At 41.3% G+C, this 144,179-nt stretch overlaps 1 protein-coding gene across 1 annotated transcript; it reads left to right on the top strand.

The window, feature by feature from the left end:
* The first annotated feature begins 62,203 nt into the window (after nucleotides 1-62,203).
* cacna1ia (calcium voltage-gated channel subunit alpha1 Ia) lies at nucleotides 62,204-138,722 on the top strand. Its single transcript, XM_034142249.1, has 36 exons — nucleotides 62,204-62,344; nucleotides 68,495-68,628; nucleotides 74,484-74,581; nucleotides 78,907-79,066; nucleotides 85,139-85,493; nucleotides 86,154-86,246; nucleotides 89,867-90,191; nucleotides 90,854-91,242; nucleotides 95,542-95,693; nucleotides 96,270-96,455; nucleotides 98,035-98,152; nucleotides 98,284-98,439; nucleotides 99,748-99,838; nucleotides 100,725-100,879; nucleotides 101,227-101,967; nucleotides 102,592-102,692; nucleotides 104,746-104,869; nucleotides 105,046-105,114; nucleotides 106,711-106,889; nucleotides 107,241-107,367; nucleotides 107,711-107,836; nucleotides 107,963-108,052; nucleotides 108,723-108,915; nucleotides 109,749-109,900; nucleotides 110,941-111,050; nucleotides 113,579-113,712; nucleotides 114,441-114,511; nucleotides 118,021-118,099; nucleotides 119,350-119,471; nucleotides 121,868-122,134; nucleotides 122,229-122,321; nucleotides 126,525-126,674; nucleotides 131,217-131,354; nucleotides 133,464-133,668; nucleotides 134,148-134,383; nucleotides 134,707-138,722. The coding sequence occupies exons 1-36, from the start codon at nucleotides 62,204-62,206 to the stop codon at nucleotides 135,433-135,435; spliced, it is 6,789 nt and encodes a 2,262-aa protein (XP_033998140.1). The 3' UTR covers nucleotides 135,436-138,722.
* The last annotated feature ends 5,457 nt before the right edge of the window (nucleotides 138,723-144,179 follow it).

The raw sequence follows: 144,179 nt of genomic DNA, 5'->3' as shown, positions 1-144,179 counted from the left end.
GTACTTAATAACTCAATTTGATTAAATTAAAATTACATTTTCAGGGTGTCATGTACGTGACAATATTATGATAATGGTCCTGCCAAGAAATAGTTTTTCACAATTTTTTTGCACCAATAAATCAAACAACATACACATTTTAGTTAGTGAGCTTTAGTGGTGTTTGCAGGTAGATTTGGTTACCTTTTAAGACAGAGTTTGTATGCTAAGCTAAGCTAGCCATCTGTTGGCTTCTAGTGAAAGATTTCTCATGTCATATTGACTTCCTCTTTTCCTTTATCATATGACTTATTGAAAAAAAAGCAATCTCAAATATGTGTTACTTGTTATATAATAAATAGTCCAAAGAAAAGCAATGTGCAGCAAAGGATATTGCATAACTTGGACATTATTTCCTTAAAAGTGAGTGGAACACCTCCAATTACAAACAAAAGACATTTGCATGGAAAACAATACTAGTATGTGTACGTAGGGAATACATATGCTGTTGTGTCTTGCATCTAGAGTGGCCTGACCCTTTTAAGGTCATTGAGGACAATGATTATTACATAACTTATGGGATATCTTGAGAAAACAAGAGAGAGAGAGAAAACTACTGCTGACACCTTGCTCGACGGCAGCATCTGTAGAGTGTATACTCTACTGGGAAAATGACCAGAGACCATCTGTCACTCGCTCACACCACACACACACACACGCACACACACACACACACACACACACACACACACACACACACACACACACACACACACACACACACACACACACACACACCCTGACAGAAGTAAGGGCAAGACCATTTAGAACAACACATAGCATTGAGGACAGATGGATGGAGAGATGATGGACAGACTGATCAACTAATGGTGTACTTAAATATTACAATGAGAGACTAGTTGCTCATTAGGTGCTTGTTCCAGCGCCGTGCCCCAATAAGGGAGATAAGGGATTATTATTCTTGTTATTAAGAACTGGAGCAATTAAGGAAGGAGGGAACGCAATTGAATCTGTTGTGGATGCAGACAAAAGCAGTGAACTACACTGTGAACGCTCTCTATTTTTGACGACACTTCACATCCCTAGAGGCAGCGAGCATCCTGGGGCACTCTCACTGCTGCCTACACACACACACACACACACACACACACACACACACACACACACACACACACACACACACACACACACACACACACACACACACACACACACACACACACACACACACACACACACACACACACGTGTATTTGTGCACCCAGGTTTGGGAGGCTCTATGTGATTGTGTGAGGACATACAAATACACTAGGGATATCTCTTTTATCAAAAAGGATGGGCAGCAGCAAAATAGATTAAGAGGTTGTTTTACCACTCATTAATTTAGACATTTTAAAAAACAAAATAGCTTTTAATTGAGTTAAATCATAATGAGGATGGGAACACATTCAGCTACTAGCTCACACAGCAAGACACACACAGATACACACACAATGCTTACATAAGTAATTTACCCCTACACGAATGATTATATACCAGTCAATTAGGGCTGACACTCATAAGATGATTCATCACTACCCAGTGTTTTGTGTTGTGAACAAGTTTTGGGCTAAAATGACGCTGGATCTGCTCTCTCACACAAACACAAACAAACAAACAAGTGGTCGTGCAGTAAGTCTCATTATCTGATGTGACTCATTTATGATGTCAAGAAAACACAAGTGATCTCACGTTAGGGCTCTCGCAAAAAATACTGGAGTGGCCTTTGACAAGACTGTGTGTGTGTGTGTGTGGGTACATATAGCAATAAGGAGGGTTAATGTGTTTCGACATTGGCCGTCATCTTAAAAAGACAAAGGTCATTCTTTATCACTGCAGTCACATAAAGCTTGTTAATCTTCATAACTCTGATATGTAACTGAATGCCAGGCACAATCCTTTTGAAATAATGAAGTACGTCCTGTTACTTAATAAGCCGACATCTTGCTCAGTCTGACGCCCGATCTGGATGTGTGTGGTTGCATCTGGAAGCCTACTGAGTAATGAGATGTCACAGAGAGGCATTAGTATTTTTAGCTTCAGAGAGAAACTTTTGTGAATAGGAAGTTCTCTCCCCCTCTGCCTTTTAGTCTGCGTGGCTTGTTAGAGAGAGCTGCAGACGGAGGAATGTTAGGAAGAGAGGGGAAAACTTCACAAGGGGTGTAAAAAGGAGACGACCCTGAAACACACACACTCAAAAAGGTTGAGAACAATGTGAGCAGGGAGAGTTGAAAATGAGTCGAAGCTGAAGTATACTGTTGCTGTAGTTTGTGATTTATATCTCAGTGTAGGCCCTTACCTGATTAAATGTACTGCTTCAAAACCAAATGGCAACTTGTATATACAGGTAGTTGTATACAGTATTCTCTATCTTTTATAATTGACCTGAAGATTAAACTTAGCCAAAGCCACATTTGCGTCTAGCCTTCTCTTTCAGATCTTTTAAGTAGCTCTCACTTCATCTAATCTTAGCTAGCAGGCACCCACAACTACCAGCAACATTATAATCATACTGTATAGGCATTATAGAGTGTTCTGCCTGGATATGCTGCACTCCAGTCTGTGTAGGTGTAAACCTGCAATAAGCTTTTTGAATGTTGTGGCAGCAGAAACAATTTAGAAACACAACACTGACATATTGCCACCTTTAAGTTGTTGTGGCGAACTTCTGAGCAAACACATGAACGAAGCTTTAAAGCTCTGTACAGCTGGATTGAATTTGCTTGTTCAGGTAATACAAATATGCGACTTTACATTGCATATAGTTGATGGTGATTTCTATTTGTTATAAGATATATTGATTAAAAAAGCTTTAATGACATATTGATGCATCTATAGATTGCCTAAAATAATTAGAAAACCCATTTATGGATGTCTCTCATAGACATATACAAACATCAAACACATACAGTATTAAATACGGCCGTAGTGTTCATGAAATCACCGTAAGATTTGTGTAGAGCTGTTGTCATTTTGTCGTTTACATACTTACTCACTTACTGTAGCCTTAACATATTTAGAACAAGTGAGTTAAATAAATAAATCTCTCCCTGTACGTGGGGCCGTTTGTTGTACCAGGCTGTAAACATGTGAATTTGATGCTGTTTAGATGGCCACTTTAACATATGGGTCCGTGGTGATTGACTCGCTTTTGGAGCCAGCCTCAAGTGGCCATTTATTTCTTCAGCACCTGAAGGTGCAGCTTCGTGGCTCTTCTAGTTGAATACAATTTCCATTTGATAAATCAATGCATGCTTCAACTGGTTTATCTGCATTTAAAAAAATGTGTGAGTCAGAGTAATTCACACACTGACATTCCTAACAGTACACAAGTACATTTCTGAAAAAGATTCGAGAGGGCATACTGCATAAAAAGCAAGTTTATCGCACGGTAAAGCAGGGAGAAGAGATTACAGTCTGAAATAAAAGGCCTTAAAGAGGGACAGAGACAAATGAAAAATGTGGCAGCAGGAAGGCACAGTAGGCTCTTACTGGCGACTAAATACTAGTGAGAAAGAGAAGCATAGCGAGACAGGGAAGGCGATATCAATTGAATCTTTATCCCCAGCCACATCTCTTCTAAATAAGCAAATGCTGGCAATGTGATTAATGTCATCAGCCTGCTGCTTATTGAAAAGCAAACCTACCAAGGTGCAAAGAGCTATCACACTGAGAGTGGCAAGCAAGAGACAAAAGAAGAAGAAAAAGGCGGCATAGATTGTGAGGCAGATGAAGAGAGAGACATCAGAACTGACAGACAGCTTGAGAGGTCGAGATGCAGAGAGGAATGGGAGATGGATTTAAAATGAGGGGAGACCTTTGAAGATCAGCAGGTGAATCTGTCCTTTGATAATTGCGTCTGCTTTTCATTGTGGCGCTCGGCAACAGTGTCTATGTGTGATGTCTCCTTCGCCCTTTGCAACCTAAATAACATTATAACTATGTGTTCAACTCTGCTTATACATGTTTAACCAATGTGTACATATATGTGTTGTATACATATCATCATATGGATTTCTTTGCATGTACTGCTGCCACCGTGATGTTTCATATGTCAAAGAGCAGCGTGACATATAGGGGCCTAATGTGCGCCTTCGGGGAACTTCAAAGGGTATTTCCGCTCCGGTCTTTGAGGATGATTTCACCCAGTCATTCTGGATTATGGGTGTTAACGTGTGCATTTTGAGAATTTCTTTGACATTTATGTACATAAATCCTGACCTACGTGTGTGTTTATACAAGGACAATTTGGTAAAATGTACTTGAGGCATGACTAGATTGAAATTATGCTCATTTTCAGGTTTCATAATTGCATTTTCTGACTACTGTGACATGTTTACATGCTTTAATGTTCAAAAAGGTTTTTTTTTCTTTCTCATACTGCCTGTGCTGCAGCACCTCTTTTTACCCTCTGTCTGAAACCAGAGCCCAGTCTGCTCTGATTGGCTAGGTGGCCGACTCTGTTGTGATTGGTCAACCGCTTAGAGATTTCCGCCCCTTAGCCTTTTACGTACAATGTGTTGGAGCGCTAGCTGTTACAAAGTGATGTTACTATGTTATGGCCGCAAACAAAGGAGTCCAATAGAGGCTCTGGAGGGAAGTTTGGGATTTTAGCCTTTGCAGAAAACCCCCCAAAACATAATAGGGGTCCCTTTGAAAATATATATATATCATTTCACCAAATATGTTATATAACCACAATGTTAGTGCATTTCTTCTGCATCAGGTAGTACATGCTGTAACGTTCACTGACATGCAGGGCAGGAGGACATAACATAGGTTAAATCATGGAGTTGAGATCCCCCCCCATCACATGTACAGCGTTACTATGGTAGTCTTCTACCATGGGCTCTTTGACAAGTAGCTTCAATGATTTATTTGCTCTTCTGTGAGATTTCAATATTATGTAGAATTAAACCAGACTCATGTAGTTTGACATTTATGTAAGGTCATTGCTCGACCGTTTTCTCTGCCAAGTCTGGGGTAATTGAATTTTGGATGCTGTTTTGCCTACAGCTATCCATGGATTACTGACAGGGCAAGCTGAGCGCCGCCCACATGCCCCAGACTGCCATGGGTCCTGAGTGCTTGGTGAGACAATTAGGGATGATTAATAGTCAGTCAATGACATATACGTTTATGAGAATGTGGTTGCAACGCTGAGAGCTCTGAATACTTTTACTGCTGTTTTTGCTTCATCACTTTGAGGCAAGTTCTTGTTTTTAATATTCATCTTTATATTGATTTTTGTAGCCGGACAGATTTCTCTGCATACTTTTTCAATAGTTTATTTTACTACTGGCATAACTTTGCTTGTTGTCCTAGGTCAAGGAGCATAGTCTGTGTTGTCCAAGGTTGAACAGGTGTTTGTAAACGGAACTTGTTTGATCCTCAGCCACATGACTTGATGCTTGTTGGTCTTTAAAACCTGTGATGAATAATACTCACAGATCAGTACAACATTTTGCAAACAAATGTGTTTTGATACCGACCTGTATAGTCTCTGTGTTGTCCACCACCCTCAACTCTAAAAGGCCTTCATTTTGATCAGTGGAAGAAGTTATCAGATCAAAATGTACAATATTTCCCTCAAAAATTGTGTTGAGTATATTTGTTAAGATACATATACTAAAAATACCCCTGTAATGTACACATATGTCCACATTTAAGTGACAGAGTATTTAATGCGAGAGAAGACGTGTGTTTCGGTACATTAATTCCTAATCGTCAAGAATGTCAAGTGCTGTCTTATCAGTTTATGGCTAATCAGCACATCCACCAGTGTTTGTGTATCTGCAGGGTGTGTGCAGAATCTCGACTAGTTCCCATCTATAAGCTGAAGTAGAGCTAATCACTTCACTGCTTCCCAGTGGACAGGCCTAATGCATTTAACCACTCCTGAGGGAGCCCATGGCTGACAGTGTAGAACGGCCTCTCTGCCCGCAGTCACAGCTTCTCTGTCTTCCTCTCTTCCTACTTTTCGTTCTTTCAATTATCCTCCTAACCTTCCATCTAACTTTCTTTCTGACTGTCTGTTTCTTGATTTATATAAACTCTCCTTTCTAGTTGGCTGTCTTCTTTTCTTTGTTGGTGTCAGTCTGTCTGCCTCTCTCGGGTTCTCTGCTTTCACTATCAAGTTTAAATCTAAAAACGTCCCTGTGGAGAAATCTGGTCTTGTGAATACTGGAAAGAAGACATTTAGGCACAAATACGATATGAAGATAAATAAACAGTCCAACAACAATTGGATTAGAAATGGCATTATAATTAAAAATCTCTGCAGCTGGAGCCAAAATGAATTAAACAAGGGGTTGAAAATGATAAAATATGAAAAATATGACCATAAAAGAAACAACCATTTCTGAATAACTTTCTGAATTATTAACCAATAATTTGCATATACGTTTTTCTTTTAAAGGGGACCTATCATGCAAAATGCACTTTTGTACGTCTTTTATACATGAATATGTGTCCCCTGTGTTCCAGGGAACTCACCAAGTGTCAAGTGTCTCTCTATTTTCCTCCATACCCAAATCTCTAAAAAAGGGGCTGCAACGGATCTGATAAAAACTGATCCAGATTTGAACACTGTCCTGACGTCAGGACAGTGGCGCTACAGCTATTGGGCCAACTCCACCAATCAGGAGGAGACAGTCACGGCCATTGCCGTTCGAAAGCGCTGGAGACGCTGTAGTACATATGCCAGGCCAGTAGATGGTGCTGTTCTCACAGAATCAGCCCTTGCAAAAACAGAGCTAACATTTTTCAAATTGAGCGAAATAAGGCATGGCTAAAATGCATGATCTGTTTGGTATTTTGAAAAAAAAAAAAGTATAAATATGCCTTATATAGGTATGGTCCTACACTATATTATTCAAATATAGCATGATAGGTCCACTTTAAGATACTCAAGAGTATTAAGCTCACAGGACTCCTTAACCTAATTGCTTTAAATTAATATATCAAAGACAATCCTGCTTTGATTAAAACAAATACTACACTACAGTACACTAATTGCCTGCTTCCTCATCTCTTCCTTTGTTCCCCATATGTGTTAAAGTAAGACAGAGTTCACTACCACTAGACATTTCAGTTTCACGATAGTCTGCTCCTTTGTCTCCTGCGTAGAGATATCTTTTTGGTCAATTGGATCGCGACGAGCTGGAATAATTGTGTGGGCCGAAAATGTTCAACTCATCGACACTGCAGAAGCACTCTGTGTATCTCACCTTAAGTCTTTTCATTTTGAGCATCCACAGCAGCCTTTCTGTTACTGAAGTTATGTAACGCGCACACACACAGCAAGTGGGACAAGGATGATTCATCTAAACGAGCACCTGAGCATGAAACAGCGTCACTAGCATCAAGGCTTGTGGCTCAGTAAAAGTGAGATGGCATTATATGTAGTTGGAGGGAACAGGTGAAATGCACTTGTGAGGCATAATTATAATAATGAGGTAAAACTCTCCAAAAAAGGAACCAAAAGAGGATTTCTGCTGTGCTGTTTTTGTGTGTTAGGCAATGCATTGTAAATTAACAATGGAGGTACTGAATGACTAACAACCTCGCAACGTACTGAACCATTTTTTTTGTCTCTATGTTTATTTATTCATGGCTCCATCTAAGGAAGAATGCTAAGCAAACAAAATTCACAAACATTCTGTATCTACTGCATCCTTTGCAGTATAAGGAAATGTGATTCACTGCTTTGAGCGAGCGTAAATATTAAAATTATATTTTCCTTTAGGGATAACTTAGCCCCGTTTTACAGTTTTATTTCACAATTCATTTTAAGGATGTCTGTTTTCATTGGACTCAATAAGAGCCTAAATAATTCGGTAAGATTGATAATGCTGTGCTGGGTTAGCTGAGACTGCATAAAATGTGTTTCAAATGTCAGCCTGCAGCCGAGGATAAAACTGGGCTCAGAATCGGCACCGTGACAGACTCTTTGTTCACAGTGCATGTGTCAGTGACATAAACCTCATTGAATGCCTCTATCTCAATAACTGTTTTTAAGGCCTTTAACATTACTTCCTAGTCCTTCAAGCTGTGCTCCATCCTTCTTCCTTTGGAGCTTTGAAAACCTCCTTCTGTGTCTTATATCTAGAGTATTCTTCCACTCCATGATACGGCACGCTGCCTTTGATCCTTCTCTCTCGTGAGTCCCCGGGATCCCTCATCTCCATCTCTGTTCGGTTTCTCTCTCTCTCACTGTCGCTCTCCTCCACCTCAGTTTGACCTTCAGTCTTCTCCTGGAAAGCTCCAGCTTCCTGCTACCTACCTCTGCTCGAAGCTGAAAGAGACAACAACACTGCGGATTTACTAGGATTAGCTTTTTAACTGATTTATCTGCCTTAGCTAATTAGCAAAGGTAGCGTAATTCGTGTCTGCGGGAAGAGATGGAGATGTTTTGTTCTGCATTATCAAAGTTGTGTGGCGAGAGAGAGCAAACCTGAACAGAAGGCTAATTATATTGTGGTAAAGACAAATACCTGTGGCAATTTTACTACAACACAAGTGACACCATTCCTTCATCTAGGAGAAGTCGTTGCTAACCCTCATGTCGACTTCACTTTGGGAGTGAGTTAGCATACATTTTCATCAGGTGAATATATGGCAACTTGGTATTTTACTTAACTAAAAACACACAATCTGTTTCCTTCAGGTTTCATGAAACCTATTTTTAAACGATTCCTTTATGGAGTTTTTTTCTTGGGGAGTTTTTTTAAAAGCTAGCTAGCTGTTCAGTCAATATCATCAAACGTCTCATTGTTAGCATATATGCTAATGCCGCCACTCAGCTCAATACACAGTGTGGGACATTTCTGGTAGAAATGAATGAAGGCAGTGTTACATGTTCTTGTTCCGCAGGCTTTCAGAGATGGATGACCATGCAATAGATCATCATTGAGATCTGCAAAATGAGTTTCTGGCCTTCGACTTACTCATTACCTTGGATGAAAATTAAGCGATGCTCGTAAAGGAGCACTTCGGTTTGTGAGTGATCGAAGAAATAATTTGTACCAAGACATCCCTGGGACAGAGTAAAGATTATTACTTTATAAATCAATAATTATAAAATGTATTCATCAATATTAACTGTACAATTTACTACTTCAGTAATGACAGAGACTGTCTGTTTTTAAGAAAGAAGACGAGGTGGACATCTGCTGAGGGCTGATTCCAGGAAACTAACGATTCTCTAGATTCTTAATTGAAAGACGTATTTGCCGGAGAAAGATGAATAGGAGCTTTCATAAGGGAGATAGTAGAGGGAGATATGAATTATATAAGTTGAGAGGTAGATACTGCTTAGAGCGGAGAGAGGTGGAAACAAAACCGAGAGAGACCGTTATGATTCGAGAGAGATAGAGAGAGGGTGTGGGGAAGAGAGCACATAACTGTATAACTGTAAATAATTCAGTGCATGTAAATAAGAGTGTTTAAGTTTAGAGTGAGGTCCCAGGTGGGAGTGTTAAAGTCAATACTGACAGGAATTCCCTACTTCTCCATCCCACCTGTGTGCCACATTAACACCAACTTGACCTCATCACTAAAAAGGTAGACAACCACTTCCTGTCAACACAAGACCAGCCAAGCAGATCCAGAATGCTTATCACAGGGAAAAGGAAGCATCTGTATATCTTATGTAAAGTAAATGTGTTATTTCTTATGCGGTTTTCCTTAGAATGTCTATAAAATAAGGGCACCTATGCAAGCTCCTGTATTGCGTAACCTGTTGAGGCAACAAGAGTCCCTGATAAGGTTTTGAAAATGTTCTGTGTTTGTGTTAGTGTATGACTGTTTGAAATGCATGCTTAAAGTGGACCTATTATGCTATATTGGAAACATATATTGTAGGGCCATACCTATAGAAAACATGTCTGTGAAGTTTTTTGCTTAAAATACCAAAGAGATCACCCATTGTAGCCATCCCTCATACTGCTCAAACCCCTCTTTTGAAGCCCTGTTAGAGAAACGCAGATTTTGGGTCCTTAGATTTAAAAAAAAAAAAAAAAGAGGAGGCGGAGCTAATGCCTGATCAGAATTCTACCGGAGATAAAGTTCAATTCTGCTGTGATAAAACGCCATCCTGTTCTAAACCACATCAAGGATTATTTCTGAAACAGTATGGAGCTCAAATGCTTTTTCTCTTGCCGGTTTATCCCAAGGTGAGTTCCTTTTTTTATTTCCTGCTTTTTAAACACATGTGCTCTCCAGTACAGGTTAGCTCTGAGTGTTAGCGAGGCTTGCTAATGTAAACAAAGACGAGATTACGTCCAAAACACGTCAGGCATTGTTTCTGATAGCAACTGTCCGCCGCCGATTTGACGTCATATCGGCAACAAATCTGTATCCGCTCGTTGTACCCCCGTTTTTAAAAGATTTGGGTACGGAGGAAAAGAGAGAGGGTTTTATTTTCTGATGCTGCGTGAGTTCCCCGATGCACCGGGGACACATATTTATGTATAGAAGACATCAAAAAGTGCATTTTGCATGATAGGTCCCCTTTAAGTTATGCAACACAATTACTCTAAGGGTTAAGGAAAATGTTTTGGTTTAAGTTAATTTAACCATACAAGTGGTGTTACATAACTATGGAATTTAACAAATATGTCAATGCTGCCTTCTGGTTTCACACGGGACACAAACAGAGGTCTCCTGGGTAAAAGTCTGCTGTTTTTTAACCACTGTTCCAGCTCAACCTCCTCTCTACACAGCTCTTTATACTATGTCAGCTGGCCTGGCTCACTAATATGTGGGTTACATACAAATAGATTATGTGGGTTATTTACAAATTACAGTACATTACTTATCCTGGGTATAAGAACAAACGGAGTATGAGAGAAGACTAAATAAGTAAAGCACATATTGATCATTTAGTTACATTTTCATACTATGTTATTGCTGATAATGGGTTAAGGAAAATAAATAATCATTTACAATTGCAGGATATTTACAAAATATCCACTGAGATAAAAATAACTGGCACAAATCAATGTCATTAATAGTTTTACAGAGACAATAAACAGGTTGTTGACTGTAATTCAGCAGGTTATTGCTAATGTTGTTGAGCAATTTGGGAAATAGTTTGAAACAGTTTAAGAAATACTGTTAACTGAGAAGAGATTACTTTTGTAATATTTCATTAAAGCATGGCATTGAGCCTTTTGGCCACTGACTTTGCAGATTTTACAAAATATATACAATGAATCTAAGCCAGAATTCAGAACGCTTGCTGAGTGGCATCTTTTCACATTTCACACGTGTCAACACAAGCAGCAGCAGCAGTGTACAGAAAGAGGAATAACAGTTACAGTGTGCAGTGACAAGCAGGCACCTTAAAAAGCCAACAAAACAGGTTTATGCACAGTTGTCTTGTATTGATAAATAATTAGATAAATAAATAATTGTTGAGCCTGGTTTTCAATTCCATGCTTTGGTAGCAATGACGCACCGAATGGCAGAATGACGCTTGTAGCACAGATGTTCAGCCAATAGTGATTGATGCAATTCAACATTAACACATTATTCCTTTTTGAAACTACTGCACCCCTAAAACAGATTTAGTTTTTTTCATTATCCAAGAAAAATGACAAGGCTTCTGTTGATGTGTTTTTAAGGTGTGACCATGTTTGTGCGTGTCACCACCATTTCTCTCTGTGGCTGACAACACATAGCAACCAAAGCCATTGGCCTACTTTAGCAAAAGCAATGGGTCAAAATAATAGCAGCACAGAGCAGGAAAGGAACAATGGATAACAACAAGAGGTTTCCTTCTCCCCGTTTGAATTGTCCGCTGCTCTCTCTTCCCCCCACACCTTTTTCTCACAACCTTTTTCAATCTTACTCCACTCCCCTCCTCTGCACAGCATTGGGGTCAAAGGTCTTGGCCACCTGGTTGTTTCTTAAGTGCCCCATTATCCATTTTCGACCCGTTCTGTGAGGAAATATACTTAGTTTCAAAGATATATGCGTTGTGGCTTTGATTGATTTACCAACAACAGCAGTATGTGTGCATGGTAAGCATAATTGTGTACAGTTTGGGTGACAACTGTCCGGATACATTAGAAAGATTTTTGTTTGTATGTTATTGTTATTTATCGCAAAATGATGTTGCGGACAGATGTTGGTATCGGTATGCATTACTTTAGTGTGCACTACTTTATGCAGTATGTTCTGTATGCAGTACGTCAGGAAGCAATTTAGATTTTTTGAAGGAAGTTCAAGGTCCAGATGACAGATGAAGAATTGTTGTACGCCGGTGTGTTTGTTTCACCAACGCCAGGCCCAGTGCTTCACATATTTCCCCGCCTATCATAACCTCTCTTCATGTATAGCATGCATTAACAGTGCTGGTGTGAGGAGGGTTTGACAACATCTCACAATTGCGTATCTCACAACTTCAGGATTTTGTATTTTCAAGGTCCTTCTTGGGTGGTGGTATATGAAAAATGTGACATGTCATCTTACAAACCACCGCAGCAGCTTGTGTGTTGCATTCTGGCAGCTTAGGTCCAGGGTTAGGGTTAGGCATTATCTTTATGTAGCAAAAAAATACAATTTTTGAGAAAGTCGATCCAGATGATGCTCTTGATGTCTTTAATTTGTTATTTATGCAGGTGATTGATAAACATGCTCCACTTAGAAAGCAGACAGTAAGGAACTTTAGAGCACCCTGGTTAGATGAGGAATTAAGGGATCTAATGAAACAAAGAGATGATGCAAAACATGTAGCTCTCTCATCAAGTTATGAGTCGGATGGGCACATTTATAGAAGGTTAAGGAATTATGTTACAGCATTAAATAAAAATAAAAAACAATTGTGGAGTTTAGTGAATGGCATGATGGGCCGTAAGCCGAAATCCACCTCAACATATCTTGAGGTGGAAGGGACATTTTTGACAAAACCAGTACAAATTGCTAATTATCTGAATGATTATTTTCTTGATAAAGTAAAACATTTGAGGAGAAATATGAATCAAACTATAAATAAATAACTCCACATTTCTAATAAATGATTTAATTATGAAAAATAAGAAGTGTACATTTAAAATAGAAAAAGTGACAATTACAGATGTTGAATGTCTACTAGGTAAATGTAATGATAAACCACCAGGAGTGGATAATTTAGTTGGTACATTTCTTAGATATGTTGCTTGCAGAGCCTATCTGTCATATTATACATTTGAGTATTGATAAATGTATTTGCCCACAGGCATGGAAAATAGCAAAAATTATTCCACTTGCAAAAAATCCAGCTGGACCATTTTCTGGTACAAATAGCCGCCCAATAAGTTTATTACCAGCGTTAGCAAAGATAATGGAAAGAATCATTTTCAATCAAATACAAAAATACTTTGAAGGTAACAAACTTAATACTGTGTATCAACATGCTTACAGACCTGGCCATTCGACATGCACCGCTTTAACACAAATGACAGATGACTGGAAGGGCGAACTAGAATTTAAAAAGAATTGTAAAATATTTGCCAATGGATGTCAGTAGACAAGTTTTGGATGCTTTGGTTCTGTCGCAGCTTGATTATTGTTTGGTTATATGGTCTAGTGCTGCTGAAAAAGATTTAAACAAACTACAAGTAGCACAAAATAAGGCAGCACGATGTGCACTGCAGTGCTCCTACAGAACCAGAGTCACTGAAATGCTGGAGACAATGAAATGGTTAACTGTCAGACAGAGGTCAACTTATATTTTGTTACATTTTGTCAGAAATATTACAGTGACTCACTCACCAGATATATTATCACAAAGGTTTATAGCGCAATATGCACAACATAACTATCAAACACGACATACAATAGAAGGAAGATTTGTATTACCCAAATCTAAATGAAATATGGGACAGAAAACAGTCATGTACAGAGCCATGGTCAGCTGGAACTCTTTACCGGTCCACATCATTCAGGAAAATTGTACATTTCAAAAGGTTGCTAAAAAATTATTTAAGTATTATAAAGTACATTTGAACTGTGTCTGTGGCTATGTATGCATATATTATTATGTACACTTATTTGTATTTACTTTTGTTTGGCCTTAGGATGGCGATAATTGGGTGACCATTTTAGTTTTCACTACAGCACTGTAAATTGAATGAAATGATGAGCTGTTTTGTTTTAATTTAGTTGTATGTATGTTTATGTATGTTTTGTGTGTGTGAGGACCCCAGGAAGAATAGCCAATGCTCATGCTAGTGCTAATGGGGATCCTAATAAAGACATACAAAAAGACATTACACTAGCACAAATGTGGACTTACACAGAAACACACACAAAACCCATGCTGGGACCTTCTTATCTCTCCCTTGTTTCTCTGGAGAGGAGGCCAGCACTTGACACTTCATGGCCATTTCATGCTCAGCTCAGTTCTCAATTCCCCTCTCTCTCGCTCTTTCATCGAGGGGTTTCCACTAAGAATGCAAAGAAATGGGCGAACAAGAAGGTTAGCGCATTTTAATAAAACCCCCTCTCTACATTCTGTCCATTTCTTTCAGCTGATCCTCTATCTGTGTTTCATTCTTCATCCATTTCACATTTTCTGATTCCCCCTTTATATTCATGGCTGTACAGTAGCCCATTCTGCTCTTCACTGCTCCTCCTCCTCTCCTCACCTTCATCATCCTCCTCCAGTATCCTCCTCCAGTGTCCTCCCTATCTATCCCCTCTTTTACCGTTCACATGTGAGTATGCACTCAAGACGCGTCACCATTCTTTATCTTTACGAGTGGCCCTCTCTTTGTGTGTGAGAGTGAGTTCATGTGTGTGTGTGTGTGGCGAGGGGTTGCTGGCAAACCGTAAATGCTCCAAGAGCCATATTCAAATCTCATGTCACACTGCTGAGGGTGAAAAGGCCTGACGCAGCACTCCGTGAGAAAAGAGGGAAAGGAAGTGAAAGAGAGGGCGAGAATGAGAGGAGAAGGGAAGGGAAATGATGGCGAAGACAGTGCTGGAAGTGGAGGAGGAGACACGACGTGGGAGAGGAAGAGAATAATGGCTGTTGGCATTAAGCTACCTACAGTTTGGCAAGAGGAGCAGACAGAAAGAGACAGGCAGGCAGGGAGCAAAGAATGAAAAGCACACAGACGATGCTCAAAAGGGGTGAGAGTGCAGGATATCATCAGAGTAGGGAAGAAAGACAAGTTTGGAGGGTTTTTTTTTTTCACAGTCTGAAAGCGCCGTATTTTTGTTGCAATCTATTCAAAATCCATTACTTTTTTTCTCCAGGTGAAGCTCTGCCCCTCTCTCTCTGTTTCTCTTTCCACAACCCACCCTCTTCCCTGTCTTGCACAATGTGCGTGTTTATGCAAATGAGGTAATTAGGAAGCTGCTTGGCTCCTTGGTTTGAGAAGAGGTGTGGAGAGGGAAAAAGAGGAAAGAAGTGGACGGATAAGAATTCAGGCTTTGGTGTTTGTTTGAAAGAATTGCATTAGACGTACACATCCATATATTATCACCTTTAAAGCTCTGTAGGTTTCTGAGTGTGTGAGAGAGTGCATTTTAATATGCTTTCTCTGTTTTATCAATGATAAATGATTGCATAAGAAGAGGCCACAACTGTCCTGAAACTCTTTTCCTTTCTGTCGGTCTGTTCACTTCCTCCTCAGCTCTCCCCTCTCATATCCTTCCTTCTTTCTGTCGCCCTTGCTTACGGTCTTTCCCAATGTCATCCTTCCTTTCTGTCTCTTCTGTGTAGCTCACCTCTGTAGCCTCTCCCGAAAGTCGTTTGCCCTTATTTTTCTTCTCCTTTTATCCACACTTTTGCCATAGGTTTAGCTCATGAATTCCCCTTTTCCACCTTATCGGTTTCACCGTTCCTTTTTTTATCTGCACTTAACGAAATCGTTTGATCTATAATGCCTTTCAAATCTCTGGTCATAAAAAAACAAGCCTTTGTGCTTTTTCTCCCTCTGCTTCTCTTGTTTGTCTCTTGTTTACATCCTAGCTATTAACTTCGCTTGCCTCAGATCGGACTGGAGTTATCACCTGGGTAGAGAATACTCACGCAAGCACACAAACTCTGCATAAACATTGGCATAAACATGCACACATGTACTGACACACATGCGCTGTCAAGGCAGCTCTCATTCCTCACAGTTGCCTCCTCAGGCTTGACATCAGGGCTTTTGTCTGCTGTCTTTGTCTCATGCTTTCTCTCACACACACACACTTAAAGTTCTACACAGACGTATGCGCACACACACACACACATCTTCTCGCTCCATTCCTCCCCAAGTTTTCAAACTTTTGATGGCAGCTTCCTGTCAGGGCATGAAAGCAACAAGGAGAGGAAGAGACGGTGAAGAGACAGTGGGAGAAGAGATAAGGAGTGCTGACAGATGTTCAACTCAACGCCCCGCAGAGGAGAAAAAGAGGAATGGATGTGTATCACTTCTCCTCCTCCATCACTTCCTCTTCCCCTCTGCTCTCTGTTTCCTCCTCCCCTTCTTGTTTTCCCTTGTAGAGCCCACGTTAAACATCATTCACTTCAATCCTTTGATCTTAGGGCAATAAAGCTTTTGGGTAATTTGTAAATGGAATCCAACAAAATGCAACCGAACACATGTGCAGCCCCTCGAGACGGTGTTGCGCAATTCGAAAGGTTACACAGTTCAGTCTGAAGAAAGTCTGCTTTGAACTTGGAGTGAGGAACGATGAAGGCTATAAAGTCAATTTAAATCACAAAGCCTCTCAAATGAAATCGCACAGACTCTCCCGCCATCTAAATTAGGAGGCTGATGGTGCTTCGAGCCAATTAAGGAACACCTGTGACAATGATGGCACCCAACTGTCCTCATTACCTACTAGTGCCTAGCTGGAGTGTGTGCACGAAGCAGAGAAGAGGAGGGATCAGGACACTGTCGAAAACACACCAAATCTGATGGAAGGCAGGATCTTGCTCACACACACACACACACACTGATTTACACCACACATTAGGACACGTTGACGTTATACATACACACACCTGCGGCCGTGCAGCAGCCTGTCCCTAATGTGAATTGATCGTCCTCAGTCCTCCTGCCACTGTCAGTGTAGTCAGCAAAGAGCAGACAACTGCTTGATCTGGTTTGGAGCCCAGAAAACACACACAACACACACTTGCCAAAGCCGACAGGCTGCAGGAGAAGCACTCGTACGTCAGCCGCTAAGATTGACCGTTTGTTTTATTTGGCACGCCTACAAGTATGAGCCCCCTCTGCCTCGCACACACGGGCAGCCTGAGGAGAAAGCATGTCATTTATCAGGGTGAAAGAATGACAGCGAGAGCTCTAATAGTAAATCATTGGCAGCATTATTGGACCTCCCCTCCCTCGCCACTATGGATTTGTGTTGGGAAGCTGGGGGAGCCGGTTATAAATCAGTCAATAACACACAGGAGTGTGCGCACACAAATTTCCACAAAGCATCGAAGCACACCCCCCCCCCCCCCTCCCCACGTCACTTAGCTGACACATACACACAAACACCCCAACACATCAGAGATGGTAATAAATGTGGTGATAACTAGCCTGTGACAGCCGTTGAGTTTTTCTGGTTGGGATCACCTGTGGTGTCTATCTAGCTTCCATGTCCTCTATTATAATAAATCATGTTTAACAGGAAGTACAGGCATAAAAGAAAACTTCATGTCATTGTGACATTGAGTCCTTAATGCTTCATTCAACCTTGTTTTTCGGTTGACTTTGCTTTGAAAGTGGACCTGAGCCTGATGTAGTGATGTGTGACAAAACTGTGAAGAGACCCCATGTTGCTTCTCCTCTCTCGAGTAATGTGTGTTCTACTGGGAAAACAACAGTAAACCAAGAGAAATAACATTTCTAGCATGCACCAGGATAATGGTTCTTTATTTTGACTTTGCTTATAACAAATCGCAATGGAAACAACAGAGTTACTTGTTTGTCGTTTTTGTAATTATAAATTACCGTTTCTACTAGTGTGTGTTTGGATTTTGATTTATTTCAGTTTAATAATTTGTGTATCATTTTGATAAAAGCAGAAAGGTTAAACATTAAGAGATCGCATGGCCTCTGGCAGCATTTTTGTGAACATAAACTGAATTGGAAATAGAACAATTTAATCCAAACACGGCTCTTGTATTGAAACCAGAGAAAGCAAGAGCAGGTAAAAAAAGAAACGGACAAAAGAAACTGTACAAGTCGAGAAAGGTTACTACATGGAAATATGCGCCTTCAATTTAAAACTGCTTTATCCCATTTCCGAATGAGTCTCTTGGATGTATTTTATATTCCTAAATCGAACAGAGGCTAATCTGAAATAGATTTCAGCATTAAAGTTTCACCAAACCATTTTAGTGGTAAAAAACGGGGGTATTATACTTCAGACTGATGGGAAAATAAAAAGTGGGATTACAATTGTAAAATCACTGTCTAGCTTCCTCACACTGTGCAGGTGATTGATCCAATGTGAGCCTTTTTGCTTCTCTCAAGCTCATGACCTCATCTGTTTGTCTTCCTGGTGCCCAATAGGTTCACATCGATAAAACAGAATTTAGCAGTACAAGCTGTTAGCATACTGCTTATAGCTTTAAGCCACTTCTCAGTGCTTTCATGTATTGTCATGAGGAATAGCGTGTCACGCAGCAGAGCATGCTGACTTTAAGACACAAAGAGGTGTTTGATATCCGCTCAAACTGTGCATGCTCAAGGATAGTCTCAGCTATTATGCAAAGACAATACTGTTTAAACAGATTAGGCTGACAGGGCTACTGCTCCAGTGTAATCGACTGGCAGACACTTGATGATTTCTGACACAGAGCTCGGTGTCCTCTTCATCACAGAAAGGCAGAGGCAGTGTAATGGAGATAGAGAATTAGGAACAATGGAGGAAGAAAGAGGGATTGAAGAACGTCTGAGATTTTAAAATAAAGTGAGACCAAAGGGTAGCAGGGGAGTTTAGACGAGATCAAGTGAAGGGAGAGGATGAGCAGATATCAAGACCGATAATGACACTGAAATTGAAACTTGCATTTTAAAATCCCAAAAGGAAGATGTGAGATTTAAAGGAGAATCAAAGAAATCTTTCATCCGTTCCTTAGATCAAAACAAAATAAAAAATCCTGAATTTCACAACGTATATGGTAGAGTACAACATTTATTTATATTTAACACTTTAAAAGGTTTGACTGAAGGGATGTTTACTGTTGACACCTGAGGTCACAATGGGTGTAACAAACTAACCAACCAACCAGCTTGATCAACAGTTCCCTCAAGTTAAAACTTTCTTGCTAAATATTTAACTGTATTGACCCACCTGGCTTTAATTCACTATCATATGTAATCTATAACGGTAATGCCCGTTTTGAGGTTAAGCAGTTCACGATTGCAAAAACCTAACGATACCGATGATATGATTATAACCATTTTAACTGCATTATATATTCACACATTGAGGAATTAGGCTGGCCTGTGATCCATCGGTAATGTCTGTGCCAATCTGGCTTTTCTGCCGAGTCAGGATAACAACGCTGGGAGCAGGAGATGGATATGACACCCATATGTCACCTACCAACTATACAACCTTTAAGTGTCTGGATGTGTCTGCAGGTTAACAAACCGTCTCCCTGCACTGGAGACAGGTATTTTCACCTATTTAAGGACAGAGATTTAAAGTACAGAATTTGACAGTAACACAGAAAAACGAATATATCCGCTGAAATATGGCAAATAATAGTGTGGCATTGTTTTCTGCGTTTAAACTAATCCTGAAACATGTCGTTTTGAGTACAGTCAAATTCATTTATATAGTCTAATTTTACATTTACAGAGAGTGGTCAATAAAGACGAGAAGATTATCAAATTTGAGGCATTTAACACATGTTTGCTTATACAGTATGAAGCAAAGTTGCCATTGGAGTTGCCTCCTTCCTAATTCCACCACCAAGCTAATGAAAAACAGCATGATTCATGAGAGGATTTAGGAGGGCTCAGCCTCATTCATTTATGTCCTGTAGTTTTCAATCAGTAGATTTTGAAGTTTCCCTAAAATCATTTGGCATTACAATACTTTTGTCTTCAGTTCAGCTCTGTGTAATGTACCTTCTAATGTTTACCATGTTATTTGTTGCTCAAATTCACCATCAAATTGATGTCTGATGTCTGTGCTAGTGCTGCCACACTCGTATCTACAATCTGACACACCATGAAGCTTTTAAATGCCTGCATGCTGCCCTGTGACAGCCTGTTACAGATAGTGTTGATGTAGCATGTTCTCTGCCTCCTGTACTTTCTCAGTAGAAATATCCGAGGTGCACTGCTTCAGCAACAACGACTGAGTTACACTGATTTAGTCTTTTTTACTTCTGCCTTCCTCCTGGGTCTTTTGTGATGACATTAAGTCAGACGGCTGTAATGTACAAAGTGGCACAACTGAAAAGAAAACCAAAATGCAGACTTGATAATAAACAATGATCTGAAAGGTAGTACTTATTTTGAACTGTCCTGTACATTTGATCCAAACCTATTTTGAACAGGCTTCACTGTGAAGGAAGTCTATATTTGTTGACATTGTTAAATATTGCTATGGCACTCTACTAGATGTATTAAAGTTGACTTGGCAAGGTAGAGTTGCCGAATAGGAATTATGTTCTTCTCTATTATGCAAGTCATATTTATCACATTTTAAAAGACTATTTTATCGTGCTGTCATAAAGCCAGCCATGTTATTGAGAGGCGGATCGCCTGCCAGTGGCTGCTTTATAAATACAGTGTGCTCTCTCTCATTGAATATATTGATAATCTGAGTAACCAAGTGATGTGTTGTTTTGATCACTCAGCAATAGGTGTCAACGCTGGTTTGTCTTGGGTCACTGAATGAAGCATTGCCTCTGATAGCTGGGGAGACAGGAAATGTGTGTGTGTGTGTGTTTGTGTAGTGTTTCCATGGGATGTGTAGCCCTAGTTGTGTCCTCAAGGGCTTCCTGCCCTGACGTGATTCTAATAGCATTAGCCACTGTCTGCTTCTGAATTCACTGGTGCATTATTTGTCTTCCAACACTCACACACACACACACACACACACACACACACGCTTACACACACATCAGAACCAGGGGACAGAACCAATCATTGGGGATCTTCCGCGTGTTTTCTCATATGCTCTTGTTTATTTTTCAACCCAGTCGCATACAACTTTGTGTGTGTGTTCTGAAGTGATAATATTGTGCTTCCTGCACTGTGTTTTAGAGACAGTGGGGAAAAGAGTTTAGGAGACGTTAAGACCCGGTGCTGTCTTAAGTCGGTGTGACAATCCTGGCTGTTTGTTGGTGCTGTGCTGGGCTAAGCATTCTCTCAAATCACCTGACTAACAGAGGCATTAGCATACGGTACACACCATGCACACACAACCCAGCCCAGCTTTATCTTTGCTCAAACTTCTGGAACTCATATTACAAAATTACACGGAGGCACTTCTTTAATAACTTTTCCCTGTAGGATTATGTGCTACAACGTGTCAAATACAGCATCCTTCCTTTTTGCAGTGGATTTGGGCTGCAACACAACTGGCTCTCTTCATACGCACCACATAGCAGGAGATGTGAGTGCGTGCAGACTGCAGAGAAGTTAAACCGGCACCACCATGACGTTTAGTGCTTCAAACGGTACAAATCAGAAACTTGATGTTAATAGCTGCTGTGTCCTTCTGGAATATGTGTCATGTTAGCTAGCAAGAGACATAGAAGTCTACCAAAATGTGTTGTGTGCCATACACTATTACACATGTACAGTCATTTTACTGGTTAGAAGCAAGTTGCTTTACAACTAAATAAATGTTTGTTCTCATTGCAGCAAGGTCTAATATTATTTAACGAATGACAGACACATGTCACATTCCAAGTACATTAAGGGTTATCTGAAACATTCATATGCGTCAACAACAGATTTCAAAATACTGTCATTTTTTGTTTTAAGCCACCCATGCCTTATTTCGAGCCCCCATTTTTAAGCTCATTCGGTGACTCACTGATAATTTTAGTTATTACTTGCATCCCTTGGGAATCACACATTATGTAAAACAAGCGTGGAGGAGAGAAAACACTGCGTTTCACTCCTGTTCTCTATTCAAATTGGCATTATGAGATGATTGAAATAGAGAACGTGTCGCCCAAACCCCTTATGGATCCACAGTATGTTTTTCTCTCTTGTTTTCCATCCAGCCTCTTCTGTGTCTGTCTCAGACTGTCGCAGTGAGTGTGTGTGGGAGGGGGAAAGCAAGTTTTCTCCACGGCTCATCACAGCCTTTAGCTCACAGTGCAGCTAAATGGGTGACTGTATATCCGCTATCCCAATTAAGGGTGTTAATGTGTGACAGTGTGTGTGTGTGTGTGTGTGTTGAGGAAGTGTGAATGTGTTTATGTGAGTCATTGCTAACACAGGAGTGGTAGTCTTTTCCTCTCTCTCTCTCTCTCTCTCTCTCTCTCTCTCTCTCTCTCTCTCTTTCTGTTTCTCTGTGTCACACGTGTTCGTTCATCAGTCGTCATCAGAACAAAAAGAAAGCTTTCGCAGCTTGCAGGAATAATGTTAAATGAGAAGTAAATGAGCGGAAACATTACAGTTCAGAGAAGTAAGATAACATATTTTAACATGCTGCTAACATATGTGATACTAATGCCATTTTCCCTTTCTGCACTAAATACATTCACAAGAAAGGACAGATAGTCTTAAACAGATTCCACAGAACACACTCCTTTTAACTGTCACTGCAAAACAGCCTCCTGCCTAATTGTAGCCACCCATAATAGCTGCAGGGTCCCTCTAAGAAAGCTTTGTCGTGGGAACTAAAACACAGCAGAGTAAGAATACACTTCCTTCCTCCACAGGAAGCAGCTGTTGCCATGGTACAAATAAAAAAGGTAAAACAATATGTACTGGCATAATCAATGGATGTACAAATGAGTATTAGGCGGGGTGTGAAATGTATGTGAGTATCACTGTGTGGTGGGCGACTTTCTAATGATTTTGATATCTCCATCTGGTTTTAACATCACGTCAGAGGATTAGTTTCAGAGCTGCGATGGATGCATCCTACAGTAAATCACCACCATCCTATTTTCTTGTAATGAATAGCCTTTAATATCATTACCCGAAAAATAAAACAAAGTATGCTCTTCCACTAACACATAATCCTCCTGTAGGATTTAGTGCAAGCAAACACATTGACTCATGCGTGCACATAAAGGACTCCACACCCACGCATGTAGTTATTTGCACAGACATGCAAATATCACATACTAAAAATGAAAAATGTATCATTTGCCTTGGTGTGTCTTACACATTCACTTAATGTTACTTCTGTGCTTTAGTCCAAGCTTTAAACCATAATGGTGTATGGTTGTGTACATGTGTGTGGTTTGTGTTTGTGAGCAAGACTGCATATGTCCAGTTATGCTCATGTCCAGACTGTAGCTTGGCTCCTTTTTCTTGCTGGCTGCTACTTTTGGCTGCCAGTTAAAAGCAAGAAGAATACCATGTCCAATATGTTATTATGCATTCACTTAGACTCCATCTGCTCATGGTGGACTTACTTGCCTGCTCACCAGTTTAATGAGCAAAAAGAACAGAGTTTCTATCTTTCTTTGCTCTTTTCTAATACTTATTATATTGTGTATGCTTTTGAATCCTTAAAAACACATGTAGAATTAACTCAAGACACTACTTCTTCTCTTGGCTTACATGACATTTCATGTGCTGTAGTCTCTTTTGTAAAGGCGTTGAAATACTTGTCTAAAATTGCGCCTTGGATCACATAAAAACACACAGTACACATTCTGTTAGTGTTTGTACGAGTGATACATTCACAGATAAAAGAGAATCCATTCATGAGCTAAGTGGTAAGAGATGGAGAGCCATTTCCTCTCCCACAACACTGTGATGGGGCTAAATGAATCGTCAATGAATGCGCAATGACTGTTGACATTGATTTACTCTCAGTTGTCGTTTCCCTCTGTCTGTGTTTGATTGCGAGAGGTGATGGTTATCAGTACGCAATGCATTCTGTTATGCAGACAAGAGAGTTTACGATAAGAGCATTTGCTTTGCGTGGGGCGAAGAGAAAGTGAGAGAATGTTGGGCCTTTGGGGCTGGGAAGCAACACACATTAAATATTTCTGAGTTGTTAGGTGATGTTATGACACAAGGGGATTTGGTGCGATGCGGCATCGCCAAAAGCCGAAATCAAACTTTCATGAAGTCAACCCATTTAATTGCTATTTATTTGCAGCCTGGTAATTAAATCAAATCAGTCAATTTGTCATGCAAAGTCTCTTGTAGATCGTTATTGTGTCTGACAATGTGATAATCATTTCATTCCTCTAACCCCACTGTCAACTCACGCTGTCTTTCAGATCTCGGCTGGGTTGCCATGACGAGCGAGGAGTGTCCTGTGTCGCTGGGGAGCATTTCCTCAGCAGGGCCAGGGCAGAGTGAGGAGTACGGCTTGGCGCAGACTGATGACATCATTGAGGAAGTGGGTGCAGATGATGACGTCAGCATCGGCAGTGACCTGAGCACTCTCGTGTTGCCCTTCCCGGAGCTGGCACCCGTGGTCTTCTTCTGCCTGAAGCAGACCACCTGTCCTCGCAACTGGTGCATCCGTATGGTCTCCAGCCCATATCCTTTTCATCCACTGGTGGAACTGACCCTTTAACTTAACTATAACCTCTACTTTATCGCTCGATCTCCATCATACTCTACTACCCTTATTATTCACCTGTCCGTGCATCAGCTTAAAGCGATTGTTTATTTTCAAATATTTAGTGGTCCTCGTGCAATGCACTTTACATGGTATCTGTTTAAAACACCTTCACTCACCATCATTAACCTCATTCCTAACCTCTTCTATTCATTGGTCCGCCTTTCATGCAGCATCTTTTCATCTGCTCTTCTAACACTGGTGCTTCCGTCACTCTATATTCAGTCTTTTTTAAATATATTTTTTTTCTGCCTATCCGTCACCCCCTCAGTTTTTCTCTTTTGTTACATTGTCTGTCTCTGTTTTGAATGATTTTAATACATTTTCATCCATCTTGACTCTGACCCTTCACATTTCCCCTCACTCCTTTATGGATCTGTACCATATATAACAGCAGGCTTCTGAGAATCTTCTCAAAGTAAGTGTGTTTGACATCCTTATACAACCACAACTGCATTGACCAACATTGCACCGCTTGAACAATGAAAAGCGTACGTGTATGTATGTGTGTGTATGTGTGTGAATATGTGTGTATGTGTGTGTGTGTGTGTGTGTGTGTGGTATTTCTTTGCGCCCAGAGAAGCAATTGTCTGTTTTCTGACCACCCTGATGTTGGCAGTGAGACAAAGGACAATGCTTCACATCAGGGGCAGACAGGATCCAATGGGCTGACTGTCACACTGCTGCAGGAGCGTGTGACTTATTGTCGTGTGTAAGGAATAGCAAACCTTGAGAGGCAACTAGATTTTTGAGCTTTTTCTGCACTTTTTAAATCACTGCTTTTGAAATATTTTATCATGAAACACACCTTAATAGGTTGCATTTTACAGATTAAACTGATTCTGGTCTCACCCTCTGAAGTCAATTAGGGCAATTGTCTGGTTTCTCTTTTTCACTATTTGTCTCATGCCTCTCTTCAGACCTGCCATCCAAAATCAAAATGTACTCGTGCAACTTATTGATATATTTGCATTATGTTTCTTTACACGGCATGTGCAGTTAATGAATAATGTTTCAGGCATCGGTGGAATAGAAGAACAATATGACCCATTCCTGTACAGTACATCTGTGCCTACTGGAAAACAATGTACTGAGTTACTCAAATTGTATATAACCACATAGCAGAACAAGAAATGTTGCAGTTAAATATATAAAAACCTACAGGCAATGAATTATGGATCACAAGGCATACTTTTCTTCAAAGCAATTACATTTGAGTAAAAGTCTGGATATACACATTTTAGACGGAAAAGGACTGAGGCATTCAGGCCAAAGCCCCTGAAATCCCTTGTAAGTCATTTTCAACCCGTGCCTCTAGCGGAAGCCCTGTGAGGATAGACCAACAGCATGGTAATATCTCTGTACACAGACAAACAAATGGGTGGCCAGAAAAATCAAGAAGACAGTGTAGGCAGTCGGAAAGATAAAACTGGGCAGCGAAACCTTCTGTTTGCCTTTCAGACTCCATCTTTGATATTTAGAGGAAAAGAGGTTTCAGAAGGATTTTACACTGCTTGCTAATGGCTGAGCTCTGCTGCTCTCAGTTGGCCCCGAGCCACGGGGTAAAATATGCCGCTGCATACTCACACTGCGCACACACACTCTCCAAATCTTATTTCCCTTGTATTTCCACCTCATGGGTTCGTGGACACCCGTTGTGGCAGAAACTGTGAGCATGTTGGAACACAGAGAGGCGCACCTGTGTGTTTAAGTGTTCGTGAATACGATTATTTTGTGTTTCAGAAAAAGTTTGTAATTGCTTTTATCTGAGGGGATTTTCCCCGTCTTGGAGTTACCATGGAGAGCCGAGAAAACGCGTAAACACACACTCTGGTCACCATGCTGAGCTGTTACTTTTGCCTATTGGGACTGCGTCAGTTTTCAAGCTGTGTGTGTGTGTGTGGTGCCAATGTTTTTGAGTCTTGAAAATTAAGTTGACAGGCCACAAATTGAAAGTTAGGATGAGACGGAGAGAGAGAATGTGCACTCAAACCTCGCCTAGTTCCAATTATTTTCCCTTTCATCGTGTTTTACTAATGAATTTGAAAACATATTTCAGTTATGAATCTGTAAAATAATCACGTGTGTGTGTGATGGCAGTTTATTCACAGGCTTTCTGCGCTTACTTGAGTAAGAATAGGAAGTGCTTCTACTGTGTGTGGGACTTAAACTGGAGCAGGAGTTTGATGTACAACAACGATTTGTACCAGTTTGAGTGTGTGTATCGATCGCACTAAAGCAGACAGTACTGCACAGTATATACTGTACAGTATATACTGTATAAATATGTTAAGACTGCTTATGCACCGACAAAATATGAGCACAATACTTTTTTTTTTCAATGATCAGCCTCATTGCAACGTCATCAAATAGTGTTTTGCTTGTGCTCAGTGCGGCATGTCTGAAGTCTGGATGTGTGTGTGTGTGTAGGGGGGCAAAAAGTGGGTGTTTTACCATTTGCAGATCAATAATGCTCCTCACCACACAGTAGCTGGGAAAGGCATTTGGTGAAACACACACACGGTGAAACACACACACACACACACACATACACACACACACACACACACACACACACACACACACACACACACACACAGATGCTCTCCCACGCTTGCCTGCAGCAAAGCACCAGGAGCACCTCTCCATATTGCACCCCACACAATTCTTCTCCCTCTTCCCATTGCTTTTGCTCTTCAGAGTGCACGCTCACGCCATGCCACATAGATGAAGTTTAACCCTTTTGTGTTGTTTTTTAAACTCATTTTATTAATCTCACCTCAGTACCATTTGTCAAGTCTACTGAAATTGAAGTATATTTGATTTTCATGACTGATTCTTTCAACAGAGTAATGTTTATCGTCTCCCTGCTTTTCCATTTCTGTTAACCTTGTCCACTATTTTTGAATAGTCAGAAATGTATATCTGTAGATTTCGGTCTTGATCTTGGTGGAAACTGCCATGTAGGATCATTTTACTGTCTTGGCAATCCACACATATATCTCAAAGATTTAGTGTTGGATACTTTATACGAAATAACATCTACAAATTAAGGATGATGAAAATAATTTAAGATCAAACTACTTTTGCAATATGTCAAGTAGTTCAAACTAGCCTGACCTTTACTGGCTGCATCATTAAAATCATGAACACATGAATGCATCAATAACAATAATCAATAATGTAATGTCATTCTGAAATGGGCCATTCTGCATACTTATGTGGAATAAGCCTTGATTGCAGGACAGAAATAGCCGAGTATTTCTAAAATGTGACATGGCCTCTTTTTCTTAAGTAAAAGATCTGAGTAATTCTGCTGACAGATACATGTGTACATATATCTTGTAGCGTATCCAGTTACGTCATGCATCAGTAGCTTTTCCCCCCTCTTAATGTTAGATTTGACCCGTTTAACCTGTTAAGCACCAAGCCTGTTTTTCATGTTTCAGGCTCGAAAATGACATGCCCAAAACAAATGACTACAACTTAACTTCTAAAAGGGTTATATGAATAATTTATTTTATCAAAGCAAGGTTACATCTGTGAGTTGGATGTAGAAGTGTCAGAATCAATATAGATGTTTTTTATTTTAAAGGAAAATTCAGATTTTACTTAGTAAAAAACTGTAAATTATAGTGTCCGTCCAAATATTCTTTTTTACTTATAGTGAAAACTACCCTTGGATGATGGGTTAGTAGACTAAAAGCTTTAGGAATCCAAAGTACAACATATAATAAGTACCCTGTATCAAGATTGATGCAAAACAAGTGACATTTGACCTTTTTAGAGAGATTTAGCCAAAACCACCCCACCTCTGAGGTGATTTGGGTGAAAATGTTTTTTTCCCCATATCTCTGGCCCCCCTTGGTCGATTTTGATGGTTGACACCTCTTTCTGACCGTTAGAGCCAATAGAATCGAAGGGGGGGCCCCCACACACACTCGACAACATTTGAGAGATCATAGTTTTCCCCTGGTCAATCTTAATAAATAGAGAGAAATAGAAGCGCAGGGTCTTATCTAAGTGGTGAAGATCGACTCCCATCATTGCCTTTTTCTGCAGATCATGTCAGGTCACTCATACTCCATTAAACCTCAAATCCTATCAAGTCCTATGGACTCGGTGAAACCTGACCGGTCAACAGTTACTCAAGAGAAGCAGTTTTTCATCACCTACACACACAAATCTTCTATTGCGTTTTATGCTATGTCCCTTTTGGCATGCACAGTCATTTTTGTTTAATCTCATAATACATAGAGCAATAATCTCTCCTGGTGAAATGATTACCATTGTGTAACGGTCTGCTGCACATTGTGCTTTTCCAGGGACTTCTTCCACTGTTTTCTGCAGTGCTTTTTTCCAGAATTGTAAACTGTGGTTATAATTGTGCACATATTGCAAATGGGCATTTTAAAGGTATTTCCAAAGTGGAAAGGCTGGGTAATTACTTGCAGTACACAGCATTTCAGAATGCAAATGTGCTGACACTTGTATATGAGTGTATACACTCAGAATTGAGTAGTATAGCTCTAGCCGCCATCCTAACATTTTTACATTTGTATGAACTTATATATATTTTCCCACTTCTTCCTCCCCCCTCCTCCTCTCTCACGTGTTTTGCACCTACTCTTATCTTTTTATCCCTTACCTCCTCTTGGTGCCTCCGCCTTTGTCTTTCCTCTCTCTCTCTCTCAGAGCTCAGTAACTATCCTTCTCCTCACATTATCTCCCTCTCTCCCTTACCACTCTGATTGGCTCCTGTGGTGTTTGAGCAGAGTGACCGGCCTCTGTGGCCCATGATCCTATGTGGCCCTGACAGCTTGTTATCTCCATGGTGACGGATGGCTGAGGCGTTGCCGTGGCTTGCTTTTAACTACTGCTGAGGATAGAGCGCACACCTGGGGCACATTACCCACTCTCTCGTCTCCTCGCTCCCGCTCTCTGCTCTTCTCTTCCTCTCCCCTTCCTCTCCTCTTCCTCTCCTCTTCCTCTCACCTTCTACTTTCTGTCCTGTTTTCTGTGGCTGTAGTTGGGAAAGCTGCTGTGGGGCTATGCGGTAGATGTCTTCTTGTGCTATGACACTTGCTGCGAGGTGTGATGGATGCGTGTGCATGTAGATGTTGAATGGCTGTTTCCCTTGTTATGACATGATGCTTTATTAAAGAACATCAAAAGCCTTTCTTTAATTCTCTTTGATCTGATGCTTGTTCTCCTGTCTGTTTTCTGTCATGCCTTAATTTATTTCTTTCTATTTGGTTTTCACTCACAAATGCAGTCACTCCCTTCTACTTATGCATCAATTTCCCCTTCTTTAAGATCTTGTTGCCCTTAAAACCTCCATGTATGCCTTCATCTTGTGCAGTAACACTGAGTGTTCCACTTATTTTAATGAGCCTCTGCTTCAAGTGTGAACTGTTGTCCTTTTCCCTGGGGACAGTCTGCTTTTAAAAAGAGGTGTAAACATTAATGAGACCGGCCTCTATTAAGGATAATTAAAAAGTATTAGAATACTAATACTGATGCTTCCAAAATAAATCCCAACGCTAAGGTTAAAATGCTTGCCAATACTAATCGAATGCTCCCCACTCTCTCTTCACTCTTTCACACTTCTTCTGCCCTTCTTGCTTCTTTCTTTCTCCCCTTCTCCTCACCCTCAGGTCTAGTCCAAACTCCATTAGTGGCAGTACTGTCAGTGCGAGGAAGAGGAGATGAGAGGGGGACAGTGGAGAAGAGATGAAGGGCCTAAAGTGACTCTAGTGATTACTGTAGTACTAGGCTTCAGTGCATACACACTCTCTATGACCTAACATATGCATTAGTCTTGCACGGAACATGTGCTTTTTATACTATGGCAGCCCGAGGTTCACTGTTAATGTTTAAAGATGAAGAGGAATTCTAAAACAGGTGCTACATTATCTTACTTATCTTACTTTCGTTTGGTTTATTCCATTTCTTTGCTTTCTAAATGAAGCCAGAATCTCACAGAATGATTAGGATAAGAATATTTTTAAATGTTTCGTAGATAGTTTGGATAACTAGAGTGAAATTCGCCTTACCAGCTTTCCTCAGAGGAATTTTTGCAAAACTGATGTCATGGATTTACCACAAAATGCCTATCCGTGACTATTTCACTGACTGCAGTGTGTGAGCAGTCTCACCTAACATGGAAATAGTAAATCAGAAACTACTCTGCCTCTGGTTTATGGACTATTTAGATTGGTTGTATATGTAGGAAATATGATAGTTCTGTATGTAACATCTGTATAGAATAGAGTGGTGCAGGGATGATGTATTTGTGTAGGCCGACCCAGAAATAAGCTGCGCATGGGTTCCCTCAACAAAAAAGCAATGGGATTGCTCCATAGGATTTTGGAAAATAGCTCGAAATAAGGTCTGTGAAAACGAACCTGTTTGATAAATGCACGTTTTGTTCAGCCGGATAATATCCACATGTCTACCCTACTTTTATAATTTTCTAATCATAAATCTAATCGCCAGAAGCAAAAATGCTAACGCTATGCTATAAACGAACTACAGCCAAGTACAGCAGGGTCGCATGACTTCAACGTCACGCCAACTTAAGATCGATGTTCAAAAATACAGAATCAAAATTGTACAAGTTGAAGCGTTTGTTTTAACAGTTTGCAAGAGCGCAGGTACTTGCTTTGAAGCAGAACAGGGCAAACAAACTTAGCGGGAGTGTTTACGTGTTCGGTGTAATGACGTACAACGTCCTCGACAACTTCTGTAGTCCTATTCAGCCACTTGTTAACAACCATCATTTTTCAGACACGTAAACTCTTCAAAAATCACCAGTGGGACATCTTCTATTTAATGTCGTAGAACAAAACGTGATCCGTCTCTTACATTTGTGTCAACCACAGACCTTATTTCCAGCTATTTTCCAAAATCCTATGGAGAAATCCCATTGACTCTGAGACGAGGGAACCCGTAGTGGTAAAATGCTAACTCACTTCCTGGTTTTAGGACTAGTCACTGCACCACTCTATATGGATTTACCCCTAGATTCCACCGGGTCCGTCTGCGTCGCGTTACGGCCGCGTTACGGCCGCGTTACGGCCGCGTTACGGCCGCGTTACGGCCGCGTTACGGCTGTGTTACGGCTGCGTTACGGCTGCGTTACGGCTGCGCCGCGGCGTTCGCAAAGATCGCGGCCACTCTAGTCAATGGGTGCTATTCCACCAGACGCCCCGCGTTACGGCTCAGAAGCGTCCCAGAAGCGTCTCGGCGCTGGGCTCCGCTCAAAATAGGATGCAAGTCTATTTTCGACGCAACGCGAGGCGTTGCAGAGGCGCTGGGCAGGAAGTGGAACGGTCAGAGCATCCGGCCCATCCTCAAAATAAACTAATTTTGCAGACCCTATCCCTCCGTAGACTTTCAAGTAGGAGGAGAAATGCCAGCGTTCTCCTCCGGTTTACAGGCACTGTGTAAATGATATATATAGAATAATTATGATGATGAATGCATTTTTTTACCACTAAAATACAGCAACACATCTTTGATTCATGTCGTTTATAACTGGAATATTACAATTATTATTAACTTTGTCTGTACAATGTAGCCTGTCCAGGAAATATGCCCAAATCAACAAAAACTGCGAGCCGGCACGCAAGACACTCCGCTTCTAAAATGCTTCTGAAACGCGCCCGGTAGGGTATATGACGCCGGAGGAGCCCGGACCAAAACCGCGGCGCAGCCGTGACGCGACGCCGACGGACCCGATGGAATTGAGGGATTAGTCTCCATGCATGCCTCAAGTGGCAATTCAAGGAAATGCAGTTTTGGGCAAATCTGAATAGCACCAGATGTTGTTATATAGGTTGTTGTCTGAACAGTCTTAACTGTTTTGAATGTACTTTATTTCTCATTTGTAATGTTCCTGTTGCTAATGTAGCGACTGTGGCTGGTGGGTGGTATGAATCGCAGCCCCCACAGTCAACATGTTGATGTTTTCTTTGGAAAGATAACCCCAAGTTGCTCGTCATGGCCAACGATGTGTTAGTGTGTGAAAATGTTAATTTCCCTGAGCAGCTGGCACCTTGTATGTCAGACCTTGGTGCTTTATGAATGCTGTTTTAATATGCAAAAGTGCTTTATGGGGTCACAAAGATTGAACAAGTCCAATATAAATGCAATCCATTTAGCAACATAACAGGGTATATGTTATTTACATATGTTTATTCTCTTGCCAGTGACTTTGAAAATGTGCTGAATCTTCACATTGTATGCGCATCAATCCATGTGTACAAACACGCTTCAGTGTGTTTGTGTGGGTTATCGCGTTCCGCCACTGTTGGATTAAGGATTATGTAGACCCTGTTTTTGAATTGCAGCCATAATTGTTTCATGGGTGAGTTTATGTCACATTCTTAGAAAGGAATTGCTTTCAGATGGCTGACTGACATTATCCACCTTCTGCTTCGGCACTGCGTTATGCTATATGTGCTGTAGATTGCAGCAATTCTTCAGACTGCAGCGCCTATTTGTCTGAACTCAGTAACCACAGGGCAGATTGCTTTTGGATGTACCGCACAGATAAATGTCAGCGGTGCACAAATAGAAAATCTTCACTCACAAATTCAAGCTTGCACTCGCACACAAACAAGTATGATTTTGTTTAATCTCTTTTTTGTTTTCCGCCTGTCATCATTACATTCTTGCTGACTTATTTTTGAAGTTATAACAGAATCGTTTTTTTCCTTTTCATGTCAGCTCAACTCAGAAGTATTGCTATACACAAACTTGGGTTCTTGAGAGAATTTAATAAGTCATTTAATGGCTCCATCACCACTAACTGCAGGGTACATTTGATCCAAGTGAGTGCTTTGTAGTTTGCTATTTCTCATCTATTATCCACAAAGTGCTATATCAATTGTATGAGTCATTCTGCAGTGAGTCTGTTCTTTGCTTTCGACCTTCCAAAAACTCTCCAGAACAGATACGAAATTTTCCAATACAATATTCTTCAAAAATATATATAATGACCGTGAAATGAGGTGATGAATATCGACTAGCTGCCGGTCAAGTTCGGGGAACAGACCTAGTGTGATTTAGAAGAAATCTATGTGAGCCACACCGTCAACGAAAGCTAGGACATTTTTGCTTTTGTCTCGGAGCTGGAATGTAGAAAGACAATCTGCCAATCAAACGTTGCCCCTCAGCACTAGTTAAGCTATACGTTCCTGTGTGTTTGTGGTTTTGTGACTTTCTGTATGTGATGAGACAGCAAGAGGTTGAGCTGGAAATAGCTGACACACTAAAAAAAACGTTTAAATCAAGAGCGCAAATTAAGTTATATCTGCATACAAATGAATCAAATCAAGTATCACACCTCCTTAGATGACTGTGCAAGGGGCAAAACAGCCTAACTTTAAAGGAGTTTAACCTGTGTGCCCATACTTTTATATGAATTACACTCCTAAATCGACCTGCCATGCCTTTTAAATGAGTTCCAATCTTCTCTTGTGATTCAAAGCAGACGTTTTCAAATCATATCTTGATCGGAATTACAGTATCTATTCTTAAATCATTCATCTCAATAATGTGTGCTACATATGGATTCTGAAGTAATGGTTGAGCATGAGTTTAATAACAATAGCAATAATTGTTGCTGCATATCCATCTACTCGATTATGCTTGTTTTTGTGTGTGTAATTGTACAGGTGTGTATCGTATCTACAGGCATGAAGAAAGAAACCTAAAACTGAATTGCAGATACAGTTAAAAAAACTAAACATTCTGGAAAGTTTCCTGGTAGAAATTATGCTAAATTATTCTAATTGCAATATGGAAATAAACTGTTGATAGTCCAGTGCTTAGTAGTAGTATAGTTCACGTCCGGCAATAAAATATTTAATAGGCACTTTGTATTTTGCCCTTTTTTCAGCGGGCCAACTCTCCCTGACATTGTCCTTAAGGAGGATTTGAACAAAAGCTTACATTTTATTAGTTTGAATATAAATTATATTGGTATTACCAGAGGCAGCTGTAGATAAGCAAAGCAATAATGATTCTACTCCAAATATTCTTGTTACACAATAAAGCCTTGCTGCCAGCAGACAAGAATTGCTAATAAATCAAATGTGACAGCTAACAGTCCTTACTGTCCTTACTAATACATTTTGTCTTTCCGGAATACATTTGCTATGCTATAAAAAGCAATGAATAACCATCTATTTTTGCATACTTTAACATGTCAGACCATAGAATATAGAAAGGTTGTGTCAAAGAACAAAACATTTGTAGAGGTAGAAATGCGTAGTATGAAGGCAGACAACCCTTACGGTACAATTTTATAAGTTGTGGCAAGTGTGAGGAAATTGTGAGTCTAGGGGGACGTTAATGAATATTCTGCTTCATGATTGATCATCAGTATGTTCCAGCATGAACCGTTTGCCCGCTTGCTGTGCCGGCTTTGAGGTCTACCCTTTGGTAATGATTACTTAGGAGCACATAACCAGACCAGGAAGACTCATTACAATATCAAGGAGACCTGCAGATCACATGACGTTTTAGAGCCTTTGAGTAGAGATTTTGTCTTTTGTGTCCTGGTTATACGAGACGTGTGTGTCACGTTACCCCAATTCATGGGTCTCTATTATACCAAGCTCAGATTAATCCCCCCACCTAACGCATTATTAAACGTTGAAGGTAAAGTCATGGAAACCTTGCAGTGCCTTTCAAATTGTCAAAACAGGACTGTGAGAGAGTTTCCCACACTAAAGCATCAGTGCAAAACTCCAGCATGCAGTGTGAATAAAGTACTACGTTATTCACCTTCCTCCCGATGTCATGTTTGATGGTGCCCTCACCACACACTTAACAGAAAATGAATGACTTACCACTGCCCACATGACCACAAAGGTTGTGCCATTCGAGGTCTCTGATGAAGAGAGAGGCTTACAGCGGAGCCGGTGTTCACCTTGGAGAGATCAAAGCGAGGTTTGCCGGGCTGACACACGGAGGAATTTCATTCTTCAAGGCAGTCTGATATCAGAATCATTTTAAGAGTTGAAGAAAAGTCTAAGATGACTATGCCTGTCAGGGAGTTTCTTTTTGGGAAGCCCCATTGTGTCGATCTAATATGACATGATAATGAAGCTTATTGTGAACTTTCCATTTCAAGGTGGGTATTCGCAGCACTTCACATGCGCACTGACTCCACTCTATCAAAAATATATCAGATTTGGCTAAATGAGCAGGACAGTTTCGTCAAGAATTTACTGCGAATAATGAGAAAATGATAAAGCCAGTGGATGAGAGGGGGTAATTATTGCGCAGATAGAAAGGGATTGATGGAAGGACACAAAAGGGAAACACAAAGTGAAGGACAAGCGTGTAACTTCACTGTGAAAGAGAGCTAAAAGCAAAAGAGAAAAGATGGAGACGAAAGAGAGCGGTGATAGCCCAAGAGAGAGAGAGAGAGAGACGGGCAGAGACAGAAAGGGAAGAAGTGAGAGATTGCTATGTATCCTTTTTATAGGAACGGCAGGGTGTGATGCGGAGACGGAGTGAAGTAGAGAGGTAGATAGTTAGCACAGTGGCAGAGTGAACTTTTGCCCAGCTCCTGTCAGCACAGGGGGCGGCTGGGGACGGGTGGTGTGTGTGCGCGCTCGTGTATGTGTGTGTATCCTTCTCTTGACAGTGAGGAAGAACACAAAGTCTCTAATTGCTCTGGTGACTGCATCTTCAGACCTCTTCCACAGCAAAAGGGGGAGACAGAGAGTGGGAGAGAGGGCAGAATAACACTGACAATAGGACAAAAACAAAGAGAAAGGTTTTAGTAACAGGAAGAGGGACTAAATTAAGTCCCACACACAGAAGTCTACAAACAGATATATTGCATTTAAATATAGATAAATATATCAGTAATATGTGTGCGAATGTATCGAAGGACAATGTTAGAGGGGTTGCTAGTGGTAATGAGGCGGCAGGAATATCACCTAAATCTGCAGTTTCAAACCGACTTTAGAAATCCAAACAGTACGTTTCTGTATAACGAATAGCTGTCCAGCCCTTCAGAAAAGAACCGATCAAAACCCACAGATTACTACTTGCGCAGCAACAAACGTCAGACACCCTTAGCTGATGAACCCAGTGCGACATTTAGCAGCTAAAGACACATATTAGCTCAGGAGTTGGTAGAGACAGAGCTTAGAGAGAGCGAATCTTGGATTTACATTTGCCAGGTGGCCAGAAACCCAGCACGAAATGAATGATGACATGTGCTCTATAACTGCTAGAGTTACAGTTTGCTAAAAATATCACCTTAACAATCGATTATATGTCACTGCAATCCAGAGCTTGCCTCCTCTGCAACCAACGTATCCGAAGAAATGTAAATATCTGCTTTGCTTTGAACAAAGTAGTAACCCATTAACAGTGATATGACATCTATTAAGACAGTTTTGAATGATACAAATATGTTGTCAAGTTGTTCACACTGTCTTTATCTACATCTCTTTCATTGATTTGTCATCAAAAGAGATGTGTGTTAGGTGGTAAGGGCAGTTGGATGTTTTGCTGACCGTATGCCTTGCTGATTTTGTGATTATATTTGTGCACCTTGACCTGCAGAAAAGATATATCCATAACACTTTCAACACTGACCTCTGCCATATCTCTGACTTCAGTCCAGTGACCCTTCCTCTCTCCTGGGTGTATTTCCTTAACGGCCTGTCAGCTCTGGAAGGAGAGAGAGGGACAGACAGAGGATAAGAAGAAGGGGAAGGGGGTGACAGAGAGGGGGAGAAATGTAACAAAGAGAGCGAAAGGGTTCGTCACCACCAGGGACCTGCTGAAATGTCCCTGCTTTGTCACTGTCTCACACACACGCACACACACTTTCTCTCAATCTTCTCACTATAATATATACACATAATCCTTGCTGTCAGATATATGTTACACATATATGGATCACACTCTGCCTAAATCCTTTTCCAGTGTTTTTCCACTGGCTGCGGTGTGTGTTTATGTGGGCGACATCTTTCAGGGCGGATGCTAAAACCCTTCCTCTGGCCAATGATAAAAGCTCAGTGTGTGTGTGTGTGTGTGTGTGTGTGTGTGTGTGTGTGTGTGTGTGTGTGTGTGTGTGTGTGTGTGTGTGTGTGTGTGTGTGTGTGTGTGTGTGTGTGTGTGTGTGTGTGTGTGTGTGTGTGTGTGTGTGTGTGTGTGTGTGTGTGTGTGTGTGTGTGTGTGTGTGTGTGTGTGTGTGTGTGTGTGTGTGTGTGTGTGTGTGTGTGTGTGTGTGTGTGTGTGTGTGTGTGACTACCAGATGTTTGGACATTAGTAGACTGCTGGTATCTGCAGCTCAAATGAGCCTTGGGGCTTAGGTCATTAAAGAACAGCTTTCAACTTACTAATACACACACACACACACACACACACACACACACTGATCCCCAAGACGCTGAGTTGGTAGGTTTTTTAAAAAACTCTCAAAACTGTCATGGAACCAATTACTGACATAAATGTAATGCAACAACCTCAAGTGACATTAGGTCAGAAAAAGAAAACATTATATGAGAGGTTTGGGAGAGAAAAGAGTGAAAAAGGAGGTGTAGAGATCAAGGTTCAAGGGTTCAAGGTTCTTTATTGTCAATCTGACATAGCTACAGAGTAATTATGCAGTTGAAAATCTTATGTCACAGGCTTCTCCAACAATGCAACATAATAACATAACATAATAACAATAAGAGCAAGAGCAATACAAAAATAGTAATAGTTATAAAAATGAAATAAAGTTATGATGTGGAATAGTGCAGTATGAGTCTATATACAAGTTATTGGAATGATATATATATATTAGGTATTAGATACATACTACTGAGTAGCAGTTGAATGTTTGATGTTGTTTCAACAGTTCAATTGTTTAACAGTCTCACTGCCCGCGGGAAGAAACTGTCTCCGAATCTTCTTGTCCTTGCCCGGATGCTGCGGTAACGTCTGCCAGACGGCAACAGAAAGAACAGTTTGTGGCTGGGGTGATGGGGGTCTTTGATAATCCGTAGTGATTTCTTCCTGAGCCGCTGGGAGTAAAGGTCCTCCATGGATGGCAGCTCCGTCCTGGTGATGTGCTGTGCAGTTTTCACCACCCTCTGTAAAGCCTTACGATCGAGGTCGGTGCAGCTGCCGTACCAGGCCGTCATGCTGCCAGTGAGGATACTCTCTATCGTGCACCTGTAGAAGTTGCAGAGTATCCTGGAATCCATTTTGAACCTCCTCAGCCTGCGGAGGAAGAAGAGCCGCTGTCGAGCTTTCTTGGTGATGGTGGTGGTGTGAAGAGACCATGTCAGGTCCTCAGTGATGTGGACCCCAAGGAACCTGAAGCTTTTGACTCTCTCCACCGTAGTCCCATTGATGGCGATGGGGGCGTGTCCCTCTCCCTGCTGCTTCCTGTAGTCCACAATCAGCTCCTTTGTTTTGCTGATGTTGAGATGGAGGTTGTTCTCCTGGCACCAAGATGTCAGGTTTTCGACCTCCTCTCTGTACGCCGTCTCGTCATCGTCTGTGATCTGGCCGATGACGGTCGTGTCATCAGCAAACTTCACGATGGTGTTGGAGCTGTGTGTGGCCACGCAGTCGTGGGTGAACAGGGAGTAGAGGAGAGGGCTGAGCACGCAGCCTTGAGGGGCACCGGTGTTAAGAATCAGGGTGGAGGATGTGATGTTTCCCACCCGCACTGCCTGGGGTCTGCCCGTCAGGAAGTTCAGGATCCAGTCGCAGAGGGCGCTGTTGAGCCCGAGGTCTCTGAGCTTGATGGCCAGCTTGGAGGGCACAATGGTGTTGAATGCTGAACTGTAGTCAATGAACAGCATTCTCACATATGTGTTCCTGTTCTTCGGGTCCAGGTGTGAGAGGGCAGTGTGGAGGGTGAGGGCTATGGCGTCGTCTGTGGACCTGTTTGCTCTGTAGGCAAACTGCAGGGGGTCCAGAGATTCAGGGAGGGAGGAGGTGATGAATAATTTGACTAACCGCTCAAAGCACTTCATTATGATGGAGGTGAGTGCTACTGGGCGGTAGTCGTTGGGGCAGGTGATGATTGTCTTTTTGGGGACAGGAATGATGGTGGAGTGTTTAAGACATGTGGGGACTACAGACTGCAGCAGGGACCTGTTGAAGATGTCTGTGAACACCTCTGCCAGCTGAACTGCACACACCCTGAGAACACGGCCAGGGATGCCATCAGGTCCAGGAGCCTTGTGTGGGTTAACCCTTTTAAAGGATTTACACACATCTGCCCTATTTAAAACAAAAGGGCAGTGTAGCTCCTGGTCCCTCTGTACCTCCACAGCCTGGCTGCTCTCAAAGCGTGCAAAAAAACTGTTTAGCTCATCTGGGAGAGATGCGCACGCAGACACTCCCGCAGCACCCCCCGCTGCTCCTTTGTAGTCAGTCATTGTCCTTAGTCCCGCCCACATATTCCTAGTGTTACAGCCTTTGAAGTCAGATTCCACCTTCTCTTTGTACTGTCTCTTTGCATTTTTTATTGCTCTCCGGAGATCATACCTAGACTTCCTGTACTCCTCCAAATCTCCCGCTGTGTGCGCGAGAGTGCGCGCTTTCAGTTTGCCGCGCACCTCACCGTTTACCCAGGGCTTTTGATTTGGGAATGTCCGTACAGAAACCTTCGGTACCACGTCATCGATGCATTTCCCAATGTAGCAGATGACAGTGTCCGTGTGTGTGTTGATGTTATTGTCCTCAAACACACTCCAATCCGTAGATGCAAAGCAATCCTGCAGTGCTGAATCTGACTCCTCGCTCCATCGTTGTACTGTCCTTGTTATCGGTCTGTCCCTTTTAAGTTTCTGCTTGTAAGCAGGCAACAACAGTAGTGAGATATGGTCTGATTTGCCGAAGGGAGGGCGAGGGAGAGCCTTATCCATTCCGGAAAGGGGAATAAACATGGTCCAGTATGTTTCCCCCGCGCGTCGGGAAGTTGATGTGTTGGTAATATTTTGGCAAAACCTTCTTCATGTTGGCGGTGTTGAAATCTCCGGCCACAACGAACGCCGCATCTGGCCGTGAAGTCTCGGTTTTATCAATAAACCCAAACAGCTGATCGAGTGCCGTGTTGTTGTCGGCGAGTGGCTGCGGCGGGATATACACTGCTGTTATCACAACAGATGTGAATTCCCTCGGCAGATGGAAGGCCCGACATGAGATCATGAGGTGCTCTAGCTGTGCGGAACAGTCCGATGAAATAATCTTCACATCTGAGCACCAGTTGTTGTTAGTCATAACACACACACCGCCTCCCTTACTTTTCCCCGAGTTTGCAGTCCGGTCCTGACGAAAAATAGAGAATCCGTCAGGGACAATAGCGGAGTCCGGGATAGCGGGGTTGAGCCAAGTCTCAGTGAGAATTAACACGTTACAGTTCTTAATGTCCCGTTGAAAAGCAATCCGGCTTCTGAGTTCATCTAGCTTATTTTCAATGGATTGAACATTAGCCAGAAGAATACTCGGAAGAGGGGGCCGATTCTCACGTTTTCTCAGTCTGACCAGCAACCCGGCCCGGCATCCTCGCTTTGTCTTCTTCTTGCGTCTCTCAGGTAGAACAGCAACAGGTAGCCATGGTGAATCTCCATTGTCTGTCGGAGGGTTAATATTGTCCACGAAGTTTCGCAATTGGAAAAGTTCCTCTCTGCTATATTGTATGGCAGAGTAGGTGCGGTCGGCTAGCATGTTGCGAACCATGTTAAAAGTAAAACGGCAAAAGTAAAAGAAATATGTACAAAATACGAAAATGGGCAAAGTTGGAGAGGAGCACAAAGACAATGCGGCCATCTTCACCGGCGCATCTCAACCAGATGTACTAAATGAGGGTAAATGGAGCCTTAAGGAGAGGGGAAGAGAGAGAAGAGACGTCTACATGCGTGTCATGTAAGGTGGTTAGTGGACAAGTGACACTAAACTTGTGAAGCATTTCATGTGGGAAGCCAGTTGGGGATTATGCCTTGGTCTGTACACCAGAGGCTGCTACTGCCAACAAGGAAACTGCTGGAGACGTTGTGAAAACTGTGCGTGTTACACTCTTTTGGTGAAAGTCATGCTTGTCTGAGTGACTCAATGTGTGTTCATGAGTGGCCCCGTGGCATTTTACACCTTCGCCTAGCCAACAGAGGAGTTGGCAGCAACAGGGAGCATGACAAACGAGTAGCTGCAGGGAACTACAACTTGGGATGAAAAAGACAAAAGCTAATTAAAAGAATGTTGTGTAAGCAAGTTAAACAGCCTTTATTTTCTTTACTGTGTAGGACTAACCTTATTGGCCCTATATTACAAATACATTTAAATGACCTTTTTCTCACACACGCTTTGTTGCAGCGGACTGCACCACTTGGTTAAAAATGGCCAACTTGTCACCTCTTGCCTCTTAAGACCAGTATAACCATAATTATGTTTTCTTTAGTGTCAGTTGTGCATTGTTGCGTATTCTGGTTATTTGTGCTGTACATATTTTTCACAAACCATCTTAGATCCCTAACTCAATATTTGTTGTCAATCACATAAACACACTTTCTTTGTCCTTCATTTAAGACCACATACATTACGATCTACTTCTTCACCGGTAGAAATAAGATGATTCATCAGAACACCTCACCAAACAAACTGCTGTCTTCAAGTAATAACCTGTGTGCTATTTATCTCTCAAATGAGACTTGACAGCACAATTCTGTACAATTTAGTCTCTTGGCAGCGCAGGGGGAGAGAAAGAGAAAGAGAGAAGGAGTGAGAAAGAGAGAGTGCGCGTCCTTTTGGCCATTTTCCCAGTCAAACGAGTGTGAGAGGAGTGCAAAGGCAGCCATGGCCCTCAGAGAGCCAAGCACTGTTTAAACGATGTTATCACAATACATTTGTTTCTACTCCATCTGTTTCACTTACACATTCTCTAACTCCCACTCTTCATCCCTCACCCTTTTTCTCTCTCAGTATGTCACGATTAACATTGAAGGTTTAATGTGATGTGGATCATTTGACCACATCATTTTATATGTCTGTGTAATGTTGCAGTGGTGGCAGGAATATACACTTTGACCCCTTATTTTATTACCAACACACACACATACACACACTGCGCATTCCTACCCAACACCCTTCTGGCCATGGCCCCACGTCATCCAGCGCTTCAATAAGTTATTGATCTGAACGTGCCTACAGCCTTACAGGACCTTGTAAGCTCCAAAGGCCAGTACCAGTGTGTGAGCGCCTGTTAAATTGTTTCATAGATGACAAACCTGATTTACAGATTCTGGTGTTTTTTGTGGATCCGTGCATATTCTATATGGCTTTCAAAATCAATACATTTGTCAGGTTTCCAAGTAGATTGCTTTCCTGCAATCTCAAATTGGTGTGACTTTTTTGTGGTGTGTACACAAGGGAATAATATTAACTAAAAAAAACACTAAACCGTGTCCTCAAACTGTCCATCCGTCGAAATCCAGATGGAGGTTTCCTAATTTGTATATCATATTGAACTAAATGCCTTTGGAATGACAAAACAAGACGTAATTAGACTGGGAAACTGGGATGGACATTCTTCACAGTTTAATATAAACTATTCAATAATATAAATACTTGTTGGTTTTAGCCCTAAGGTGCAGATAGTACATGGGGTTAAATAAAGCGTCTCATCAAAGTGAATGCAGTAAAACAAAGCACTCTAGGTAGGGAAGATATAAATAAAGCCATATTCAGTTGATGGGTTCATTAGAGGCATTTTTATATGACATAAAAAAAGCATTTGCAAACATGAATGATAATTGGATTAGATCATTAAAATGCAACTATTTATCTGACACTTTTTAGGCTTGATAACCAATTTAGTCATAAGGTATTATTTGTTATAAATATATAAACTTAAAGGACTATTAATGTCAGAGCTCTTTTCTGATTTCAGACAGAAAATACTGTTGAATTTCCTGCGGCCTGTGACTTGTGGTGAAAAAACAACTTCATAATATTTGGAATTAATTAGCATTCTTATTATCTGGATTAATTCTACAATGTGATATTTATATACACTTATTCCTACTTGTTTGGCTGATTTTCCTTCTTAGAATAAGGTCACAGTACAGATGGCATCTACACCTGGCTTGGACACAATCCCAGTGCGAGCCAGATGCCCACCAGATTTAATCTGACTGATCTCATCATCCTGATTGATCACTATGCATTTAATGCACATTTACACCTCATTAACCTCCTGTTAATAGTGTTAGTGCAGTCAGAGAATCAATAGCATGTGTACAATTATTAGTTAGTAATATCTCTCTGACTTGAATATTTGTAGAATCCAAGTTTGTCCAAAACAAGATTGAGTTGCTGCTGAATTTGCAGATGGTGAAACAGATAAAGGGGACACAGTTACAGTCGTCAGCAAGTCAATGGAAGGGACAGTGGTATCAAATGGATACTTTTTCTACATTTGTATTGGTACCAATCACATCATGTTTGGCAATTTGAGGACTGGGATATAAAAGGTTCTACTTTTTAGGTTTATTACATTTAGAAATTGGGTCTATACAGTGCACTTATCTAACCAGGTAATAAGTAGCCTAAATGTGTTCAGTCTGACTCCCGTTGAATGTTACAATTACACCCTCCCAAGCTTTATTTGATTGTAACTACCTCAGTGGCAAATGGCTAAAAAAAAACTGCAAACTGTATGAGGCTGCCAGATGATTTGCACAATTTGCCTTTCGAAAAAGCTTTTTCCCTTTGGCCCGCACACCTGAGATTTAGTCTTGTAAGTACATGTGATATTAGTGATTAGAGCCAAGAGCAAGCTCTCTTTTAGAATATAACAACACTTTTAAACACATGTTTTGAATTTATGCATCGTTTTAAAGGTAGTTTCAACAGCTGATTTTTCAGATAGCTTAAAAACCAGAGAGTAGTGAGAAAGAGAGGTTTGCATGATGAATTTAAAGTAATATGATGCTTAAACCAAATGTTGGGGCTTTAAATACAAATGTTCTACTCTCCTACTGTGTGTGCATTTGAAAGCTAGCATAATCTGGTATGTTTTTTATGCCTTCGAATCTGTGCGTGTCTGCTCTGCTGTCCTTGTGTCCAAGTGAGTTTGTGTACGCCGGTGCATATTGTGCTTGCCCATACCTGAGCTTGCCAACCTGCAGAGATGCGATCCCACAGGGTGCAGTTGCTGCCAGTTCCTATTAATATCAATGGCAACAGTTGAGCTGTAATGACTGACTTTGGTTATGATTTAGCCAACCGGTGAGCTAACAATGCTATTGCAATCCTGGAGCCTTTACCTGGAATATGATGAGACAAAAATATAAATAAAGCAATACCATTGAAATTGCGTAGTAAATGACAGAAGCAAAGACATTCCTTTTGTTCAATCATCTTTAATTTTGTGTCAGTGTGGTTGAGTTTCAAAGGACTTTTAAACACATGTCTGTCACATCTTACAGTTCGGCAATTAAATAAAGACTTTGAAGGATTAATACTTGCAGAAGTATTATTTTGTCATTCTTATAATGGGCATTAGACAGTAGCTGCTGATCAAACCTTCATTTAATGATGTAAACCTTCTTGTATAACTTTAATATATAGACCAATATTGCTGTGCTTTATAGGTTGACAGCTTGGTAGCCGCTCGACACAGACACACTCTTGTACGGATAACTACTGAACAGCACCGGTGGAGCCGCTGAGGTTTACATGCAAGGTGCCCTTGTACAGAGCAAAAAGGAAAGGCGCTTTGCTCCACCGACTCTGCTTAATGTTCCCTACCTGCTTAAAGTAGATGCTCACATACTGACAATGTTATTGTAGCATTGGTTGATGATTAGCCTTAATGTTTGGTAGTATGACCATTGGCAAGTGCCCTGCCTATTTTTAGTCATTTTGTTTTATTCAGCAATCTGGCATGGAGACTTGGCAGCTCTGCTAACATTGTGCCCTTCACAAGTATGCTGATTATAAGGGATATTAAAATGAGAGAATGGCCGTTTAACTCTTATAATGAAAATGAGAATAAGGGTCGGGGGTTGTGGAGAAGCTTGGAAGCATCGCAAAATGTTAGCTCTGAGAGTTGGGAGCGACAAACAGGATTCGATGCCAATGCTACAGTAAGCTAGACGAATGAATAATGCAAAGGGAAACATCCGTTTGACATGTTTTTTTAGTGCTACAGGAACATTTTAAGTGGTCCCGAAGACCAAACAAGGTCCAGATCTAATCTAAAAAGATTAGATCTGCACATGTTTGTTTTTACTGAGTCATGCTAGCAGTCTAGTTGAAGCTAGCATTTTGTCTTGTCAGTCTGCTTCATCTGCCTCTTAAATGCCCTTTCTGAATTAACCAAGCGAGAGTAAGTAGAAGTGCAGAGGGGATATGGGGACACATTACTAGCTTTTAGTTGGCGCCACTGTGTGCTCGTGTTTGTGTGTGCGTGTGTGTGTGTGCGTAGATGTGGTGAAATGCAAGTCACTTCAAAAATAAATGTATTGAGGGCAGGTGTGTGATTCAATCAAAGTGTAATTGAATGCGTTTTGTGGACTAGTTTAATGGAGGTCTGGGTATGTATGTGCAGGCGAGTGTGTAAATGTGAGTGTGTGTGTGTGTGTGTGTGTGTGTGCGTGTCAGGTAGTAATTAATAAAGACAGGAACATTGGCTCTCCTGCTGTGCTGACATGCCTACAAGGGACTTGCCAGCAGTCCAAACACTCACACACACTGGAGATAAAGACACACTTATTCCAACAAACTGCACAGGGGCTAGAACTTTCTCAGCCAGTTCAAAAGTCAACCTTGACTTAATTGAACCGGCTCTTAATTTCAACGTCCTAATTTTGTACAATCTTCACCTGCATGTAGCGACAAAGAAGAGGGGGCTATGCATTATTGAGACCCTTTTTCTACTTTATTTCAGTCATGCAGCACATGATGATTAATATTGTAGTGGTCTGATAAGGGGGACACAAATGAAAGTAGAGAGGGGGAAAGGCTCAAAGCCTTAGTAACATACTCTTTTCACCCTCTGAGCCTTTCACAAACAATTACATTCAAAAGAAAGTTAACTCGCAAACAAATAACAAAGGCAGGTGGGGGCAGAACCACTTAGTGGGACGTGAACTTTCTGCACGCCCTGAGAGCCGACCACTGGACCTGCAGTGTTTGTTCCATGCTCTCTGCAACAGAGGCAATCAGAATTTTCTGAAGTGATCCAACTGAGAAAAATAATTATGGTTTAAGGTGAAACAAAAGATGACACGCATGTATGTTTGTGTGTGAGCTCCTGCACTGAAAACATCAAATGTCCTCGCATTGAAAGAAGAGGGAGAGTATTCAGAGGTCAACTTTACATTGTAGTAGTTTTAGGTGTTTCTTACAATGACAAAGATTAGAGGTTGTTATTTGTGCATTTTATATATGACACTGTATTGTGTTCATCCAACCAGAAATTTGAATGTGGGACGTGTTTTAATTTAATCACAAACCTTTCTCCTAGACTTTAATTGCGCAAATGATAAAACAAAAAACGTTTTTTTATGATGTTACTTCAAAGAGAGTATATACATTAAGGCAGGGTCAGACTCCACCAGTCTGATGACTTGAGAGAAGTGAGGAAGGGATATTGAGCAGAAAAGCAAGGTCAAGGAAACAAGGACAGGGGAAATTAAATTGATTTACTGTGTGTGTGAATATGTATTTCCTGTCTGTCACTCTAGTTTAGTGTTTAATGTTTAATTATAATTGGCAGTTTGATTGTATAGTTGCTGAAGTCACTCTTGAGATTAATAATAGTAAAGCACCAGAGTTTTCAAACTGAAAAATCTACGTACGACACAGAGACCTTCAGCAGCTGTTTTTATGTTTTATTTTTCCTGGATATTTAAGTTTTAGTCTGCACAGAATCCGCTGTGAAGGAGTTCCGACTGTCAGTCATGTTGTTGTCAGTCACTCTGTATTCCTCAGCCAGCGTGCCTCGTGGCTTATACTTAGGGAGGCGGAACTGACTACTTTGGTGTTTTGGGGCTGGAAGAGAGAGAGAGTCTGTTGCGAGAATAGGAACTGAGTGGGAGCTGTCACAGCAGCTCTACTGAGCCTGGGGTAGAATTTAGGCCACAATAGCAGTTATTTCCTTTGGCATCAGCTAGGGATCACAATAGCCTCTGTATATTTACAATAAAGCATTTCTAGGGTACACTAAATGCCACAAGCCATTCCTGTGTGAGACTCATAGAGTCAATTACACTGCAATAATGTTTACAAAAGTGTTCTGGTAGCCTTTTAGACGGAACATTAATATGATTCCAGTGAAAAACTATTCAAACAGCTTGCGGGCAGTTTGTCCTATCTTAACCATAAAAACGTCCCAAACATCTTCCTTTCACTATGTGAGTGTTGCATTATCCTTGGCTACATGAACAAATCGTTGTTAGTTAGTAATTGTGCTAGAGGAACAGCTTCAGGGATGTTGTCAGTCTGATGGTTGTTATGTCCATTTCAGCCCAGACTGAAATATGTCTACAGCTTTTGGATTGATGGCTATGACATTTGGTACAGATATCAATTGGGCCCAGAAGACCAATAATATTACTTTGGCGATCATCCAACTTCTCCTCTAATGCCACCCGCAAGTCAAAATCTTAACTTATGAAATAGCTTCTACTTGATTTATTGGCACCACATTTAGTACATCCCAGCTTCCCTGATAATGAATCAAAAGGGCTGTATAATATATCGACATTGCGATGTGCACTACTGAAATGCTAAACTAAGATGTTGACCATGGTATAAACTAACCTCAGCATGTTAGCATTGTCGTTGTGAGCTTGTTATCATGCTAAAGTTAGCATTTAGCTGAGTTATTTATGTCAGCCCCTGTTGTAGCCCTAATAGATATTTTTTCACTTATCCTCCTAACTCCAATAGGAACTGTGCCAAAGATATACAGATATATTCTGTTAGTGAATGCACTATATTCAATTGTCACGCCTCTTGTAAATCTGTTTAGGAAAGCTGTTGTATCACTATTATACACAGCAAGGGTGACAAGAAAGACAAAAAAAGGGTCACAGTTCTGCTGGAAAATATAGCATAGCAAATGGCGGGATCACAACCTATTAATAATTGTTTTTCTTCTAAACATCTCTCTCCCTCTGTCTCACTCACTCATTCCCACTCGGTGTCGCATCATTCATCTACCTTGCTACTCTCGGCTTGTTTGTTCTCCTTTCATGAAACACCTGTGAAGCTCAGGCCTGCAATGAGAGGCATATATACGAAGGGGCCCTATCCAATCATGAGCAAAATCGATTGCCAGAAAGAAAATATGCACAGAAAGGGAAGAAAAAATCCAAAAATGTTATGTTTCATAAGTCTGCCTCGACTGTGAGTTTGTAACATTCTTTTTGTTTTATGTTCAAAACCTTAACAGTGGCCTTTTGAAGACCAGTTTATCAAGCTTGTTTACAAATGCAAGCGGTCTTTTATACTTTTATACGTACATTCATTATAGCACTAGTACAGATTAATTCAATAAAAAATAATCGTTACTGTTTTACTGCTAAACTTACATTTATGTTAAATCTTTTGTGGTATAGAAAATCTGCTTTAAAATGAACACTACTGTCGGCATCACAATTAACTTTAAATGGACAGAAGCTGTAAAGAAAAGAGCAAAACCACAGATCAGAGGAATCGCTGCTACAGCCCTCTCTTGTTTCTTCTCTTACTGAGCCCTCAGTCGTTTTCCTGCCTGTGTTTGTAACAAGGGATCATGTCAGCCCATTAGACCCCTGTTGAAATATGGATGAAGAGATGAGAGAGACGAGGGCTTACACTTCCCTTCTCCACCACATGCTCTTCATCCCAATCTCCTCCTTCTGATCTCTGTTATCCTTACTTTCTGTCAGTTTAGAGAGAGTGACGAGGTACTACTCAGATAAGAACCTGGAATTTAATGAAGTCTCATACATCTCCAAAGGAATGATCTAATTAATTTGGCAATGTTGTGAATCTGCATGTCTCAATTTTTTTAATTGTCTCCCATCGAGATCTCAACAAGAAAATATAGTCTTGTCTTTCGATTGATGTTGTAAATAAAACAGAATAGCCTAGCACATAATGAATTCTATAACGGTTGTCTTTCAAGTAGACATGTGCATTTGCTGTGGGTATTTACTGAAGAAACACATACTAATAAATATATCGTAGTTTTCAAAACCGAGAGCATAGATAATGACTTGAGGAGCCCTATGAAGTATAACATCTCCAAGATAATTTTGTCCAATCAGATTCATCCAGTGTTACTGCCATGATTGTGCTGTTCCTTGTCTCCTTTAATCTGTGGTGCCATGGAATAGAGGGTTTGAGGAAATATTACATGTAAATCACTCGGCAAATATGTATGTGTTCTTAACATGTCAGGTTTTGTCGGTTTTAAAGAAGCGTGATTTATGTTTGCTATCTGATTTGTGACCTATTTTCTTCCTTTGCACGACGACCATGAACATGAAGAAAGATCCTTTGCAGAACTTGAAGGCTGAACAATACAGCATCTTGAACTTTTCTCTCCTAAGAAGAGACAGTCCAAGTCAAGTGTTGTGTATTTGGAAGCTTAAAAGTAAATATAGTTTATAATATCTATAAGACTAATGGGTCTAGCTTAAGTCCTTTTTGATATAACATGAGCTGGTAAACAGAACAGAGTCTGGTTTACAACCAGGACATCTTGCTAAAGCAGTCAACAAAACACAACTCAAAAACAAACTGGGACAGATTTTATAACACATTTTCTGTGAGTGTTTAATTCTATCATTTTGTCTCTGATTATGTTCTTATAGTTTACTGTCTATCATCCAGCACACGATAGACACTGTCAGAGGGTGCCAGATTGGTAAACAGTATCGATTTAACTTCTGCTAGAAGCCACAGTATGTTGTTACGTCCTGATGTAGCTATTTTCATCTGTTCGGTTTATGATGTGATTTAGTAACCACCTGACTTATGTAGTAAACACGCAGCCATCATATATCCTGACTTCACTCATATAGGATAGCATGGTTTCTGGTACTTTCAAAATGTGGTCTTAAGAAGCGGAGTGTATTTGTTGTGGAGAAGTACACATCTTGGACAGATCCACAGAATGAGAGGTTTAGGGGCATTGGGAAATATACATGCTAGGCGATTATTTGTCCGTTTCATGGCCGCCATTCGTGATGCTAGCTTCCCCACTGGAGATGCTACTTCCTGTTTGTCTTTTCTCTGTGGTTTTGTAGTACTTGAGCACACAGGTGCTACTGAGCAGCAGATAATGCCCTCGCCGCCTTAGTGGCTGTAAGGAGGTGAGAAGTTGCTGTAGAGATTGCTGAGCAGATGGCAGCACCACATGTGACAAGTCAAGATGCTTTTAACAACTAAAGAAGTTCAAACAGCTCTTGTGTTTGATGGCATGCGTGATTGTCAAAAGTGTTTCTTGATGAGCATTCACTATGTACGGCTGACAAAATAACTTTTTTGAATGGCAAGGTTTTTGTGGCAAGAGATGGAATACATTACAGATAGAGGAAGACAGATGGCTGGAGGGAGGTTGAGGGTTGCTGAGGATGGTCGCTTGTCAGAGTCTGACTAGTCTCTGCGGATGTCAGCAGCATAGTCCTGTCATCGCATATCTTTCTCTGCGTCTCTCTCTCTCCTCCCTTCTGCTTCCAAAACTCTGACCCTGTGTCGAATCCAAACTAATGGCTTGTGAGTACACTGCATGTGCTGCTTTCCTGACCCGCCAAAACTCTCTAGTCTTTATCAATTTCCTCCTCTCTTCATGCCTTTCTTTATTTCCCTATGCGTGCCTTTTTCAAATTCCTTTGCTCGCTTCTTTTACTAACCTCCTCTTTCACCCTGGCTCGCCTCTATACTCTCAGTTTATATTGGCCTCCCTCAGTTTTTCTTTCAGTTTCCTCCTCTCCATCTCCTCACTGAGTCATGTCGTTCTTTCTCGATCACTCTCTCCCCTCACACACACAGGCACAGAAAGTATTAGCTTATATTTCCCATGGTGTCTGCAATACATTCAGCTTCACTAGCGGCAGCAATGTACTGGAGCAAGGCACCTGCTGTGCTGAGCTGATATGAGAAGAAAGACAGATACACAGTCACACACACACACACACACACACACACACACACACACACACACACACACACACACACACACACACACACACACACACACACACACACAATGAGCCTTCAAATGCTCAAAAGCGGATGGAAAATCTAACCATCCTCTTTCTGTAATTGCAGACACTGCGCAAAACTAGATACTTGTACACAATTACCGAAAATATTTTTACATCAGCGCACAGGGAAATGGATGCGGCACACCTAACAAACACTCACAAATACTGACACACACAGTTTGTGTTGTCTCGGTGGCTAAAAGCAACCCTGTCTGCTCCCGTTGCCTTGGTTACAGGCCATATAGGCTTGTCTTGAGAGGTGCTCCAGGTCTCTGCTCGCCATGTCAGGCTATGCGGTTGGCACTGTGTGTCCGTCTGTCCTCGCCATATGTGTGTGTCTGCATGTGCATCTGTGTGCTTGTGTATCGGGGGGGGGGGGGCTCTGCCATATATGGGTGTGCATCAAGCAGCAGTCACGGCGGCGAGAGCACAACACATAATGTGGCAATTTCACAAGTCATAAACGAACCAAGAGTGCAATTATCAAATTAGTTTGCAGTTTCTTGGATCTTGCAATGAGTGCACTCCCTTATTTTACAGTTTCATAATTGCTTATTCTCTTGTCAAAATGCTTTCAGGAGGATACAGAAAATGTCTTACAGGCAACAATGGCAGACGAAGTGTAGACTACAGCATATACACATATGAATTGAGGTCTAAAGGTTTCCCTAATGTGTGATATTTGCTGCCTCTATAATAGTCCTCTGCAAAATCCTCAATAAGACAGTACCACCATGATTTAAAGGAAACTGAAACCTTATCAAAAATGTCTGCTTATACTGCTTTTCTTTAATGCCTAAATATGTGGACAGAGTACTGCACTTGTGTATTTAAATGAACCTAGAACACAGCCTGCATGTCTCCATATTGCAGAGCATATGCTGACATGGCAGTACATGGACATGTACCCTCAACTGCATGATTTTAGAGACAGGGATTGGAGAGCAGCCAGTAATGCTTACATATATCTTTCAGAAACATGTACTGAATGCTAATCTTCCATGTCCTTGTGTGCAGAACTGACAATAATTAAATAACAACTTTGATGAAAGTTAATTGAATGGATTCACTTGACCTTCATCTTTATTTGGAGGCAAGTCTAATCTAATAAAAAGAAAGCTTGAGTTTATGAAGACAACATTGAATGAAAACGGGCTTGATTTGATTAAAGCCTATGCTGTTCATCACTACTCTGATGTTTATAATTTATCTACATCATTCCTTTACATTTACTCTGGCATTCCATCTGATGTAGAATTGCATGGCCACTGACTGGCAAGCCCTTTATGCGGTTTTTACTGCAAAATGGCAGAAACAAGCAATTTGAAGGGACCTAACCAATTAGCTATTGTTTACACATTAGCAAGAACTTAAGTGCCAGTGCAGACAATACGTATTCCCAACATGAAACATTTTGCACAATGGCTAAAAGTGTAGTACTGTAATACACACTAAATAAATATCAAGCTAATTTTAGAATGTGCATTTACTGTACAAACTACCCTTTCATATGTTATCCAGTCATTAGATCACTTTTTACATTTCGCACACATTTTGTAATTTCTTGAAGAACAGTTATATGATATAACCCTTAGCCGTTGTTTAAAGCACAACAACAAACATAGGCTGCTCTTTAATGGTGGTGAAAGCTGTGGCTCTTGGACACTTGAGACACAATTATTTTTGCATTACACACACTTTTCAAATAGCTGTTGTATTCTTTAGGAAGGTCTTATCTTAAAAACTGTCAACAATTTTATTTAGCAAGGAAGGCTTTTTGGAGCGATGGAAAATATGCAAAAATATAATCCCTCAAATGGTGTTTTTATTTGCAGGGGCAGAAGGTGTGTGTATAGTGTGAGAAAACCCTCATAAGCTAACTTTTTTTCTGGTCCTGCCTAAGTGAAAGTAACATTTGCTGAGACAAGCATAGCAGCTCTTATAGAACATATACTGCTCTTTACTTAAGGCTTTTAAGACGGGGGTCTACTTGTTATTCAAGGTGCTGCGCTGTGCGTATGCTTCAATGGCTGAAGAGCTTTTGGCCTTCTGGCATGCAGAGGTAAGGGCTTTGTTAAGAACATTATGAACTCTTCAGTTTAGTCGTCTGTAACCATTAAAAGTTAAACAGGGTCATTTGCACAGCTGTTTGCACAGAGAGTGGCTCTGCACATTTGCATAGTTTGTAAAAAAGTTTCTTTGTTTTATGTTGGCAAACTTGATAAAATAGTAAAATCCTCTGTACACAAAGTTCAGGCACAGAAAGGAATCGGCAGGAAATGTTTTGACACAAAGTAAAGAGTTGGCAGACTGTTGTGGAACTGCAGAAATGAGGTCAAACAGCCAAAGGGTCAGAAGGAGAATGGGATTCACTCATTGATCAAGTTTACAACAAGGTCCTAAACTAAGTGGGTTAAAAAGAGGGATGGGAGTGGAGGGAGGTAGGTGGTGAGATTCCTGGCAGTGTGCCTACCTACTCCATCATAGAGAGGCACACAGAGAGAGAGATATACCAAGGACAGCTGGGCACACTCTGTATCAGTATGTACACTTGTGACATCACTCATCTGACAGATTCTTCCTCCAGCAGCTGCGACCCTCGTCGTCGTCATAACACACATAGTAGCTAACGTTGTAAAACACGCCACAACTATGTGTCGTTTGTATGATGGAGTATTTGAAAACCCACAGGACTAAATGGGTCTTAAGGTGTCCCAAGTGTAATAGCGAAGGAACATTTGTGTGTTATGTTTTTTAAATGTTGGCAGTAATGTGACAATTACTTTTTACTTGGACAGCACAAAAGTGTGTGTGCACGTGTGTGACCTATCAGGCTTGGTACTCATGGGGAGAAGAGTGAGGCTTCAGTGGCACAGTGAGAAGCTGGATGTCATTTTGATTCCCTCTGTATGAGACTGATGCTGAGGGATTTCAAAGGGACACACACAAACACACTGCGGAAGGGAGCCCTGTTAAAAATCCTTGTTTAAAATGACAGAGTTAAAATTCAGACATGAGTCATCCAGTTATTAGCAAGAATACACACACTGTTGATTTGGTGCAGCCATGTAATAGTCAATAGGATTAGCCTATATAAATGCCCACACTGAAACACACACACTTTACTATTTTGCAGCAGTTAAAGCAATCATGTAGAATTAGGGTTTGGTTCTTAATAATTCGGCTTCCCATGTGCATTTCTGCTCCGTCTTAGCGAAGCAGTCCAACGCACGCTACAGCAAACGCTTGTTACAAAGCTGAGATTGAAAAAACATGAAACATCCATACTTGATAAATATGTAACAGTCAGTGCCTAAATGGCGGATGTTATAAGTTGTAAGAATCTTTAAAATTCCGGACTATATCTGGTCCTAAAAATAAATATCTGGTAGGCTTTACACATGTTATTTGAAATAGAATGTGGGGAAACCTTTAAAAAAGTAGTGCATAAGGGTTTAAATCTGCACCACATTATGGTTAATCTCAGCTCTAAGGCTGCTACATTAAAATGTTAAGATACTGCAGCCAGGGGAGAATACCATATTTTCATGGGGACTAAAGAAATGCAGAAGAAGAAATGCACTCAGGTAATAAATTAGTTTTACACATGCACCAGAGCCCTCCATTGTTACATTCAATGATTAGAATAATGAGTTCTTTGTGAAGATGTTTGCCATCAAAGGTGTAGAAAATAACATCACGCTGAGCTTCTAAGCGCTGCCTTTTTTGTTACCTGAATGCATCACAGACGAAAAGAGAAGCAGTGACACAATTTGGGGATCCTGAGATGTTTTATCAAGGAGAAAGACAGAGAGCTTGATAAAGTTGGAAAGCTCCAAATAGGGGTAAAAAAGGATGAAAGGGACAGCGTGTGTATGACGAAATCTGAATTGACATAGAGGGACAGGCGTAAAAATAGGTAGAGACATCGTGAAGAAGAAGAGGGAACAGATGAGATGAGAGAAGAGTAGAAAGAGGCAAGAGGCTCTGTCTGCATCCTAAGAAGATTTAGACATACAGGAATTAGGAGAAAGAGATTTAATGCTTAAAAGGGAAAAAGACAGACGCATACAAATGCAAACTGAACCTCCTCAGTCACACGTGGTGGTCTCTGGGTGGATCCTTTAAGGGTACATTACACGAGTAATGGTTTTAAAAGCACAATTCAATTAAAGGCTGAAGCTCCACAACAGCATGCCTCCCTTTGTCTCACCTCAAAGCATCCTTGGTGTCAGACTCAGTTAGCACCACCTAAACATGATTAGGGAGTGACATTACCAGAAAGCGCTCTGGAATCAGCTGGTTGTGAGTCAGCCGCACGCTGCTTCATTTCCCTGGGGAGGGAAAGGGTCAGTATGACAGAGAAACTGAACTCAAACCAGCGCTGAGTCACTTCACATGACAGTGAAAATGCTGCTGATACTGTTAATGGGTCGAAGGTGAGGAGTCCGCTAGGGGTGTGTGGGGGGGGGGATGTTTTGCATGTGATGGAGTGTGGTGGATTTTGTGCGTTTTGACCCGAGTTACCCTGCAAATGTTTGTATGCTAAACTCTGAGCTTTGTGGGAAAGTTCAAGACAGGTTGTGTGCAGCGGCATAGCTTCTATGCTTTGTCTCCTGTCTCGTGTTTGTTTATTGCGAGGTCCCAAACAAGTTTTCTCCCATGCTTTTTGTATATCTGTAGCTATTCATTTTTCATCTTCTCTTTCTCAGACAGTGTGTCTCGCTCCTTTCTGCGAGTTCACACCATGCTTCTGTTCTTTGCTCCTGCTTTGCTAACACAGAACCTCGGGGCAGGTTTTCTAGTTGTCGTGCGGGAACGCTACACACACACACACACACACACACACACACACACACACACACACACACACACACACACACACACACACACACACACAGACAGACAGACAGACAGACAGACAGACAGACAGACAGACAGACAGACAGACAGACAGACAGACAGACAGACAGACAGACAGACAGACAGACAGACAGACAGACAGACAGACAGACAGACAGACAGACAGACAGACAGACAGACAGACAGACAGACAGACAGACAGACAGACAGACAGACAGACAGACAAGTCAAACCTCAAGAAGTCTGATAGATTTTTCATTGCCTGTCGAGGTATATATTGCTTCCCAAAGTGTTTGTTTTTGCTGGAAGGGCAACATTGTCCATGGTTTGATCTGTCACACCTGGGAATGAATGAAAAGCTAAAAAAAGGAGAGGTAGAAGGAACAATTTAATTGTATTGAAAGAACAGAGTTACAGAAAGGAAAGAAAGAACAATGTAACCCAAAGGGGTTTACACACCTATTTATTTCAAAGAAGGGGGTGTTGGTTAGATAAGGAGACAAGGAAGAGGAGGCAAAGAGACTTCATAAATATATTTCTCTTCACACATCGCTCTGATTTGATTTCTCCCCATTTCACTGTGACCCCTTGAGAGCAGTGCTAAAGAGATAGCAGAGGCAGCTGAGAGGCATCTGGGTGGAGACACGTGTAGATTAATGGAGAGTATGCATGTGTGCAGGGACACATATTGAAAATATGAATAACAATGATGTTTGCAACCATGTAATCCCTGCATAAAAGCAAATAGTGTGCACAAAGCATCTACAGAAAAGTACTTGAAATCCTTGAGCTTCAAATCAATGTATTTTTCATGTTTAGGGTTTGTCTTTGGACCTTAGGACTTCAGTTGAAGTCCTTGTGCAAGGCAGGTTCAAAAAGAGGTTACCCACTGAAATGAGATGTAGCACGGCTGATAGCTAACTCTCTTCTCATCGTTTTGATGTCCGTGGAGACTATTTGTGCAGGTCACAGTGTTTCTCAAATATGTTACCTGGTTGTTGTTTTAAAGGGAAAATAAGATCTAAGCATCAATGACACAATGCATAGTTTTAGATCAGAGAATCATGAATGTCTTCAATGCTGACTTTTCTCGAATGATAAAGTGTCTTAGGCTTAGTGAATGTTTAAAGTATCTTTAATATATATAATAATGCTTATTTATGCACATATTATTTCGCAGATTAAGGATGAATGTTGCAATGTTACTTTTTTTAATTTTATCATAACATTTTACAATGTTACTTACGCCTGCTTATGCAAAGATCCATATGGCAAATGTGCTCAAACTAATGTATCCTAAAATACAAATAAGTCTTCACTGTATATTTTGGTTTTGCCTTTCTTACTTCTTACGTCTGAGAAATACAGCTTTTCATATGATTAACAGAGAGCCTGCATTGGGTCAGGTTTATGGATATAAATAATGTCACCCACAGTTGTTTTTAAGATGTGTGAGCGTTTTTCCTCCTCTTAATTAAGCATTTGCAATCATCCGTGTAAAGTTAGTTTTTTGTAACATGCCACACAGAGACATTTCCCATTGACACAAGTTCTGTAAGTGCAAAGTTCACGAGAACAAAAGACTTAAAGCTTATTGTGTGAGTATAAAAGAAAGACAAAAAAGTATGAGTTAAGAGGATAGAGCCTAGAAGTTAAAGAACATAAGCTGACAGCTTAAGATATCAAAAAAGGTGAAAAGCTTTAAAGACTTTTAGACTGCATGACAGTGATTATAACACACACTTATACCCCCCACTATCGTATGCATAATACTGTATGAATTAAGTATTTGAATTTGCCTTTTCAGTATTATTAATCTTTAAATATCATTAAAATGACACAATAATTACAATGCTTAACTCCTAAAGAAGATAGATAGGGCGTCTGGGTAAACCAGGGTGGAGTCGCACTCTGCAGGGTGACATAGCTTCACAGAGATGAAGGGTGGAGTGAAGATGAGTAGCTCGTCCCCAGGATGTAAGTCGAACTCAAGCAAACTATTTCATTTCAGTTAGGCCGCCACTGGTTTGAGATTACTAATGATATTTAAAAAAATCAGAGCCAATGCTGTTGTGTCTTTCATCATTTTAAGTAAATATCACAAAGGGGTCGTGTGCCTTGGCGGGCAATAGTATTTACTGTCATGTCTGATTTTGTGACTCATACAGCAAAAATATGTTGGCTGGAAAAATACTTTTCATATTCATTGTCATTGACGAATTGCTCACTGGCAGCATGGCGGCTGCCTGACCTCTAAACTCGCATGGTGTGTTGCATACGTGCTGCGGATGAGTCATCTTCTATGAACTGATATGTTGATGTGACTCTGTCTGGTTCTATACTTCTTCACACTTTGGTACAAAGCAGTGCTTTTCAAGATAATCTTGGAGAGCATTTATTTTTTTACTTTTGCGGCAATATGCTGCAACATTTCTCCAAAGGTATCATTTTCATTTATCATATCAAACCTTTCATATTATGGGAAATGTCTAATGTTATGTTGTCTATAATATAATTGATAACACAAATGTTTACCGTTTTCCTTCATTTAAATGGCTATATATTAGACACATTTTTTGAAATGGTTTTACAAGTTATATATAGTAGCACTATGGCATCAAAGAAATGCCAGCAAAATAACATTGATTAAAAAAACCTCAAACATGCATTTGAGATTAATAAGAATCATCAGAGTGGTAACATTGTTCTGAAAAATGACACTTTTATCTGCAGCTTTATTTTAAACCGTGGCTGTATGGAGACGTTTACCCACCTTTCAAGTCTCTTCAAGGTTCAAGGTTCAAGGTTCAAGGTTCTTTATTGTCAATCTGACATAGCTACAGAGTAATTATGCAGTTGAAAATCTTATGTCACAGGCTTCTCCAACAATGCAACATAATAACATAACATAATAACAATAAGAGCAAGAGCAATACAAAAATAGTAATAGTTATAAAAATGAAATAAAGTTATGATGTGGAATAGTGCAGTATGAGTCTATATACAAGTTATTGGAATGATATATATATATTAGGTATTTGATACATACTACTGAGTAGCAGTTGAATGTTTGAAGTTGTTTCAACAGTTCAATTTTTTAACAGTCTCACTGCCCGCGGGAAGAAACTGTCTCCGAATCTTCTTGTCCTTGCCCGGATGCTGCGGTAACGTCTGCCAGACGGCAACAGAAAGAACAGTTTGTGGCTGGGGTGATGGGGGTCTTTGATAATCCGTAGTGATTTCTTCCTGAGCCGCTGGGAGTAAAGGTCCTCCATGGATGGCAGCTCCGTCCTGGTGATGTGCTGTGCAGTTTTCACCACCCTCTGTAAAGCCTTACGATCGAGGTCGGTGCAGCTGCCGTACCAGGCCGCCATGCTGCCAGTGAGGATACTCTCTATCGTGCACCTGTAGAAGTTGCAGAGTATCCTGGAATCCATTTTGAACCTCCTCAGCCTGCGGAGGAAGAAGAGCCGCTGTCGAGCTTTCTTGGTGATGGTGGTGGTGTGAAGAGACCATGTCAGGTCCTCAGTGATGTGGACCCCAAGGAACCTGAAGCTTTTGACTCTCTCCACCGTAGTCCCATTGATGGCGATGGGGGCGTGTCCCTCTCCCTGCTGCTTCCTGTAATCCACAATCAGCTCCTTTGTTTTGCTGATGTTGAGATGGAGGTTGTTCTCCTGGCACCAAGATGTCAGGTTTTCGACCTCCTCTCTGTATGCCGTCTCGTCATCGTCTGTGATCTGGCCGATGACGGTCGTGTCATCAGCAAACTTCACGATGGTGTTGGAGCTGTGTGTGGCCACGCAGTCGTGGGTGAACAGGGAGTAGAGGAGAGGGCTGAGCACGCAGCCTTGAGGGGCACCGGTGTTAAGAATCAGGGTGGAGGATGTGATGTTTCCCACCCGCACTGCCTGGGGTCTGCCCGTCAGGAAGTTCAGGATCCAGTCGCAGAGGGCGCTGTTGAGCCCGAGGTCTCTGAGCTTGATGGCCAGCTTGGAGGGCACAATGGTGTTGAATGCTGAACTGTAGTCAATGAACAGCATTCTCACATATGTGTTCCTGTTCTTCGGGTCCAGGTGTGAGAGGGCAGTGTGGAGGGTGAGGGCTATGGCGTCGTCTGTGGACCTGTTTGCTCTGTAGGCAAACTGCAGGGGGTCCAGAGATTCAGGGAGGGAGGAGGTGATGAATAATTTGACTAACCGCTCAAAGCACTTCATTATGATGGAGGTGAGTGCTACTGGGCGGTAGTCGTTGGGGCAGGTGATGATTGTCTTTTTGGGGACAGGAATGATGGTGGAGTGTTTAAGACATGTGGGGACTACAGACTGCAGCAGGGACCTGTTGAAGATGTCTGTGAACACCTCTGCCAGCTGAACTGCACACACCCTGAGAACACGGCCAGGGATGCCATCAGGTCCAGGAGCCTTGTGTGGGTTAACCCTTTTAAAGGATTTACACACATCTGCCCTATTTAAAACAAAAGGGCAGTGTAGCTCCTGGTCCCTCTGTACCTCCACAGCCTGGCTGCTCTCAAAGCGTGCAAAAAAACTGTTTAGCTCATCTGGGAGAGATGCGCACGCAGACACTCCCGCAGCACCCCCCGCTGCTCCTTTGTAGTCAGTCATTGTCCTTAGTCCCGCCCACATATTCCTAGTGTTACAGCCTTTGAAGTCAGATTCCACCTTCTCTTTGTACTGTCTCTTTGCATTTTTTATTGCTCTCCGGAGATCATACCTAGACTTCCTGTACTCCTCCAAATCTCCCGCTGTGTGCGCGAGAGTGCGCGCTTTCAGTTTGCCGCGCACCTCACCGTTTACCCAGGGCTTTTGATTTGGGAATGTCCGTCTTTGTTCCCTGTTGGGATATTATCCTTTCCTTAGGACTACTGTATCCTGTTAACACGGAGATAACCCCCCCACCCACTCACTCTGCGTGGGAGTTAAAACAAACGCACCCTGCGGCCTTAAGTTAGCAGGCATGAAGCCGCTTAAAGAGTTTAGAAGATCATTTACAGGCAGTCTGCATCGTGCTGCTTTGAATCATAATCTCTCATATTGGTTTTTTTCATTTTTTCTTATGCTTTCTAGTTTTTTTAGTTAGCAGTTAAATTGATATTGTCAGTTAGGATGAGTACACAAAAACGCTGGTTTTCCATCTTTAAATCAAACTGCTTCAAATTCTATTAAAATGTATACTTATCAGATAATGTGTCATATTCATAACATTGATGTATGTGAAATCCTTCCAGATTGTGTTCAATTTCAGCTCCATCCATCAATCCATACAAGCCAATTTGAAATGTGTGTGCCGTGCATTTCTCCTCAGCTGCTATGCTCCTTAACCCCAGTCCTGTTAATACGTGGTTCGAGAGGATTAGCATCATGGTGATCGTGCTCAACTGTGTGACACTGGGCATGTACCAGCCCTGTGAGAACATCGACTGCACCTCGGACCGCTGCCAGATACTGCAGGTAAGCTAGTCCTCTGTGTGTTGGCCTGTGTGACAGAGCAATATGTCACTGCACTGATGACATATAGAACAAAACCATCTACGATTTGTCATCAAATCAGAGAAGCTCACCACTGTCCCTCCAGCTGTGATACAGTCTAACACGGCAGCCAGAATGTATCCACCTGGAAGCTTTATATTTGCATTTGCTCTCTGCACAGGGAAAAGACTCAGTTAGTTATAATATAGTCTTGTGGAGCTGCATGTGATTGTGTCACTTTGTGATGAGAATACATTTGTGGAGACAAGTACCTGCAGTTGAATTTCTGGTTTTGGACGGCCACAAATGCCACAGCCATTTTTCATAATCAAGTTCTAGCCTGAAGTTGTTTACTTTTAAATGACAAGATCTACAAAATGAAGTTGAAATCTGTTTATTGCATGTGCATCCTGGACGACAATACACGCAAGACATGTATGTATTTCAAAGGGGTCTCAGTGCAGAGTCAGCCATAGTACAGCACCTCTGGAGCAGTTTGGGGATTCATTGCCTTGCTCACGGGAAACTTGGCCGCTCTATCCTATCTATCTCCTTTCTTGGGTCCGACTTTCAAATTCCCCAAGGCCTATAAGCGTTTCTGTCCTTTAGGTGCAGGCGTGTGTTACGGGAAACCATGCACCTTATTCTCAAGATGATTGTCATGAAGTAGAATCAGTACTCTCCTGTAGGTTGGTGTTTTTATGCACATGCGCTTGCTTGATCCTGTACCAGGTCATCATTGACAAAAGGAATTAATAACAGCTTGATTTTCTCTCATGTTAGAACACCTATTATTTTGTTGTTTGTCTGTTTTCTTGCCAAATTGCAGATATATCCCTTTTGTTTCTGTCCGCACGCCGTGTAGGGCTAATGTGGGTTCTGTGTAATTTGCAAACTGGATGAGGATTCGGTGTGTTCCTCTGGGCTCCTAACTGCTTTTCAATGAAGAACATTTGGCAGGCTGAATATCAGGTGTGACAAGAACAACCTTCTGCCTCACATGCTTTTTGTTGGTGGTTTTTAATGTCCATTGATATTGAAAATCTGTCTACAGTAACCGGAGGAGACGGCTGTTGGTTCCTCCTGTGTGCTGCTATGTTGACTGATTGCACCACCATATCTCACTTGCCTACAGCACATTAGAGTGGATTATAATATCAAATAAAGCCCCCCAGACCAGACTGTAATAGGTTTATTTATCTCATCGGATTTTCTCTTCATTGCGCAGAGATTTAAAAAAAAGCATTCACTGCAGTTTTTACAACTGTGCGACACATCTTCCTGCTTCAGTATCTCTTTTCCTCCTCCTTCTTCTCCTTCCAATGCCATCTTTACTCCTTCTGTATGATCCCGTTCCCCCACCATACACACTCTCTCTCTTCCTTCCTCCATCCTTTACTGTAGCTCTCTAACAAGCATATTGTCTCCCCAGGTAGTATGAGGGGTCCTGTTCTGCTGGTTGCTAATGGTAACAGGAGGGATTTTGCTGACATAGCTGAGATTGTTAAGAGTGGCCCTCACATGCTTCTGGGGCCCCTTTGTGAAAAGATGTACCCCCCACCTCGCTAACTGGAGGAAAGAGACAACCACACACAATGTAAACATTACTCCAGGTTATGTTCAGATATCTATACAAAAGGTTATTTCCCAAACAAAACAAAGGTCTAGTCTTCAGGAGTTCAAGTGCTCAGTAAATGGGTTTATTGTGTGCTATGTGGAACACAATGTTCAAAAATACAATCAAACTTAAAAGTTTGGATGAACTGTAGGGAATGACTGTATTTTCTTCCAGAGTTAGATGAATAATAAATACCTCCCTTATGTCTGTATGGGAAGAATGAAGACTCTTCACTGGTGTCCTGACTTCCATTTTGTCAAAATGACTTTGGTATGTCATTTTGAAAATAGGATTAGTTATTGAGATGAACAATATTCAGTTTATCTGCCCACTGGTTAGGATCCACCTCCAATTTAATGGGTTATCCTTTGGCCCATTCCACACCCTTCCGAAAAAGCTTCATAAAATAGTTTTTTTCATAATCTTGCTGACAAACAAACCAGACTTAAAAACACGCCCTCCTGATTGTGCGTTGTTAGCCAACTGAACTGAAAACTATGGTCCCCCTGAAAACAAATAGGGTTGTTGATTATCTTGAGTAACTTTAGTATACTTTTCTTGGAAAAACAACTTATTTGGAGAGCATTAATATGTTGTTAATGGCACATTTATCCATACATGGGCACAGAACAGAAACTATCTGCATGGCCAAGAACAAGTCAACAAGTTCACAGCTCCAGTCGAGGATGAAATTCTACAAACTGTGAGGAGGTGGAGGTCCTCTGCATAATAATGTCAGGATTTATATAGTCATCTCCCATAAATGGAGAGTTGTGTTTGGAACGGTGCAGGACTCATTATACTTTTAAATCCGCACCTGTGCCACCTTTTTAATGGAGCGTCAAATCTTTAAAAAAACAAACAAAGGCATTATGTGTGAAATGAACATTTGTCTGTACGGTGCCTTTGGATTGATACACTGATCACTCTCGTCATTCACTCAAGTCCACAAGTACGAGGCGCATACATCATTTTATTTTAAATGATCCACCTTCCCAATCCTGATGACCTACTTACCACGTCCTTTCCTCTTGCCAAATAAGCAGCACAATGACAGCATATGAAGTAGCTAGCTACCACACCATCTCCTATTTCAAATCATGAAAGAGCCCATCACGAGGCAGCCATAACCTCTTTACAAATCATGTTGGCGATAAAACCTGATAGCCTGACTGAAGAGGAAGCTGGCGGTGGTGACAAATATCTATGATGAATTCATTCCCCTCTTGCTCGACAGGGATCCGACTAGTGCAGCCAAACGTCAGATTACATGTGAAGCGTGGAGGCTGCATTATTTATCAAAACATCATTTAAACAGCATGTGAGACTGATCTTCTCATCTTTCCCATTGCATGCTGCCAGCTCTGTGTGTGCGAGAGAGAATGAGCAGGGGTGGAACACACATGTCGGCTTCAAAATGCATTACAAGGCATGCCCGCAAAGCCATGAGTGCACAGAAAAAAACACACGGATTTCAACATGTACAGTCTTTTGCACAAACGTGTATGCATACCCACAAGTGCACACATTTGCTTCAACTTCCTCATAGGCCTAGATATCTCGATCCCTATAAATTACATTTCTGACAATGGCCAGGGACTAAAAAGGGAATAAATACAGTAGCTCTTAGTAACCCTTCTCTCTGTTCTTGCAATTCTTTACTCAAAACAACAACCCCTGCTACTGCCAGTGGTGCAACGTGAATAAATCCACAAAATTGCACACACCATTTATCCTTTTCAATGAGCTCTATCGCTACACACCATCTTGCAATCTTTCATCAATCTGAGTTAAAAAAAACTCTCTCTTTTTCTATTAAAGCATGTTCCTCCTAGTTGTCCAAATGTACCACATATCAGTGCTTCTTAGCCTGCTGTGGGTTATTGTCCAGTCTCTAGTTTGTCATTTAAGTTCGCCCTGAAACCCAGAGAGAGTAATAACCTCAAAGTACTTGTGGAAAGTAGTTTCTCCTTTGCAGCATGTCTATTGGTGTGTGCAATCTGATTTGTCAGGGGCACACACTCTTTGTCCAGAGCATATGTCCTCACTGTAGCATCAAAGTCAAATGTAGTTGTTGAGTACATGTGATCTTAAGTTTTCGACATTCAGAGACTTCTTTGCATTTATCTATCTGTGAAAGTCTTCTTTGAATATACATTTATTGGCCTTCAACTTGTCGGAATGAGATTATTTGTATTTTTGTGAGAGGGAACCGTTCTCAGTTGCTCTCCCTGAAGTTTCCTAGATCTTTCTCCCCCTGTTATTATCGGGGGAGTTTTTCCTGTCCACTGCAAGATATCAAGGACAAAGAGTGTTTTAGGCTGCAGATTGTAAAACCCCCGGAGCCACATTTGTAATTTGGGATATTGGGCTATATAAAGTTTATTTGATTGAAGAGCAATTTAAAGGGGTCGTTCTTTTGGCCACTATTTTATTTGGTCAGCAAAGCAAGCAGTAGCAAAATACTATTCTTTCGGGAATAGTGTATGTGTATTTATTTGCACAGTCTGTGTATGTTTGACAGGTTTGGAACAAACAAAATAGCTTGTAATCATTTTAAATCCAAATTATGACCAATGACTTATGAACAAGCTGTGCCGCTCTATTGCTTTTTTGAATTTCAAAGACTCTGTGTAAAGAGGTTCAAGCTTGAGTTATATGTAGTAGGAATATGTAACAAGGCAGTAAACACAGTCGCACAGCCCAGGGCAAAGCACTGGGGAAGAGTTTTGTTCCGAAAATACAATAGGAGGTTTAGCAAGTGATCTGAACATAATAATGCAGGCAGGACAGAGATATGAGCTCATCTGTCTCTCTCTACATGTGTCTACTTCTGTCTCTTTTCTCTGTATCTTTGTTTTCTCTGAGGTTTGACCTGGATCTCCCTCAATTTATCTTTCCTCCTCACTTCTTACAGTACTTTTCCTGTGATTCCAGTATTGCTGCGTGGGTTGGTTCACAGTGAGCACCATATGTTTTGTGGTACCACTTAAGTACAAACACATGTTCTCGTTGCAAAAATACAGATATAGCCCATTCAAATCACAATGCAAATTAACAGCAACATTGGCTCAAGCTATAGACACCAGTGTTTCATAACATAAAAACACATCATCATAATCATTGCTGTGTAATACATTTAAGAGTTAAAAAATTTCAACACTTCCTTTGAATGACTGGATATAGAAGAGAATGGTTGATTTTTAAGTATTTTAAGGACCTTAACGTAAGATAGAAAGAAAACAAGTAATATTTCCATGGCTTTTAAACAAGGCTCGGTGCAAGACAAATGCTGTGAAAGTATTTTAAAAAATGACAGAGCCCATGTTGAGAAAATGTGACATTAAACGAGCCATCAGAACCATTGTTGGTTTGGGATGTAACAACTACTGTATACATATATCTGTAGAAAGTGGCGCTACATGGCCGTGACAGTCACTTTCCGCTGACCACTCTGGCTACAGACTTTCAGGAAGTGGAGCTAAACAGAGAGGCGCTAATATTGAGCTTGTCTGACAGTATGATAATAGTTTTTTTTTTTTTTTACTTTAAAGCATGTACAAACAGTATGTTCTAGTAGAAACCCAAAATATATTTATAAACCAGAAAATGAGCATAATATGTCTCTTTAAATAAAAAGGGGTCAGTATCAATACATGTTTGTATCAGAGCATCTGTCACATTAGGTTTTCCAGTGTCCTATATGAAGTTTCCAGATTGGTTTGTTTGTTCGTCATCAGGCGAATGTGAGAAATAGTGGTTCAAATCAATCCAGATCAAAGGGTGTAGTATGGGTCGAGGAAGAATCCATTACATTTGGGAACAGAACCTAATCACATGGTGGATACACAAAATACATTTCAGTAATGGAAACAACCTTGGTGGAGGTCTGCTTCATTCTATTATATTGAATATTTCTTTTTTTCATGCAGGTTTACCGTTAACATCTAAGAAGTGCTTTAAAAACAGCTATGGATAATTTATCCTCACAAGAAATATTAAAGGTAGGGTAGGTAATTTTGGAGAAACCAGCTCGAGTGCGCTAGAATTTGAAAATACACAGCCGGAAAAAATCTGCCACTTCCTTACAGAGCCCCTCCTCCAACACACACGAACGCGCACATGACCAATGAGGGCACGAGATAAGTTTGTGCACAGATGGAAGGCTGACAGGCAGGTAGGCCATCCAGTTATTTTAGCCGGGCCGGCTAAAATGATTGGTCGTGCTTTTTACAGTACTACGGCTTCCACAGATGACATTTTTTTATGGATTTTTTGTCAAAGCACTTAAGATATTCATTGCTATCGGGATGTTAAGAGCATTCCATGGAATATAACAAAAAGGGTATCTCGAGCCGGTTTCTCAAACGTACCTACCCCACCTTTAAGTGCTCTTCATTTATTAAGAAAGGGTTAGGGGTAAAAAAAAACAAAGAGGAACGTTGACAACTGCTTGGGGCAAAGGCATCTTTTTCTAACTTCCTCCATCTTTATCGCCCTTTGTCTTCTCACAGGCCTTCGATGCATTCATCTACATCTTCTTCGCACTGGAGATGGTGGTGAAGATGGTGGCTCTTGGGATCTTTGGCCGTCGCTGTTACTTGGGAGACACCTGGAACAGGCTGGACTTCTTCATCGTCATGTCTGGGTAAGCAGCTATATCATAATGCTAGAGTTAACCAGGAGGTATGTCATATTGTTTGGGGCAGATCAGGTTGGCAAAACAAACTCTAGCAGCATATGCTCTTGAAATCCAGACGTAATAGTTAAATGATTTGCTGGCGGCAGGACTTTTTTCCTGCTCTGATTGTAGCGCTGTCATATTTACTTCAGCTCAGTCTCGACTACATATTTAAACTGTTTGTTTGTGGGGTTTTTCTAAGCTCTTCATTCAAATCAGAGGGAAGATTAATAAAGCCGTCAAGTGCTGTTAGGTGCAGTGAGATTTTGAGTCACCCCGGACATTTTCACATTTTCTTCTTTGCGAGTCTGTGTAGCGCTGATGATGCAAGATGACAGGTCACCAAAACTGTCTAATGAATGAGTGGCCTGTCACCTCAAGAGACTTCCTGTTTACAACTCCTGCTTTTTATGTCAGTGTTAACACTAAAAGTACCAGAAGGACACTGCATGATGTGAACAAAGCATTGTCATTATTCATTTTTTATCCTCATACTGTACAAGGCAAGTTCAGCTTTTATCTTCGTATTAATAATCATACAATAAACCATTTTAATCATTTGTAGTATAAATGAGTTTGAAAATGAATGAATTGATTCTTAGAGATTTGATTACATTTAATGAAAAAATTCAAAATCTTAACGACATAAACCAGGTTATATCTATCTGTCGCATTCATGCCAAGGTAAAAGAAACATTTAAACCGTACAATGAATTTCATCAGACATTTCCCCTTTCAAATAAATACTTGAAGGCATTTCAGGCACACTCATTTTGTAAGCAACATTGTGACAGTAGACGGGGCATGTGTGGGTAGTCCTCTGAGAATTAAACCATATGGCAACCTCTTGTACCCTGCCACAGACACTACAGTATGACAGAAACATGGCTGCAATAAGACACAGTATAGGGTATTCACTAGGGTAAAGATGAGAAAGTGCTGTCATTTTTTTTTAATCATTGCCCATTAATTAACACCGGAATATAGTGTAATACTTAAGTCCTGTGAGTAGCTGCAATAAAAATGGTTCTCGTGGAAGAGGGAAATAAATGAAGGAATGAAAGACTGGAAGGAAACTGGGAATTCAAAAATGAGGTTTAGAGAGACACCCACTGCAGAGAGATCCATATCACCTGCCCACAACACTGGACAAATCTATCCTCAAATATTGTGTAAGTTATTGCATAAGTTTTGACTGCTCTTAAAGAGTGTACTTCGAAAAGGCTTTCTCTTATAGCGGTTACACACATACACACACACACACACACACATGCTAGATGGATGCATGTGCACGAAACAAAAGCAAACACACCTGTTCAAACACCTGCTCTGAACCGAGTGAAATCAGAGGCTCAGACATGGGCGATAAAGTGTGTGTGTGTGTGTGTGTGTGTGTGTGTGTGTGTGTGTGTGTGTGTGTGTGTGTGTGTGTGTGTGTGTGTGTGTGTGTGTGTGTGTGTGTGTGTGTGTGTGTGTGTGTGTGTGTGTGTGTGTGTGTGTGTGTGTGTGTGTGTGTGTGTGTGTGTGTGTGTGTGTGTGTGTGTGTGTGTGTGTGTGTGTGTGTGTGTGTGTGTGTGTGTGTGTGTGTGTGTGTGTGTGTGTGTGTGTGGGGGAGAGAGAAAATGGCTGATATAATAGCACACAAACAAAGGGAGAGCAACAGACTCACCAGGGCAGGTGGAGGGACATTCATCTTCATTTGAGCTGAATCACTTCGTCCCCAGTGGATGCCCATAGTTTGTTTGCGTTTGTGTGTGTGTGCCACATAATTACACACAGACATTAGATACTGTGATTTTATGCATTTAGAGTTTGTTTTATCTGTGTATGCGCTCATCTGTGTTTGTGGCTTGTGCGAACGCCTCTGTCTTCATTTCACTCTTGGCAGCATCCATTAGATTAGCGTCTAGGCTAATTGCAGAGGGCAGTGCCAAAGTTGCCAGGCCAAATCACAGACGACAGTCTGCTACGAGCTCCATGTCTGTTACCCATGGGCACACCTCGCTCTCTGGCCCTCCTCCCCCCCGCCTCTCTTTCCTTTTTCACATGCTTGGATGGCCATATTCCCTTGTCTTGTGCCCTACAGACCCCATACTGACCAGGCTTTCGTCCAGACAGGCTCTCAAGGAAGCTTCATGCTTCTGCTTCACAGTGTATTTTCTATACTGTATGTTATTTAACCCCATTACACCGCACTGGGTCTTAGTTTTCCCAGCCTGCCTAGTATAATCTAAATATCGCAGCATGTGTCCACTGAGATTCTTGATCCATGAATAGGATTGACCCTTTTTACATAAAGTCAGACTTGCCTTCCATAGTTGTTCTCAAATAAGCCACATTCAAAATATTTACAAGGTTAAAGAAACAATAAAATACTTTTTCACACTGAGCAAGACTGTCTGATGTTTGTATATTTCCATCTCATTAAGGAGCTGACCTTGACTCAGTGGAATCAGTCTTCTCATATATATCAATTTGCAAAGAAAAAACAACCAGATTACATTGTGTGGATCTGCCCTTCTAGCCTTCAGTAGCTTGGCTGTAATGCTTGATTAAAAAGACAAAAACAAGTCTGCACTGAAGCTGTAGTTTGCAAATATCATTACTTTATTCGGTTGTCCTTGCAGTTGCGGATATTTTATTAAGTTGTCAAGTGCAAGAATTCTCTTTTTTTATGTAAATCCCTCAGATAAAATGCTTTTATTAACTTCAATGCTTCCACTGAGGATCTTCATGAAGACATGTTGTTCATTTGACAGTAAAGTCACATTTTACAATTGAAATATATTTTTTATTTTCCTTGTCTCTCACTTTTTAAATGTGCTTCTGAATACTTATCATAAGTTCTACCCTGGGTTTCCCCTGAAGCTCTGCCTTTCATATCGATATCAACACACACACAAACACCAGTCACATGAAAGCATGAATGAGATGAAGGCGTCACAAGCAAAAAAGGAATGGGAAAAATAGAGAACAATCATAAAAAGGACGCTTCCGGCGGTCCACTAATTACCCTCCCAAACACAGCGGCCTGTTTGATGGGTACAGCAAGACACACTTCTATAGAGCACACACACACACACACACACACACACACACACACACACACACACACACACACACACACACCTACACACACACACACACACACACACACACACACACACACACAACACACACACACACACACACACACACACACACACCACACACACACACACCACACACACACACACACCTACACACACACACACACACACACACACACACACACCTACACACACACACACACACACACACACACACACACACACACACACACACACACACACACCACACACACACACCCACACACACACACACACACACACACACACACACACACACACACACAGGCACATCTGTGTTCTTTTGTTCTCTCCCTCACATGCAGATGCAATTGGGTCACTAACAAACAATTCATGTGCTCACTTGTGCAATTGTTTGTGCTCTTTGGTAGTCATCCATCTAATAGTTTATTTATCACCCTGTAACTTAAGCAAGCAACATTTAGAACATGTAAGTCTTTATTTTTGCCCTTGAGCTCACTAAAGAAAGGACATGTATGTTGTAATCATTTAATTTGACATGTAATACATTCTCTAAGCAGCCCACATCAAATCATTAGAGTGAGTACGGATACTGTAATGTTTTTATAACACCACTTTACCTAGCTGGAAGATCCTGCCCCCAAACAGCTGTGAGGCTCTTTCCTAAACTGTGACATTTTCCTCAAGCTGCTGTTTTTGTACTCAACAACACCGGGATGGGGGCCTATATAGTTATGAGTTTGGGCGTGAGGTCAGTGACATGCAATGAGAGGTAAGGAAACAAAATGTTCATTTAAAGGGGACCTATCATGCAAAATGCACTTTTGTACGTCTTTTATACATGAATATGTGTCCCCGGTGTTCCAGGGAACTCACCAAGTGTCAGAAAACACCCACTCTCTAATACGCAAATCTCTAAAAAAGGGGCTGCAACGGATCTGATAAAAACTGATCCAGATTTGAACACTGTCCTGACATCAGGACAGTGGCGCTACGGCTATTGGGCCAACTCCACCAATCAGGAGGAGACAGCCACGGCCATTGCCGTTCGAAAGCGCTGGAGACGCTGTAGTACATATGCCAGGCCTGTAGGTGGTGCTGTTCTCACTGAATCTGCCCTTGCAGAGCAGAGCTAAAAAAAAGTGCAAATTGAACGAAATGAGGCATGGCTAAAATGCATGATCTGTTTGGTATTTTGAAAAGAAAAAAGTATAAATATGCCTTATATAGGTATGGTCCTACACTATATTATTCAAATATAGCATGATAGGTCCACTTTAATTAACACCAGAAAGTGTAATTTAGTATAGAGTATATAGAGTATAGTGTTTTCCACAGGATTATGTGAGTCTGTGGTGGCTGCATCTCAGACTTTTTGTAAATGTGATGGTTAAATGCATCAGTCGGGTGCATTTCGAGAGCATAGATTGATGAAAAATTGGGTGCTCTAGTAAAACGTGTTATCAATAGTGGGTAAAAGAAAAGGTCTGCGACTGCCCCTACATCCTGGTGACGATTATGTATCTGCTTAAGGTCTGGGGATTTTTATTTTTACAGTTTTACAAAAACACAATTTGACTGTTGCCCCAAGTCCAAAAGGCATAATAATTTAACCATAAAATGTGATACTGCTCCCTTCATGCCCTGGCAAATGTATTTCACATGCATTTGAATAAATGATGAGATGTTTCTACGGCTGCCTGTCAGCTGTACTGCAGCTCAAACCCCTTGTTACAACGAGTAATCCCACTCAAGTTTGAGCTCGGCTGTTATGCTGCTGGTGACTCTGTGGCATTGGTGAAGGGCAAAAGGAAAGAACGTCCCTGTGGGATTAATAAAGTATAACAATATCGAATATGACAAGGTTCATAAGTCTATGTGAGAGACAGCGAGCTTGACTTGTTTTGTTAAAGCCAGTGGGTGTGCTATGGGTGTTATTAGCTTGTGGTGCTGCTGCTGTTGATATCATGCTGTCCCAACACTGTTGTAGCCCTGGGGACATCAATTCTACCCACAGCCACGCTTAGAAACTATTACACAGTGCTACTACATGCACACAGTGTCCTCTTGGCTCTCATTTAAAACACATACAGTATGCTGGGTAAAGTCATTCACTGTCTCAACAAATTGAAATACCTCTCGGTTTTTGATAACAAACATGTACTACATTAAAATGTATACATCAGGATTTAACACACACACACACACACACACACACGCACACACACACACACACACACATACATGGCAAACCGTGGCCATTCTCCTGTGAAAGTGGTTTGGGTTTGGGGGCACAAACAGCTTAGCCATGCTGTGGCAATGACTTGCTAACAGATGCCAGGCTCTGACTGAGCCACAACATCCTGCAGGCAACACTTAGAATAGAATGAATCCCTCTTTTCCCGCTCCCTCTTTCTCTTCCTCACCTCCCTTTCATGTTCTCTTCCCCTTTTGATGCTTTGTCACTTTATCCCCCCCAACACTCTTTCTTGAGTGTTGCCACGCTCTTTGCGGTACACACATTTCCCATACTGTTGAAGCTCACACAGCTCCGAGAGGGGGCAGGTGAGACTAGATCAAAGAATGACCATTGATGTTAAATCATGAGAAGAGGCCTCTTTGCTCTAGCTGGTAATCCCTTTTTGTCATATTGTACACCAGAAGCTCATAGAACTACAGAAAGGTTCAATGATGTTCTTCCACCTCTGCTTCTCTCTCTGTCTGTTTATGCAGGATGGTAGAGTACTCTCTGGACCTGCAGAACATCAACCTTTCGGCTATTCGGACAGTGCGGGTCCTTCGGCCCCTCAAAGCCATCAACAGAGTGCCAAGTAAGAACATTTAAAGTTTTTGTCTGTGTACTTCTGCGAGGCAAACTTTGCTTTCATATGACTATGACTTTTTGGGAGTTTGTGCTTGTAGTTTCTCTTACTGTGAGTCTGTCAGTTCCAATTAGGCACAAACGCATCTGCATGGAAATTCATGTATATGTATTACATCTCTGGCTTTTTTGTGCCACCTGTACCCCACGGGGCTCATTAAACATTCATCTTATGCTCAATCACGCGGCCCGCTCGGGCCCTGAGTCACAGCTTTATCAGATTTACAAACCATCTATTAATGCTGCTCCACTGATCAGTCCGTGACCATAACCCTGTTCCTCACATCTAAAATCTGTTCTTGGAAAAAACGTTCCCACTCCTATTGATTTTGCTGTCCTGCTGCCCTAACAGGCAGCTTTTAATCATTTTAAGCACCAATTAGCCTTCACAAGCTAGGTTCAGACTTGTCTCATCACGTAGTTCCAACACTTTAGTAGTGAGCAAAGCATTAGCGCCTAATGCTAATTGTGATAATGCAGTTTGTAAAGTTTTTGATACAAAAACAATGTCATTTATGTGATTTAATACTTTTTTATTTAACTTAATTGCTTATGTTTTGTTCTTTTTCAGTTTTAAATAGAAAAGTTTCGTGCAATCCATTTCTTATAAAGGTCAAACAAAGCAACTTGAAACTCTTCATCAATATCTTTAGGTAACTGAAGTGTCTTTCTGAACAATCATGACATGAGTCCACAGCAGATGTCGCTTATGGTCTGATTCAGTTTGGGCCTTGGTGACAGATTCTGTAAAAAAAATGAAAAAAAACGATTACAGTACATGTGAGGGCGAGAAAGGACCATTTAGAGTGGATGTGTTTGGGTGTGCTTCTTAGATGCTCTCTGGCTCTCTGTGTGTCCTCTTGTTTGGGCTGTTCCAACCCTTTAGTCCACAAGCTCAGCTGTCTTTGTTGTATTTTCACAAACCAACATCTAAAGCTAACTATTTTACGTACTCAGCTTACTTCAGTAAAGAAAACATCGCTTTTTCTCCACCCCGAACAAACATAACTGATTTTTGCTCCCCGCGTAAATGTCCAATCGTGGGAGATTCTATTCAGTGTGATTACCTGAAAAAAGAGTCTGTCTTCAGTGTCGGATAGATTTACATTTTTCACACATTTAAGCTGTCTTTCAGGAGGAGCCATTAACTAAGAACCTGCTCGTAGCCAAAACAACAGCGCATTGGATATAAGAATACAAACTGCACTAAACCTCAGGGGGTTTTATAAGAAACTGTGTGCAGTAGAGTGGGCATAGTGTTTTAGCGAGTGCACAGATTGTAGACACATCTGCTTTTCTAGAGATGATTATGCATTATAGCATAAATCTCCAGATATGTGGGTTTGTTAGCATATGTGTAGTTGATATAGATATAGTGTTTGTGTTTGTTTGCACAAGCCTACTCATAGTTTATGTTATTTATACCTGTTCATATAACTTTTGTTGCATCATCATTCATTGTTTACGTTAAGATCAGTAAGCATGACTGTGTGATTGCTTGATTTCCTCCAGTATCAGTGATCCCATTATGGCGTGGGAAGCATGGGGATAAAGCTATTTGTACCTTTGTGTTGTTGGGTGATTATTTTGCCCACAGATACACAGGGAGCACTAGCACATCCTGACCCCTCACACACCTCAATGTGTAACCCTCCTACACAATGATAGATAATAGTGCTGTGCTGTTGTGTTAGACTTCTTTTTTGGTGGAAAGGGTGTCAGATAGTGGGAGTGCTAGACAGAATTGGAGTGGGAAAGACAAACACTTCATAAACTAGTGTTAGGAGGATGAAAAGAGAACTCTACTGGTTTAGTAAATAGAGCAGGCATACAGCTGTAAATGTGTTTCCATTGTGGCGCAAGGGGAGGCGTCCATCTTTATCCTGAAACAGCAGGAAGCAGAGAGATGGAGGAAGGCGGTGAAGGAGCGGAAAAATGATTGGTCGTGCTTTTTACAGTACTACGGCTTCCACAGATGACATTTTTTTATGGATTTTTTGTCAAAGCACTTAAGATATTCATTGCTATCGGGGTGTTAAGAACATTCCATGGAATATAACAAAAAGTGTATCTCGAGCCGGTTTCTCAAACTTACCTACCCCACCTTTAAGCTCCCTTTATTATGTTAGCACTACCCTTTATTTCGGCACACCCTTGGGCTTTGACTTATTCTTGTCCCGCCACCCCCCCCCCCTCCATTCGTCTCTTTCTCTCTCCACACAATTAGGCCTAATGGAACAGTGGCCTAATGACATGGACCCTGGGGAACAAACACATTTAGACTCGCCTGCAGCCGCCACAAGAGACACATACGCACTAGAGACAAACGCACCAGAGACACTACTGCTCTCCATTTAATACCAGTTGACGAGACAAATTAGCCAGAGGAGGAAGATGAGTGCGAACTCGCCTCAAGAAAGATCTGTCCTAACATTTTTTCCTACATTTCAGTTTTATTGCTTTATTGCTTTCCAACTCAGAATTGACACATACATTTCATGTCTTTGTGTCATTGTTGAACGTTGTCTTTTCTCTGCAGAGAACTTGGCCAAAGTCAAGCTTGATCTTGACATTATTCCAAAAGTTAAGCAAAAACTGCAACTTTGACCACACTTTACATTGATTGAAATACTTTACAAACAACTTGTATTAAAATCAACCAATTATGCACATGCATCTGCACACTGTACTGTATGTTGACTTAGACAAATGTGTGCCTGAAACACTTGCTCACACATTTTAAACAATCACATAATCACTTGACTATACAGATGCAGAATTGATTAGCACTTGAGAGAATGGGGGGACTTTTCTTATGCCATTATTTGTTTACACAGTGTTTATGGTCTGTGTGTGGTGCATTGACGTCATACATTTGCAGTCTTGTAAATATTGTCTACATGTGTGTAAATCATCATCAACGATCTATCTCTCTCGTCCTCGCCTTCTCTCTCTCTCAGCTTCTCTCCTGTCATTCAGGCTGTTGGCAGTTTAGATGCACTGTTATGTTGATGACACATTAACCTACTGTTGAGTTGTTATTCACGAATCCCAGCATGGCAATGAAACACACACACACACACGTCAGATAATTAGAGGCATACACACATATAATCACACTCATAGTAACACCAAAACACACACACCTCCCTCAGGTGTCAGTAAGGGGTGGCTGTGATCTCATCAGTGGGTTTCACCTCGGTCTCTCATCCCAGTCCAATCAGCTGTCATTATATCTCAATATGTCATCACTGCAGGACAGACCCATCTACAGGGGACAGGGTCATCATTGGTTGACAGGGGACAGGCATTTATTTCTGCAACTAGGGTTCATCTAATCATGAATAAGACCTCCTGTAGCCTCAATAGCATGTTTGTTCACAAGGTGGACGTCATACTGTATGTGTTTTCAAGTCAGTCTGCTGTCATTAGAAGAATTTGAAAGGCTGTAGTGGGTGTGTCAGACATATTCCATTAAATTACTTAATTGTAACAGCAAATATATTCAAAAGGGAATGTAATACTACTCTGATTCACCTTATATCAGCATCATGAGTAAATGTTTTTAGCTGGAAAGTCCCAAAATATTCACAGGACAATATATATATACTGTATCATAGAACATGTTAAATGTGAGGGAATGATGCCATGCTTGCTCAAATATAAAAAGAGTCAAGAATGATTTGAGGCTTACTTTTTCAAATATTTAACCCAAAACAGGATTTTTCCAACCTTAAACAATGCTTTTTCAGTAGCCTTAATATTACCACATGTTGGATTCAGGATTTAAATCAACATTTGGCAAATCAACCATCCACTACCTCGCTATGATCTTTGTGTGGTAAGAGAAAGAAGCAATGAGTTCCTGCTAAACATATTAGTAGAAACATTTAGTAGCTTAAAATGAATGAGGCCTTCATTGTAGTTTTTCAGTAATATGCCGTTTAATGTAAAGAGACATTACATTTCATTTAGCTGACGCTTTTATCCAAAGCGACTTACAATGGCCAATTTCCCTGGAGTAACTAAGGACTAAGTGCCTTACTCAAGGGCACACTAGTGGTGGTGTTCCAGGCGGGATTTGAACTCACAACCTTCCGATCTTCAGCCCACCTCACTATCCATTAGACCACCACTATCCCCTACTTTCAGTAGCGTCCTACATACAGAAGAGAAGTTGTGCAACAAAGCAATCTATATGCAAATATCCTTGATTACGGTATAAACCAGAGATAATCCTTGACGATTGATTGATTGATTTTCTGAAACACACAGGTATGCGTATCCTGGTGAACCTGCTGCTCGACACTCTGCCCATGCTGGGCAACGTGCTGCTGCTGTGCTTCTTCGTCTTCTTCATCTTCGGTATCATCGGCGTGCAGCTGTGGGCGGGGCTACTGAGGAACCGCTGTTACCTGGAGGAGAACTTCACCCTGTGAGTTACACACTGCAGATCTCTGTGTGTGTGTGTGTGTGTGTGTGTGTGTGTGTGTGTGTGTGTGTGTGGTGTGTGTGTGTGTGTGTGTGTGTTGTGTGTGTGTGTGTGTGTGTGTGTGTGTGTGTGTGTGTGTGTGTGTGTGTGTGTGTGTGTGTGGTGTGTGTGTGTGTGTGTGTGTGTGTGTGTGTGTGTGTGTGTGTGTGTGTGTGTGTGTGTGTGTGTGTGTGTGTGTGTGTGTGGTGTGTGTGTGTGTGGTGTGTGTGTGTGTTGCTGTGATGTGTTGTGCCAGTATGTTGGAGTCTTGAAAATTAAGTTGACAGGCCACAAATTGAAAGTTAGGATGAGACAGAGAGAGAGAATGTGCACTCAAACCGATCGCCTGAATACTTCCAATTCTTTTCCCCTTCATCGTGTTTTACTAGTGAATTTGAAAAAACATATTTCAGTTATGAATCTGTAAAATAATCATATATCGTAAAAATCTCTGATGTCTGTGTATGATCACATAATCTTCTCATACTGTAAACGTTTCCCCTTTCACATGGTTTTCATACAGGATTAAACCTATGCTGTATATTTTGTATATTTGACTACAGACATTAGAATAACTCCATCTTTCAGCGTTTCTTTCTCCGTGTCTATCTCAATCTTCAAAGCAAGAAATAAAGTTTTGCCCATGATTAGATTCCAGCTGCACGCCTCCATATTCATGACCCTGCATGACGGCATCACCTACTGTGTCTGTGTGTGAGTGACATTCACAAGTGTTCAGGAGTGTTGGATTTCATGACATTCTCTCAATTTTTGAACTGGTGTACTGTATGCCGGATAAAAAAGCGTATGTCCTTAATGTGGGTGTGCTAATATGTATACAAACCATGCATACTGTTCTGTGCACTCTGTCTCAGGTTATGCTGACATAGCGTATACTAATGAGAAATCTGATAGCCAGATGAAAGGAGACACGTGTCCGCCCGCTGGCACAGTCCTGCCTGCTTTGTCCTCACCTTAAACTTGAGTGGCTACATTAACCTCCACAACCTCTAAAGTAATCAATTCACAAAGTTACTTTACGCAATGTTTCCTGCATGTATCTTCATAGGGTTAAAGGGCAATAGAGGGATTAGCTGGACTGACTTAGACTTGACTTTACTACTTTGGATAAAGCAAAATAAAGGACACAATTTTGATCTGCAGAATATGTTTTAGTCCAGCTTCAGAAAACATTTAATTTGAGTAACCTGTTCATCAGGTTTTTGCTCATTATTTAATCAAAGTGCTATTGTTTCTTATTATATTTAAAGCAGTTCGGTATCATATTATTCAGGTTTGTCTGGGTGCTTGAGTACTTAATTAGGAAGGTCGTAGTGTGTTTGCGCTTGAGAGCTATTATGCTAAGTAAAGGGCTAACGTTAGCGCTCTGAGGGGTTATGATAGAGTGGGCTGAGTGTCGCACTCAAGGGCAGCATTCACATTTCACACCCTCACTCTTTTGATCTCTACCTCTCTCTTTTCATGCCTTATTCTTGGCTTTCTGCCTCAACCTTAATTCTTTCTTCTTTTTTTAAAGTCTCCAGTCGTTTAAAGTCCCCATTCAAAACTCATTGTATATTAATTCTATGACATCTATTCCTTTCTTTCATGCAATCCTGCCTTCACATGTCTTCGAGAGCTTCACTTTATCTGATTGCTGGAAACTGTGTCTTTTCTTTGCTGCTGTGCACCCTTGATCCTTCTGCCTCGCTCTCCACTGGCAGGTGTTTTCTCAGTGTGTGGTCAGGTTTTGTTGTACCATGCTGAGCAGTGCCAAGTGACAGGCAGGGGGGGGGGGGGGCAACAGCCTTCATGCTCCACTACTCTGACAGGACCCTTCACTCTCTCTCTGTCTTAAGCACCGGCCACACGAGGACGATAACACAAACGGACCGCAATCGTTATCAAAAAAGTCTTCCGTCCACACGCAACAGGCACCAGAAACGTGTCCGTTCACACGAGACCGCTCGAAAGCGCTGGAGACGCTGTAGTACATATGCCAGGCCTGTAAGTGGCGCTGTAGTCCTGCCACAAAAGCAGCGAAGAAGACTTCCGCGCATGGTTGCCCTTCTGTTTATTCTCCGCTGTGGACGCTCTGGCTCTTTTTCTCCCTCCCCGAGGCTCCTGCTGTAAATCTCTCCGGTTAGTCCACCAGCAGATGAAAAACACCCACCTCTCCGCCTCTTCCAAGGAACGAGGGGACCGTGCGGCAGAGTTTCAGTTAGATTTGTTTTCGCCGGTCAACATGTGACACGGTAAAGTTTAAATCTTCCGGACAAAGGATTAGAAAAGTGCCGGTCAAAGGTCTTCTTTGTTTTAGATTGAGCTTTAAAACAAATGAATAACGACTCTATATAATAATATAAGAATAAAAAACGGAGCCTCTCTTCTCCCCCCCCTCTTCTGACAGACCAGCAGCTGATCTCTGAGCAGGAGAGGTGGGGAGAGGCGGGGCTATTGCTTCAACGTTATCAGGAAATGATCGTATAGGCGTAAACACGGAGCCGTTTGCCCCCCCAGAGCGTTTCGTTTGCAGATCTACCCACCTTGGGACCCGTTATCGTTATCGTTATCGTTTTCTGCGTTTCCATGTCGGCCTCGTGTGGCCGAACCGTCTATCTGATAGTGAACTGTAGCAGATAAGACCGTTATCATCCTTGTGTGGCCGGGGCTTTAACTTCCTTCTCTTTAGCACCTTCAGAAAATCACCAATTTGAATGCCACTGATAATCTTTCTCATTATTTTTGTACGTTTATGTTTTGTGTCCTCAATTGGATTGCATGTAAGTCAGTGTAAGCTATACCTATCATTGTTGTCAATGGTATTGTCTGGATCGATCCTGGAATTAGTGTGCATGCTTGTGTGTCATGTGTGTCATGTGTGTGAGGTAAAAGGAGATCATCTCGCCCTATATATGTCAGCAGTATCTAACCTTTATTGACAGGGTGAGACGGGGGAGGATCAAGGAAATTGTCTAGGAAAGGAATGGGGGAGGTAAGTGGAAAATGGGGAGAAGGGACAATCAGAGAGAGGGGGGGGGAGCAAAAGAGAGAGAAAGAAACAAGAGGATTAACACTATGATAGAAGGAGATAACACATAAAAAGGGAGTTATAGTGAAAGGGTTAAATGCCTTATAAGGCAAGGTTGTAATCTATGCAAATGTATGCATGAGCTTCAGGTGTATTTATACATATCATAGTAAGCAGCAGGCTGAACGTAACTGTGTTAGTGCAGGTGTGTGCATAACTTATTGTCTCCCCCTTTGCAAAATACAGAGCATTCACAGAGGAGCCTGGTATGTACAGAGAAACAGGGATAACACATGAGAAAAAACAAAAGGGAGAGACAGCAAAAGGAGTGCTGCAGTGACAGACTGACAAAGACAGTGCAATGAGTAAATACTGAAGGTCCAGTGACCCTGAAAGTGTGTGTTCAGTAATGGGCCTGCTGATGGAGAGGGTCTATTTTTGTCCTCCCGAAGCCCAGACCTCAGTATGAGCATCCTCACACCTGCCGTCATTTAGCCCACAGTCTTGTCAGCTCACACGCAATAGGCCTTATTGATTGGTTCAGCAGTGTTTGTTTTCCATTTTCCTAAATTCATCTCATTGTTTTCCGTGAATTTTGCATTGCTTTTATATCATTTTGTGTTTTCTTATTTCTATTTCTCCTTTATTCGTTTCAGCAGCAATTTTAAGTTGAATGATATTGCCTTATTTCCTATACACTTCAAATCTAAGAGGCAAGCATGCTTTGAGTGCCTTACACTTTCTTCTTCTGTTTATTGCTGTTTGTAATAAAACGTGTGCACTCGTTAGAGCCCCATCAACACATAACTGTAGCAATGGCAGCCATCTTTCGCTTTAAGGAAGATGAGCCTGATTTCCCAGGTGGACGTGAAAAGAGATTTTGGAGACATGTCAGGAAATGATGAGGTGCTTCAGATGGTGGCAATCAGTTAGATTCAGATTTTGGAGATGTGTGTCATTAAGTCTAGCAGAAATCAGCCAATCACTACTGACTCACTCACTCTCTGAAAAGGGGCACTTACAAGTGGTGAACCAGTTCGTTGATGGTGTGTGTTATACGTGTCGTTTGCATGAAAGTATAATCTGTTTTCCTCCTGATTTCATGCTAGTGCACACAAACGCTGAATTTTAAACTAAGTTTCCACATTACTTATTTTACGTGATGCAAAACATACTAATATCCAATGATATGCTAGTAAATAGGTTAGCTATAGCTTGGTAAATCCTATTTTCCTTTTGTATCGTTGATGCAGGTTATATAACTGCTTCTTTATTAGGACATACCACAGTGAGTAAAAGCCCTGTGTCTCAGAATAAGACCAACAAGATTTTGAATTGCAAATCATATTGTCACCATTGGAAGATATTTGGACATTTTAAGAGCACCCCTCCATTGACCTCTTGGTACTCGTTAAAATCCTACACTTCTGAAGACATTGCATCTCAGAAAGTGGCGTACGATGATCTATCGCAGTCCCAGTCTGAGGAGTTTATGTAGCTGTCCTTGTTTTAAAAGAAGAACTCACTTGTTGAGTCTGTTTGTCAAGACGGAGATCCAATCTTGACTTGCAAGTGTTTTTTTTTGTTTTTTTACAGTGTTGGTCCGCCATTAAACATCCTATTGTAAAGCACTTTTTGCTAGATGACTGCTAACTAATGCACTTTTTTGTCATACAGTGAAGGCAAGGGTTTAAATATATGTTAAATTTTGCTAAATAAATGCTATGACACATCTATGCTTGTTTGGAGAGCGGTCACTAAGGCTTCTCTCAGGTCTGCACTATGGATTTATTGGTGTCCACACTTCACACCAGGAGTAAACAAAAAACAAAAATCATGAGAAAGAAAGAACACATTAGCTGCTGTACGATCCAGTGACCCCCAAAGCCAAATGCAAAAAATCAATACAGAATGGATTCAAATGATCCGGTTCACTAACTAGATGTCTGCTTTTGTAAAACTTTCTGTTAATAGTGGCAATTGTATTCCTACTTTTCCTGGCATACTGGTAAATAAAGGACTATAAGTCATTGAAGGTGACGTCTTCTGCTTGATTTCTCCACATGCTACTCATTGTGTCATGGCCCGACCAACACATGACCCCCCCCCCCCCCCCCTGTTCACCACACCTGTCAGCGCGCCTTTGGTTGGCTGCATTAGCTTTAGGCTGTGTTCGCTAGTTCATCTCCTTCTTTCTAATATATGTGCTCATGTTTATCTATTCACACTGTTCGGTTATTCTTGTTAGAGTGAAGAAGAAATAAACAGAATATATAATGCAGAATCATTTGCATTACTTTATTCTCCACTCAGTGAGGCATTTATCCTGCAGGCTTGGTTGAGTCTCCACATTCTCTCCTCTTGCTCCCTCTTAACTCTCCTTCTTTCACTGAATCCTCGTGGTAATCCCTGTATTAAAATATGTACAATGTACTGTATTATGAATTTACAGATTTGATTCCGTAAAGGTCACCTATTTATTTATTTTTTTGTCTTTTATACATAAACATGTGTCCCCTCTGTGTAAAGAGATTCTGAAAGTTTCAGGATAAAAGATTCGCTCTCTTTTTGTCCTGATCCATTTATATAAAAACCTGTCTGAAAAATGAGCTGATCAGATTTTGGCCACTTTATGATGTCATAACGATTTTTTTGGCTTGTGTAACCATTAGCCAATAACCAACCAAGGTAACCCCCCCCCCCCCCCCCCCCCTCCCTATCACCTGAATCTCCTCCTAGAGCACCATTGTGTTCTTTTTAACCAAATATCTCTCAGAGGGGCGTGGGGAGTGGCTCCTTATTTTCATCTAAAGTAACAGACAGAGAATCAGCACTTTTGAAACAGGGCTGAAACAGAGGGGATTATGGGATGCTGCAATGATCTGTTTGGTGTTTGGAGCCAAACACTTCAGAGACATGTTTTGTATATATCTGAGACCTATAATATATTGATGAAAAACAGTATAATAGGGGACCTTTCTTCTCATTTCCTTCCCTTGTCACAGCCCCAGCTCTTCAGGTATGACCCTACCTGCTCCATACTACCAGCCAGAGGAGGATGACGAACGGCCCTTCATCTGCTCCCTGGCAATTCATAATGGCATCAGGTCATGTCATGATGTGCCGGCGAGGCGCGAAGGAGGACGCACATGCTGCCTGGACAGGGAGGACGCGCTCCACAGACAGGGTTTGGGCTTGAGTCCTGAACCACTGGCCAACGGGAGCGGTGCCGGTGAAGCAATCGGTCTGTGCATCGACTGGAACCTGTATTACACTCGGTGCCACACAGGAAGTACTAACCCCCACAAAAATGCCATTAACTTTGACAACATTGTCTACGCCTGGATCGTCATTTTCCAGGTATGTTTGGGTGTGAAGACTGATGAGGTGAGGGTGAGGTCGGGCTGTGGGTTTCTGAGCTTGTCATTTGGGCTGGGGAATATTATTTTAAATCTCTGATACACGCTATCTTTATCTGGTTTGAAAAGCATCATTACAGTAAAGTGATTACATTTGGAACTTGTTTAGACTTATCTAGCGTTTCCTTTATTTAGCTTTACACACTTATTCATTTTATTTAAGTTAATGATGATTATTGACCGTGATGACCAAAATCTCATTGTAAACAATATTTGATAAAAGCAACAATGGTCAACCCTACAATATTGTCACATATCAATTCTGTATTTTCCAACCCTTTTGTAATACGATGAATCTGAAGAAATATACTTTCTTAGATAGATTCTGAAGTGATCAAATAGTTGCTTCAGAACACAAGTGGGTTTTCTTTGGCTGATTAAATTATGTTTCATGTATTTGATTTGTTTCACTTAGGCACTAATGCAATTATCTGCTATTTGATTGGCAAGTTCCATTATATTTAAACATGGATTATGAACTATGATGCACAAGTCAAGTTTGCAATTATACTGCTAACAAAGCTCTGAGAAAAAACGTGTTGAACTTGTAAACTTGTAGATGTTTATTGTCTTTAACACTCCATACCATTTTTGCTCTTAGGTGATCACTCTGGAGGGCTGGGTGGAGATCATGTATTATGTGATGGATGCCCATTCCTTCTACAACTTCATCTACTTCATTTTACTCATCATTGTAAGTCAAATTCACCGCTACAATTTTTCTTAATTGTTTATTTATTAGTACACTTCATCCCTTCAGGCTGACACATCGAGTGTACACTGTAATCTGATAATGGATACATAAATAATGAACTGTAACTATCTTGAGATAAAAATCCCTTCCAACCTTTCCAATATATATTGACATCTGCCATCACTTTATTTAATGAGCATATTCCCTGAGTAGCAGATGGAAGTGTTAATAGACTTGTGAAAATCAATAGTAGCATATAGAACTTTCTAAAATCAATGTTATGTAAATGTGTCTTTGGTAATAAATAGCAAAATAAGGAGAGGAGAGGAAGAAAAACGGTTAAAGAACTTTTCAAAAGTGAGATGTACTTGTATGCAAGAGCTAGATCAGCTCTTTGCATGCAGTGCCAGAGGGTGACACAATGGAAGTTGTTTAATTCTTCATGAATTCACGTGCCATTGGCTGTCCGTAAAACTGGAGTTCAGTCTGTTGAGCAGCAGACGTACAACAAAAGTCCCAGTGGTTTCCCACAGGCAGGTGAACACAAAAGGAAGTAGACATACTGGCCTTTGTAAGGCTTGAAAATAGGATCAAGAAATACCTTAGGAGAGGGAACCAGGTGAGAGAAGAGAAATGCAAAATGATAGTGAAGAAACGTAATGCAGTGGGAGTCCTGCACTTCAAAAGAGTATTTTCCCCCCATTCTCCTCTTCCTCACAACATTGACCTTATTAGGTTGAGGAGATTATTGGCATGTGACTGCAGCTGTAAATTCCCTCCCCTCGCTGGCAGGTCTGACCTGAGGTTGTCATTGCCAGTGTAAACACCTTTTGGCACCCAAAGATAGTAGACATGGTGTCACAGTGTAATCACTTTGGCTTGGTTTTTTAATGCTGCTAAATTGATCACAATCACATGGCCTTTGGACTGTAGAGCCAAGCACTACAGTTATAGATGTGAGGGTCTAAGGACAGAGGGTGTCATTTTCTCATACTGGTATTCTGCACAAACTGTGCTGTTGTATTTGCTGAAAAGTGTCTTTACTGTAGGGTATTTTTATTATATGTACAGCACTTTGGCTCGTAAACAGTCAGCTAAAGGAGCACAACTTCGCTGATTTATTATCCCAATAATAATGATTACATTTTGTATTTAGTTTCAATATAACCTCTTAACTGACTTAATTTGCTACTTGTGGCACATGAACAAAGAAGTCTTTGCCCGGATATCCAATTACTACAACAAACCCCAAAGTAATAGCCTTAGCTTCTAGATGCTTAATTGCCGCTAATGTGTAGTGAAGCTTCATGTTTGTTGCATTTAGTCTCTCAGAAGTGAACACATACTGTAAGCTGAACATACAAAGCTCAATCACTTGCACAACACTTAACATCAAGCCAACACCATGCTCCCTTTGTGGTACATTATTGATTGACAAACATGTGCCGCCCCTTTTGAGCATCTCTGCAAGCCTCCATTCTGTTTGGCAGCTTGTAGTCAAAGGTCCTGAGGGATGCCTTGGAAGTATTTTGCTGACAGTATAAGAAGTTTTTGGTCAGACACTTCCATGAGCCTCAAAGGTGTTGCTCACACAGTGAGGGTCACCTTGACTGTCTCATCTTTCATTTTGCTCTTATTTAGTTTCTCTGTCGGTGTTCTTTTGTTATGGAGTTGCAGTACCCTGTGCTCTTTTTAAGCTTGTTAGTTGATCCTGTAAGTGAGTATGTTCCTAGAAATAGTGCTTCGTTTGACCTCCACAGAGTCTCATATCTATCTGTTTGATACTTGATATACTGTCAAGTGCGCAACCCAAGAGTCTTTATTGGTGTCACATTGAAGAGAGACTAAATGGATTTAAGTGACTTACAGATTTAGCTACCAAGAGGGCAATTAATAGAAGATGTCGATTTCAGAGAAAATAGAATATATGGGCATAAATGTTTGTGACGGCTAGTGCATGGAAGCACATAGACACATGCAATTAAGTAAGCCTGTGGATCACACATAATGTTTTCTATGTGCATTTGTGTGTTTGCATGCATGCATAATGCAGTGATATCTGATATTAGACTGCCTGCCTTGATTATGCACAAAGCTGCCTACTGATCAGAATCTCTCACACACACACACACACACACACACACACACACACACCACACACAACACACACACACACACACACACACACACACACACACACACACACACACACACACACACACACACACACACACATACACACACACAGATCCAACCCTGGAGGGAAATCAAAGGCCCACACACCTGCAGACCTGCTTTGACCCACAGGACACAGATGGTCATCTCTCCTCCCTCTCTACATCCCCGCTGCGTTTCCTCTCTCTCTCTCTCTCTCTCTCTCTCTCTCTCTCTCTCTCTCTCTCTCTCTCTGTGAATATCTCTGGAGTCTCCTCCTTTTTTTGTATTCCTCCAGCTTCTACCTTCTCTCATTACATCTTTGATCACTGTGGATGGAAGCTTAAAGTTGCAGGGTCATCAAGTTTAAAACGTATATCTATTCATGTTTTATTGAATATTCCTGCTCCAAATGTTTTGGCTTTGTAGCTGTAGAGTGTCTGTGTGTGTTCTCGATGTGAGAGAGCTTTGTCCAGGGAGAAACAGCGGAACATGTTCAGATTTGTAATGAACAAAAACCTAGACTCTGCTACAGGCTGCCCTATCCATCCCGCAGTCTGAGTTTTGAGTTGTACAGTATTAGCCAATATTGATCTAATCATTGTCCCGTAACCAGCTCAGAGTAGTCCAATAAAAGCCATTTCAGCGGTCCTGCAGTGATTCCTATTACTGCCACTAAAAGGGTCAGCCAACACGTACAAACCACAATGCACCCCATCTCCTTTCTGCAACTATCCCTCTGACATTCACTTGTAAGAGTAATGAAAAGCTCTTTTGTGAAAAATAAGTAAAAAAATAGAGATGCACTCATGGGTAAAGAAATGTTTTTGCGAAGCAGCATGGCCAGAAAAAAAATTGAAAACAGATATTAAATTGGAGTAGAAACGGGTGGGAAAGTTAAGTCAAGTAAGAGTCTGAGAATAAAAGGAAGAGAAAGATAGCCAGACGCTGAACTGTGCTTTGGGCATGTGTTGGCTCTGTCTGTCTGCTCCAATCAGCCTCTGTTTGGTGGCAAGCCAGCCTTCAGAGACCTTTAGCATGTAACATTTCTACAGGGGGATTGGCACACATTATCAGAATCATCAAGTGTGTGAGCTTTATGTCAAAACAAGTCTGTATTTAGCATTGGAAAATCTAAATTCTTTACATATTTCATGTTTCTTAAATGAGCAACATCTGCTTTTAGCCGTAGGCTGATTATTTAAATATGGCACTTTTGTTATTTTAGTTTGGGTTGCCTCTCGGATAAGTTATTAAAATCTTGATGTGTGCACTAACTCTTCACAGACTTTTTTTTTTTTTTAAACACGTAATTATTCGTGCTAGTAGCTCATGTTCCCTGCAGTAATTCTCCTTTGTTTGCTCTTACTCTTTCACACTTAATGTGTGGTATATCTTTACTCATCCAACATGTTTCCCCTCCATACATGGTTTAACTTTCTGCTCCTTGCTCCACATCCATCCAGATTGGGTCATTCTTCATGATCAACCTGTGCCTGGTGGTCATCGCTACCCAGTTCTCGGAGACCAAACAGCGGGAGCACCAGCTGATGCAGGAACAGAGGGCGCAGTGCCTGTCCTCCTCCACCCTCGCCAGCATGGCTGAGCCGGGAGATTGCTACGAGGAGATCTTCCAGCTGGTGTGCCACGTCCTCCGCAAGGCTAAGAGGAGATCGGCAGCTCTCTACTACACGCTGAGGGGCAAAACCCCGCCGGCTGTTGGTGGCAGGGGCAACAGGCGTGGGGGGGGAAATGTGAACGGAGAGCGTCATCATTCCAGGCACCCAAAAAGTGAGTTGGAGGGCCTCAGTGATGGCCTGTGAATATGCAACATTTGATATTTTTAATTTCAGCAAATGTGTAATTGTGTAACTGTTAAATATGTATATATATTTTTTTTAAAACATAATGATATCATGTGTTTGGTTAGTTTTGTGTTTATGGGTGTATCTGTATGCTTGACTGCCTGTCCGCATGCTATTGTAGCGATCAGCCCGATATTTCTGCTCATTTTTGACTGTCTGCTCAAGGACATCTTGTGGTTATGGTGAAACACAATTAGACAAAGGAAAATGACAGTTTTATACTGTGATTGACTGCTGATTTCTCAACATGTTTGCCTATAGACTAGGTTAAATGAAGTCTCACTCAGCCTGTTGAACTGCACTGTGCTGAGTGCACTTTTCTAGTTCAAGTATTAAAATGATCACACGATGATGGATCGGAATTTAAATAAATGTGATCCAGCCTTACTAGGTTTGACTACAAATGTGGCTGAATTTTAATGGATGTGATTTAGGGACTGATTCAATGTTTACTACAAATTCCCTTTTTTGAAACTTTTGCAACAGGAGAAAATACTTTTTGTATTGTGTTCATTATACAAATAATTGCTTAATCGTGAATAAAGTGCACCTATTAATCTCATATTCTTTGTCTTCCCATCCCTCTAGCATTCCACTGTCCACACCAGAGCAAGCCAGACCACGGCTCTCAGCCACTTGAAAACTCCATCAGTCTGTCTGTCCCTCAGAAACCCGAGGACTGTCCTATATGCGTATTATCACTGAAAGATGGGGTGAGGGCGGAGGGAGACTCCGGCAAAGGAGAGGAAGAAGCCGAGGATGCGGTGAAAGAGACGGGCAAGGAGGAGAACCATCTAGAGGAGAGGGGGGATGGAGAGAGGAAGAGGAAGAGGACGTGTTTTCGACATTGTATAGAAACCTGGAACGATATGAGGAGGAAACTTTGGGGCATTGTAGAGAGCAAGTACTTCAGCAGGGGCATTATGATCGCTATTCTGATCAACACCATCAGTATGGGCATCGAGCACCATAACCAGGTAAGATTGTCAATGCTGTCACACAAACATCCATACTCATGTATATGCAGTCATACTTTGTCATTATAACAGACCAAAGTGAAATAAGACCCTTATTTTATACCCAAGAAAGAGAGTAAATGTTTTGGATATTGATAAATACAAGGTTTCTTGCCGACATTGCATTAAATGCATTGTCTCATATCCTTTACACTCATGCACTAGTGTCAATAGAGTGCATTACCCCCTCACGCCCACAATTCACCACAGATTAAACACTACCCCTGCTGATGAAGCATCGCTGCTAGGATGATCATAATAGCAGATGACATTCAGGAGGATGAGCGTGGGAGTGGAGCATCACCGCCATGCAGTTTCCTGACAGAGGTGTAAACATTTAGCCTGGCGGTAGACAAATCCGAGCTGGCTTTTAACATTGGCCAGGCTCCTCAGAGACAGACAAGGCAGGTGTCTGAGAGCAGTGTGGAGGAAGCCTGCCAAGACTACACACGCACGCATGCAAACATACAATTGAATACAGTGCGCACACACAATACACATCCATTTGTGTCCAGTGTGTGCATATCTTTTCAAATGTGCACCAACAGCAACACATGCTGTTACATAAAAGAGCTTTTTCTTTTTTCCCCTAATTTCTCTGTCTCTCTCAACTCCCTCCCTTGCTAATTTTACTTCCAGTTCTATCCCCTTATTTTCTACATAAATCCCTCCGTGCATCTTTCCTTTGCACATTCCTTCCCCCACTCGCTCTTTTGTTCCTCCCTGTTGCTGCTTCCTTCCGTCCTTCCCTCCTTACCCCAAGTGTCTGATCTACTGTCTGCCTCTCTTTCCCCTCCCTCAGTCTCACCCTCCTTCTCCCCACTTCCCTCGTCCTCTCTCTTATCCACCCACGCACTCTTTGACAGTGTACAGAGTAGTTGCTTTCTCTCATCTCCAAAGATTCTAAAAATAAACGAGGGTTTGTTGGGAGGGGAGCGGAGGAGATGGGTGATGTGGGAAGAGCGAGGCAGACGCCGGTTACACAGCAGTTTTCAGCTCAATTCCCTGTGTGATTCTGTGTGTGCTTTTCAAAGTAGGCATGTATGCACACCAACATAGGTACACATTTGCATGCACACACTCTCAGACACTTTGTCTGTCTGTCCGTCTCTTGAGTCTTTCTCCCTCCACAGTTTCCACACGCTCACACAGAGGCAGTGATACTACTGTGATTTCACTCTGCAGTAAGAAGTCTCACCCCTTGTGTTTGAAAACAGTCAGGAAGCTGAGGTACTTCTCCCAATAAAACGGCAAAACCACATGGCTGCCTTTCCCGCTTCACACCCTGCCTCGGGGGAATGTTCATCTCAAGTTTCTGCTTTAAAATGTTAGACTGTCAGGTGGTGTTTTTTATATTCATCTTGGATTACTGCAAATGTAGCCATAAAATGAAGTTGCATGTTGCAGGTGTTGTAGACAGTAAGTGAAATGGTTGAACTATAAAAAGCATCATAAGCATACATTCTAATATTCAAATTAAGTTTAACATTTTAGTTTTTGTTATAGATATATTATCAAGACTTGCTGTGCATTATTAGAGGACATATAATGAAGGTGTATAGCCTTTGCTGAGACATAATCCATCATTACCTAGCTTTTAGGACATAAACAGATTTTACAGAGCTGAGCATGTTTGGGTTTTCTAAGTCAAAAAAACGATTTATTTGACAAGGAGTTTTTAGGAAATTAGATTGAATCAGAGCCTACCCTGTATTCGATGTCCGCACCCTCAAACGCAGAAAAGCTGACAAGAACAGTTAATTATGTTCCACTTTATTTTTAAACACTTAATCTCATCTCAAATATCCTTGTTATGTTTTTCATATTTTTAGTCAACCTTAACAGAACACAACGTCCACACATTAATACACATCCAACACAAAAAACAACACAGAGACAAATATGGGCCATAACAGCAATATCCATTACACCTGAGTCAAGGATTATGTAAAACATCAACATATTTCCTTCAAGGCAGTTTGAAGCAGTGTTACTGAGCTCAGAGCGCACCCTGGGGTCATTTTTAAATAATTCTGTTCGTAGATATTGCTGTAATTGCTGGTGTGAAATGAAAAAAGACTGGATATATAAGTAGGTTGTTTGCCAAACTATTTTTGGGGAATAAAAGACATGTGCGCATTTTCCACAAAGAGGACTATATATAAATCACAATGACTCAAGACCAAGCCGTTTATTCATCCTTTTAGTCTCAGTCATGGGGAAAAAACCTGGTTGACGAAGATGTTTAGTCATGTTTTCATTTACAAAATTAACACTGGTTTTACATTTGCACATTTAAAGACAAGCCTCCAATTCGCATGCATGTGTGTTCTTGGACATCTGTGTGGAAAAGAAATTGGCCCATTGAAATTCGGACGTAGAAGTTTTAGCTCATTCATTCATATTCAAGCAACATTCACATGCTGACTGAGGACACATTTCAAGAAAGAAACAGGGAGAGGATATTTTTACGAGAATATATTACTTGAAATATTCGTTAAATGGACAGCTAGTGAAATAACACAGAACGCAGGTAGAAGGACATGAGGAGGAATACTGTGAGTGAAATAACAGGTTAAGAAGAAGAGAAGCAGGGGGGAGAAAGCAAGCAGAGGGAGAGATGATGGTGTTTTGTCTGATTTAAACTGTGGTGTCAAGGGCTGTGATGGTTCTGTCAATAGCAATAAATCTCATATCCTGTGTTTGTACTTACGAGTACTGAGGGAGTTCGCGACACAGGTCAAGGTTAACGCTGACTGCTGAGCGGAGGAAATGCATTTATCCCTACATTGCCTATTCTCTACACAGATAGTAGTTTGAGTATTTCTTTTAAAATGTGTTTCTTGACTTTTGCATTTTTATAGAGGTGCCAGTCATGTCATCGTCTAAACCGCTCTGTAGTTGGTCGAGCTTCACTACGGAGCTCAAATGTCTCAGTATATGTTCTTCAGGCTAAGCACTGTAGTGAAAACTGAGCTTCTGAGAGGTGGTTTTGTGAGTTTAATTCATTTTTCTTCAATGTATCATGGTTACTCTTTCTCCCCTCTTATTGAGTGTCTTCCATTCCTCTCCTCCATCATGTCACCTTCTTCTAAACAATGCCTCCGCTTGCTCCTCGCTTTCCCGCTCCTTCAGCTGAATTCTCCTTCCACCCTTCTCCCACTCCTGATCGACAGTAGGATATTGATCGGGAAGAGATGGGTCTGCCTGATAATGAGACTCAGAAACAGAGAGAAAAAAGGGGATGGAGAACTAGGGGGATGAAGATAGATTGGGAGAAAAAGCGGATTAGAGGAGGGGGATGGCTGACAGTGTTTTGCTCTGACATGCTTTGCTAACTTTGGCAGGGCTAGATGGCTATTTCTCCGCTGGCTTTCCAACTGGAATTCACCGGGGGTATCAAAGAGAGCATCCGATCCATATCGTGAATACCACACGTTCACTCACACAAAGTATACTTTCAAAATGCGAGTCTGCTTGTGTACACACACTCATACAAAAGAAAATAAACCCCAGGATTTACTGGAGCATGTGTGTGTGATTTCTGTGTGTGTGGTTCATTTCATGTTACTTTGCCAATTACAGATAACATGAACCTGTATTCAGCCAGTGTTCGACACCATGTGCTTCGCAGATAATATACATTCTCACTTTCCCAGATTTTTTCCTGTACAATTTTAATTTATTTCCCTATTTTCTTTCTCTTCTCTTTCTATATGTCCGTTGCCTATCTAAGACAAGCTGTATGCCTTAATTGTATTTGCCAGGTAGAACACATTCTTATTTTAAATGACTAATTTCTCTTTCTCAGATTTCTTCTGTTAGCGATAAGACGCTTCCTGTGTTTTTCTTTAACATTTAAATGTTTTTCCCCGGGTAATTTATTTCCCTATTTTTACACTCTCCATCTTCCTCCCTGTATGCCTATCTTAAAATATATTTTATGCCTTAATTTTATTTACCAGGTAGGATAAATCATTTTTTCAAGGCACTGAAAGTTTGAGTGACAGCCTTTTCAACACAGAACAGAAATGTAAACAATTGTTTTCGCAGTGGCTCCAGCATCTATTGTTGGGACGAATGCAAAGCAGTGGAATAATATCAACTATGTATTTTTCTCTTTGACTGCCTCATTGTGGATATCAATTCTCTGTTTTTTTACCTGCAACTCAAACCTTATCTTCTACCCTACTCTCCCTATACCTGCCTCTACATCCTTCCTACTTCTTTTAATTCAGTTTTTCCGTTTCTGTCACCCAGCCCGATGAGCTGACCAATGTCCTGGAGATCTGCAACATTGTGTTCACCAGCATGTTCACCCTGGAGATGATCCTGAAGCTGACTGCTTTTGGCTTCTTTGAGTACCTGAGGAACCCCTATAACATCTTTGATGGCATCATCGTCATCATCAGGTCTGCACACCACAACATTTCTTTTCTGATTGTCAAGTTAGGTTGTCACTCTGTCAGGAAGTTGAGGTGGAATAATCACAAAATCCAGAGCCTTGAATTAACAGCTTCAAATCCCTTCAATGTAAATTCATTAAAGCTTCAGTCCAAACATGTAATGGTTGTCCAGCTGCTGTACATCTAATTAAGTTTGATCAGATATGTCCTTTAACGAAGTGCATGCATCCCCCATGGCGCTTTTCTTTAAACTACACTACTCATTTTGTGGCAAATGTTTAATATAGGTGTTGAAGCAGAATGGGGGTAATACATGTAAAACGCAGCAGTATACCTCACCTCACAAGTACGGATTATACACTTGTATTTGTATTTTGTGATTTTATGTTGTATTATCGACGTGCTTTTCCTCTCTTTTGGTCTACCCTATTTCTATTGATTTGTTGTTCCTTTTTATTTCCACATTCCCCAATTATAATCAAAATGTCTCCTCACATTTACACTTTTTTCTTGACATTTTGATCACATCTTCTCAATCTGTCTCTCTGTCCCACACACATCCCCCCGATGCGTCGCCTGCAGTGTGTGTGAGATCATCGGCCAGGCAGACGGCGGGCTGTCAGTGCTGAGGACCTTCAGGCTGCTGAGGGTCATTAAGCTGGTGAGGTTCATGCCGGCGCTCAGGCGGCAGCTGGTGGTGCTGATGAAGACCATGGACAACGTGGCCACTTTCTGTATGCTGCTTATGCTCTTCATCTTCATCTTCAGGTAACAGAGGTGGACACACCATTTTCTCAATGTGAGAGAAGGCGGGAAAGGTTAAACAAGAGGAATGGAGTAGGAGAACAGAGATTAGTGGTGTGTGTAGTATGTAGAGTATTTGTGCACTGCTGTGCCCGCTTAACAAGCTTGTTTTGTTGCCACTCTTTAAATAAAAAAAATGAAATCTGTGATAGCGTATCAGCATATTGAGACAAAATACGATATCTGAGCGTGGTGCAGGCAGACATAGCCATAGGCCTAAACACAGTCTGTGCAAAATAATAGGATTAACTTCTAATTATTGGAGTTCCAGCTCGTTTTTATACCCAAACCTTATCTCAGCTCTGTCAATGCTTTTCTCTTTGACCTGTCTCCGTCTCCAGGATTACTTGCCTTGAAAGTTATGAGTACCTTAACTTGTTTGTCTGTCTGTCACCAGTGTGTTTGACTACATTCAACTTTAACATTTTCTTTAATAGGCCATAAGCCAGTGAGCAAAGGTGACAGTAAACTATAACTACAAACGGCTCACTGATAAAGTGGTTTGATTTCAAATAGATGTCAATATCTTTAGTTTTGACTGTAATCATAAGCAAGGCTTTTTTTGTACAATAATTTGGTAAATTACATCAATTTTCAGTCTTAAATGTGAGGCGAAGTGGTTCAAAATGATTAAATGTCACAATTAAAAATAAATGCTTTTACTTTCTACCTAATTGAATAATTTGATGCAGATGCAAAATATTATCCACACACACACACACACACACACTCCACAATGTTAACCTCTATGAGTACTGATAACGAAGATAGTGTTAACAGAATTGTTGTTATTTTAATCATTTTCGTAATTGCAGTAAATTCACTAATTTTAACATAATAAATATTAAACTGCAGCATAATGCTATGACCCTAAATCTGCTTGTGTGTGCTAGTGTGTGATCTCATATGTGTGTGTGATCTCATATGTGTGTGTGAATACTTGCTAACCTGCTTCCTTCACAGCAGTCCAGAATAAGTGTGCCAAGGCAGATGGCATCAGAGCTCTTCAGCCAGCTAACCTGAGCACGTGGCGTTTTGCCTATATGGTCCAGCCACTCTGGCTTTTAGTGAGCAGTTAATGTAAAGTACCACTCAGCTACACTTTTAAGACCTTGCATAAACCCATAAAGAAAGCAGCGATGAATTAGAGAATGCATTGTTTGAGTTTCTCAGCCTTGTGATGAAAGCAAACAGATGGGTGCAACTACAAAAATAAGCAGGGGGGAAAACAGAGAGAGAACTGAAGAAAAGAGCTTTGAATGCAACCGAGAAAGAAGATTGTAGTGGGATTACAATATGTTCCCGTACAAGTATGTCTGTTCGTTTCATTTAAAAGCATGTGTATGAGACAACATTTTTGGTGTTAATGCTCCATAGCTGTGGATCAGCTCTTCTAACCTAATTTGATACTGTAACTGTAACATGTACCAAACTGTAACGCGTGATTCCTCACATTGTCTGCAGGTGTCATAAACACAGGACCCCTACATATACTGTCCCCGTGTACTCCTTTTTAATTGGTTGATTACTTGTTGTGTTGCAGTATCCTGGGGATGCATATCTTTGGCTGTAAGTTCAGTCTGAAGACGGAGGCAGGAGACACCGTGCCTGACAGGAAGAACTTTGACTCCCTGCTCTGGGCCATCGTCACTGTCTTCCAGGTACCAATGGGTTCTCACACAAAAGCTTTGTCTTGCAACTTAATAACATTTGGTTGAACATGTGCTTACCTGCGGTCGTATACACTTTTGTGTGTGGGTATATAGTAAAAAATGGTGTTTCCTTTCTGTAGATTCTGACTCAGGAGGACTGGAACATGGTGCTTTACAATGGGATGGCATCCACCTCGCCCTGTGCTGCTCTCTACTTCGTAGCTCTGATGACTTTTGGAAATTATGTGCTCTTCAATTTACTGGTTGCCATCCTGGTGGAGGGTTTTCAGGCTGAGGTGAGACATCGTTGTTGTTTTTGTTATTTGAAAAGGGTCAAGGTACATTAATCATTATTCAAACAAATGCAAGTTGAGCCAAATTAGCTTGAAGGCTGGTTTTCAGTAATTACAAGAAAACGTAGCTAGCTTTCTAACCGGCTTTGTAACATTGCAATGTAGGCTGAATGTTTCAATGAAACGAGTGCAAAACAGCTTTGCAATAGTCTTGCCGCCCGGTGATGCTGTAACAAAGCCTTTTACCCTTTAACAAAAGCAATGTGATACAGGGAAAGCGAGCCAAATATGTCCTATATTCTTTTTCGTTCTTTTGCTAAAAGCCGTTACAGAATGTGTAAAAATATGTCATATGTTGTGTTATTCAACTGGTGGGTTGAAACATGTTCTTTGTTTTGCACAATGTAAGGAATGACTTCATGCATATTGAGAAAACAAGTATATATTTGTCGTAGGGCTGTGCGATTATGGCAAAAATCATAATCACGATTATTTGGGTCAATAATTGATATCACGATTATTAAATACGATTATTCATTGACTTTGAAAAAATCCATTTATTGAAATTTAAAACAAATACAAATAATAATTTGAACAGTATCTTTTAACTGTTGATTACCCTGAACGTATAATTCAACTGGAAAACCAATACAAAAATAAATTATACATTTAAATAAATAATATCAAAATAATAAATACCAATAAACAAGATCAACAAATATTTTGGAGCGCACTTCCCCAAGCTACTAAACATATATAAATATGATAAATACAAATAAATGAGACTAAAATAAATTAGATCAAATATGTTGCAGTGCACTGTCACAACCTAGCAAAGCAAAATAATTGTTTTTTTCGATTATGTTGTTTTCGTAATTGTGGCAGGCCAAAATCGTAATTGCGATTAAAATACGATTAATTGCACAGCCCTAAATTTGTCGTTATACTGTATTAACGGTATATATATATATATATATATATAAGGATTTCCTCCAATCCAACAATACATTAGGAATATGATTGGTTGAATACTGAGCCTCCGTAGAACCTCTCTCGCTAGATGTGATGAATGAGAATAGGTGGACTTGGGAGTAAATACCTCTTCAATTAGTTGGTAATAAGAAAGGGGCAAGTTGTAATTGAAATAAGCTTGTGATTTATCCTCATTTCTATGCGTTTCTTCCACTCTCTTCTCCCTAATCTTCTCTCATGTCTCCTCTTCCTTTCTGTGCCCTCCCATCCCTCTTCATTTCTTCTTCTATGTCTTGAACTCTCTCACCAATGTATTGTATCCCACTTTCCTCGATACAGGGTGATGCAAACCGCTCTTTCTCGGACGACGACAGGTCTTCCTGTAATTTTGAGGAGAATGATAAGCAGAAAGACTCTCTTCATCTCTCAGGTATGAAATGCCTCCAGGAGCTTTACAGCATTTCTTTTCTTCTCACCTACACAGAATATATGACCTATTTTAAATTAAAATGTGAACTTTAAACTAAACCACACCTCTGTTGGATTGTGTTAGAAGAGATCATTTTGCATTAGATCAGATTTAAATTCCCTTGTGTTACTTTTTGCTTAATTATATCAGAACTACAAACATTAAAAAAAAACTGCTCCTAGAATTATTATTTCACGTCTTTGCCTACTTCAGTCTGACTGGTAAAAGAAGTACCATCATATATGTGCTTCAAGGTCGTGGTGTAACCAATCCCCCAGGCATTCAGCAAATCCAGAAAAAGCTATCAGCTGCTTTATTGTGCCCTGGGCTTTAAAACCGTAGCCTGTCATCCAATTTCCACAACACATATTGCTAACCATCTTTTCCCTGTCTGGAATTTAAGCTGCACAAGCTTTAAATAATGCATGCCGGATGCCACGTCTCCATCCACTCCTCTCCCCTCGTCTCCCTGTAGGCATAACAAAAGTGAACCCACCAAGAATAAGCCACTGCATCATGCTCCATAGTAGTAGCATTTAGCAGCACATCAGAGAGGCCTTTTTTAATGTACCTGAAGAAAGAGAAACACACATTTGGAATGACAATGGTTCCTGGAGACCTATATTACACAAAGATATGTTTGAAAACAGACAAACCACTGGCAGAGATTTCTCTCTTCCATCATTACGAGCTCCTCTCTGGCTCCTCCAAGGTGATTTGGTGTAAATGAAACCTTCCTCTGCCTCTCTGTGCTGGCTATAACTTCGTTTAAGGACATTTATGTTGTAAAGTGATGGAGCGTGCCATCTTTCCCCTCTCTTCACTCCACTCTCCTTCCTTCCCACAGACCCAAAGATCTGTACGCTGACTCCTAACGGGCACCTTGACTTGTCCCCACTGTCCCATGGTCTGTTTCCGGGAGAGAGGTTGACTTTCGCTCTGGACTCCAGGAAGAACAGTGTTAATTCTCTTGGTAGGGCCAACTTGGAGCAGAGGGCTTTGGTAAGCGGACTTTTGACTGCCATTGTGTTTTTAATTGGCTGAAACACAGTTGAGGGAATATTATAGGTTATGTCTCCTATGAGAATCATTTGCTGCTGTAATAAAATTGTTGCTATGGAGCTTATCTTTTAGGTTTGGTTGGTGTATCTTTTTCCAGCGTGATTTCTGAAAATTCTGCCCCTTTTTTTATGAAACTTGGTGAAAGGATGGAGCATGGGCCAAATAAAAACCCATTAGATGTTTGACCTGCCTGCTCTTTCCGAGTCCTCTCCTAGTTCTGTGACTTGTTATCGTCTTTCTCAGAATTACAGGACATGAAAGAAACCTCACTCCGTCTCTTTTTGTAGTTTTCAGGTCGAAGTTACCACAACTGGGGTCGCCCGTGTGCCCCCCACCCTCAGGCCTTGTGGGCCCGTCGCTCCAGCTGGAACAGCCTGGGAGGATGCCGGCCTTTCTCCTCCTCGTCTCCCTCCGCGAGTCCGGCCATCACCACCACCTCCGCACGGCCCTTCTATGGCTACGGCCTGGGGGGCCTTGGCGGCGTGGTTGGAGGAAGTCTTCGTATCCGGGGTCCTCGCGCCTCCTCGTCCCCGCGGCGCCACCTCCACCATGTCCTCCAAGATGAGGAGGAGTCTCTCATATCTCCTCCTCCTATTCCTCTTCACTCCCTGCACCTTCCTCACCCTATGCTCCCTGGACACTTTGTACCCAGGAGGGACCGCAGGGCCCTTTCGCTAGAGCTGCCCCACCTGCTGCAGGTGCCAGGACCCCCGCACGTTCCACTGCCGCCACACCACCCTCTGCCCCCCTTGACGCTCCACGCTCAACACAGGAAGAAGAGCTTCTCTGGGGGGGCGGTTATCAGTGGAGGCGGTGGCAGTGGACACGACAGTCCGGGGGGCTTAGTAGGGGTTCACCAAGATTGTAATGGGAAGATCCCTCTTTCTCAGCTTCTGCAGCCCCCCCACAGACACCACACTGAGCATGCTGGAGGGGTGAACCCCCAGAGCCAGCTGATGTCTGACGTCTTCCCCCAGGTTAACACACGCAGCAAGGACCGGGAGGACCTGGATGATGACATTGAATATGTAAGTTGCCCGATTAGTGCGTGTGGAATTAAATGTTAATAGCATTAGGAAAAGCCTGGTGAGTAAGTGGAGCAAGGTTATGCAATCTTACAACATTCCTATAATACACAAAGTCCACAGATGCAGATAAGTATCCCTAAGATGGTGTGTAGAGTAACGGCATCCAAAAAGAACAAAGACAAGAATCTAGTCTTGTGCTTCTCAATAAACGAACCATTAGCTTTTGTGTTAAAGTACACGATCTTACACACACGGTAATCTCTCGCTCTCTTGTGTAGGATTTTCGAGTACTTTGTGTAAAGCCTGCACTCCCCATCACCTGGGCCTCGTGGGACTCCTATTGTTTTCATTGTAAACAAGTCTGGGTATGAGAGAAACAAGGTTAATTAGAAAGGACTATTTAGACAGCGGGGGGGGGAGAGCTATACAGATGGTAATGTTGGAAGATGCTCCGAGCTGTTGTTATAGAAGTGTTTCACTTTCGTAAATAATTTAAATAATGGGTCTTAACGGGCAGTGTCTTCTCTCAATGGTGTTTGTCTTTGTGTGTTAGCTTTCGGATTTATATTGTTTATGCTATATTGGCTCTGCCATGATGTGAGGTGTTATGTTTGCGTTTTGCAGAGCTTGTGCTTCCGCGTCGAGAAGATGTTAGAAGCGTACAAACCGGACTGGTGTGAGTCCAGAGAGGAGTGGTCTGTCTTCCTGTTCTCCCCACGGAACAGGTGAGTCACTTTAATCCTTCTTTATTTTTTAATCTCTCCCACTCCCCCCTCCCTCCCTACCATAGGTCGATAATTGTCTTTTTAGGGAGGCAGCAAATCAACAGTATATGCCCCATATAACTTGGGAACGTGAAAATAATTTGAGGTGCAGCGTCACACTGTTTGTCAAGAGTTTCTGGTCATAAATCTGTGACAAATATCTGTGTTTTGGGAAGTCGCCTATTTAAAAAAATGTTTTACATTATGAGTGTCTAAGAGCTTAGAACAATATGATCGAAGTATCTGACTGCCATTCTCAGGCTATATTATGAATTGTTAGGTATTGGGTTGTTTCCATATGTTACACAGATTTTGTACATTCTTGAAAACTTGAGAATTTATTTTGAATATGTCAAGAATCCCACAAAAAACACCAAGACCTAAAAAAAACAGCACCAGTAGAGCTGGTATTAAAAAGCTTTTGTCTGAAACTGAATGCATTTAAGCTCTAGTTTGTGTCTGTAAAGTAAACAGCTTATTGTGTACAGAGAGGTCAAGTTTAAAAAAAAAATGGCCTCACTACAATGAAGTGGTTACTATGGGGACTAGAATAATCATGAATGCAATTTTGCTCATTGAATCCGAAAAGAGTCTCAGCTTTCCATTCATACCCAATTTATATAATTATGACTGTTTAGGGACCCCAGTATCCAGAGGCCTTTTTATATTAAACATAATACATTTATACTGTGACTGCCATTCTCAGGCTAGATTATGTATTGTAAGTTATTCGGTTGATTCCATATGTTACACAGATTTGGTAAAAGATTCAACCATTCTTGAAAACTTGAGAATTTATTTTGAACGTGTCAAGAATACTTAATGCAAAAAAAACTGCACTTTGGAGCATTATTAAACGTCTTTCTGTCAAGCTTGTATGATTTGGTTCTAATGGGTGCCCTAGGTTATCTTGTTTCATATTACAGCAGTATCTTTACTCTAGCTATAGCCTCTGAAAGACTGTTGGCAGAAGAAGCCGCCATCTAGAGAGACTTTAAGAGGCTAATGAAAACGGTTGTACACACTGCATTTAGTGATTGTCTGCGTCAAGAGTGTGTTGACCCAAAATGCAGGCTGGTTTTAAGCCAAAGTGTGAACAGCCTGTAATACAATCATTATGGTCTGGCCACAGGACGCGTCTCATCAAAACAATATCAAGGATGGGTGGGCAGATTCCTTTTCCCGCCTCATCGATAGGAAGGTCGGGTTGCCAAGCTTCCACAGAGTAGACTACATTCCACAATTGATCGACACCTTGTAAAAAAACCAAAACAGTGATATTTCCTACCATCTCCCCTCCTGTTTGAGAGCAAGAAACAGACCCCGGGGGGGGATATGGTACATTAAATACCATGGACAATTCATTAAATTCTGCATTAACTTGTGATGTTGTGCTACTGTCTGCAGTTTGGATGGAAACAGTTTGAATAAAAGCCATTTAAATGTTTGTTCCAACATACAATAACTTTCCTATTTAATTCATTCTGTATCTTTTTGTTGGTTCCAATCAACACAGCAAAGATATGTAATTGCTTTTTGGCAGAACGCAGCGTCACATCTTAAAGAAAAGCATGTTCAGTATTTATACGGCCCATCTTCATCTCTCTCTCTCCTTTTCTCTCGGTCTGATCCTCGATTATCCCTCTCTTCTGTTCTCCCAGCAGAGCTCTGTTCTCAGGAGTGTGGTGCTTCTGAGAGTGTTGTTAATTTAATTTGTTTTGAATTAGTAGCGATGTAAACAGGGGCTGAATGAGGCTATTTACTCAAGAAGATGTAAGGGAGCTCCCATTCACTGTCAGGGGACTCGGCTCCCATTCTCATTGGATGGAGATTGTGTTTTGGCGGAGTGTGGCCTTACCTTAATGTATTGTCACCCCTAATTGTGTCTGCCAATTGTTGTTGTTTACTTTTTTCTTCCTTACTTCAACTCATTCCTCCTCTCCTCTCCTCTCCTCTCCTCTCCTCTACTCTCCTCTCCTCTCCTCTCCTCTCCCCTTCTCTCCTTCTACTCCAGGTTCAGACAGATATGCCAGTCCATTGTCGCCCATAAGCTGTTTGACTATGTGGTGTTGGCCTTCATCTTCTCCAACTGCATCACAGTAGCTCTGGAGAGGCCTGAGATACTTCAGGGCAGCTTGGTAAATCCATCTGAAAAGTGTGTCTGTGCATGTGTGTCTAGAAGCTGTTGAGCTAGCCCTGGTTATTCTCTGGAGATAAACTACATGTTATTATCTTAAAGGTGCAGTGAGTCAGATTGAACAACCCCCAAGTGCCCCATCTCATCTTTCTGACAACCTCTCTCATCCCCCTCCAGGAAAGAGTCTTCCTCACCATCTCCAACTACGTCTTTACTGCCATATTTGTGACCGAGATGACACTCAAGGTAACATTTTACAACCTGTCTCTGTATTTCTTCCAATGAGTCCTGGGTGTAGTTTAGAGGCGTCTTTTTTTGGTCTGTCTCTCACTGAATTGACTTTGCTTCAGTGCTCCCACAGCCCAACCCCTTCCCCGCTCCTTCTTTCCTTGCGACCCCCCTGTTCCTTTGGAGAATAGAGCAATTAAGCATTGTCATTCATTAGCGGCTAGGCTTTTTTTTTATGGATGCAATACTTCTCCAGCACTCCCCCTCACTCTCTCCATCCTCCTGTCCTCGCAGATGTTGACAGCTTCTTTATAAAGTTTGTGTTCCAACCTCCTTAGGGTCCCTCTGTTCTCTTCAGTCTTCTTTTTTCTTCCTGATCTTCCCGCAACCCTTCTGTCTTTTATATTCTCTCCCTCCCTCCGTTTGCCACTGTCTCTCTGTGAAAGACTTTGGCACAAGCGGGCCATCAATTATGCACTCCCACAATCAATTATGAACCAATCACAGACCGTCAAAAAGCCACAGGGTTGTCAGCCCCCTGGCCGAGCCTCTGTCTGTCTGCGCCTCTCGCATCTCAGTAATGTGTGTTGCTGTGCGATTGTTTGTGTAGCATTAATCTCTCGGTACGACTCCTCCACTGAGTTTAGTGCTGCGTACAAGCTGCAGCCACATAACAAGCTCAGCAGGGTTTATGATGTGTCAGCATGTTGCAAAAACTTTTACAAGTGTTATTTTATGAGGCAGCTTCAGACACAAAGTAGCACTCTAATTATTGGAGTTGTACGACTAAGCAATGCTATGTCCGCATTATCGCTAAACTTTAACAATAATATATATTCCGAATTGTGAACACAACACATGCTTAGACATTTTGTACATTCAGTGTACATTTCGGCATTCAGCCCTAACATGTTTGCCATGCATTGATCTTTCCACCATCTTGATATGTTTGCATGCTAACCCCCACTGAGCCTCTGGGGCTTTACTAGACACTCGGCAAACAGATTCAAATGTCAGTTTCAGATGCTTGATGCTCCCACTGCTGCATAGGAAAACACCAGATTCAGCTGTGTGCATATATGTATTACAATGCCTGCATGACATCAATATCACGCTCTCAAAGTCACAGAGGAGTAACGTACCGTTGTCTGTCAAGTGGTGTTACTATAACGATTTAACAAGCAAGCTTAAAGGCAATGGGACGTAAACACTGCAACACATATCAGGGAGGCGTGTGGTGCAGTGGGTTGTCCGTTGGTGTTCGGATCAGGGGGTCACAGGTTCAAACCCCACTGCAGTCAGCATGTCGTTGTGTCCCTGGGCAAGACACTTGAGTATGGAAGTCGCTTTGGATAAAAGCGTCTAACAAGTGACATGTAATGTAATGTAATATCACTGAACCAATGGATAGAACAACATAGATGGTGGTGGTATTGTGAACACTCGCTATTGTGTGTAAATTGCATAACCATTTTCCTAGAGTCTTCTTTTTTTTCTAATTAATCTAATTTTCATTGTAGGAGTGTATTTGCGTATGTGTTCATGTACAGAGCTGAACAAGAAACCGACAGTCCATGTTCTTATATTCAGCCATACCAAATGCTCTCTCTCCAGGTGGTCTCCATGGGTCTGTATGTAGGGGATCATTCTTACCTGCGGAGCAGCTGGAACGTTCTGGATGGCTTCCTGGTTTTTGTGTCTTTGATTGACATCGTGGTGTCCATGGCGGGCGGGGCCAAGATCCTGGGTGTGCTCAGAGTGCTCAGGCTGCTAAGAACACTGCGTCCCCTCAGGTACAAATAATAATTAATAAGCAGTTTGCATCTGCTGATTTATACAGTTTTTTCTGGTAGCTCTGTACGGCTTAGTCCTTAATGGATCAACAAAATGACAGAAAAGCAATTCTTTCTGCTCAAACAGATCAAAAACAACATTTCTAAAGTTATTTAATAATCTCCACAGCAGACTGAAATGCAACAGTAATTAATCATTGATGTACTCTTCAATAAATATGTTTGCTCTCCCATGAATAGTGCCGACTTTGAGCTAATTTGTTGAATTTTAACGCTATTAAATGGATAACTAATCACACATTTAATTAGTTGGTTAATCTTATTCTCCTCTTACCGCTCTCCCCTCCTCAGAGTGATCAGCAGAGCTCCAGGTCTGAAGCTGGTGGTGGAGACCCTCATCACCTCCCTCAAACCCATCGGCAACATTGTCCTCATCTGTTGTGCATTCTTCATCATCTTTGGCATTCTTGGGGTCCAGGTAGGACAACATGGCAGCTTTTATCTAATGATATGTAATCAAATGTATAATTAAGGAAATTGCTGAACTAGTCTAGGTGCATTTGCGTGTTTCCTACCCATTACTGTGAGTGTCTTTTATCATCTTAGCTTTGAGTGCACACATGCATTCCGGCCTAAAGTCAATCTCATTGTCATCCTGCTTCCTTTTCATCATAGCATAACTTTGTATGCTGGTGCAATCTTTGACCGGCTCATTATTTCACTCAGGAGCACCCTTTCATCACAGGAGCCCCTTAAAGCTTATTTTTCACGTGTAGTCAGACAGCATCAAAAGCGTGGTTTCATTTCTCTTCTTCTGACAGCTGTTTAAAGGCAAGTTCTTTCACTGCTTTGGCCCCGACGTCAAAAACATCACCAACAAGTCCGACTGTATACTAGCCAACTACAAGTGGGTCCACCACAAGTACAACTTTGACAACCTGGGGCAGGTTTGTGTGACATTTCTGTTTATTGCATGTCTGCTGTGCAACAGGAAATAAGAAACAGGAAAGAAAATTGTCCATGAAATAATGATAAGAGTCTCCCTTTCTTTTCCTTTCCCTGCTGTTGTCCAGGCTCTGATGTCCCTGTTTGTGCTAGCCTCAAAGGACGGCTGGGTCAACATCATGTATCACGGCCTGGATGCTGTGGCTGTGGACCAACAGGTGCCCACATTTACATTTATATATACGTATATATCCATTTCTTGCACAATAATATCTTGCATTATATTTGTTACTGGAAATGTGTATTTCCACATGTATATTTTCCACATGTGTATATATATATATATTTTTAACTTTTGTATGCTATTTTATTTCTATTTCAGAAATATTTTGGACTGTTTATTTATAGTGTCAAAGTCAAAGTCAACTTTAATGTCAATCTTACTTAGTTTTTATTTACAGACAGAGAGATCGAAATGATGTTTCCAACAGTCCCGAATATAAAATTATATAATATACAGATATGTATAAAAATATGTATAAAATATGTATATCCTATATACACAATCAACAGACACATTTACACATATGCACACATTAAGATAAAAAAAACACAACAATCAATACATACAAAATAATATATACAAAATAACAGTCACTTCAATATCAATATCTTTGGTGCAAGATTGTCCATAGAATGTGCATTTATTTATTAATTTCTCTTATGTACATTGTACTTATCTATCTATATAGCTAATGTAAACCAAAAACCTGAGGCACATCTTCACTATCCAAAGAGTACATCTAGTAACATCTGGTTTCCTTTCCCTTTCCTTCTCTGTTTGTTATCAATTTCAATCTTGAAAACAACGCATCGATTCAACTCCAGCCTGTGACCAACAACAATCCGTGGATGCTGCTGTATTTCATCTCCTTCCTGCTTATTGTTAGCTTCTTCGTCCTCAACATGTTTGTCGGTGTGGTTGTGGAGAATTTCCACAAGTGTCGTCAGAACCAGGAGGTGGAAGAGGCCAAAAGGCGTGAGGAGAAGCGTCAGCGGCGCATGGAAAAGAAAAGGAGAAGTATGACAGGAGAAGGAGCTGGGGGGAAAAACACAGAGGCTTATTAAGAGCTGGTGGACAGAAAAAGAACGATACAAAAGATTGGTACAGTAATTAAGAAAAGAGAGGCAGGATGGATTTCTGGAGAATTTATGAAGATTATTATTATTACAAACACTACAAAGCCTGAAACAAGGGCTTGAAGAACTCTCTGTAGTTACAATGACACATCATAAGAATCACTTTCTATTAGCATGCAGAGCTGTGATTAACGCTGATGAAATGATGTGCTGTTGAGAGGAAAAGAGATGGAATTAGGGACAGACAGATTATAATAAACAAACAAACAGTAATTGTCTTAATTGCTGTTAGTTTTGTCTAGGAGTGATTCCAGCTTGTTCGAAGCTAATTTTGCAATCGCAAGCTCTCATTGGAGCCTGTCTCTAATTTTGTTTCAAGTAGGAAGAGGGGCAGTTTGTTTTAATGTTGCTTCAATATTAGTTATTTAGTTATAGCTTGAAGGTTTGCCTGATTACCAAAAGTATTTGGATTCGATTTTTCTTTTTGTAAACTAATGGATTAAGTTGCTAATTACAAACATTGCTATGTCATTTGTTTTCGGTAATTACATTTCAAAGCAATCTGACCCAAGCCAGACTGTATAGCATGATAACTACTACAAAATGTGAAGAAGTGGGGAGAGCAGAAAGCATAGTTTATACAGAAAATAGCGCTTCCGTTAGTCTTCCAGCTGCAGGATAAAGAAAAAAATATCTATCTGAAGATACCCTCTTTAAAATGTAAATGCGATTGAATATATTGAAAAGCCTGCTGATATATTGTTCTGCCAACAGAAGCCCAGAAGCTGCCCTACTTTGCCAGCTACGGCCACATACGCCTGATGGTCCACACACTGTGCACAAACCACTACCTGGACCTCATCATCACCTTCATCATCGCCATCAACGTCATCACCATGTCCTTAGAGCACTACGATCAACCTCGTGTAAGCTACAAAGAGCTGTAATTGATGTGGTTATCTATGAACAAAATTGGTGTGTCTTGTTTAGGGAGTGCAGCAGCTGGCACTGGTCCACTAGAGTAGTTATGTGTGTGGGGGTGATAAATGAGGAGAAGCAACTTGAATGTATGTCAGTAATTAGAGATTTGTGCAACTTAGCTCTGACTTTCCCAAAAGTGCCTGTTTCACAAAATGTCGACACAAACAGAAGGACTCCGACAAGCTCCATCTCAGTAGGAGGGACTTATTCCTGGATGCTGAGTATTAATGTCTGTCAAACAGCAGCTTCTTCTAAAGACACAGTGGTACCACCATGACGCTGTAACCAGGCAGTGTTAGCTGGAGTCCATACAAAGGAGCTGTGATTGCACTGTTGACTCTATTCTGTCAGAGCGGTGTTAGCCGTACGCGTATCTGTCCATTCATGTGTGATGAATGAAGGTTCAAAAGCCTGATAGCGTTGGTTGTGGGGGTTTTTTTTTAGGGTGAGGAAAGTGATTATCCTTGAGACAAGATGGCCGTTTGACATTTAAAATGGAGCAAGCTTTCTCAAAACTGACCGAGCATCAGATAAATATCACAGGTCTTGACGGTATTTGTCAGCTGTTTGTCTTGACATTTGCCTGCCTCCCGCTTCTTAGAAGACACAGCTCTGTTTATTGAAGGAGAAAACAGCTAAGCAAAACAAATCCACAGCCTCTGCAGTAACAGGAAGCTGGGCTGGGTGTTTAAGATAATTAAACATGCTTGCCTTCGGACTATTTAAATACTACGCTAAAATATGGTTGGCGTATTTGTTACTGGATGTAATGCATGAGTGTTTGTTGTTCCACGAATGGAAGATGTCCTGTTTTGCCTTCTGGCATGTTTGATTGGACTCTGCAAACAATGGGAACTATTCCTGCCATTCAGTTTCCTCCTGACGCTAATACTCCATCCTACCCTGTTTACACACGCACATGCACACACACGCACACACACGCACACACACACACACCTACACATTTTTCACACTCTCTTTGCAGTCTCTGGATCTCGCCCTGAAGTACTGCAACTATTTCTTCACTTCCATGTTTGTGCTCGAATCGGCACTCAAACTCACCGCCTTCGGCTTCCGTCGCTTCTTTAAAGAAAGGTACAGTGTGTGTGTGTGTGGGTGTGTGTGTGTGGGTGTGTGTGTGTGTGTGTGTGTGTGTGTGTGTGTGTGTGTGTGTGTGTGTGTGTGTGTGTGTGTGTGTGTGTGTGTGTGTGTGTGTGTGTGTGTGTGTGTGTGTGTGTGTGTGTGTGTGTGTGTGTGTGTGTGTGTGTGGTGTGTGTGTGTGTGTATCCTTTTCTGTGTGCCTATAAGTGTATGTACGTGCGTATTTGTAGTACTATGTATTTACACATGTATAGTAAGAATACAAGACAGCTTTTTTATAGCAATACTGATCAATTAATTGTGGGATTTTTGTAAATCTGCAGCAGAGGTTCAGAGGTGACGGTGCGTGATGATTGTCAATCAGCTTTCCTATAGCCTGAAAACACAAATGCCCTCTGGATTAGATGCGAGAAAGACGAATATTACAAAACAATATTCAATGTCAGCAAACATGACAATATCTCCTGTTCAGCTCAGCTCACTCATCACATGTTTGATGTGGAAATGAAACATATTGGAGCCACTGTCGGGGCTCCAGGCACATCCCATAATCTGGTGACTTAACGTATAATATAAATAGTGCCATAATAAACAGCTATTTAGTTCAAAGAGTAATGGCTGCACAAATCCGCCTTTTGCTTTGATCATTATAAATGGAATAGGGAATAACAGCTTTGACGATACAGAGGATTATGAAACACGTTGAAAGATGCGAGCGGCTCTGAGGCGTTCAGTTAGAAGAACTTAGCGAAACCATATTGTGGTAAAAATATCTTGACAGTTATCACACATTATTATCCTCATTGTCACAGTAAGACACAAACAGCTTTCTTTATTTACATTTTTCATTCCCTTTTTTCAAAATGTACATCTTTCAAAATGGATAGGACAATTCTTTCTCCTTGTAAAAAGCTACTGGGTGAACTATACCACCATTGTGCTTAAAGAAACCAAGTTATGTATGGGTGCTCTGCTTGTGACACTGCACTTTCCATTTCTCCAACTTACTGTACTCACCTTTGTTTGACCTTCGTGGGAAACGCACCTCAGCGCCGGCCTGTTCCCTCCCACATTCATTCACTCAGAGCCCAGAGACTAATTGATTTGTCACTCACCCAAATGTGCACAACGCCGAGACGGATTTCTTATTCTTCTCAGGGATATGTGGGGACTAATTAAAGTCAGAAGAAGATTTGGAAGCATATATTACACTGATGGTAGTTTAATGTCATTGGCTTATTTTAGTTTTAGAGAAGAGAGAGAGTTAAGGTGGCGAGAGAGAAGAGGAGCGACGTGGAAGAGATGGATAATAAATAGGAGGGGAAGCTGGACTGATCAAAGACAAAAAAAAAGGAGGGAGACACATAAGTGATCAAATGGGAAAGAGATGGGCGGATATAGGACACATTTATCGCACGGTTATCAGCTGGCACTTTGTCTCTTTTTATGTAGTGTTAGCAACAGCTGTGAGCAGTCATTGTGTGTCATTTATGGGCCGGGGTGACTCTCAGGCCAGCTGCAGAACTGGGTCAATGGAATAGCAGGTTACACACAAACACACTGCTACAGTACATGTGGCAATGACTGAGCTGCGGCTGGTGTAAGTGTGCAGTGTATATATAATGTAAAAGTTTGTGTGACAGGCCAAAAAGTAATAAGGCTGACAGCTGCGGAGATATGAAATTCAAATGTCAATTGAAATGAGTAACGGGTGCTTTTCTATCAGGTGAGCTGCTGTCTGTATGACTTTGATCAAGTAATAAAGCAGCATTGTATTGTAAATATGAACAAAGGCAGCTGTCATCCTCAGTTGACTGTATGGCTACATTCATAGAGGATGAGACACTTTGCTTTTTCTTCCGCTTAGGTGGATGAGTCCAGAAAGAAAAGGTGTAAAAAAACAGACATATAGCCCCATTAACAGAGACATTATCGTGTCTTGCGGGTTATTTCACTGTTGTCATTGGCATTTTAAATGAGATATTTTGGCAAGCATTCTGACAAATGAATCAGCGGTGCCAAATGTTGCCACCCTGATGATTTCCACAAAGACGTGTATTGACTATCTTCCAAAAAATGCTGAAGATGAATGAGGACTACAGAACCTCCTGAAGCAATTACGAGAGGCAATAAAAGATGAACACCGAGCAAAAGTGACTTAGTTACATCGGGTCAAAATATGTTCTTAATGGAGATGTTGCAACTACTATGGGTGCTTCAATCTCTTTGATTCCCCACCACATTCATCTGATTTGGCTATATCTGTTTTCCGTCCGTCCTTAAGCCTTGACAAGCATTTTGCTGTAAGGACTTTTGGGGCCGAGGCATAGCATCACTGGTAGCTGTTAAAGGAGATTCAAATGCCTTAACATAACTGATAATAAATGCATGCCTCGTTATTTAGTTTACACAGCACTGACATGCCTAGAAACTTGTTTTCATACTTGCTTTGGTTTTTGTGTGTGGTGCCAGACCTTTTTGCATATTTACATGTGCATACTTTCTGTGTGTGTGAACGCTAGGTGGAACCAGTTGGACCTCGCCATTGTGCTTCTGTCGGTGATGGGCATCACCCTGGAGGAGATCGAGATCAGTGCTGCCCTGCCCATCAACCCCACCATCATCCGGATCATGAGAGTACTGAGGATAGCCCGAGGTACAGTATACTACATGTGTGAAATATGTACACACACACATTCACTGAAAAGCAGGCATGTGCAAAGGCCCGGGCTAAAGTTTCCTGAGCAACAGCCTATTTGCCTTTTTTGTATATCTGTGGGCCCATGCTCACAAGTCCAAATGTCCTTTTAATTGTTTTCAGTGAAATACATCAGAACCTTGATTTTGTCTTGCTGGTGTGTTAAAATATATCTGTTGAAACTGCGATCTACTTTTACAGGTCAGTTGCATAGCAGCCAATGACTGGGCAGTTTGAGTGTGTGTGTGTGTGTGTGTGTGTGTGTGTGTGTGTGTGTGTGTGTGTGTGTGTGTGTGTGTGTGTGTGTGGTGTGTGTGTGTGTGTGTGTGTGTGTGTGTGTGTGTGTGTGTGGTGTGTGTGTGTGTGTGTGTGTGTGTGTGTGTGTGTGTGTGTGTGTGTGTGTGTGTGTGTGTGTGTGTGTGTGTGTGTGTGTGTGTGTGTGTGTGTGTGTGTGTGTGTGTTCCATGGGAGAATAAATGAAGAACTGACCTTTCTCCAGTTAAATGTTTCCCATTAAGCCTGTAATTGAACCTGAGGGATTTCCCCCTAACTGCCCACACGTTCTCTCTATCTCTCTCTCTATGTCTCTCTCTCTCTCTCTCTCTCTCTCTCTCTCTCTCTCTCTCTCTCTCTCTCGCTCTCTCTCTCTCTCTCTCTCTCTCTCTCTCTCTCTCACACACACACAGTGCTGAAGCTGCTGAAGATGGCCACAGGGATGAGAGCCCTTTTGGATACGGTGGTCCAAGCCCTGCCTCAGGTAACACACACTTACACACTGTCTCTGCCTCTTTGTTCCTCACAGACACACACAATCCCATAGAGAGAGTTGATCAGTCTCAGTCAATAGCCAGAGTAGCATGACCCCCCCCCCACCACCACCCTTTCTTTCTCTTTTGGCCTGGAGGCAACTCTAATAGATGACTCCTTCATGCCACAGACTGGCTGACTGACACACACACACACACACACACACACACACACACACACACACACACACACTGGCTTTGTCTTGTTTTCACTTTCAGCACCATGGAGAGTACCCTGACCCCCGCTGCGTCCGCAGTGTGTTAGAAACAGCGGGGGCTTCTTAAACCAGTCTATAGTTCAGTTGATGGTGAAGTGTCCACAGAGTCGGGCAGTCTCTAGGCCGTCCCAGATCGTTCCAGTGCACTGAAAGTTCAATTTCCTAAAAATATACACAAAAAGCATCCTATCATTTCCCATTTGTTTAGAAATCATATGTAACTTTTCTGCTAGAAAATGTATCAAAACAAATAGGTTTATGGAAAATATTTTTGCTCAGTTGTGAACTTACATTCCTAAATGTTTTAAACAATTTTCAGACCAAGAGAAATCTATAATCTTAATCAAGGAAATTCTTTTTTTCATTAGTCAGCGTTGTCTGCAAGAAAATGTCATAAATTGATTAGTTTTAAGCCACACTTTTAGATCTTCTATATTTTCAACTGTATATTTGAACTAGATTAAGGATTCCATTCGTCATACAGTAGGCCGAGTGGCTGTCAAGTATTAGTGAAACAAGCGGAGCAAACATTAGCAGTAGGCAGACACAACAAAACACTGATATTAAAATGAAACCTGTTTTTGTCGTGTTTTCACTGGTTTTAAACACTAGAAAAGCTGACTACAATCTCCTATAATCACATGTTTTTGCACAACAACACCGAACCCTGGCTTTTGTTATTTGTTTGTATGGAAAGGCCCCGAGTGGCACAAAATTACATATTGTGCATTTAATGTAGACATTTGACTTTAAATACAGGCAGTTGTTTGGACAGACAGGTCATTTATGGACATGCAGGAACACAGTGTGACCCATTGACCATCAAAAGTGACATGAAGCAAACAAAGGGAAACAGGTGGTGTGGGGAAAGGAGGGCAGGCAGAGGTGAGGAGGAACAGATTCATTGTATTTCCTTTTTAGTGATCCCCCTCTCATTAACACTGAGCCCTTTGCTTTATCCCAAGGGCATCTGGGAAGGTAATTAAAACTGGGGCTAATTAAACAGTTCCAGGAGGTCTCTCTGTGTGTATGGGTGCATACTGAGGTGAGAGTGAAGGCATTACACCTGGCGAGAGATTAACCTGAGCTGATATCACCCTATATTTCACTGTGAAAAATGAAATGGCAAGCTTCCAACATTTCCTCATTACATCACATTGGCAGTATTGACATTTCAACAAAGGCTTATGGGTACAGTTACGCAAGGGAACAGGTCATATTGGCATAGGAAGGCAGAAAGTATGAATAATCTTGGCACGCACAGATAGATGTCTGCTAGAATAATAACTCATGAGATTAGACATGATGTGAATGCTTCACAAGTTCCACAAGTAATTCTAATATTTAATATGCCATAGCAGGACATGGAGATGTAATGAGGGATCCATGCACTTAGACTAAATGGGGTAGAAAGCTTATCGGCTCATTGACATGTTAAGTGAAATGGCTTTGCTTTACAAAGACGTAGTTAAAATGTGATTTTACCTACAACAATGTCTATTATCCTCTCCTCTGCAACTGATGTGAAACGGCTGCAACCAGCATTCACTTACACTAATAGCCTATATCCTGTTGGCTCTAAGTGGAGACAGTTGTTTTATGTCTTCTCTGGAAATGGCTGAGAAACCACAGATGTGGAGACCACATGAAATGCCATTTGTGCTATGGAAAGGCGTCCAAGCTATAACAAGTATTTTAGCTTGAGAAATGGAGATAAATCATTTCAATAATAGAAAATTGAATTGCAAACCTCTTCCTCCAGTAAAGGGAAAGTTATTCATCCCCATTGAATACACCATTAAATCCCTCTTGGCAAAACGTCTCAAAATGCATTCATCCTCATCCTGGATCTCACATTGACTCGTGTCATTATCAAGCACAGATTGTTGAGTACACCAGGCCTCATAGCAATTACTTGGAGATGTACTTCTGGCAAAGAGTCACATTTAGAATTATTACAGCACTCCAACTGAAAGGTTATATGGCAATTACCACAATTACACTCAGTCCACAGGGACTCATCAGCGTGCGCCGCATGTAATGGCCCTTATTTGTCTACATTGAAAGGAAACTTTAGAAGTTTTCAAATGTAAATGCTACTTAATGTAGCATGCCTTTGATTTGTCCTCTTTCACCATGCCCTATAGCAGTTTCATTAAATGCAATACTGACCAGGTTAATCATATCAGGCAATGAGGGTTAAAGCGTTTAAAATGTAAAGATTATTCTTACTGAGTCAGCTGATTTCCTTATGTTATCATTAAAGTGATTTATCAAGGAGAGATGAAACAAACAAAGATAAAACAACCTTGAGTATAATAGAGAAATTATTACAACCCTGCTTGCTTCAAACGATATCTCATCATAAGTTATTAAATTAGCATTATTTGCGGTGCAACCTATGGGAAATGTCCTTAGATTTTGCCTTGTCATTATGTTTCTGCATTTTCCCTCAACCAACTCGACAACAGATTGGAACGGTCTTTCCCCTGAAAAGCAGGTGAAGGGATCTAAACCCTCTTTAGAGCACATGCGTTATAATTATAGTAACTATTTGTCAGTGCGTTTGCTCATTCCCGGCTGAGCAGTGTTGTTAGTGGAGTGGTAAAGACAGCGAATAGGGGACTGGGTTTTGAATCCCTGTAATGGGATTAGATTTGGCCCAGAGTGCTTACCGTGCAACATCAACATCACCATTAGGTTGTGGTAACAGAAGGTTGTTTAGTGGTGGAACCGAGCCAAGTCCCAAACCCCCAAACTCAGAAAATGCCAACAGCATCAGGGCTTCCAGTTTATAAAAAGTCTCGGAGGAAATGGTGCCATGGTTTGCAGAACAAAGAATAGTTTGAGAACAGCATGCTAGAAAGAGGTTTGACATTTTGAATGCACATATTTTACACCACCTTGCATGTGATGTCCTGCTTACTTGTTTTAAAGTAGTACAATATGATCTTGAGTAATAATGAAAAATGTGGTCAAATGATGTTCAATCGAGCATAGCAAGCAAGTCAATGGCTGATTTAGCACATGAGCAATGACTTGTTGATGTGTTTTGTTGTCTAATGCTTCTCACAAAGAACATGTCAAATTGTTTATAACATGTGCATGGTAAGATGTTCTCCTGTCTGCGTGTGTGTGTGTGTGTGTGTGTGTGTGTGTGTGTGTGTGTGTGTGTGTGTGTGTGTGGTGTGTGTGTGTGTGTGTGTGTGTGTGTGTGCGTGCGTGTGTGTGTGTGTGTACAGGTGGGTAACCTGGGCCTGCTTTTCATGCTGCTGTTTTTCATCTACGCCGCCTTAGGAGTAGAGCTATTTGGAGAACTTGGTGAGTACTCATGGCATCCAGTCATGATGCTGAAAAGAAATGTGTCATTAAGCACAAATCTATTTCATAACAACGTTTTTGTTTTTCACTGCAAATCTATATATTCTTTCCTTGATCTTTGGTAGTTTCTAGAAAGAGTCTATTAAAGGCTCGAGAGAACCAAGGATGTTACATGTATTTGTGATCAGACACATGTCACTAGCACGAGGTACAACAAAGACAAAATCACTTATTGACACTATTATGATATATTGATTTATTGTGAAAAATGTATTTGAATATGTCAACCAACATTCTGTTTGGATAAAGGATTAACAGCATTGTTGGACCAATCTTTCCTTTCACAGTGGATGAGTTAAACTTCAGAGAAATGTGTATTATGTGGTCATCTATATAAACTCAGTCCACTTGTTGGATTAATCCTTCATCACATGTGGAAATTTTGAGAGGACAGGATAGCGCTGTAGTGGAAGAGCACATTTGCCACACATCATCACTGTCGGTGTGAGGCGGTTACAAAGCAGCATGTTTCAGAGTCCGACCCAGTGGGAAAATATAATTGTGACTTCCATATTCCGTGTGCTCATTATAGTAAACTCCGCTTGTACACATAAAATCAAGAGGAGTTGTATTAACTTGATTAGGAAAATCTCCTTATTTCCTCTCCATCTTGTATTCCCTTTCATCAGTTCTCCCTCCTGCAGTCAGACTGCCATTAGGGGATTCAACCCACTCTCCAGTATTCTGATACATAAGTGCCGTCCTAAAATATCCACATTGAAGTAAGAAGATATTTCTTCCGAACTGTCACATTTCCCTTGTGAGCTGCAGCTGCAGCCCGTGGCAACGATGCTTCCTATTGGAGCTTGGCAGGAAAAACGGATTAGTGGCAAATGCAAGTGTTGCTTCTTGAGGCCATTGCAGAGATTATCTTGGGATATAAACTCAAAGACAAATAGAGTGTTTGGTCACGTTGCGACCGATTTGATAACAGACTTTGTCTACACTGAGTTGGCTTGTTTAGACAGTCAGCTTAGCGTCACAAATGGTGCTTGCCTCTGCGTTTTTTGGGGAGCAGTGACATGTACAGTGTTATTCAAAATTCACAAATCTCTTCTTCTTTTGTCAACCCTTTCCCCCCTTCCTGTTCCATTTTCGCTTTTTCTTTATCCTCTCACCTTTTCCTTTTGTATGACATGATGACTCCTCCTCTTTCTACATCCACCCGTCCATCTAACTCTCATCCTCAGTATGCACCGTAGACTATCCATGCGAGGGAATGGGTCGTCACGCTACCTTTGAGAACTTTGGCATGGCCTTCCTTACCTTATTTCAAGTCTCCACGGGCGACAACTGGAATGGCATCATGAAGGTACGAAGTTACTTACTTATCATTTGTGTTTTAACAGGCAAAATCAGAGCTTGAGAATACAGTGAAACAGAATCGATCAAATCCCTTTATTGACCAACACAGGGGAAATATACAAAGCAACAGGGACAATACAGATAAAGACATCAAAACTAACTGTTTTAAAAAAAGAGCCAAGCACAGGTTAATTCAATTTGAAAAAGGGATGCATTCAAGGTAGAAAAAGATAAGTAGCAGTATTATAAATGTAAGTAGAACATGTAAAATGTAATGAAGTAGCAGCCATCGTAACAACATATATTGCATGCTTTTATTTTACAACGTTGTTATAGTAGAAGTAGTGCAACAAAAAAGTAGTGGAAAGGTGGTGTGAGATAAGAGACACACTCTCTCATCTTCCACTCTAGTGATACCCACTGATGAAAAGCAAATGTGCTTGCTCAGCAACGTGAGCACAGATTTCCTTACTGATGGGCAGGGGAGTAACTGTGCCTCATCGCACACACATAAACACAAAAAAACAATTTTCCCCTGAACACACCGCTCTACCAGCAGCAGCAGCAGCAGCAGCAGCGATCCCCACCATGCTCTCATGTAAGCTCCAAGGAGAAAAGAGAGATTATAATGATGCATGTCGTAGGGCCATTAAACACACACTGCATACATGAAGGTAGAGCGGATGGTAGCGGGCCATGAAGCAAAGCAGCGGGCTACAGATGCTCCCTCTCTGAGTAAATCTCTGTCGTTTTCGCTGTCAAATGACTACCTGGGATGTGGGATAGGTAGATCTGCCGTGGTTTAGTGAAAGGCCGGTGAGGCAGAGTGGTAATTAGTCATGCAGCGATGATAGGAAGGAGGAAATAATGAGGGAGAGTGTAAGAAAGCAGTGGGGAGAAAAAGGAGGCACTGGCAAACTGTAATAAGAGGGAAGATGAGTGGATGGGAAGGGGCTTAAAGAACTGACCAGTTATGATTTATTTCCTCCAGAGGGTAAATTACAGCAAAAATTGAAAAAAGGGGGGGGGTACAGCATCACGTGTGAGGGTACATGGAGATTTGGAAGAGGAATAATGTGTAGAAACGAGATGGAAAAGGAGTGGAAGCAGAAGGAGATGTCGTGCACAGTGTGTACATGTCATGCAAAATAAGATAGGAAAGACCATCTTCAGCTCAGAGGGCTAACATTGTTATTTAAGGTCAGAGACTGGTTCAAATATGTGTTATTCCTCCAGATAGCACATGTCACTTTTATTCTACTTTGACCAAACTCTGCTGAGCGCGTAGAGAAATGCTAAACACAGAAAAATGCTAAACACAGAAAAAAAAGGCTCCTGTTGTTTTGCATAGAAGCAAAGCAATTAAGTGTATGATAATTTTACAAGTTGTCCTGAATACAAAGAGCCTTGTTAACATGAGCTTGAGGCATGCCATTACCTTAAATGTACTTAACATATTTTTATATGAGCATCAATATTTATTCAGGCGTGTTTCGGCTAAGCTCACTGTATCGTAAGATGACATTTACAACCTGACTTATTTTTCGCTTGTTTTTTATTATTATTCAAGCAATGTAAATGTTAATAACTGTAATCTGTTGCAGGGCCGCTGTATTAATTTAAATATATTTTAAAGCTGGAGTGTGGCACTTTTACATTTGAAAATACTTTTACATAAAAATGATTGTCCATTACATTGTAGCCCTTGTCAAATTAATATACATAATATAACTAAGCGGAGGAAGCTCTCTGTATTTTGCAATATACGACACAACCAAACTCACCTGGAAACATTATGTACTAACTGAGTGTGTTGCATTTCCATTGCCAGGAGTAGCCCTCTCCTAAAGTCCTTCCTCTAAACGCTGAGGTTTTGTATATGGTGCATCCGATTCAGAAGTTCCACACTCCAGATTGAATCTACTCCTGTTATTTTGTCCACTTCCTGTTTCGTCACAAAGTTTTATCCAAATGATGTGGTATTCCTTAATTAATTCAGCGGTTCCCAACCTAGTGGGCCGCGAAGGCATTGCAAGTGGGCAGCCGCCAAATAATTAGCAAAACATTATGATTTGTGTGGAAACATTTCATTATTACGATTCTTTTTTTTTTTAAACCGCCTTTCCTTTCTCTTTCTTGATCCTCCTTAGCAACGGCCATTGCAGTCCTTGACAGCAGTCTGTTCTACTGGATTGACAACTTGTCACATGTTCTGAATTGAACTTTTGATTGATCGGAACTTTTTTTTGCCTCCGTAATGTTTATGGTTGAATGTGGGCCGCAACATTTTTTCAGATTCTTAAGTGGGCCCTGATTTGAAAAAGGTTGGGAACTGCTGCCTTAACGCTTACCTGTCTCCTAACCAACCCCTTTGTCTTCCTCTTCTGCCTTTTTGGACTACAGGACACATTGCGGGAGTGCCCACCAGACCACGGCACTGATGTGGACAATGCCACTGATGTGGACTATGCCTGCAATCCTAGCCTTCAGTTTATCTCGCCCATGTACTTTGTCTCCTTCGTGCTCACCGCCCAGTTCGTGCTCATCAATGTGGTGGTGGCCGTGCTGATGAAGCACCTGGACGACTCCAACAAGGAGGCCCAAGAGGAGGCGGAGATGGATGCAGAAATTGAGCTGGAGCTGGCCCAGGGCACCCTCTGTTGCATGGGCGCCCCCAGCTGTGGGGGGGGGGAAGGTGGATAAAGGACTTGGAGGCCCAGCAGGGGCAAAAGACAGAGGATGTGTGACCAGAGAGAGGGGGGAGGGGGAGAGGAAGATGAGACATTCAGCAGGCAGCACGCACTCAGGAGCCTTCAACCTGCGGGACTCCAGCCTCAACCTGTACTCACCAGCACAAGTGAGTGTTTGTATTTCAGTACACATGTGTGTGGGAGAGAGTGTGATGATTTATTTATGTTTGTTTCCATAGAGTGTCAAAGTCCCTTTTTGATGTGGGTGGGTGGGAGTGTGCGTGTGTGCAAGTAGGGATGTATCAAACCGATTTGCAGGATAGAATACATTATTATGGATATGCATTGGCCATACAAGTCTTAATTGATTTATTTCAATTGTTTTCTTTTCTAATGTCCCAGATGTATTCCAGCTATGGTTCTCCGGACGCTTAAAGTGGCCAGCACTTTTTTATATAATGTCACATTAAGGTGTTTGTAGAATAACCTTAAAAAAAACAATTAAAGGTTGGGTAGGTAAGTTTGAGAAACCGGCTCGAGATACACTTTTTGTTATATTCCATGGAATGCTCTTAACATCCCGATAGCAATGAATATCTTAAGTGCTTTGACAAAAAATCCATTAAAAAATCATTTTAGCCAGCCCGGCTAAAATAACTGGATGGCCTACCTGCCTGTCAGCCTTCCATCTGTGCACAAACTTATCTCGTGCCCTCATTGGTCATGTGCGCGTTCGTGTGTGTTGGAGGAGGGGCTCTGTAAGGAAGTCTGAAGGAAGGGGCAGATTTTCTCCGGTTGTGTATTTTCAAATTCCTACCCTACCTTTAAATCATGTTCAATTGTTTAGCTTTTCTTCCCATGTGGATTATGCCTCAAATGTCTTTGTAATAAGAAAATACACAGAAACCTTCCTGCATTGTCCAGTCTGACACTGGAACCAGGAACATTATATTTATAAAACATATACATTATATAATCGAAAATAGGAAATTAGCACGACGCATTGCAGATTTTCTTGATGCCTAGAGATTCAGTTTTTAAATGAAAATAAACCTATATAAATTGCCTATAATTGTATTAGAGTTACTTTAATATGTGTAATGTAGACCCAGTGTGCAGCGGTATTATGTAGAATGATATGAGTTTTGTTCAGACGCAGTATCAGCTGGATATTATTTTCCGCTCCTCTGGCTGCCTGTCAGTTACAGTAGCTTCTCTTTACACGGTATCAATGCCTTGCATCATGCAGAGAAAATTACATATTTGATTCAAAAACTGGAAGAATACAAAAGAGGTCAACAATATGGCAGTAATTTCTGAGTCGTGTCTGGATGTGGCTGACGGGTGAGAGAGTGAAGATTTTTTTTCTTTTTGTGAAAATGACTGGCGACGACTTGCCGTGATTACACTCAGGCGTTTTATCAATCTCTTTGTAATATTCTTTTTCTACTTTTGTTTCTTTTCTTTTACACATCTTGTGAGGGAGGAAAGGGTGTAAGGAAGGTTAAACATCTACACAAAGAGAGGAGATACAAAGAAAAGAGAGATAAAAAGGAAAGAGACACCAAGCTGCGCCTTATTTGCAACGTTGAACAAGAGCAACATATTAAGAAATCAATTCATATGAAAGTAAAAGGCCTGAAATGAAAGGCATTTTCTAAAAGGAAAACAAACTTCTTAAGCGATATTAAGCAGATGAAAGTACGTTTTTGAGATTATAGCAACTTTAATCTCATTTTGATCAATCTTCTATTCATTTAAGCTTCATCAACCTTTCAGTACTCTCATGACACCTTTTCATCTTGCAGACGCACATGCAGACGTTACATTTTTGAAATCATCCTTTCCCTGCCTGCATCACTGTTGGAAAGTAGATAGGTCTCTCATTTCTACTTGCAGTCTGACAGCAGAGGCACAAGCTTCCATTATGAAATAGCTGAAAATAGTCTGAGATATCCACGCAGGAACACACATAAAGATGACTCACCGGCTGCCGTGAAGAGTCTCACCTGTGTAGAGCTAAAGTTGGCTGCATGGAGTCATTTTTAGCTCAGCGTGACAAACCAACGTAATACAGACCGTGGAGAAAACACTGGCAGCACCCTCCCCCTCTCCCTATCTCTCTCTCTATCTCCCCCGCTCATCCTCTGTCTCTCGAGTGATGCAATAAGGGGCCTCGCAGACCGATGCAATTTATTCAGAGCACAGGTCCTGGGGTTGGAGAGTGTGTCTGTGTGTGTGTGTGTGTGTGTGTGTGTGTCGAGAACTTGCGAGGAAGTTTACAGAAACCCAAAAATGTTTAAATCTGCTGTGCCGCTATTATATTATTTGAATCTCAACATACTGTCCAAATATTAGCAGCAGCATCTCCTGCTGGAATGCATGATCACCCTAAAAATGAACTTTTTACCTAGTTTTTTTTATATAAATCAACTATTTTTCATATATATCACTCATCAGTGTGTCCCTCCCTTCATGTGCACCTCAGAAAGGTACAGCAATTATTTTGTTGACCGCAGTGAAAATGTTTTTGAAAGATTTAGAAGGGAGTGCTGGGTATTTCGTTAGATATAAACATGTTGTTGTGCATTTTGGAAAAATGATAACATCTGGAGAAGTTAACAACACTCTGGAAATATTGGAAATGCAGCCAACATTGGAATCAAATTCTAAAAACAGTTTAATACTTTACTTCTGCAACTATTTATAAATATTAAATACGCAGCATTTAGTTGTCAATGCTATGAACGAATCTTCAAAGTGTGTAACTCTTTGGTCCAGCCCATGCTGCAACTAGAACATTCTATAATATGCCATCATACACTCTGAAAAAGTCATTTTTCGACTCCCTGGTGAAACAGTAGTAATATATTGCACAGGGACTACAGGCGACACTGTAGGAAGTCGACACAGAGAGAGTAAGAGAGGAGAGATAATAGCTGAGCCAGTGACAGTCAGATAGACGCAGTAATTAATTTCAGCTCTCTCCTCTCTCTCTCTCAACTCCCATTCCCTGTAGACGGGCCCATTGTTGTCCACTAATACAGTTATTAATGGAGGCCAGCACATAGGCCACTACAGTCAATCAAAAATATTTTTTTTATATCAAGCTCCCCACCTTCACAGAATGTATGTATGTGTGTGTGAGAGAAAAAACGCCCTTTTAATTTAAATACATGTATTTAAGAGCTGGATATGGCAGCATCAGCCGTACTGCCAGTTTGTCTTTTAATAAATGGTGGCACTGCAACACTGTTTCATTAACCAGCACGGTGTAGGTATATTTATATATAGCTGGGAGTACAGTTACTTATCTCTTGAATTCGTAGCCCCCTCAAAACACAAGCCATGAGTGATTGTAATATAACAGCATGAGTCAAAAATGTGTGTTTGCATAAGATATCTAAGTATAGTCCTGTAATCTGTGTTGTAGAAATGTGTTATGAAAATAGGCATGTGTGGGGGTTGAAGAGGAGTGACCTTGTTTCACAGTACCTTTTGGGATATATCTGCTGATGTAATACAGTTATTTTGGCTGTTGTGAATGCGCCACAGGCACAATGCAACGAATACATTGTCAAATACGATGCCTGGCCAAGAAACACAGAAATCACTTCTAAAAGTATATTCCTTTTGCTGTCAGTAGTTCTTTGTGTGCCAGATTGGTTTCTGAGAAAAAAACAATCTGGCAGATGAGATTCAAGCAAGGAGGTATCATTTAAGTCACAGTAAAAACCCTGACTGATTCAGTCTAAATTGCTTTAAACCTAATAAAACCCAGAGCACAAAGCAAATGCTTAAATCTTAAATTGTTTCAATAAGGTATTGAACAGCCTAATTGAGGTGATATATCAAATGTAATTGCACCACATGCAGTGCTGAAGGCTTTAATAGTAAAATGATGTGTTACTGGCTAATGAGGGTTTGAATTCATATTATTGAGGAGCCTTTTTCAAAAGAGAGCAGTGTTTAGCCCTTAAGCCCGACAGATTATCAAAGAGGGATTCGTTGTGGTTTGTTTGTACTTGATCTCAGACACAGAAAACACATTTGAGAAGGTTTCTTTTTCTTTTTTGGGGGAATTTTTGAAATTGTTCAATGTGAAATCTACATGTGTGGGGGTGTATATGCATGTGTGACTGTGTGCATTTGTCTGTGAGTTCATAAAGTGTAACAGCATACCTGCGTGTGCACACTGACATAATTCTAACTCTTACGATGTTTATGCATTTCCCTGCGTGTTCTTTGTCCTCGCATGTCCGCATGTGCACCTGTTGGCACCTGCGTGCAATACTGGTCTGCTGGCCTGCGTCCCGTGTGTATGTGTCCGTGTGTATGTCTGTGTGTGGGTGTGTGTGTATGTGTTCCAGGAGAGCCAATGGCTGGACAGCGTATCTCTCTTGATCAAGGATTCACTGGAGGGGGAGATGCTGATGATCGACAACCTCTCCGGTTCTGTCTTCCACCATTATTCTTCTCCTCCACCCATCTGCAGAGATTGCAAGGGCCACCCACAAGAGGTACCACCATGACCTGAATGAAAACACCCATATATGCGACACACACACACACACACACACACACACACACACACACACACACACACACACACACACACACACACACACACACACACACACACACACACACACACACACACACACACACACACACACACACACACACACACACACACCTGTTGAGGCCAGTAACCCCAGATATTAAATCCATCCTTGTGGTTTGAAGTTACAAAGAAAAACTGAACCACAAGCATCCATTTTTCTTTCCAAACAGTTGGCTGACACGACTATCCACAGTGCTATAAATAGACACACATTTTAACATGATCATTTTTAGTGACAGTTTCTCCCCACTGAGTTTTACTGGACCAACCTGGAGGCCAATGTTGATCAAACATGTCAGAATCTCTACTGTAAGTCACTTTGTTGCACTTAAATATACTTCCGCCTTAGAATATGAAACCTTTTAATAATAAAAAAAACACCCCTGTGTTGGGTTAGGGCCATTTTAGCAACCATGTGGCTAGATGCTTTTATTACCGCTTTAACAATGTCATTTAAAAAATGCACCCAAGAACATAGTTTTTCTAGCAAATAAACGTTCCTTTGATCAAAGTCGCAGGTGAATCTGTTTTTTTTTTGCTTGACAGCTGTGTACAGTTAGAGAAAGAGGGCAGCACTTACAGTCATCCACAAAGCAGCCAGACTGAGATATCAACTGATTGCAGAGTATGCACCGTCTATTGGAAAACGACATGGTTAAGTTGCCGTGTTCAGTCAGGACATCTTACCAATGGCTACGCTCATAATTCAAAAATATTCCAGGATTTTTAAGTCTCGTTTTATTCCAATGTTCAGTGGTGGGAAAGAACCAGGTCAGCTTTGAAGCTCCGAAATACATTAGTGCTGTCACAGATGTGAGGCACCCAAATCAGATTCTTCCTGTCAAATACATTTAAATTTAAAAATGTGCTGGACACAGATTTGTAGATGGAGCAATCATAGAAAATGGTGAAAAACTTGATTTTCAAAATGCTTTTACCCCTTTGCCTGAAAGTGGGACTGAATATGGATCATTCTAAGAGGTTTTGGTCCATTAAGCCTGATTTTGTCCTCTGAGATGTTTGGTAAATATAACCCCAGGTGTTGGATGAAAATAAAGTAGATTTTAAATAATTTAACACAGGATGAAATCTACTTTTCTTATACATAAATACACATATGTCAAAATATACAATAGACGCCAGTAAGTACACATACATGCACACACAGGATGTTTTTTTTTACCAGTGTTTGTTGTGCAAAACCAATTTCTGCCTGAACCTGAATACACAAACTGACACACATACAAGACAAACACTTTTTGGCACAAACACAACCATGATGTTTTGTTGCAGATTACATGCATGCAGGGACACTCTCAGAAACATGCATTTGCTTGTACTTCCACTAACATACTCACAAAGGGCTTCGTTCATTACACAATGCAGATTGTATGAAAAGTGAATCAACTGTAAAGGGCGTCAACTACTGTATGTGTTATTATTTCACAGTATAACAGAGAGTGTTAGCCCTTAATTCATCATTATTGTGTATCAACTGTCCTGCAGAAATGTGGATTAATGAGGCCCGTTGCATGCTAACACACATGCAGCCATCCCTGATTTGCATGCATGCACGCACTAACACTCAACTCCACTCGTGCTTGTATTTTGGGGTATTTTGTAAGCAGGAAATGCTGTATAAACCACACTGTTGAACTTACTATCCTGTGCCAGTGTTGTCCATCATAATGACAAAGTGCAGCGGGTCAGCTCAGAAGGAGCAATAACTGGGCTCTACCCCTCCTCACCTGACAGGCTGCTTTCTGCCTGTCTGCAGATGCTGTCAAACTATCAATCTGTCCTACCTCTTTTACATGCTTCCTCTTTCCATGTGTCCCTTTGCCCCTCTGGCTTTCCCTTTGTGTATCTCTGATTTGCTGTATCTGATCGTGTACTGTTATCCTATCATTTCCCATGAACTTAACCATCAAACGTGCATGCTGTTCATTTATGTGTGGGAGATAGATCCTGTGTGGGTGTGTGTCATTTTTTAAGACAGATGTTCTTTCACTTCTGTGTTATGTACAATGTTTTTGAGATTAAGCGGACAGGCAGACACAGCAGGACACCTGGGTGCAAAGTGTGCGTCAGGGGGAATATTCATAAAGTAGCTGCCTAATTAAGAGAGACTGACTGACTGATCTTAGCCTTCAGCGAACAGTTCAATGGATTACTGAAGGCTGTTTCCATTTGTTCAGTAGCTATCATACATTAGCAGTAAACACCATCATTTCTCTGAGTGCCGTCATGGAAGGCGGCATCAGATTTTAGGAAGCTGTTTTAAAGTTCAGAAAACTACCTGAACAGGCACAGGGCTAAAACATATTTATTGACATCAGCAGAGCCTGCATTTGTCAGGCAAAAGATATCCCATAATGAGAGAACTGGGTCGTATTGGCAGGTTGAAGAAATGAGAAGAAATGATTTGCAGAATATACTGGAGTTTGTTTTGCCGTGTAGATGTTGTGTATTGTGTAACATACATGTATATGACTTAAAAGCAACTATGATACAAACATTGGAATACATATTACCAAATCATTTAAATCAGCTATTTTCAAGTGGTCAGCAGAGTGGTCTTTCGGTCGACCTGAAAGTTATAGACAGCAAACAGGACGATTTGGAGCTGTGCTTGTTTTTACTCCTGCATGTTGTAGAAAATTATCATTTGACTGCTGGTGTAATTTGTTTAACATAAATGCTTATCGTGTCCACACTAGCATGCGTCAGTCAATGTGGCCCTCAGGCCCTGAGATATCAGTCAAGCTTATTCTTTTTGCCAACTCACTCTATCTTCTAGTATCATTGCCTCCCAGTGGCATTGATGAAAACAAAACCAATGCTTTTCCTTTTTCACTCTCAGGCTGCAATGGACATTTTCAATCGGGTCTTGCCTGAGTCCCCCAGTGAAGCCTTTAATATCTCTGCAGTTACCCTGGAAGCAACTGTGTGTAGCAACTCCCCCTGTATTCATCGTGCCTTTTTTCATTGTCCCCGGAGGCACAGTCAAGAACACGAGAAGTAGTTTCCATTAACTTCCAAAATAAATGTACCAACCAATGATTCCCATGGACCTTTTTCAAGCCATTTACAATGGCTACAGTAGGGAGAGGGCCGATGTACAGAAATAAAACAGAAAAAGTGCTAAGTGCTCCTTTAAATTAATGAGTTGCATTACCTCTGCTTTGCTTCCTTGTCTCATCCCACCTCTCTCTCTTTCTCTATCTCTTTCTTTCCCCCCCCCCCCCTTTGGGCAATGGTAATTTACTGGTGCATATCAGCCATGAGTCGTTCTCTATGAACCTCCTTTTCTTTCTCACCTACGGGTACGTGTTAATTTATCGCTAACAGGCCTCACTCCATTGGATTTCACTGGGCCCGTTTTAAGTACCCTTCTTAATGCTTCTCTCTGGCTATTTATTGCTCCGTCTCTTTAAAGAAAACACTGCTTGAGCTCATCATAGCACCCCCAGAACCCTGAATTCCACTCCAGCTCACTGTTTGCAGTATGTTTTGAAAAAGCGCTGCAAGGGGAAAGACAGGGAAAAAGCTCACAGAAGGCTTATTTCGCACGATTTTAAAACCCACTTGCCAAATGATCTACCTGCTGAGCAAATAGCTGGAGATGATGTTGAAGAACTGAGAGAGAGAGAGAAAGTAGTAACAGTTCGAGTAATTGTTGTCACTTCCTAATTATTTGGGTTTTTTCCGTAAAGGTTGCTGTACATGTGTGAGAGTATTTCAAGGATTATGAAAGGCCATTACACACAGCAAACTCATTTCAATGTACACCTGTGTTTGAAAACATACTCAGTCGGCTGTAGGGGTAGAATTATGAGGGTCTGGTGCAGCTACAACTTCACTCTTGACGGCCAGAAAGACATCTCTTCACTCTCGATTACATGTACATGCACACCCACCTGCTGTGTACGCACTGCTTGGATATCTGCCTCTCGCCGCTCATTCAGCCTCTCTCTCTCTTCACAAATGTTGCTCAATGAATGATGACAAAGCAATGTTGTTCTTTTTTTAAATCTCTCACCTTGCTCTCTTTACAAACAGGTGCCTCGGCATTTTGGCCACTTTGAATTGTCAACATCTGGTGAAGCATATGGAAACTTGGCGGAGGTTTTACCTATTTTGTCTGTGTAGCTCATATGGGCCTGTAGGAATATCTCTATGTAAACCATAAATGAATAATGAGAGACATCTTCAAAACAGTGTTGCTGACCCTTTAGAATTGTAATATCTATGTATACAAAGATATCATATATTGAGGTCAGTCATGGTTGTTGTGAACAATAGAATAATTCATGCATTATATTTAGCACTGATAAGACAATGCGCTATTAATTCCAGGAAGTCTCAAATGTTTGCTGCTCCTATTTCCCATCCCTTCCCGTCTTAAGACATGAATAACAGAGGTCACTTTTTGCAGCAGATCAGGATGGCAGAGATTGAGCAGGCATCCCTGAGGTCAGAGCAAATGTCAGACAAGTCCTCGTCCCCCGCCCTGCCAGATGACCTCAGCCTGGACGAACACACCTCCTATCAGCTGCTGCCGCAAGAGTGCAAGGTGGGTGTGAGCAGAGTGGGGGGGGGGGGGGGGGGGATTTTTCCTGACGGCCATAACTGCCTTAGATAACACAAGTGAGAGCAACACATCGGACATTTTAGTTGAAACATAAAAACACATTGTATTCATACGCCTTGAGATATTATTAACATAATAATGTGTTTTATTGATCATTTTGCTTTGTGGCGATTGCGGGACGGATTAAAATGGCCCTTGGGCCTTTTGTAACATATGTGTGCCTCAGGCCTTGAAAAATACTGAGTACTAATAATTATATATACGCATATCCCCAGGACTCATTAACGAATGAAAAAAAGACATTGCAAGGTAATTAAAATGTTGTTTTTAATACGCTACAAAGTTAGATCCCATCTTTATTAAGTGGTAATAATGTGCATGTTGCAAAGATTTAGTTTGTATTGCCTTGCCCAGTAGTTGCTATTCAGGCTGCTTGGATAGAAATCCTGCTATAATGATGTTCATTCCAGTAATACTTCGCAGAGAGTGATTAGTGACTATGTGACCTAGAGCCAGGGACTGAACATCTACTTTAATGTCAGCACCTGGTTAATTTAGTTAGGATGCATACCTGCTTGTCAGATCTTCTCAGAAGGTCTTTTTGTGTTAAAAAAAATAAATAAAGTTTTAGAACAAGAAAAAGCTGCAGTAACCACTCTCATAACAATGCATCCTCATTTCACATAGTATGCCCACTAGTTTTTACTTGACATGTACAGTACACTGGTACTTTGTCCTATTGCTCCCAAAGGGTGAACACAAACAATAGTATTTGCTATCCGATAATTTGTTATATTTAATCAAGGAAGCACAAAACAAATGACCATAATAAAACTGTTGGCATAGCTATGCTGTAGGCGCTCCTGTGAATTACAGTCCAAACCTTTGGTTCCAGAGGCCCCTTTATCTCTTTCTCTCTGTGTATCAGAGGTTACTATCTTGTCTTTGAAGAATCCACAGTCTCGGCTCATGAATAAAACGAGGCTCTCCCTAGTGGCTGTCCTGGGTGGCTCTCTTGCCTCCATCTCTTTACACCCACTCTCCCCATTTCCACTTTATCGTGCATGCTTCTACTCTCCCAGCGTTGCCCCTCTGGTAATTGCACACCTTCTCTGCACCTCCCTCTAGCCCCTGTATCTCTTTTCCTTATCGTCCGTCCTTCCTAGATATCCCCGTCTGTAATGGGGTAATGCTGCTTGGTTGAGGATAGCCAGATAAGCCTGCAATCGCCAAGCATGGCTGTGAACCAATGCTCATTAGAGAAGGGGGGATAGGAAAAGAGATAAGAGGGAAAGGCAGAAGGTGAGGCAGGATCTAAGGTTAGGGATTTTATATGTCAAACATTGTTTGGTAAAAAATATTGTGTGTGCAAAGGTTGTTTGAGGTGTGTTTGGGTGGCTGTCTACTTGAAAGGGGGCTGTTCAGTGGCTATAACTGAACAACTCCGAGATACAATACACTAGTGGGAGCACAAAAGAGTACCCTCACACACACTCCTGTGCACGAACACGCACAAATGATTCTGCAGTCCCTTCATGATGGTAATTAAAACGTACGAGGTAAGCTTACAAATCTGAACTGCCCTAATCTACCTCCTGCTTCCACTTCCAGCTGTTGCAGCCATCACACACAGGCACATTGATATACAAACATTTATTGTCACGATATTTAAAATTAACATGTCAATTACAGGCTCTTTCAGCTCATAATCAGTCCTCAACGCTTCCCTAGCACTTACAGGAAACACCAGAGGGGTGATGTGAATAAGAGGCCATGTTTGATATCGGCAAGATGCCAAAGGGTCTTCTTTCTTCTGTTCCACATTTTCTATCAGGCTTCTTTGAGCAATTATCACAAACATAATGCTAATCCTTAACTTGACTTGTCCTTTTGCAGAAGGAAAAAGAGCTAAAGGCTAATACAAGCTATGCTAATGACTATAAGCCCAAGCATGTCTATGTGTTTTCCCCTACATCTCCAATGTGTTTTTTTTAATAAATTGAGTAAAGGTCCACACCTACTTGATTAACCTCTCCTGTAGATGAATTGGAAAGTACTTTCTTTAATGTCAGCTCATCTGTTTTCTTCCAGGGAAGGTGCAGCAGTGACTCCCGCAGCTCTGATGAGGCTGGAGGGGGGGGGAGTCATGCAGGAGGCCCCCCCACCCAGACGGTGGTGCAGAGCCTGGGCCAGCCGTGCAGGCCCCTCATCGCTGGGATCGATGTGGAGACTGCAATACAGGAGATGGAGATGCAAACACATCGACCACACACATGCACTCCTCACTGTAGCCCTGGTGAGTAAAACCAGATATTAATAAATATACATTAAAAATATTTCAGTATTTTTACTCTACTACCAAGCTGATTTTCAAAGGAATCTATTAATGATAAATGGATTTAAATATGCTTTTGTACCAGCAAATAACATCAATTTCTATTAAATGTCTTGCTTGGTTTATGTTCCAATTTCGGTGGTGAGTGACATTTGGAAGACATATTTTTAGCAAGGTTTTTTAGGAGGTGGTGGAGCTGACACAAGGTTGTATACCAAATAGAATCACAAATAATAGATACCCACTTCTCATTAAAACCTCAACAAATATCTAAAATCAGGAAAACCCCTTTCAGAAGGAAGCACTTGGGTATGTGATTAGACTGATATATGGGACGAATACTCTTATGCTGTAGCTTTCAAACGGACAAGGGACACGATTAACATAAACTGACACCACGATAAAAATGGAAAGAGTGTTTCCCCCCCCCCCCCCCCCAGGTGGCATTTCCAGAAGCAGCAACCAGGAAAGAAACGGAGAAGGTGGAGGTGGAGCGAGTGGCGTGTCTCCTCTCTTTCATCTGCCCGCAGAGTTCTTCCACCCCGCAGTAGCAGCCATCCCAGCACCCCCCCGCAGCAGGAGCCTACGGCTGACCAGGGGCCTCAGGCTGACCTCCCCTGCCTCCTGGGCCTCACTCCGCTCCCCAGGGGCCCACAGCAAGATGCTCTGCACACAGGTAAGACGAGAGGAGTGGCATACACAATCAAATAACACACTAAAAGTGGATGAAGATAGTTGTGAGGTTTTAACGAAGTAGAGTCTTGAGTAATTTGCTTGCTGTTAATGGTGAAGCAAAAATAAAATGATGAATTGTTGTGTTTCGCTGGAGGAGAAATTACCTGTGTGGTCACTGACAACAGACGATCCTTGATCCAATAGCATGATGAAAACTGGTTTTACATTCAGTTTATTTCTACTATTGTGTGTTGTGTTAAAATATAACATATTTAACATTTGTGCTTCACTTTCTTTTGTCTACGCTCTACCTCTTGTCCTCAGTACCCGTCCCACAGTGACTCGTCCCTTGCTACAGGCAGCTCTGAGGGCAGCCTCCAGACCACCCTAGAAGAGGGCCTGAGCTTCAGCATCTCCCCACCACAGAACTTGGAGTTGTCTTTGCCGACAGCTCCCTTACCACTCGTGTGCCCTCTCCCGCTGCCTGAAGACAGCACCGCCATCTCCTCCCCGGTCCGGACCCTGAGACAGCGGCCCAGCCCCTCGTCGGCCCTCACCCTCCTGGCCACCAAGGGCCACCAGCGGAGCCAGAGCAGTGGCCGAGGGAGCACCAGCCCGGGCTACACCCGGGACGACTCCATCGACCCTTCAGACGAGGACCTGGGCATAGGTATTGGGTCGTCCATTGGGGGCTGTGGCTCCAGCCAAGCGGGCAACAGTGAACATTTGTCAGAGACGCTGAGCAGCTTGTCTCTCACATCCCTGCTGTCCCCCAGCTCCCTGGTGTACCCGGGGGTAGCAGTGAAGAAGTGCAACAGCACAGGCAGCCTGGACCAAGGGGGGATGCTGCTGTCGTCCCGGGGCAGGGAGAGCCGCAGGGAGATTCTGGGACTGGAGCTTATGGACCCCCAAGGCTTTTTGGCCAACCCTTGGACGGGAGTATTGGTGGATACAAGAGGAGAAGGAAGAGGGGAAATAGTAGATGGTCAGCAAGGGTTCAAAGTGAAGAGCTCAAGCCAAACAACAGTAGGGCCTTGTCGGGAAAACAGATGAAACCTACTGTTCACTCTCTCTTTGTCTCTCCATTCCTTGGATCTAAACCCATAGCTGTCCCTCTCACTCTCTCTGCTTCCATCAGTGAGAGAGAGGCTCGACGACACACGATGTCCCGTATTCCAAAACCAAACCCTCATCTTGCCCCCTCAACCCCTTTCTATACATTTGTATAAGTCCTATTTTGTGCTACCTAGAGTACTGGTCTTGGTTAGGCGAGGAAGGGGGCCTGGCGAAGTAAAGGCCCAAGGGCTTAACTTGAAGGGGTGGACATGGAAGGTTCTGCTCACATTGGAAGACCAGGAGACCCATTTGTATCAGGGAGTCAGTAAAAGCAGAGACAAAAGAGCTTTAACTCAAAGACACCAGAGAGTCTTGTTGTTGCTCTACTGTAATTTTCTTTTCCTGGTGTCAGCTTGGGAGGTCGAAAATGCAAAAATAGAAGTACCCAAACTGAAAATATCTCTCCATGCCAACACAGACTGTTTGGGATTGTTTATGTTTCAGAGGCAGTGCAGCAAGTAAGTGGGAGGAGGCTCGGAAGTGGCAGAATATTTGAAGGCGGAAGGAAGGCTGGCAAAGGAGAAGGCAGATCATTTGTTTGGCTGGGAATGCAAAAAGCGGATCTAATGTCCATCTGTTCTGGCAGACGGAAACAACAGGTCCTACTCTCTCTGGCACAGGACCTTCTGCTGAGTTCAGAGTCAAAATGCAAGGTAGAGGAGAGTTCAAGAGTGAGTGCTCATAGCGTGAGTGAGAGCACTGCCTCAGGTATCCAAGGCATGAATTCGATTATTCTCAACACTTCACCATACCTCTGTATTTTTGAAACAGGAGATGGGCATCGACTGATCAAAGCTTTGTGCCTCTGTTAACTTGAGTGGCAGCGGATAATGAAAATAAATGGACAGATTGCGGATGTATGACCGTGCATGGAGCTATTCGTGAAATTGCTTATTTTTTTTCTCTCTATCTCCAACATATCACACTCACTCAAACATGAAGAAATGAGTCTGAATGAGAGCCAGGTTGGATGGAGCTTTACAAACCCCATCAGAAGAAACAATAACGTGTGCATGGGGCAGCCTTTTGTGGACCAAAATGGTTCACAGTTTGACAATAAAGTGAGTCTTGAAGCACACTCCTTTTTCACTTCCTCTCACCATGCTTAAGGATTTGAGACGAATGGACAGACCCACAAGAGTTGCGAGGGACGTGGACTGCATAAAGGAATTGCATTTAACCAAGATTTTTACCTATATACAGAAGTGTATCAAGATGTCAGTGTTGGGTGATAACCATGTGATTTCTATTCCACTATTTTTGTAGAAAAAGAGAATAGGCACGTGCAAGTGTTGCCGTTACTTAATCCCTATTTCATTTAACCCATACGATCTCTTTAACTTGTTGTCTAGGACTTTTTGTCTGCCAGTGGCTTCCAGTTTTATAACATTTTTTAAAGTGTGGACGGTGTATAAAACAACGAAGCAAAAAATGTCAAATGAACTTTGTGCGCTGAAGAGATTGTTCCCTCCAGCACATTTCTCTTTGGGGACACTGGTTCCTCATGGATTCTTTTTTTTTTTCAGACGTTGGAGTCACAGGGGACAACCAGAGATGCGAACAGCCATATTCACTCAGCACATGAGGATCGTTCTAGCTCACAGACATTCCTTGCTGCACACAGGGAACTTTGTTTGCTTTTAGCCTCCTATGCTAAAAAAAGAAAAAAAAAGAAACCTTGAATAGCGGGAACCATCTCTATGAAAGCTTTAATTTGAGAGTTACTCCACAACATATCAATTATGGACACATTAGTGTTCTTTAAGCATGGTTCTGGGATTGCAATACAGTATGCTTTTTCTTGAAATGACCCTGATGCACTCATCTTCTCTTCCCCATCTCCTCACACATACAGTATGTTGTAGCAACCCTTACACACACCATGTGTCTGTTATCAAAAACTGACACTGTAATAATGAACAAAACATTGCATCTTTTAATGCAAGCTTATTTTGCTTCTCGCTCCATCCCAAAAGGACATGCTCATATTTTAGCCTGATATTTAGAGGTAGACTGTTGTATCCCCAGTGTTTTGATCATTACCTTACTTTTTTAAATTTCTCAAAAAAGAATTAGGTGATGTGAGAAAATCTGAGGGATTGACCTTTTGTACCATGCAAAATCACTTTGATGACTATGTTTTATCACATGGTGTTAGGTATTAATGGGTGACAGTAAAGACAGTTGTGTGAGTGTATGCCTGTGTGTGTGTGTGTGCGTGCGTGCGTGTGTTTATGACTTCAGGTGAAGAGTTGCCTTTTCCTGAAGTCTCCCGTTTGTCAGTGAGAATCCCTGAGATTAAAGTTTTGATGAGGGAAAAACGCGAAGCAACCAAGGGCTGTTTTAGCTTCAAATATATATCCTAACAAATCCTTATGTCAATGAATATGGCATCAAAGGTTAAAGCCTGATTACGCAGCAATAAATGTTCTATGTGTATGCCCTGAGTAAATGATGTCAATGTGATTTTTATCTCCTCAGAACACAACAGTATTCATTACTGTCTGTTTTTGCATCTACTTGTCTGAAACAACAACCAATCAGATAGCACCTCTGCCCTCTCGAAGACCAATCAGTAGTGAGATGGGCTGCAATTGGACGACATGAACAATTGAGGTTATTGAACTCAGGTCGGGGGGTAAAAACCACTGGTACATTTTTAAAGATAGCTGTAAAGGTGTGCTCAGACTGAAATCGGAGAAAATGTTCAACTCGCTTTATTCGCACAAATTTGACTGCTGGAGTGTTTATCCACGCCTAACAGCCAATGCACCCAGAGTCCAGATGTTAGCTGAAACGACCTAACAGTGTGTGTGAGCAGAGTGTGCCTTTGTACAGTAGGTGTGTGCTCTGAATCGGACTGATGTGGAAACTTGATCTCAAGCTGTTTCTGTTATTTCCTCCGGACTCTCTTTGTCTCTGTATGTTCATAAAGTGGAGTACAATAGCTCGGGTTTAAGCACACACTTTCTGCAGCATTTTCAACCTGTGTGGACGTGATTTTGCTTCAGTTCACGCTGCCTTGAGTAAACTACCTTGTCCATTGAATTTGTATGCAATCACGCCGCCTCTGACATTTGCTCCGCCTTCAGTCTGAACACACCTTGAGAGTGTACAATTCACATTTGTACATATCTTTGTATTTTGATCTGCATGTGTGCATTGCTGCCAGTGACCCTGATTATATCATTAGTATGCATTTCATAAAATTGTACAAAGTTAAAGGGAATGCCCCGGTGTTTTTTGACTGCTGCTATAAATCCACAACAAAATATCAAATGGGAGTAAAAAAAAGTCAGAAACAGCTGATTCTATATCATTAAACGTGTTGTGTTAATACGTATCTGATCAAAAGAGAGTCATGACTGTATGAGGCAGGGAAAGGAAAGACAGGGACACAAAAGCAGGAAGTTTACCGAGTTGACAGCTGGACAACAGACAGTGTGAGAGACTGATGTAGAGATGCTGCCGGAGCAGGAGACTTCTCCAGACAGCTTGTCATCAGCAGCCTCGCCCAGCAGAGCCGCCGGTGCGAGAGAGCACATTATACATGCACGCTGAACTCCGAGGTGTTGTTTACCTCACACCCACAACCAACCAGCCCTCCACCTCATCTAACCTCTCAAAACCAGCACTCCCTGCAGGCCCCCTGTCCTTCAAATGTCACTGCAGGGAGGGTGTGTGGTGAGCGGTAAGTGTTCCTGTGTCTCTAACACTGTGAGTTGTGGGTGTGTATGCAAGCACAAACAAGTATTTGTGAATGGATACTTCATTGCAGTTTATTTTTGCAAGGTCTAAGAAGTCACATCTGAAATGTTTTGGGAATTGTCCCTGATTTGCTGTCCATCACCTGAAGACAACAACTGACAACCTGCAACATACTGTAAAAGGTCAGTTATGAAGAAGCCTCTTGGGGCTTCTGTGCTGATTTGCTCCCAAGGCAACACACAAAGTGCCATGAGACAATAAGCCCCCTTGGCTACAAGATAATAACCTCACCTGAACTGCATGACAACCTTAAATATCCCCTTGCTTTTTAAAGCTCACATTTTTAAATGTTAAAATGGGGAACAAATGCATGGATCAATGTGATTGTTCTGAGGCATAGATGCCTATAATTAAAGTAGGTTAATGCAGGCGTCTTTTCAAATAAGGAACAAACTCCACTCAAGATATTAGGTCAAACTTATAGCTGGAAAATCAAGAGAAATACTTTGCTGTCAAAGTAAATCCTACCCAGAAGTTTTGTCAAACATAACTCTGATAAACAAGGTTCATAGAGATGTCTCATTAATGTGTTTGTCTCTGGGCTCAAGAGGCAGTAACTGGCAGCTTCTGACAACATCCAACTTGTTTTAATGCTTTTTTGCTATTTCCTTTGGGAAGTGTGAAGCTTTTTGTTAAAAAAAAAAAGTGAGTAAATTAGGAGTTGTTTTTAGTGCTCTGTCACCTAATGAGTTGGCAGTGTCTTTGATGTGTTTGGAGGTGACCTGAGTGATGTTTTAAGGCAAGGAACGTAGACCATAAAACAGTGATATAAAGCTAGTAATGTTTGACATAATGTGCTCACAGGTTTTCTTGGTATTCAACCTGGAATGATTACAGAGAAATGTTGCTTCACGTTGTAGGGTGGAAAAGGGAAGTGAAATGTGTTTAATTGACTAATGCAGGTGTATGGTATTATTATTGAAAGAATCATTTTTGCCCACTGCTCTTGAAGTAACAGATTGTTTTTACTCCTGCTCATTTAAACACAACAGTCAGAAAAACCTGCAGTCACACCTGAGTCTCTCCTTACATTCATCAAGGCCGTGTATAGAAGCCAGCTCCTGTCAGCTGTCAGGGCTAAATGCTCAGGGAGTTGTCCAGGCCCACCGATTGTATCACGGCTCCTGGGGGAGAGTCAGATAAAGGCATGGTTGTGAAGGTGGCACAACAAAAGGATGAATAAGGTGGCACCTAAATTAGCTCTCTGTATAAGATTCAGAGGAAACGGCTGTCAATCCCCAGATGGCATTGAGATCCTGTCCCTTTGCCCCTTGATGTCCTAAATGATCTTTTTTTTCGTTTTTGGTTGCCTGCCTTGTCAAGATGACATATTAGCTATAAATACATTCACCTGTGGACAGTTATTTAACATCATAAGATGACCCTCATCAGGTGAAAGGTCATCCGTGACGTGCCCTTTGTTGGCTCAACCACAGGGTTTCACTAAGGGACCATTAATAAATTACTGTTTGAATGACACATAACCGATATTAAAAGAATATTTTAACGTTTTTTTGTTTTTCAACTAGCTTCCATATCATGTAAAACAGTGACTTCCAATCCATAACAGACTGGAAAAATAGGACACTTCCCTTTTCCTGGGTTGTAATTCCTATTTTATTTTTTAAGGAGTATTGTTTTGATACATCAGCAGTTTTTTATTTAAATCTATTGAATCTTTTGAATACCTTAATTTCATGTCTCCTATTGACCCAAAATCACTGGAGAATTGCATTTTCTCACTTGACAAGTACGACACACCTTTTTTGTTTTCATTGATTTTAGTGCTTTTTCTTTTCTATGTGCAAAAAACTATTGCAAACACACAATAAAACAGACAATGTTGTCAAAGTTAGTCATCATATAATAGTTCACCGCGCTACATGTTTAAAATAATTTTCGGGTGGGAGAACCTCAGAGATGCAATAATAAAGATCAGTGTAGATGATAAAATAGTGGAATTGGAATGTGACAAAAGCCACTTAATCTGGGCTTTAACTGCCCACATATTTCAGGCTGGCTGCTTCATGTCTTTGTGAAGAGCCCTGCATAATGTCTCTTTTACTAAAAGTACCTGCCCTTTTTAAAGCGCTCTGCACGTCCCTCCATGTTTCTTTGTTGTGAGTGAATGTCACTCATTCCTCTACCGCAACCTAAATGCCACTTTTATTAAACTTTACAGAATAAATAAAGCAGTTACAGTATCTGCACTTATTCCCATCTGCGCTAATTCAATTGGGCAGCTCTGTAGTTTCAAAAGACTAACACAACATTTGAATAGCAGTTTTTGTTTTCACTCACACAGAAACATGGATTCACATAATGTAGACATGAACATACAACCAAATAAGCACACTTGTTTTCTTCCAGACACAAACTACTGACAACCGCATCATGTTTCATTGTGCATGATCTTTGCAAGGGAGTGTGCTGGCCTAAAGGATCAGTGCTAATGGCTGAAGCTCCCCCCCCACCCCCCTCTCTCTCTCTCTCTCTCTCTCTCTCTCTCTCTTCCTGTTACCTCTGCAGCATAAAGCCATTAGCAGAGTACGGCGGCTGTGACAGCTGAAACCATGAGATTTGGAGCAGCGCTGACACGGCTAGTTTCACCCTCGCTACGCTTTCATCGCAAAGGGATGATTGACTGGTTTTCTCAACACCTGGCCCACTGTTTTGTAGGATAATAGTGAAAAATAATACAGTTACAATATTGAGCGACTGGTTTCTGCTTTTGAAAGATTTATTCGAAGGAAGCTTTGTTTTTCTAACAGACAGACTTGTCTTATCTCTGCCTTGTCAGAATTTAGAACTCAGCAATTTCCCTTAACATGAAAACAATGTTGAAGGCTGGCAAAAGGCTCTGCTGAATTTTCAAAGGAAAATTACATTCACTGCTGAAAGTAAGGCTGACTGAGAGCATGAAGAACAAACAAGTGTTTCTGACCTATTTCACCTGCTCAACAAAAAAAAGGGAACAAGCTTAAGTCTTCTTTGCAATAAACTTTTATTCTATTATTGTGTCAAATCAAAAAGCGAATGAGAGTGTGAAGGAGTGACTCGTAATAATGAACTTATAGAAAATCTCCAGCTCCCCCCAGCTACATGGAGCTCCATAGTTTCAGCTCATTGTTCAGATGTACAAATGTGCAACTTTGCTGAATTTGCAATAAAGTTTTTTCTGCTGTAAATGTTCAAAACAAAGTGTATCTGTTTCCTCTAAACCAGGGAGAATCCGGAGCAACAAAGGCTGCAGATTTGTTTTCATGCAATTTATTTATGTGTATATTTAGTTGGACTTTTAATTATGGTAACTTTTCAATATCTCCACGCACTTCAAAGCAATTGAAGATGAAAATGAATTTGATATCAGGTGGTGCACGGACGAGGAGCTTGTGGTCTTGGCTTTGTTGACTTTCTACTTAACTCTGCCTGTTATGATGCTGCAACGGTAAAACTGAGTATTTATTCTTTTTATTTTCAGAGGATGGTTATGTCGATATGCATTTACCCACTTATTGTCATTGTTGGAAGAAGGGAAACATATGTGAGACATGTCTGCGGTCCTGAGTGGAAATTAGTTGAATTTTTCAAGGGTTGCTTAAAAAGCTCTAACTTTTAGAGCTGGTTCGTGGTGTTTGGAGCTTTTGGCTGTATCCTCTGCATGCTGGGCTATGAGCCTGGTGAAAAAGGCAGAACATCAACTCAAACTCTGAAGCAAACTTAAACGGAAATAACGCATGACACAAGGTTGTAGGGAAGGGCAAATAGGAGGATACTCATGAATATCAAAGACCTTAAATATGCCCGAAAATATATCTGAAAAAGTCGTATTGATGTTTTGGAATTTGAACTGCAGAAACACAAACGTACTCTTTGCCCCAGGATCCTTGTAATACTGCGAAGGGTGTCCATGAAGACTCTTTTTTTACCTCCGCCATGAAGGCTGTTTTCTTCGTTTGTTGTTTATCAGCAGGAATACATAAAAACGACTAGCCTGATTCTTTTTATAAACTGAAGGGAGTAGCATAGGCCAAGACCGAACCCATTACATTTGGAGCTGATCGATTGCCATATCAGGGCGGATACTCAAATGATTTTCCACTGCACTTGGCATTACTAGAGAGGGCATGGCCTTGGCGAGCTCCAAGTGCCCCTCCAGTATATCACTGTTATTCATTTGACCTCCTCTATTCAGCATGTCACTTTGAAAGATGAGGGTATTATGAATTAATTTACTCATCCTCTAATGCTACTTTTATTCTGCTTTTAGGAATTGCCTCGTTTGGAGACAAAATCAGAGCCCCTTGCTTCATTTCCTGCTTCACATCTGGATATTTAAAGAGGCATTCTTTGGTTCTGAGAAATTGAGACTGTGAGGTGCGGTCCTTGCAGCATACTGCAGTCTTTTAGAAGTCTTATTTTAGGATTTCTTTTGTGTATGTTGTTCTAGCTTTTGTGCTGCATTGGTAATTGTGTGGATGTGCTTCTTTTAGGGTTCAAGGTTCTTTATTGTCAAACTGACATAGCTACAGAGTAATTATGTTGTTGAAAATCTTATGTCACAGGCTTCTCCAACAATGCAACATAATAATAATACAGATAGTAAGAGTAATACAAAAAGAAAAATAGTTATAAAATAAAGTGAGTATGTGGAATAGTGCAGTACGAGTCTATATACAAGTTATTGGAATGATATATATTAGATATTAGATATATATTACTGAGTAGCAGATGAATGTTTTGAAATTATTTCAGCAGTTCAATTGTTTAACAGTCTCACTGCCCGCGGGAAGAAACTGTCTCCGAATCTTTTTGTTTTTGCCAGGATGCTGCGGTAACGTCTGCTTTTGTCTGTGTATACAGTCAATGTGTGTCTTAAGCCCATTAAACAGTCACCTCCCTCCCCAGGTTCA

Source organism: Trematomus bernacchii, unplaced genomic scaffold, assembly GCF_902827165.1.
Source record: "Trematomus bernacchii unplaced genomic scaffold, fTreBer1.1, whole genome shotgun sequence".
NCBI lineage: Eukaryota > Metazoa > Chordata > Actinopteri > Perciformes > Nototheniidae > Trematomus > Trematomus bernacchii.
The sequence above is the reverse complement of the archived record's forward strand: the minus strand, read 5'-3'. Positions and strand labels throughout refer to the sequence as shown.

Excerpts from the sequence above, each read along its gene's own strand:
- cacna1ia (XM_034142249.1), top strand. The coding sequence starts at position 62,204 with ATGCTCCTTAACCCCAGTCCTGTTAATACGTGGTTCGAGAGGATTAGC. Across the intron at positions 99,839-100,724 it reads AGACTCTCTTCATCTCTCAG|ACCCAAAGATCTGTACGCTG; the intron begins GTATGAAATGCC and ends TCCTTCCCACAG. Across the intron at positions 131,355-133,463 it reads TGCTGCCGCAAGAGTGCAAG|GGAAGGTGCAGCAGTGACTC; the intron begins GTGGGTGTGAGC and ends GTTTTCTTCCAG.